Raw genomic sequence first — 144,179 nt, 5'->3', positions numbered from 1 at the left:
TCATTTTGTTTGCTCAAATGCAGATGTTGTGTATTCAGACAAGGTTTAAGTACATTAATGTAATTACTATATTAAACTGATAAAAAATAACATTATTTTAATGGGGTGCCTCATTTGAATACTGCACAGTGCACACACACATTTAATGTAGGTATTCATTTAAATTGAAACCACTAGCAACTCGCTAAAAGAGTGGCACCAGTTGTTCTCTGTTGCTATGGAGATTAAGGGCAGGAAAGAGGGGCTGACCCTTGGACCATTAGTCAATAATTTGAGGAAAAGCACTAGCATTTTCTGAAGAGCTTCTGAAGTGGCTAATAAAGTCAGATTGAAAGCTGTGTTCCCTTGTCAGATAGTGTTCCCCCTCTATTAATTGTGATTTTAAGAGGTATGTAAAGCAAAACGTAATTGATGAGCCTTACTTTCATGCCTCCATTGCATCATGTCTCCAAGTGTTTTAAAGATAATTTTAACCGTAATGATTGTTTGGTCTTGTTTATTTCTGCCTTAAATAGTGCTGACCAAAGTAAAATGTGACTCTTGCAATGAGTAGTTTCATACTGAGTCTCCAGATTATCAAGGCATAGTCTGCGTTAAATTTGTATTGTAGATGCACAGTGACATAACTTTGACAGGTCTTCTCAATAGGTTTTACACAGAAACAGTACACAGAAACAGTAGAGAGGGTGGGATTTGACCAAGGGTGTTATAGGCTTATAGTTTGCAATTACTAGCATGCAAAAAGACAAACTAATAAAAAGCTAGCAGGTATGAATCATGTAAACTGGGTGAAAGAAATGTCTGACAAATCAAATGTATTGATTGATAACCCATGTACAAACCCTGGCAATGTTGCTATAGCAATCTGTATATTTTACAGACTACAACGGCAGCATTGTAACATTGGTGAGTTTTTTGTTGTCCGGTTTCAATTGAGGCATAGACAACACAGAAGCGACCCAAGTAAACACATTTCAATGATAAATCTTCAGACAGTAGTAGCCTGGTGGCTATAAGACTACCATTAGGGGAATATAATCACTCTAGCTTACAACCAACAATAAGGGGACTGAATGTCAAGGAGTCACTCAGCAAGTGACAGTGAAGAACAACTATTCTTCTGAATAATACGCTTAAACATATTACTGTACCTCTGGTGTGATGTCTGCCATACACTTGGATTTGCCGTTCATCTCGGCACATTTCTTGAGGCACTCATGAGCCTTTTCTACATTTCCATTGACCAAGAGCCACCTGGCAGACTCTGGAAGCCACCTGCAATCACACAAATGACTCTTGACATCCTTCACACTACAGTGAAATATGTAGCAATGTGAAATATCAACAATGTCATGTGTTCAGCCATGATGTTCTATCAGTTAGTTAGGAGATGGAGTGGTGTAATGTGGGATGCCTTGGGTGGAACTATTATTATTCTTATTATTCTTATTATTTACTATTATTGAATTTTTTTCTTAGTGTTTTTTTTGTCAATTTGAGTGTTTTTTATTTTTATTTTAAGATACATAAGTATCCATACAGTCAGCTATCGATGTTTTAGTGCAAGTCTGGACAGCTTAATTAGGACTGCAGTGACATGTCATGAAGTTGCTAGATTCATCATACAGACAGCGGATATCCTTGGAGCTATTAGTGGCTAAAATGTGAAATCAGTTTTTTTACCACCAGGTAACTACAGAAAGGAGCAGAGGCGAAGTCACTGTTACTATCAGCCATCTCCAGTCATTCACAAAGTATGCAATCCCGGATAGTAGCCAGTTTCCAAGTGTCCAATCCAGGCTGACAATCACTCCCGCAAAGGTCCTGTGTTCAACACCAAACCATTCCACACCTGCAGAAATGTCAGGAAAGGGATATTTTAGAAATATGAGTCATATGAAGCTAATGCGCATTAAACTAGATTATGAACATTTTATTCATGCATTTATAAGTTCATTAATTTGAAATATGTTGTGCAGTACAGTATTAAATACACAATACAATACAAAGAAGAGTAAGGACAAAACTCACTGAGTACAATGGAGATGATGCTTATTCCAGAAAGTGCCATTCCGGTAAAGAATCTCATAATAGCAAACATCACATAAGAGGTGGAGAAAGCACTTGTAAAGGCAAACACCATACTTGACAGGTAAGTCACCATCAGCATGTTCCTCCGCCCGAACCTGGTCATAAGAACTTATCAGTAACTTTACTTCAAGTGGGTACACACAAATCACTCAATCACCTTCATTAAAGTTGTAGCAACTGGCATAGAGTTTATGAACAACGGCATGACGAGATGCCATTGTTATAAAGAGTGCTGCAAATTAACTGTATCTGGTAATATGCATAATGTATGCTCTTGTGTCAACTGCTGCTATAACACAGACTACAAGACAACTATACATATGCTATAGCAATTCCACTATACAGTACATCAAGTGTAGTTTATCCGTATTGAAGTGACAGCTTATGCACAGGTTTTGCCAAACTTCATTTAGATAATAAATGTCTAACAATGTCTATGTCTGTGGAGCAATATGTAACAGAGGCGGTTACAGTAGATGGGTAATCGTTACAGGTGATGGGTAATCGTGTCTGAGTACTCATTAGATCCTGTGAGGTAATGTCTAAGTCTCAGTACAGCAGGCTAAAAGTCTTGTTGCTACACGTTACATAAGCTAGCTCGATCTTTGAACCACCTCTATTACTCATGTCAATGAACTAATACACTCAATGAACACTTTAATAGGAACATCTCTACACCTTCTCATTCATTCAGGTGGTGTAATGGTGTGGGGAATGCTTTCACAGAGATTCACAGAGATTCACAGCTTGAAGGTGCACCTATAAAATCAGCAGGAATTGCGTAACTCAATCATGTCAAAATAGACCAAAGGAATATTTCCAACATTTTATGGAATCAATGCCATGAAGAATTGTGGCTGTTTTGAGAGCAAATGGAGGCCCTACCCAGTATTAGTATAGTGTTCAATGAGTGTATGGTATCCAATTGTGCAAAGCATATTTTTAAAATATATTTGAGATAAAACAATAATTTTGTAAAGTAGTTGGCAAAATTCCCACACAATCCATGGAATTCTGCTGGAAATATCCCCCCTCCCCACCGCCATTGCAACTCTAATTATGGACATACAGTAGATCACCATTAATCACCAAGTAATCACCATTGTAAAGTAAGAATTATGTTGACTAAGGTTTTGTGAAGTATGTGTTTTGTAGAGTTCAAACCTGTCACTGAGGTAACCAAATAAAGGAGCTCCACACATGACTCCAATGAAGAAAATAGTGGCTGTCGCTTTGTTAATCCCTTTCTTACTACATACAAGGTCCCACTGTAAAGAAAACAACATAACTGTCATCATTCACCTTTGCTATTTTGCAAACATGTGGATGTGACAACAGCAAAGCGAACATTTGCTTTGTAACAATGTATGAATTTAAATAAAGTGCTTAAGATGCAGATTAGGCATATGTGCCATGCTGATACAAATTATCAAAACATAGCTCATAAAATCTGTTATCCGTATTTAATCACCTAAACTGGACATTGCCAATGTCAGATCCTTTCCATCTTTGCTGCAAAAGAGACAAAAAGATTGACAGAGTGAGACATACAGTACCGTTGTTGCCAGAGTAGAGGTGAAGGTGCTGTTGTCATACACCCATCCATTCTGACACTGAACTGTTGGTAGGTCAGTAATATTGAGGTGGTTGGACAGCAGGCGATACTGGGGCTCTAGAAAAATCATACAGGAGCTTGGAGCCCCATCTTCCTCTATTGGAATATGAACAGTCAGTCTCTGCTCCTGGGTCAGATTCCCAAAGAGACCGTCATGGTCCAGGGTGCTGAGATCACAATGGTGAGCAGGTACACCTGCGATAAAATTATTCAGTAGGAAGTGAAACGGCAAGGTTATCCTAGCGATACTCTGAATCAGGACGATCATGATTTGGAATTTTCCAAATCCATTAATTTCCGAAAGAACTTCTTCAAACTTCATTTTGAGGCTTCTGTGGCTGCTAGGAAACAATCTAATGAGTCAAGGATCGTCTGCACAGATGCACCTCCTCTCTTACTCAACACAGGTGTCTGGTTGAGTTTGGGAGGAAAACTGTTCTACAAGAACACACTTATCAACATGTGTTAACCATTACTTTTATTTAACGAGGAGGTCCCTTGAGAGGGAGACCTGGCCAAGAAAGCACACCAGTACAGATATAAGTTACAAAATTGGCGAATAAAACATAATAAATAACAGACAGTAAAATAGTCCAATATTTTCAGACATTCTTGCAAACGCAGCAGAACTGCCAAGTTAACCATTACTTGTTCAAAGCAGAGATGTCAGCTACGGTGAGAATCACTCCGAATGAGAGCTGGATGGACATTTAGTAAAGCTAATCATTATCCAGGTTCCAGTTATTTCAAAATGTATCATCTAGATTGGAATGATCCGGATTCTTTTTTTCCTGTTCAGGATCAGATTTTTTTGGTAGTGTGGAAGAAACCTCAGTCAATGACAAATTGATCAACGCATGTATACTACATCACTGTTACGCCTGATCAGCAAAAGTGATACTTTGTCAGTTAAAGTCTGAAAAGTGAGAAAATCTTGGGCCCCAAGTCCTGGCCTAAGTGTGGCTGGGTGATTATTTTGAGTGTGCACACAAAGAGTGAGAATTTAGGAGCTAAAACCATTTATTCTATTCTACCAAATAAGGAAAATTGATTTCATTAGGAAAATCTGAATCCATTTAGGCACAGACTGAAGGCCTAATACTGTGTTTTAACCTGACTAACCTTGCCAAACTGTCTCTGTTTTGTCTGTGTGTGAGGTTTTCCGGGAGAGAATTTCTCGAGAAGTCTGGTTTGGACAAACTGAGGTCAGGACACGACAGTAAGGTTCATTATAATAGTCGTCTGTCATTTTGAATTAATTGTTTTATTGACACGGCACTTTGACTACACAGGCAATTTGAAAAAAATATTGGATCAGTGACAATATGGGTGTTTTGCTTTCAAAAGCGCCAGTAGTGTCGCGGTGACCTCGAGGGTCCACAACTGATAATGTTCGACAAACATGGTGGAGAGGCGATTCGGAGTCTAAAGAAATGGCATAAATTGGGTACAGTCCCTACCCCTCGTCCTAACAGCGATGAGGGGGCGTCAACGCCCTAAAGTGGGCCTATCCCCATTCGAGGTGCTCATGGGGCGGCCTATGGAAACGGGGATGTCTGGGCCGGTGTTGGAAAGACCCCCCTGACGACTGAGGAATGCACCGAGGGTATGTTGACCTACTGTGTTCACCTAACCAAGGTTCTCAGATCTATACATTCGCAGGTGAAAGCTGCCCTCTCCAGACCACTAGAAGGGCCACTGCATTCCCTTGTGCCTGGCGACTGGATAGTCGTGAAAGACCAGAGGAGGAAACATTGGCACCAAGAGAGGTGGCGCGGCCCCTACTGCATCCTGCTCTGCACCAACACGGCTGTGAAAATCGCAGAGCGCCAGACGTGGGTACACGCCAGCCACTGCAAGAGAGCTCCGCCACTGCTCCCAGACCTAGAGGAGGGAGACGTCGACGACCAGTCCCAGGCCACCATCCCACCCTGCCTGAAAACCTCAACTATCATCCCAGTCCCGAAGAAAAGCACGGTGAGCACGGTGAGCTGCCTAAACGACTACCGCCCGGTGGCACTCACACCAATCATCATGAAGTGCTTCGAGAAACTAGTCCGGGCCCACATACTCACACGCCTCCCGCCCAACCTGGATCCATACCAGTTCGCCTACAGAGCCCACAGGTCCACAGAGGACGCCATCGCGACGACTCTCCACGCCACTCTATCCTACCTGGAGAGGGGAAACAGCTACGCGAGACTGCTCTTTGTGGACTTCAGCTCCGCCTTCAACACCATCCTTCCAGACAGGCTAGTGACCAAACTACTAGACCTGGGACTATCACACTCTATATGTGCATGGATCAAGGACTTCCTGACCGACCGCCCCCAGAGGGTGCGGGTGGGCCCCCACACCTCCACAGCCCTCAGACTCAGCACTGGGTCCCCCCAGGGCTGCGTGCTAAGCCCCATCCTCTACAACCTCTACACCTACGACTTCACCCCCGTAACTTTAACCCCGTATCCACCCCAGCAACTCCATCGTAAAGTTTGCAGACGACACCACCGTGGTGGGCTGCATCTCGGGGGGGGACGAGGCGGCGTACAGGGATGAGGTAGAGCAACTGAGCAAGCTGTACAAGGTTAACAACCTGCTGCTGAACAAGTCAAAGACCCAGGAAATCATCGTGGACTTCAGGAGGAAAAAGTCCGAGATCCAGCCCCTGCTCATCGACGGAGAGAGCGTGGAGAGAGTCTCAACCCTCCGATTCCTGGGGGTGCACATACAGGATGACCTGTCCTGGAAGAACAACACAACAGCCACCATCAAGAAGGCACAACAGCGGCTCTACATCCTGAGAGTCCTCAGGAAGGAACACAACAAGCAGGAGATACTGGTGACCTTCTACCGCGGCGCAGTGGAGAGCATCCTCACCTACGGCATCTGCAACTGGTTCTCCAGCTGCACAACCGCGGAGAGAAATGCGCTACAGAGAGTCGTGAGAACAGCCCAGAAGATCACCGGCGCCCCCCTCCCCTCTCTGGAAGAGCTGTACAACACACGCTGTCTCAGGAAGGCCTCCAAGATCTCCAGAGACCCAACCCACCCTGGGTACGAACACTTTACCCGGCTGCCCTCGAAAAGGCGGTACAGGACCATGGCCGCAAGGACAAACAGACTGAAGAACAGCTTCTACCCCAGGGCCATCCAGGCCCTGAACACAGCAAAGACCTAGGTTCTGGGCCCTGGACAGTCTGGACGGATTGATGGCAGCTGCTGGACTGAAAAAAATCAGGTGTAGTGCTGAGGCACAAATATGTACATTTCTAGCCTGCAAACTGCGACACTTCAAATGAATGTGCAATAACACTATGTGCAATATGACAACACTAGTCGTCTATCTGTACAGTATAGTATAGTGGATAGTGTACATAGCCTTTATTTATTTATGTAAACCAGCTCCTTCCCTTCTTGTGTTTCCTAGCACCGGGGGAGCCACCCCTCCTAAATTTCGTTGTTTGGTACCTGTACTATAGCAATGACAATAAAGACCATTCATTCATTCATTCATTCAACCAGAGTGAGAGAAACTCACTCTATTCCAAGTCACGTGCTAGTAACCTCTGACTCACCATAATCACCATGGTGGAGATGCTGGGTCTCGAACCTACACCTCCGGCCAGCGAGAGGCGCCGCCTGAGGTACCCACCGCGTCCCTGGGAGGGTGCCCTCTGTGGTGTGCTCTTCGCATTCTGCATACTCATCACCCCCATCCTGATCATCCGCCACATCTGGTCCTTAGAGAATCAGATCATAGGACACTCCCATGTCCCCCTGCCTTTTCCCAATGACTTTCTCCTCGACCCCAATGACACTATCCCACTGAACAACGACACCGGGGCCTGGGTATGGCCCCCGAAGACAAGAATTGCCTCTGTTGAAACTGTTCTCCCTTTCTCCCCTGATGTCCCTCCCCTACCCCTCTTCCCCCTCCTTTCCCCCTCCCTCCCTCTGAATGCTGCTAATAAAAACCTTCTACCCCCCCCCCCCCCCCCCCCCTACGACTGACCTGACCCAACCGAGACGCAAGAGAGAGAGCCAGGTAGACCTACACACACACATAGACGGACACCACGGTATCAACACTGTGTATAATCAATATATCCTAAGTTGATTTGTTCCTGTACTAACGTCATAGACTAAGAGGTTAACAGTATGTTATCTGATCTAACTGCTCTGGAGTTCTACATGAATGCAAGTTTGGATATTGTGTTCTGATTACTTCTTACCTTACTTCTCAGTACAGAATGTGCTCACTCTGCCGGGTAGGCCGGGTTAAATCTGCCACTTGACAAGATAGTGTGCCCATCTGCTAGTACTGAGAAAGATAAGGTACACACCAGCTCATTGTCTGTAAATCACGCCACCCTCGAAGGAGGGCCGGCTGACCTTGTGCATCTGGTCGTGAGAAAAGGAATTCAGGGCTTCTTGCCAGGACAGCTCTCATGACACTTCTGTTGTGTACTGTTGTTTAAGAAGTCAATACTTTGCAAACTATTTTGATTAAACCTTATTAACGAGTAAAGACTGTGTACCATCTTGTTGGTTTCCTGTCTCACCTGAGGACCGTATGGTTAAATTTCCATTACAGTGGACACAAACAACCATAAAGAGATAATGCACAAACAACCATAAAGAGATATGAATCATGCAGCCTCAGGAGTGACCTCAGGAGTGACCTCAGGAGTGACTTCTCTCCACATTCCACTAGGCACGGCCTCACAGACAGAGAGGCTCGGTTTTAGACGTTAATAGGTGATCATTTCAGTGAACAAAGAATATAATTCACAATGGTGAGGTAAGGAACTAGTGAGGTATCAATAACAATAGCATTAACATGGAAGTGAAATACAAGTGATTAGACACAAATAATAATAAGTGATTATATTATTCAATTTACTTCCACAGTAGGCTAGGATAGGAGAAATCAGCCAGCTCGATCTGATCTTGACTCGTTTTCGAAGGGTGTGATTTAAGAGTGTCCCCAGTGAGACCTCAGCTACAGTACATATTGGGGTGACTGTGGCTCAGGAGGTAGTGATGATAATGATGGTAATGATCGCAAGGTCGGCGTTCGCCAGTTTGATCCCCGGCTGGCCATGTGTCGAGGTGTCCTTGGCCAAGACACGGAACCCCAAATTGCTCCCAATGAGCTGGCCGGCACCTTGCATGGTAGTTTGCTCACACTCATACCTGTATCTCACGCGCACACACACACACACACGCACACACACACACACACACACACACACACACACACACACACACACACACACACACACAGTTTACCCATATAGGCCTATGCATGTGCACTACTTATCTCTCTCATATGAATTGAAAATCAAGGACCCCAATTGAAATAAGCCAGTGGCTTTCTTGGGTTTTTATCCTTTTAGATTACCTTGTATGTAATATGTACTTTCATGTACCTACTCCTCCAAATCTTCTAATAAAGTTTTCAATCAATCAATCAATCTTCGGAATAAACATAACCATTTTTTTCAGCAGAGCAATGGAACCAAGTAAGTTGTTCCAATTGGCCAATGGTTTTCTGCTGGCACAATGTCACACTTGCAAACTTTGATAAGTTGAATGTGCATGGCCCAACACTGTGTTAGCACGCTTGATGTAGTTTAATCTTGCTCAATTTTCACCATTTTGCGCGTGCGCGACTTTGGGATATCGTGAGTTTAGAATGATAAGGTTCTATCTCCGTTTAGAATGATAAGGTTCTATCTCCGTTTAGAATGATAAGGTTCTATCTCCGTTTAGAATGAGAAGGTTCTATCTCCGTCTAGGGCAGTTCAGAGATATTGAGCGTCAAAGTTTTTACATTCCATTAGGTTTTGTGAGATGGAACCTTTGTATTTTATGAATTACTAACAGAAAAATGGCAACATTTTAAAAATAACACCACACAGGCATTAATAAACACCTAATGGATCAGATTTTTTTTTTTTTTTTTTTTTTACAAAAATGGAGATAGAACCTTATAATTCTAACGTCACGAGATGACGCCAGATGATTCGATGTACGGGTCGGAGGAGGGCTCAAAAACGTGATAAACGTGAGCCAAACCAAACCCCTCCCAACCGGTACAGAGCGGCTTACAAATCGCGCAGACCCCACGTCTCCGTGTCTCACAGCTGGGCACGTAAGAAGGCGGAAGATGCAGTTGAATTGCCACAATGTCGAAATACAATTGTAGTTATTTACACAACGGACGTGAGTAACACAGTTCTAGTCCTGTGAGACTAGTTGGCAGATTCCCTAATTCTTACGCTGGAGTATGTTGTGGGTGCGGGCTGATTTTTAATCAAGAACAATTCGTTCATTTGAAACCAAAACGCCAAAAACACTGATATGATTTCCATGGGATTTTTTTAGATTTCAGTCGCAGAGAACTCATCACTTAAATACACATGCAGTCTGTGCACTTCTGCTGGACAGGGTTACAGTTTGCAAACACATCAGATCGTGACGTTAGAATGATAAGGTTCTATCTCCATTTTTGTCAACATTTAGTTTTTTTTACATAATCTGATCCATTACGTGTTTATTAATGCCTGTGTGGTGTTATTTTTAAAATGTTGACATTTTTGAGTTAGTAATTCATAAAATACAAAGGTTCCATCGCACAGAACATAATGGAATGTAAAAACTTTGACGCTCAATATCTCTGAACTACCCTAAACGGAGATAGAACCTTATAATTCTAAGATCAACAAAACACTGATTTCCATGGGATTTTTCGATTTCAGTCGCAGAGAACTCTTCACTTAAATACACATGCAGCGCGTCTGTGCACTTCTGCTGGACAGGGTTACAGTTTGCAAACGGCAAACTTTACAGTTACAGTTTGCAAACACATCAGTTTGCAAACTGTAACCCTGTCCAGCAGAAGTGCACAGACCTAAACGTCTGTAGAGGGTCTTGAGGCCAGACGAGACACATATGAACATGTACCAGAGTGGCATACTCCAGCTCCACAGCATACCTCCTCCTCCTCTGTGAGACATGGTGGAGGGCTGTTTGGGTTTGGACATGTCACTGCCACTGGAACTGGCTTACTTGTCTTCATTGATGATGTTCCCTTTGGTTCCTTTAACATTCATTGATGATGTTACTCATGTTTAATTAGCTGAAGATGAGGTTTAAGGCAAAAGGACCTAAAAACAAACGACAACTGAAGAGGGCTGCAATGCTGGCCTGGTAGAGGATCACTAGTGCAGATACCCAGCATCTGGTGGGGTCACTGGGTCACACACTTCAGACAGTTATGGCATACAACTAATAAACACGATTGCTTAATTTGGACATCATATTAATCTGTCCAAATCGTTTTGGTGGCCTGAAACTATGTAAAAGAAATGCTGTTGTTTCAAATGGTAAAACCAATAGCCTATTTATTGAAATATGAAAATCAAATGAAAGAACACAATCTGTACTCTGTAATCTCACATTAATTGCTTGATTTCAAATCCAAATGTATATTGTATAGAGCAAAAAGAAGAACACATGTTTCACTGTCCAAATACTTACAGAGGAAACTGTATGTGACCATGGCCTTTCATTTTATGTACAGTATAACACTTTGTGAGGAGAAACTATAAATTAAATGGGTCTAAGAGACTCAATACTCAATACAGAGGTCGTGTTCTCACATGAAAGTCCGAATCAGGACCCGGAGCAAGTGGATGAGTTTGCAACATTGTTGCATAAATGTTTTCTCTGATTTGCGTTCTCACACCCCTTTATGTAAACGAAGTAACATACGCAATCGAAGCAACAGACGTGGTAGTTGATATTCTGTTCATCTTATGTTATATTGTTGTTGTTGTTATTGTTATCTTTTTGCATACTTTTATCTTTCACCCACTCTCTCATTGTAGGCTCACTGCACTTTCGGCATTTATGGCATCTAAACAGAAGTCCCACCTTGCAGCACTGTCAGATGCTGAGATCGGCGTGTACTGGGTGCTCTCTCTCGGCTCCCATCTCTACTCCTTCTATGAACTGCACAGATTCTCCAAAGGTAAAGATGTCTGTCATGTTTTGGGCTTTTATTAAGAGCTCAAGTTGTCCATTTAGCTCACGAGATCTGGCAACCCTGATTGCAGCTCATAAACACAAGCAACCCAAACAAAACCCTATATAATAGAAAGTCCTACGGCTATTCCAGGAAGCGTGATCAATGAGTAGCTCGAAAATCGGAATTCCACCTCCTCCAATAATCATTTCATTCAAGACACACAGGATAGGATGTATTTAGTTTAGTTAACATTTACAATGACCCTGTTCCCACAATCAGCCGAATGGAAAAACCTGATGTTGTTGATGTTGGTACAGTACGTTGACCCCACAAGCTCTGGCTACATCCTTGGTTCAAAGCAGAACTATTCAGAATTCTAATGTCTGTAGTCCTGTAATGTATGTCCCCACAAAGTACCATTAAATCATTTCCCCTCTTCGCAGATCATGAAGCAGGACTGGAGAGAGAGTTCCAACTGGATAAAGGTTTTCTAATCTGGGGATTTAAAAGGGTAAATATTTCCAAGGAGTACTCTTTTCAAACATGCAAGGATCATTTAGAATGTTATATCTACAGCACCGGTGTTGTTGCACAGGAATTATATTAGTTTTCTTTTGTCCCATGAACTTGGATGCTGGTTCTACCTCTTTCTGAATAGTAACTATTCAGCTAATACTTGAATAGAAGTAAAAATTCCCTATGTCCTTTTACCAATCCAAGACACTTAGATCTGTAATGACCTAACATAACGGAGGGAGGAAGTATACATTTGTTATAAGCAGGGCTTCTCTTTATCAGGACCCCAACGACTTCGAGTGGAGTTTCTGGAGTTACTGGGCCAAGAAGTCTTTGCTGTGGACTCTGTTGGGCCATGCAGCGATATCCAGATTGACCAGCGTCTTTGTTCCCAGGGTAATAAAAGCAAGACCATCACGTGTATCTGAAACATATGGTAGTCAAAAGCATAATGTAGAATATGTACAAATAAAGTTGCACTTAAGAAATACTTGTGTCATGATTGTATCCAGAAATACAGTATCTTGAGTACTTGGCACACCCCTTAGTCATGTAGATAAAAAGAAAATCTACTGGACTACTATTAACAACTATAAATGTAATTAAAAAGCTGCATCTAATCATATGTTTCAAGTGACCCAAGGACTCTGTACAGAAAAAAAGAAAAGAAATGTATATCACTATATTCAAAGACGGTAAAAAGATTACTGCCTTTACTTAAAAGAACCAGAAGATGTCACTGAAGATCAGTGTTTCGAGCAGAGCGTTGGTGCCTCTGCATGACTGTTTCGTTTGTTTCACTGGTTCAGAGAGGCTGTTTCACTGCTTCAGAAATCCAAATCCATACAGTGCAGTCCCATGTACAAGTAAATATGAGATATTTCCGGCTGAAACAGGAACTGTAAAATAAGGCGTTACTGGAAAAAAACTGGGATACAAATCGGAACGAAACATTATTTCGCTTTGCTGCTTTCTCTTTTCCACCAGCTCAAGGTGGCAGTGCTGTCTGTGTATGGCATCCTGGCCGCCTATGGAGCTTTGGGGGTTAAAGGTGTGGGCGTCCTGCTGGCCCATCTGGTTATGTCATTGGCTGCGGCCCAGTTGCGTAGACCTGCCCTGTCGTGGGGCTGTGCCCTGCTTTTGCTCTCCACCCTTCACGTCCAGCCACTGCAGGAGTTACAGGTGAGGTTCAAGACTTGTACCTGCACCCCTGCTCCCAGTCCCTTCCCCTAGATACTACCTCTTTCTATCCACAACATTCAGAACCCCTGGGTCCTATTGACTTAATGCTTTTTGTTGTCATGGTGGCACCCATTAACCAGACATATTGTTGTCTCTCGACAGAGAGGCTGGTACAAGACAGAGGAAGAGTACACGCTCTTACTGTTCAGTGTTGCTGTCTGTGGCCTCCGCTTCGTCAGCTTTAGCCTCGAGCACTGCTGGCGCCCCCTGGAGGTTGGAGGACTAATGCAGCTATATTGGCTGTTGGCTTACTCCTTTTACCATCCGCTGTTCTACAATGGACCCATTATCAACTTCAAGGACTTCATCCAACAGGTGAGATGTCAGCTCATGAGCTGGAAGGATGGGATGGATGGATGCCATGGTTCTTGAGAATCTAGAGACATTTTCAATGGGGATCAACATTCAGGAAGTGAGTTTCTGGAAAGCTTTGAACTAAAATCATCTTTCATCCATCACCTACAGTGGACTTAACACTAACAAAACGTAAACAATGGAAAGTAAATACATGTTCACATGCAAATTGCACTTGATTTCTATGACATATCTGTTAGGGCTTTCACACCGGCAAAGAACCATTCCGGTTCACGTTCGCGATCGGGAACCTCCGAATGTTTGTGCTGTCTGGCGAACGAGCCCGCGTTCATACCAGTGTAACCAGAACCATCCGCGTCATCAACGATGGGTGATGAAGGGGCGGGATAAACAAACAATTTCACAACTAGATGGCAGCTACTTCACTGGAAAAGAGGATAATATCTTCCACTACAGTATCTGAAATAAACACAATTTTCTATGAAACAAAACAAAAGACACTTTCTACACGCGTTGTCTTACTAACCCGCTGCTCCATTACTGGAATAGAAATGGCTTACGAAATTCGCGTTTGTGCGTGTTTGCTGAGCATGTGATAGAGAGAATAATGAAACTTTTGATAAACATTTTTTATCACTAATGATTAGATTTAGATTAGATTACATTTTGTCTACTTCCTTCTTGCTGGTCTCTGCAGCCTAGAATATGACACACCCACTGACACGTGACTGTTCTACGTTTTGGTTCGCGCTTGAGAACCACTATTTTCTGGTTCCCGCTGCGAACCAACGTTTCCGCGCCGGCCGGTTCCAGACTTGGTTCGCGAACCGGAACGGTTCTTTGCCGGTGTGAAAGCCCTATGAAGTGCTCAAGGAATGACATTCCATGAGAGCAACATTTAAAAAAATAAAATAAAGCAAAATAAATTACTTCTAACAGTAAATGCACAAACATACAAGTCATAGGTGCTTGTGGTTCTGATTATGATAACATAATACAGTTATTCTACTCATTTAAGTATTTAAAAATCGCATTAATTATAATCAAGTGGTATATTTAAATATTAGAATTTCTGTAAATATTTATATATGATTCTTACCGCTATGAAGCTTTGAGGAAACTTATGTAGCCTACAGTGTATTTTTAGCGGGCTAGCCCTTTGAGAGTGTTCTTCTGACAATCCATATACATGAATCCTTAAGATTATTCACTAGCTCTGACCTACATTGAATACTGTACTGTATGAATGAGCAATATAATAGCATCTGGGACGAGGGAAGCCCACTATCGTGGGAAGCTTACTTCTCTATGGGGGTAGCATGATCACTCGCATGGAAAGAATCCCCTTCATTATTTACCATATACTTTCCTCACCCATCTCTACACTGACTATTGGAGAAGATGTGATGGTTGCTCTACCCTCTTCCTGTACGTTCACTATTTTACTTTATTGTAAAATAGTGTCTTCGTCCTGGGTGGGACATAAAAGGCTGCAAAAATCATTTTCCACTGGGGTCTGTCTTTTGCCATGTTTTCTGCTTTGCCTCCAGAGTGACCCAACTCTAACAAGCTCTGTTCCATAGAAAACTGGTCATATGTGCCCATTTAAGTTTGAATTATTTAACTCACTTTACTTGTATAAATGTTTGTGCAATCCTATGTGCCGTTCATCATTGGGTGTGGCAAGGAGAAGCAAGCAAGAATGTGCAGTAAATCTCTTCATGGGTGAACAGAGAGTGAAATATGTTTGTGCAATCCTATGTGCCGTTCATCATTGGGTGTGGCAAGGAGAAGCAAGCAAGAATGTGCAGTAAATCTCTTCATGGGTGAACAGAGAGTGAAATACAGTAATATTTCAAACAGTCCCATTCAAGTAGCTACCAGGATGTAGGACTCTATGCACACACCCAATACGTGTTCACTTCCTCTCATCCTCAACCTTTCACCTACTTCATCATAGTTAAAGGTACAATTTGGGATTTGTTCCTCTGTTCATGGTCATTTGAATTCATGATATACTGTATATCCATTGATTCTTGACTCTACTACGTACCATATCATTATACCCCAAACATTTTGTTGTTTTACTTTATTGTTTGTAAACAAGAATGTTCTGACAAGGGAGGAGGAGTGGTAGTGTTTATTTGCTACTGCCAATGCAATGCATATTCGATTTTAATTGAGTCCCCAGTCACTTGTGTTGATTCGTGTTCTGCCTCCAGTGATAGTCTCTCACTTGTCAAGTTTGGTCTTGTCTCCTTTAACTTTTGCAGATGCAGAGACCTGCTGAGACAAGTGGTAGTAAGATGGCCGTCGTCCCCTTGGTGGCCAGAGCTGGGAGAATCTTTATGTGGTGGCTAACAGCTGAGTACATGATCCACTTCATGTACATGCACTCCATTCAGACCAACGAGACCTACCTTGGAATTCTTCCCCCTTGGGCCTTCGGTAGGTGTGTGTGTGTGTGTGTGTGTGTGTGTGTGTGTGTGTGTGTGTGCGTGTGCGTGTGTGTGCGTGTGTGTGTGTGTGTGTGTGAAATGTCCCAATAACCACAGAGTTATTGCACAACCAGTCATTGGCACTGTCCCCAGGCAGACTGAATTGTTAGCTACAATTTCCCAGAATGTAGAGATACAGACTTCAATTCTCAGTATATTTGATATAAAACTACAACAATAGCAAAGTCAATAATCAATATAGAATGAAAGTACTGAAATCTTATTTCAATAACGCTTGGACCAAATGTGCACCATCAGGCAATATTTATTTACTTAATTACTTTACTTTATCGTCTTCGTCCTGGGTGGGACATAAGGCTGCAAAAAAAAGAAAAATCCACTGGGGTCTGTCTGTTGCCATGGTTTCTGCTTTGCCTCGTGAGTGACCCAACTCATCCTGCACAAGATCCTGCACATCTTCATCTCATGGTTGAATGGTTCTTGCAGTTGGTCTTCTTGTACAGGTCCTTCCTTTGCCAGTAATATGTTGCATCCAGCAAAGAGGCAGCCATTGTTAGAAGGCTGCCACTGTGAAAGCTCCAATCTTGCACGTCTACCTTTACTGTTCTCTAACATTCTGAACCATATAGAAGACATTGCTTTACATTGCTGTTGGACAGCGTGATTTTAGTTTTGAGGCTGTATTGAGTTGAACTCCAGATGGGACGGGAATCTACTGAATGCACCTCTAGTTTTGTTCAGCCTCCTAAAAATGATTGAGAAAAAGCATGAAGAAACAAAAGACAAGCTAACGGAAGCTAAGCCTAAAAGAAACTGACAGCGTTGCGCTCGCCACAGATGTTCAGACCAGCATCGCCACTGAGGCTTATCTCAGAGTGAACCAGAAACACCCAAGACTGTTCTGTTAAAAAATACTGTAGTTGGACAGCCCTGTTTGGAATTGCTCTGGAAATGCATTGTTATGGATGATACTGCATTCAAAGTGCAGTAGGACTTCGGACTACAAGAAGATTGATGATCTTGGGTGGTATTCTGTAGGCGTTTCCACAAGCTGTCTTGGTGAACAAGGTCAATGCTTTTTTTTAAATCAATGAAGTTGACGTAGAGAGGTGAATTCCACTCGAGGCCCTGCTTGACGATGTTATGTCGGGCAAGGATGTGGTCTCTGCATTGCTCTTGTCTCAGTATGTCATCAACAGTGTGTTACGCCTCGTCAGATGTCACAATTGCTGAGGTTGGGGCGCTTAGGTGGCGTAGCGGGTTCAGCGCTGACCATGTAACCGCAGGGTCCCCGGTTCGATTCCGGCCGGGGACATCCTGCATGTCATCCCTCCTCTCTCTCTCACCCATCCTTCCTGTCAAATCTCTACTATCTCTGTCACAATAAAAATGAAAATATGAGTGAAAAAATAAGAACTCAGAAAAAATAACTTAAAAAAAAAAAGATGTCACAATTGCTGAGGTTGCCTTTCCGAGGTAGTTTGAAGATAAGGTGGGGGTATGGCATTATGCTCTCAGATCTTGCTAAATCGGTCAGTCAGCACCTCGGTAGCTGTGTTGATGTCAGCTTTTACTAGCTCAGTATGCAGACAGAGAGGGAATCCCTGGTGCTTTGCCTCTCATGGCCCTGATAGCTGTTTAGTCTAGGCTTCTGGGTAAATGTTAGGTTACATACATTAATTATTTAATTGATTAAAATACCGAAAATCAAGAAGCAGCTTTTTAAAATGATCACAATGTCTCAAGCCAGCAGACTACAGGATTGACTGGCCGTGACCGTGACACATGTTTGACATGTTTGATTGTCAGTTTGCATTTTTGAATGACAGTCTCGTGAGCTTTTCATTTCCAGGTTCACCGTTTGTTTTTGCGGAGTGTAACGTTGACCAATTAGTTAGGAGCCTACAGTGTCTCTTATATGGACCTATCCAGCAGTTCTGTTTGCGGTTGGATGCTATTACATTTTTTATGAGTTATGTAAGCTAGCTTGCAAAATACAACACTGTGCTAGTTCAAACAAGGTAGTTAGTTACATCATTTTCTTCTCCTTTTGTATTCTGAGTAGTCTTGCTGCGTTTTACCACATTTGAAATGGCCAGTTTCACCTAGTCTTGGCTGTTTTCTGTACCTACCAGGAAATGACAATGTGTGCACTGCTAATGCTGGCTAAAATGGGAGGGATGTATAATTTAAACAAATTGTGATATAATTGGTTCATTTGATAATTGGTTTATTTTATTTTAATTTTATTATTATTACCAATCTATACTGGTATACCAAGGTAATGCAGCCTGAGTATAACATGAAGAGGTTGCCATGAGGGACACATTATTACCTCTTAAATCACACCCATCCAAAACTGACCATTTGAGGGAGTACTGTAACAGGACTAGATTTTTACTACTGAAAAATGACAGGATCTTTTTGTTTTACTAGTACTGAATAATGACAGAAACCTAATTTTTCATATTTGGGTGACTCTAATTTGACATGATAAAGCCACAATTCAAACCAAAACTAAAACTATTATTTTCTTTTTTAGTGGGCAACAAATTATGCAGAGCTTCAAATGTTGATACCATCCTGCATGCAATTCATCTCTCTCTCTCCCTCTCTTCCCCCCTCCCCCCCTCCCCTCAGGTGGGCTTGCCTTGGCTCTTGTTCAGTTCTTCTATGTGAAGTATCTGGTTCTGTTTGGTATTCCGTCTCTGCTGGCGGTGCTGGATGGATTAGCTCCACCGGAGCTTCCGCGCTGTGTCAGCATCATGCACAGTTTCACTGGGATGTGGAGGTGAGGCACACACATGCACACACACATGCACACACATGCACACACACATGCACACACACATGCACACACACACATGCACACACACACATGCACACACACACATGCACACACACACACACACACACACACACACACACACACACACACACACACACACACACACATGCACACATACACACACACACACACACACACACACACATTCACATTCACATTCACATACACATACACATACACATACACTTACAGTAGTCACTGGTTGGTTGTGCTTGAACTGACTATCATCTAACCTGATTCAAATGTATACCGGTATTTGCTTTTTGTTGTTAGAATTTGCAGTTTAAGTTTAGAGGAAAGGTTAGAGCTAGGGGTGGATTATGAATGAATTGTGCATCAGCAGATAAGCTTGGTATGGCTGGATAAATCCATTGTACCCATCAAAAAAATGCCCACTGTTATATCTTTGATAGCAAATCTGTGTTTCTTGTTGTAGCAAACGTATACTGCAGGGGGCAGAATTGCCTAGCCTAAGTTTGTGCATGCATTAAAATATTTAGAATTTCATGTGAATTGTACACATACAAGGTGCAATCCTTAATTTGTTTTCAGTCAGCTTGGCCCAAAGCTTGTGGTGGTATAAGGTTGATGGATAAGATGGGGCTGCAAAACATGACCATATTAAATGTTATAGCTCTGGATGTAAACCAAGCGGCCTATGGTATTCAACACTAGTCATACCAAACGGACATCCAAGGGCACGACGTGACATTTCCTAAATGCCTTTTTATTATAATAGTTACAGTTACAGTTTCAAAAACACAAACAGAATAAAATCGGGAAGCATTGCCATGGCTACCACAGCTTTTTTTGATAGTCAACATCTCCAAGTCACGTCCACGGCAATGAATACCTTTACCAGGCACCTCACTATATACATTTTAACCATTTAGCAGACGCTTTTATCCGAAGGGATTTACAATTAGAGATTACAGGGACAGGCTCCCTGGAGTAACTTAAAATTAACTAAAGTGACTTACTCAAGGGCACACGTGGGGTAGTGGTGCCCACAGGGGTAGTGGTGGTGTTCCCAGGGGGGATTTTAACTCATGACCTTCTGATCTCCAGCCCAACTCATTATCCACTAGGCCACCACTCCCCCTGACTGTAGCTTGTAACCTCATCATGGAGCATTGAAACTGACCTTACAGTTACCTTGAATGACATACCCATTTAAACCATAATGGGCACACATATAGACACAAAGACAATAACAGTTATTTGCATGATCACTTTGAATAGAAGCCAGTGCAAACCTAGTCTCTCTGGGTCCTAGGGAGCGCACATTTGTTTTCGGAGACTTTTTTTTTTGCAATTCATGCCTAGCTTACAACAAAGTTTTCATTAGTCAAAATAAATAATAGCCTAGTAAGAAAGAGAGAGAGACTGCTCATTATTACGTGGTCCAAAACGTTCACACAAAGCTCAGCTCCCATTGGCTCCCAAATGACTCGAACCCTGTGCTACTGATTAATCTGCGCAGCGGAGCACCATGAAAACTTATGGTGACAGCGCACCTTGACACAGATCATGGACATATCGTTTGACAGCGCACCACCCTCACAATGACAACACTCAAATAAATAATAACAATATTTCTCTCTCAGTGAGAGTCACTTTGCTAGCTAGCCTAAGATACCTGCTGTGCGGGTAATTGCTTCTGTGCGGAGTCTTTGCTCTGATGAAGTTTCTACATGACACCACCACCTTCATGACAGATTCCCACTTCAGAACTTTGCAGCACAGTGCTTGCTGGTGAATCAGGCAGTGGACTTGTAGTGGGGGGGGGGGGGGGGAGACCTCGTTCCTCCATGTCTCTGTTCATGCGTCCTATTAGCCCCCTTGGAGCGCCAACCATACTAGGAGCCCCGTCAGTCGTGATGCTCGCCAGCTTAGACCAGTGTAGATCCAACTCTTCCATCGTTTGGCTTTACCAAATATATCCTCTCCTGTCATAGTACCTCTCAGACTGTAGGGCTGCCAGCTTCTCGGACACTTCAAAGTTTGAGTTTAACTCCGCGAATAAAAATTAGCAGCTGTGCTGTGTCCTGCACGTCATTGCTCTCATCCAGTGCTAATGCCACAAAAGTCAAATTCTTTAGTTTTCTCCTGCAGCTGGGCATATACATTATACCCCATTTTTTCAATTCGTCTGGTGATTGTACTTGCGGACAGACTCAATGCGGGACACACCTCCTCCGCGACCACATTCATACATTTCTTGACAAACTCACAATCACTGAATGGCCTACCGCTGCTTGCATTCAGTTTAGCTACCTAAAGACTGGCACGAACAGATGACTGGTTCAACTGGGTGTCGCGTACAAACGTATTCTGCTGAGCTGGTAGTCACATTTTTAGCTTTAACACTTTGTCTGCTCTCATTTGGCCTTGTAAACTAGCATACTTGTCTTTGTGGCGGGCTTCATAGTGTCAGCGCAGATTGTATTCTTTGAACACAGACACCGCTTCTTGACAGATGAGACAAATAGCCTTCTCTTTGCATTGAACCAAAAAAAAGAGTCGCTTGTCCACTGTTGGTTAAATCCCCTGCATTCTGAATAAACTTTTCTCTTTCCCAACCGATTGGCCATTTTTCGTCTCTTTGAATTTTCGTTCCAGCTCGCGACGGAACGTTACGTCGAATGTACCATTCTGTGGGCGAGTGAAACTAACTAATAATGTTATTAATCAAAATCGTTTATAACTACGGGAAATTGTTATTTGAAAGCCAACATTTATTATCAAATACTGATATGATTTTAAAATTAAAATGTCAAAATATGTTTCTGGCATTGTTCAGAGGGCCGGTCCAAATAAGGGGCCGTGTCCGGCCCGCGGGCCGTAGTTTGGGGACCCCTGGATTACAGTCTCATACCAGATGAGGCCAGACCATGTACAAGCTGTCTCGTGTACAAGCTGTCTCATGTACAAGCTGTCTCAGCACGTCAAGCCCAACCAACTCCTGCTGCTGTGTAATGTAAAGCGGCGACCTGGGTACCAGCAGTGCGAGACAGTAATTATGTGTTTTTAGCATATTTATGTTCTATAAGCATGTTGTGATGTGCTAAACATGCAGTTAGGTGTTAGTACATAGCAAGGTTTTCTTTTTAGCTGCTAGGTAGCTACCAACGCGATGGTTGCAAAACACATGTTTTGATTCAGAGCGATTTTCTCCAATTCTCAGTTTGAGGTGTACCAACATTCAAATAAGCATTCTTACGTAGTAGTAGGAACACTAATAAAACACTCGAATACCACATGTACATAAGTATTCACACCCTTTGCTCAATACTTTGTTGAAGCACCTTTGGCAGCAATTACAGCCTCAAGTCTTCTGAGTATGATGCTACAAGCTTGGCACACCTATTTTTGGGCAGTTTCTCCCATTCTTCTTAGCAGATCCTCTCAAGCTCCCTCAGGTTGGTTGGGGGGCGTCGGTGCACAGACATTTTCAGATCTCTCCAGAGATGTTCAAGTCTGGGCTCTGGCTGGGCCACTCAAGGACATTCACAGACTTGTCCTGAAGCCACTCCTTTGTTATCTTGGCTGTGTGCTTAGGGTCGTTGTCCTGTTGGAAGGTGAACCTTCCCCACAGTCTGAGGTCCAGAGCGCTCTGGAGCAGGTTTTCATCAAAGATCTCTCTGTACATTGTTGCATTCATCTTTCCCTCGATCCTGACTAGTCTCCCAGTTCCTGCCGCTGAAAAACATCCACAGCATGATGCTGCCACCACCATGGTTCACTGTAGGGATGGTATTGGCCAGGTGATGAGCGGTGCCTGGTTTCCTCCAGACATGACGCTTGGTATTTAGGCCAAAGAGTTCTATCTTGGTTTCATCAGACCAGAGAATTTTGTTTCTGTCTGAGAGTCCTTTTAAGAGCTCTGTCAGAGTGACCATCGGGTTCTTGGTCACCTCCCTGACCAAGGCCCTTCTCCCCTGATTGGTCAGTTTGGCCGGGCGGCCAGCTCTAGGAAGAGTCCTGGTGGTTCCAAACTTCTTCCATTTACGAATGATGGAGACCACTGTGCTCGTTGGGACCTTCAGTGCTGCAGACATTGTTTTGTACCCTTCCCCAGATCTGTGCCTTGATACAATCCTGTCTCGGAGGTCTACAGACAATTCCTTTGACTTCATGGCTTGGTTTGTGCTCTGACAATGCACTGTGTCAACTGTGGGACCTTATATAGACAGGTGTGTGCCTTTCCAAATCATGTCCAAATCATGTCCAATCAATTGAATTTACCACAGGTGGACTCCAATCTAGTTGTAGAAACTTCTCAAGGATCATCAGTGGAAACAGGATGCACCTGAGCTCAATTTTGAGTGTCATAGCAAAGGGAGTGAATACTTTGAGTGTTTTTTTTTTTGTTTTTTTTTTATGTAAAAAAAAAATGTAAGAAATAAAGTCAGGAAAGGAGGGGGATGTGGTTTTCACGGCAGCAAAGTTATTTTCAATTGTAGTTATTTCAATTAAAAACATCAATGTGAAAACAGGCATTGGAGCTTTTAATGTTAAGCGCTAGGCTTCCAATTCTTCTGTCTATTTAATAATAATAATAATTAATTATTTGGCTCATCAGCAAACACAGGTCCTTTTATTATTTTTATTTTTTTACAACAGTTTTATGTTGCACATAGAGTTCATAACAGAAGTATTTCCCTCACTTTTCTGACAGACAGATCCTACTATACACCCCGTTGCCTCCATCTGATTTGTTATGTAATATTTCCCTTTGCCTCTGTGGCCTCTGGGAGTTGATCATCTCCCTCTCTTCAACACCTTCCAGTGTTTCCTCCAGGAATTTTTACAATGGTGGCGGGTAGCGCTGACCGTGCACGCGCATGAAACGCGCACGCGCGCTCAAAACAACGACGTAATTTCAGCCAAAACTCGAGGATGGCCCAAAAAAATAAAATGTTTTCCCGTACTTCTCCCGTGTGTCTCTTATTGTCTGTGTCTGCATGTTTTTCCAGCATGTAATTCCGTTGTCAATAAAAAAATCGTCTCCCCTTCTTTTCATTATCATTATGGAGGCTTTATGGTTGTTGTAACTATTATTATTTTAATGATACAAAAAAATCTTGAATCAGAATCAGAATTTATTTTACAGTACACAATAATACAAATCTTTGGCTGTGGTTCTTCAACATTAGCTTTGCAGCAAGGTACATAATCACAACAATACCATCATCACAATAATCACAAGTAAATAAGTAAATTAAGTAATGATAAGGAATAAAGTGATAAGTGATGGTAGTCGCACTACAGCAGAATTAAAGTGCAATCAATAGTGTAACATGCTGTGCAAAGTTCAACAAGATGAAAATGAACTACCTTTTCCAGTTGAACATAAACTAAACTTTTTTAAAAAACATTTTAAATGCTGCTATTGTCTGCGAAGTTACAAGATCGTTAGCCCGCAGCGCAGAGCGCACAATGTATACGAGTTGACTCGCTGGAACGAGACAGGCCGCAAGACCACCACACACGTGCCATATCATACCGTCTCATCATATTATTACATCGTATTTATCATCATATTTTTCACTATGTGTGGTTACCTGACCATCTTCCTCATCTTCTGGTACTTTTCGTTTGAAATACTTTAACAAACTCATCTGAAAATGGAACCAGGAATTTATGAACACATAGCTAGCTAACATTGCTAGCTAACATTTCTGGCAATTACTTTAAGTAGTTCTAAGGTAGTGGAAACATAATTGTTTCACAAAATAGCCTGATTTAGTTGACCATGAACATCAGACTACATTACGAATGTTCATTTAAAATACTTGTATACTGAGCACTGGTATAAGAACACGAACCATAGAATGCAATAACCCACCGTCGTGCTGATGCAGTGTTGCTAATCAATCTGTAATGGATTGTAACATTTGAAGTAGTTTGTAGACTAGACGCAGCCTAGATGTATTCGACCAATCACAAAACAGTTTTGCAAGCGCGTCGCTTCGCGCTTGTGGGTGTGTCTAGCGCTGTGAAGGTCTGAAAAGCGGCCTAATTTTTTTTGTTGTTTTTTTGGGAGAAATCTGAATGGTGGCGGAGGAAATTCAATTGTGGCGGCCCGCCACGAATAAATGCATGTAGAGGAAACACTGCCTTCTGTATGCTCGTTGGATCCAGAACAGACCTGATTTATTGGCATTCCCAATCCAGGTAAACATAGGCAAATTAAATGCTTCAATGGTTCACAGATATGGATGGAGGAGGGATGGTCTGTGACAAATAAGCCCTTTAAGGAAACTGACTGCTGCGGAAATGTAGGATTTGGCAGGTCGCTCAGCTCTGATCTCACGGTTTTGGCGGCTAGCATCGACACTGAAGTTGTCCTGGCTTTCCAGTCTCTTGGCACAGGGTCTGATCCAAACATCATTTAGCTTTTCAGGGCACACTTCTGTACATGTTAATGGAGCCCCAAATAGAAAGGGAGTAGTTAGGCAGAGTACATTTTTAAATGGCATACTAATGATAATAACCCCTATTTATACAGCAGATGTCATCCAAGAGTTGCAGTTCATAAACAATGTCCTGTACATAAACAATATAACACAGTGCGTCACAGGTAAAATTGATTTAGTAAAATTACATAGTAACTGTGTGTGTGTGTGTGTGGGGGGGGGGGGGTTGAATATATAACCGGTTGAATATATAACCCTTTAATTTCAAATGTATTTGCTGCCAAATTATTTGTTTGTCTTGTTGATGTTCTGCAGCCTTTATCAAGTAATTTTTAATAATATAGTTTGGGATTGATTGGTGTGTGTATGAAGAGAAGACAAGTGTGAATTAATTTCATCATGAGAAAACAACGTACCATATAAATGCCATCTTGCTGGTTCAAGTTATTCCCTTGATTTAAACTTATTATAATCAAACAGCTGACAAGGAACTTAACATGTAAACTAATTGGAAGCTATATCACTAATCCGTGCAGGAATACCCCTTCCACTTTACCAAATTGCTGAGGTGAATGTTTTTCTGTGTTTTGTTTTATTCGATACTTTTTTATTGACGGGTTTTATTGAAAGTCCAATGCTGAGTGAATTGGAATCCCCTTAAAACGCCTGATGGAGACATGGAGCGCAGGATTTGTGATGGTAGTTAACCCTATTGATGCCAACAGGAAGGGCTTTACGAGAAAGTGAAAATGGCAGGATTTACAGTAAAACAGTAAAATCACCTGATAGATGTAGCATTTCATGCTTTTCACTCGCACTAACACCACTATGTTATTCTCCCATAAAAAGTCAATTGCTAAAAAAACAAGTGATATGCAACATTTTCTCTAGGTCACAACATTTTAGGCAGCACCCCTTTGTAAAATATACTTCCTACGTCCCTGGACAAATAGCCAAAATGCAAGGGTAATCATATCAGACTGACATTAGAATCTATGTGCACCAGATCAGGTGCAAATGATTAGAACATTGTTAGTGACTATTTTGGAGGAGTGGTATCACCATGGCGAGATCAAAAGAGCTCTCTGAGGCCATCAGAAGGCTGTAGATGCACATGAGTCTGGAATGGGATTTAAAAAGATCTACAAACAATTACAAACCAGCCATTCAGCTGTCCGGAAAATAATGTACAAGCGGAGAATATTTAAAACAACCAGGTCAGGCCGACTTCAGATTTTTGCAAATTCAGATTTTCATGGGAGGTGGGTAAATGAGGAAACCCTGACATTAGCACAGCATCTCATCTTTCATTATCCTATCTTATCTTCAGAAAACGATGTTTAAAAGTGGGTTTTGGCTTGTTTGTATGTTATACCACATCCACATTAAAGTGTGTGAACCGTCCTTCTAATGACTATATGTTGTTGTTTTTCAGACACTTTGATGTGGGGTTGTATCACTGGCTGATCAGGTGAGTCCAATAGAGGCGAATTATTTTTCAGAAAATGTTGTTTTCTTTCTTTAACTATATAGTTAATTCATAGTGTGAAAAAAACAGGATTAAACAGTCTGGTTACTCTCTCTCTCACACACACACACGCACACACACACACACACACACACACACACACACACACACACACACACACACACACACACGCGTCAAAAATGTTCCCTTTAAGAATACAGTCCTGATACTTTTTGGTGAGCCCATTTATAGCAAATTGTGAATCAGTTGCTCTGGCTCTTTCCACCCAGCACCATAGAAACATGCTTCATTTGGCCCACTGTTATGTGTCTGCATTTGCATGGTTTGAATTGATATTGTAATTATTAATTGTACTCCTCGAGAGCTAATTCATTGTTGCATATTCAAGAGCTCAGGCAAATTCAACATTTTATATAGAAAATAACTGTTGCTACACGTGCAGAGGCCTGCCAATATGTGGATCTCTAGCAACAAAAGATGTTTGATCACTGCAGTATCTGCCTGCATTAATTATCATGAGGTTGTATTGCGTAATGCCATTGCAGATACACTGCTTGTGTGAGGCATGTTTCTTTCTGTTTTGCTTGTTTTTGCTTTTTGCTTGGAAATCTAAATCTAATCTATTTAATTATGTGCAAATGAAATAGATGCATAATGTATGCACTCCTTTCTACTTTCAATAACATTAATTATTATTTTCTGCTTTTAAAAAGCTGGATGTGTTCCTCGCTGTAGGTACCGCCATAATTCCACTATCAGAGACTGATCACATCAGAATAAGCCTAAACTTTGAACTACAGATAGAATAGAACATGAGGGTCCAGTACTTAATTGGCAACAGGTATTGTAAATTATACCTGATTTGGGAGACCTCAGCCAATAACATAACTAATATACAGTAGCTTATGATCAATGAAAGCTACTACATTCTATTCAACTGTTTGTGTAGCTCCACTCCCTCTTATCACCTTCTTGTTGTCAATGTTCTTCAACATACAGCAGCCAGTCTTTAGTGGAAGCATTTGGTTTGTAATAAGTTCCTCCAATATTCTGGTAACACAACTCTGTAGAGACCTTACTTCCAGAGAGAACACAGACACAGCACTTTACAACGGCCTCTCATTCACCCATTCACACACACATTCACACACCAATGGCAGTAAGCTACCATGCAAGGCACCGGCCCGCTCATTGGGAGCAATTTGGGGTTCAGTGTCTTGTCCAAGGACACCTCGACATGTGGCCAGCTGTGGGTTCGAACCGCCGATCTGCCGACCTTGCGATCATTAGACGCCGGCTCTACCTCCTGCGCCACAGCCGCCCCTGAATTTGCAGGCAGTTCTATGGATGGAAAGCCTATATGAAAGGGATAGTTCACCCAAACTACAGTGCCCTAACTTACACTAACTTTAACCACTGTATAACCACAACCAAAATAACTATGGATGTGGTTAGGGACAAGTAGAGTAAGTTCAAGGTTAATTGCATGGCTAAATCAACTTAAATGAACTCTCTTGACTTAAGAAGTTATTTCCCACAAACATTCAACTTACCCCAATCATATCCATTGTTTTATGGTTAGCACTGGCTATAGTTTCATTGGCTATTCAAAATAATCTTAACAACAATATCACAATAAGGAAATTGTATTAATTGCATAACACTGCTGAGTGAAACATTTAACCACATTATTATTCAAATTCTCTATTTTTCCACCTTACGCATAATGGGTCCATGTCATATCTGAGCTACCGTACATTAAACCACAGTTTTTATTTTCCTTCTTTGTCTCTTGTTTTTCTACTTTCCATCCAGTAAAGCACTCAAAAGCCCCTCTGATGAAATGCAGTTCTGCCCATACGAGATGATAATTATGCATAATGCCCTTGTTCTGTTAGCCAAAGTGGTTCTGAAGTGGTCCAAATGCAGCTTTAAATCCGCTTTAATTGTCTGATATGTTCCCAGCCGTGAGTGTGTGTAGGTGTTAAAGGTTGGTCTTCAGATGACTCACCACGACGCCTCGTCGCTCCTCAGGCATGCAAATGGCTCTTTCCCAGGCGCTCCGTTGCACTGTCTGGCCCCACTCATACGCCACTACGGGCATCAGCTCCTAACGTTGTGGCGCAAATAGCCCTCAGCCCATCTGAGGGGTCTTCAGATGAATTCAAAACAGGTGTTATTCCAAAACAAAAGTGATGTGGAGCCGCTGTATCGCTTTAAACAACAGTATTAAAAGCAGGAACAGTGGGCTTGTCAATCATTATGACAGAGCTTGTTTCTATCTGCATGAAGACCCCCCCCCCCCCAGCGACATAGCTCAAACTCGTAAATATCAAAGACTTTGTTTTCACAGGTGATTGAGCAAACGGCTCACACACTGAAGACTGAGTGGGGAGGGAAGGGGAGTGAGGGGCATAAAAAGGCATAGGTGACAATCAAACACAGGTGCAGGTAATAAGTGACATTGAGTGAGTGAGTGAGACTGGGTGAGACTGGGTGAGACTGGGTGAGATTGGGTGGCCAGAGGGACACGTAGGGCACTGGGAAGGGCAACCCCTTCTGTAACAGAATTCCACTGGATTTTAGCCACTAGTTCTAAAACTAGCTCTCACTAGCCAAGAACCGGTCCCCGAAATATCAGGAACCGTACAGTCAACGCTTAATGTAAGGAATTGGCGCTTAAAAACCAGTAGCATGTCTTCATCATGTGTCGCTTCACAGGTGAGCAAACTAATATTCCTCAAAAGTCAAGAGGGTAATGTTTTCCAAGATTAAATTGAAAGATGTGATTTAGAATTAAGATCCTGCTAACTATAAGAGATGTACTATACTAAGATGTCCATCTCTGCATCTTTTGTTATCGGTGGATGCCGTTTTCTTGAAATGCTTCTAAAATGCTGGGTCATCATTTTGGTTGCATTGATGAGCCACAGGGAGGCTGGGGGTAATTATGTGTTTTCTCTGCAGCACTAGCAGGCTGTCAGCATGCAGCATTCACCATGATATAGCACAGCAAGTGCCCCCAGGGACAGACACGGCTCTAGCAATAATGTGAGAACAATTCTCTCCCATCTGAAATTGTGGTAATTATTCAGACTTGTCACAGATGACCCCATGGACACATTCTATATGGATGTGTACTCCTGTCTGTTCTTTGGTATGACATTCCAATTCCGATATGATATTCAGAGCCTTTACTTTATTCAGCCTTTTGTTTTGAGCAGTTAATTACTGCTGCTATGAGGTTAAAATACGACATATTATGAGGAACACTTTCTGTCCTTCAGCAGTCCTTCAAGCATGATGACTTCAGCCTAATGCCATTTTAAAGCATTTTGAGCTTTGAACAATGTACAGCATACATAACGTTGTTCTGTGGTCACTTGGGCAATGATAACACATAAGGGCGGGGCCCGAATCCTAACCCATTAACACAATGTAGCTGTGTGATGACGAGTCATCACTAACGTTGTCCAAGCCTTTGGGTGCGTGCGAAATAAGACCAGATCTTCATTTAGCGGCGTTGATGGAACACCCCCCAGGACTTCTTTACTTTTCTTTATCTTATAACCTGACCATTAACCCCTTACTATTCCTGTATAATTAGCCTGAAACGCCTATCCAATGTATACCCCCTTCCAAGTAAATTGGAAGCAGTTCTTGAACCATTTGGAGTAAATGCATGTATGGGGTTGGTCTCCTTTTCCACTCTGAAAAGTTTGTTCTCCAACAGTAAGAATGACTAAGTGGCTGTGGCGTTGAGAAATACAAGTTTGAACACACTGAAAGGTCATTTTTTTTCTTTTTTTTCGGCAAATGTAGCAAAATGTAAACAAACCGCTGTTGTCGGAATGTTAACGATTGGTGGTCAATTGTAAGGCCGTGGAGGCCGAACTGAACGACCACAATCGATGAAGCCATTAAACCCACCAGCCTCAGGTACGTCTGGTAGAGAAACACCTACAGACAGCCTGACACAGTGCCGTGAGTCTGGCTGGGGTGAGGGAAGCTCTGAACGAGACCAAGACAAGAGTTACACCTACGAAGGTCACCATTTGGCTGGGAATGAGCGAGCTTTTAGCACATTTTACATTTTTACATTTTTGGCATTTAGCATACGCCTTATTCCAAAGCGACTTACAATCAATACATTTGAATGCTAAGCATGTGAATCATCAGTCCACCATTCGTGGCAGGAAGAGTAATCTAGCTCAGGCCCGGGGCCCCTGATAGAAGGAGAAACCTTCTTCTACCACCTTCTTCTTTTTTTTTCTTTTTTTTTTACTGGAGGAACAGAGGCCTCTTTCACACCGGCAGTTCCGAACGCCGGTTCGCGTTCGCGTACCGAAACCTCCGAACGTTGGCAATGTCTGGCGAATGATACACTGGTATGAACGCGGGCTCGTTCGCCAGACAGCGCCAACGTTCGGAGGTTTCGGTACGCGAACGCGAACCGGCGTTCGGAACTGCCGGTGTGTAAGCCCTAAGAGAGGAACAGAGAAGCAGTCCAAAGGGGGCGATAGAAGTTCTTAGGGACACAGTAGAGGGGAAAGCGGACGTCTTTAAGAGACGTAGTGCTGAGGGGCAGAAGATGTCTCAGGAGGAGCAGTTAAGGTGTAACCTGAAGAGGTGGGTCTTCAGTCTACGACGGAAGACGGGTAGTGACTCTGCCGTTCTGACAGCCGTGGGGAGCTCATTCCACCAGCGGGGAGCCAGAGTTGTGAAGAGACGTGATCGGGCAGCACGACTGCTGTGCAGAGGTGGTGGGGCCAGTCGGCCAGCCGAGGTGGAGGAGCGGAGTGAGCGGGCTGGAGTTTGGGGGGTTACCATTTCCTTTCGGTAGGCAGGGGCTGTCCCTTTAGCTGCCTGATATGCAAGCACCAGGGTCTTGAATCGGATGCGAGCTGCTACCGGGAGCCAGTGCAGGGTGCGAAGGAGAGGGGTGACATGAGAGTATTTGGGGAGGTTGAATACCAGACGTGCAGCAGCGTTCTGGATGAGCTGCAGAGGTCTAATGGCATCTAGAACCCAAATGTGACCCGCTGTATCACCCGCCGCCTGCACCTCCGAGTCTGAGCATAGTCGTCGATAGCCATGAGAATCCGACGGAGGCTTCAACACACTTTGCGAATATCCTTCGGGCCAGGGATCGACTGAAGACAGACTTTGTAAGACACTCCCAAGTGGGCGAATCTCAGAAACCTGTGTCAGACAAACGTTGATGTCGACCGTTGTGAACCGGTCAAACTTTGATGTCGACCGTTGTGAACCGATCGTTTGGGGCGAATGGCTTCCAACAGGTCTGTGTGTATAACCAGTACCCCCCTCCACCTTTTTTTTGGGGTACCACAAAGTACCAGCTGTAGAACCCCATTAGGCATTCTTCCTCGGGAACCAGTCAGATTGCATCCTTGGGTCAGCAGAGAGGATATTTCCTCTTGGTGGATGTCGGTAGTGTCCTCATGTGCAACTGATTCCTCGTGCATGTGAGAGAGACATGGCCCAGAGAGGGAAATGTGGGACATGTCCAGCCAGAAGAAGAGACCTGCGACGCCTCACCCTCAGGAAGGTGCTCTGCAGCCACAACCTCTCTGCGTACCTGACTATCCGTTTGAGAACTTCAGTCTCCAGCAGCGCCCTAACTCACAGAGGTCGTGAGCTTAGAATTATAAGGTTCTATCTCCGTTTAGGGCAGTTCAGAGATATTGAGCGTCAAAGTTTTTACATTCCATTATGTTTTGTGAGATGGAACCTTTGTATTTTATGAATTACTAACTCAGAAATTTCAACATTTTAAAAATAACACCACACGGGTATTAATAAACACCTAATGGATCAGATTATGTAAAAAAACTAAATTTGGACAAAAATGGAGATAGAACCTTATAATTCTAACGTCACGAGGTGTCAAGAATGGCAGTCCGTGTATGAATTAATCCAAGGCACTGAGGGTAAACTTTTAGGCACTACCACATCCATCCGGGCAGGTTCCCCTGGGAACTGACTTGTTTTTGTGATGTCTCCCAGACCTGGTAGAAACTGGAGCCATCTTTTCTGTGTGCTAAAACAGGAGACACAGTGGTAATTAAGGGAGTTGGCACACATACTACAGCCGTTGTGGGAGCAATTTCACTTGAGAGAAAGCATTCGCCGACTACGCCAAAGTAGTGTAGCCATGAAGCTTCACTAAGATGCTGAAAGATAGCTAGCATGGCCATTGCATGAGTGAAATAGGCAGCGTTGCTATGTATGTGGCATCGAGGCTTTTAAAAAAATGAGCCAAAACACAGCCTTTCCTCCCTGGCCTTTGACCTGAGGTGAGCCTGCCTCGCGACACTGCACTTGTACTTTTATTTCTGCACTTGTATTTTGTACTGCACCTTGTTTTTAGTGTATTTTATCTGTTGTTTTCTCTTTTACTAGTGTTTTCTGTTAAGCACTTTGGGCGGCTGTTTGTCGTTGTAAAATGTGCTATATAAATAAACATTACTTACTTACTTACGTGCTGTCTCTGTTCGCACACGGCATAAGGAGCTATCAACTGTCAGATTAGCCTTGGGCTCGAGCCAAACATCCTAGTGGTTAGCGGAAGCTCATTCTAGGGACCCAGCTTTACACAAGGTAACCAGTTAGAAATGTAAACTAGTAAAGGCTCAAATAGTCTGAGAACTACAAACACTAACTAGCCAACCTTCCTGCGAACAGGAACTCATATTTCTAACATAATATGAGGTGAGAAATATAGTTGAATGTCTTTTTTTATTATAGTTTACCACATGAACTACAGAATATAAACAAACTGGTGATCATACAGGGTGGGATTAGAAAGCCCAGCATTGGAAATTCAAAATGCGCTTGTTCACTAGGCTTGAGAAATAGGCTTAAAACATTTAAGAGAGACTAAGCTTCCAACGCAAAAGGGTTTCGGATTAGATTAGTGCCATGCCTCAGGGGTAGATGAGTGATTTTAGCTTTTTTGGTATGTTGGATTTGTGCATTAACCATTCGTTCCCTGTATCACTTAAACAACTCAAATGACTTCTTCTTGGTGTCATCCTCTCTACTTCTGGAACTTGTTTGACGAATGCCGATTGGAGACGGGTGTCTCTGCACCAAATCTGCCAACAAAGGCCTCCTATGGATTAGACCACAGCCGTCACAAGCCCCTCGCTAAACCACAGCAGCTCTCACTGCCTTATTGGATCCTTTTTTTGTTTTTTTTCGTCCATTGATTTATCAAATACTGCTGATGGCAGCAGGGCGTAATGTTTCAGCTCGCAGTGTAAGTGCAAACACATCAATGAAAACCATCCTTTGTCTGTGTGACTACTCGAATGACTAGAGTATGAAAATCCAATTCACAGATTTATACCCTGGCCACAAGACTGGCGGCGGAGAGGCAAGGAAGGGCATCCATTGACTCATTTCAGAGAGGAATTCAATTTGGAAAGGATAGAGGGGCGCCGCGCGCTCCCTAAGCCATTGAAATGGAAAAGCGTGGACTGCTCAGCTCCGCCACAAAGGCGAAAAATGGTTAAAACCGGCAACGATAAGCGAGAGTACGGGAGTAAAGGAAAGAGGAGGGAAGCTGCAGCAGGCTTGGTTAACAGCATGGGATAATGACACCAGTGCTCCGTTAGCCCTTTACACCCCAGAGACATGGTAGAGCTGATTAAATCTCCCCTGTCTGATTTAGAGGTTCATCATTCGTCGCAATAAGAGAGTCCCCACAGGCCCAAGAGCAACGGCTTGTTTTAATGAAAGACATTTATCAGACATTGTTTGTTTATGCATCCACTGTTGAGATCCTTAATTGAGTGGTTGAATGGGGTCGGAGAGAGACAGTGAAGATGGCACCAGTCCCATAGGGGGATTTACATTTTTGACCAATCATCACGCGGAAGTGAACAGCGTCACTTAACAGATGTACTTCCTCGCACCATTAGCTTCTTTCTCGCTCCGTTACCCCGAGCGACATGTGTGAAAGGGCTAGAGCAGGAGGGTTAGGGCAGAGCCCAAATAAAGTCCAAATAAAGGCCACTTATCATCTTTTTTACATTCAAATAACCACATGATATGCTGTTTATTTCGGGCCCCAACTAACGTGGCTTTCACACTACCAGTGCCAAACCAAAACTTACTTTGCTTGGCTCTCTAAAAGAGAGCTGAACTTGGCCGGATGACATCTGGTTCCAGCTGCAATGAGCTAAATGACAACAGAAAGCAGGTTGACCGTATACTGATGGTTGGGTCTGTCTACCTCTCTGTTGCAGGTACATCTATGTCCCGTTGGGAGGCTCTCGCCATGGGCTGCTGTGGAAGGTGATGTCCACCGGTCTGGCCTTTGGCTTTGTCTGTCTCTGGCACGGCGGACATGATTACCTGCAATACTGGGCGCTGATGAACTGGGGCGGGGTTCTGGTGGAGAACGGAGTGAAGACTCTCCTCTCTTCACCCCTCGTTCATCCCTCTATTGTAAGTGAGAAGTTAATTCATTAATTTATGAATTTATTAGTTAGGAATGTGCAATGTGCAGGATAAATTCAGACTCTTCATTTATTGCACAAGATTTAGCACACGTTTTATTTGTTTTGTTTTATCTGCAGTGCCTTGTGAAATGTAAATGTGTTTTTTTTACAGTCACAAAGTAATATAACAACATTTCAACAAATGTTTGTTATTTGATCAAATGTTAGTCTTAGCCAACATGTCATAATTATGCCTCAATAATCCTTGCAGATATAAATGTGAAAAAATAAGTCAAACTGCCTTCCTCCTTTGTATTTCATTGCCATTTTAATTCAACAAGCAAGAATGCTTAATGCTACTCATGGAAATTGAGAAATCAAACATTTGATCCTGATCCATCTATAGAAAAGCTAGAAAGGCATAGGTAAAGCACGGTAAATAATGTACATGTGGTCTTGTCATTTGTGTGGGTTGGATTGTTTGCATGTGTGCATAAGCCTGGGAATGTTTGAATGCTTTCCTCTGTGTTTTAGATTTAGGGCTAAGCTGAAAAAAAAGGTGTGAGTTCTTATCGGCCCAGCCCATATGCACATTTGGTTTTTATATTCTGTGGTGAAAGTGCTTAGTAAAGCCTCGGTGTATTAGCCAACCCTCCATTGCACAGGATGGGCAGTGAGGCTGAGGGCTGACTCTTTCTCTTTCACTATCCATTGCACTCATACCACATAAATCTCTCTTCATTGAGAGAGAAGACTACAGTAGTTTATCCCCCACACTCCATTTCACAGGCTGCAATTACGGTTGTAATTATGCAAGTCTCATACCATGGCATTATACGCAAAATGGTTCCAAGAAAATGTTACCAATATGACTTCCAACAGTAGTGGTATCTTCTGATTTACTCACCAACAGTAGTGGTATCTTCCGATTTACTCACCAACAGTAGTGGTCTCTTCTGATTTACTCACTTACAAGTTCGATTATTAAGCCATAATGCATTTGTCATCATGGAAATGGATTTTTGTATTGTCCACTATAACAAGCTTATGTCTTGCCCATTACAACAACCAGATACTATCACATTAGAAAGAAGCCAGTGTGAAACATTATTCACATATCTTGAATGACAGTCTGCAAGACCAATTTAAACTTTTGTTTGTTGGATATTTATCATGATAATGAGTTGAACCTGTTGCTTCCCCCTCCTTAGGAAAGATGTTTCTCCGCGCCCATGAGGAGGCGGTGCGTTGCCCTTCTCTATGCATTCTCCACGGCCATGCTCATATTGTCCAACCTCGTCTTCCTTGGCGGTATGCACGTCGGCAGAATCTTCTGGAACAGAGTCTTCCTTCAAGGTGAGCTTTCTCCCATATCAACACAAGGATTTGGCTAAGCTTTATTTGACTTCAGGTGATATTTACCAGGACATGATGTCACAGTATGACAATGGATACAGTCTGACACTTAGGGCCTCAATGATTTCAATACAATTTGTAACCTGGTACCAATGGTGTAGCATTTGTATTTCTTTTTTTTATTTCTTTACATTTTTGACATTTTAACAGACGATTTTTATCCGAAGCGACAAAAAGTACATTTGTTTAATGTAAGTGAATCATCTATACATCAGTCATCGTAAGCAAGCATGCTAGAACCAAGTGTCATTGGCAGTCACAATGCTAGAAGATTAGGATTAGGATTAGTCAAGATGTAGCCTGAAGAGATGGGTCTTCAGCCTACGACAGAAGATAGGGTAGTGACTCCGATCCTGACAGAAGTGGGAAGCTCGTTCCACCACCGGGGGCGCCATGACAGTGACAAGCCTTGACTGAACAGTGTGACTGCTGCGTCCTCGTAGAGGGGGCGTGGCCAGCCGAGGTGGAAAAACGGAGTGATCTGGCACGGGTTTGAAATGTAGCTTGTTAGTGCAGCTTATTTGATTGAGTCCCAATATACCAAAATGTAATTATACAGAAACTGTTTAGCAACTACTCTTTTACCAGGTGATGTCGAAATAAACATCACCCCAATGCTATAACAACAATGTTATTATTGGATTTTGTCGCAGAATAAGCCCTAGTGTTGCTAAGTTCAAGTTCCCTGGTGCCATAGGTACTATGAACCAAGTAGGGACAAAGAAGAGATTGTTTGTTGTTGTAGAAGGGCATGTGAAGGGTTTGTGAGGGCATGTTTGTGTCATTGGACTGGAATAGCGCCCTAGTTGGTAGACTGATCTGTATGGCACACAGGGTGGGCATAGAGAATTGCACTATGGAGGTGAGACTAAAAGGGTTACTTTTGTGTACCAGAGGGGCTGACCGGAGAGGGGTTGGAGATGGGGAGCCTCTCTGCAGGAGCTCCATACCCTTTCACACGTGTCATCCTGTTTGCCCCCTTGTTATATTCTCACACACACACTGTGCAGCTTCTAGCTGTTTTCCCTCTCTCCCAGGAATTGAAGGCCGTGAGACTCGAGGCTCCAATTTGCTCCAGCTAAACAGTGACACGCATATGGAGCTTACTGCCTGTATCAAAGGCAGTAGAACAACTCACAAAGGTGTACCGTGATCCGTAACCAAAAAACACAAAACACAAATATAATGTACATTAAAATTGTTTGCATTTAGTAAGCGCCTTCATCCGAAGCGACTTACAACAAATACATTTGTCTAAGTAAATGAGTCATCAGTCATCGTAAGAAAAAGTAATCTATGCCAAGACCAGGGGCCATTGGCAGTCACAATGCTAGAAGAAGGAAGAATGATGTTTTTTTGTTTATTTATTTTTTAATAAGAGTATAAGTAGAGACTCTGTACAGAGGGGGAGTGGGGATGAAGAGGTCTTAGGAGGGACAGTTAAGATGTAGTCTGAAGAGATGGGTCTTCAATCTACAGCAGAAGATGGTAGAAGAGGTCATGCTGGATATGTACGGTACTATCCACACACAAACACTTTTTGTATTTGTAAACCATTATTTTAATTAATGCTAAATTATTTCTAAATATGTCGAAAGATTTGAGAATACATGCTCTTGAATAGCCGGTAAATGACTGGTGGTTACAGGTGATTTGTCTTGGGCAGAGAATTTCCTATTTATTCATCTGATGCATATGATAAAAAACATGATAAATTCATTAAACGGTTACAATGTATGCTAATTTGATTTATCAAAAAATCCATGCCAACATTCACAGTGAAATTCTGTCTGGTAAGAACAGTGGACATCATCATGTCATATTCAATTACTGTCTCCCCACCCACTCATTGCCGGAGACTTGCTGGGGCAGCTGTGGCGCAGGAGGTAGAGCCGCCGTCTAATGATCGCAATATTAGCTCGGCGGTTCGAGCCCCGGCTGGGCACATGCCAAGTGTCCTTGGGCAAGACACTGAACCCCAAGTTGCCCCCAATGAGGAGGAGGAGGCTGGCGCCTCGCATGGTAGCTTGCCGCCATTGGTGTGTGAATGTGTGTGTGAATGGGTGAATGAGAGGCCGTTGTAAAGCGCTATATAAGTCAGTCCATTTACCATTTACTCTGCCTCTGTGCTAACTGAAATGACCAAGTTAGCGTCCAAGACAACTAAACTTAGTAGTGGTTCTACAAAGAGTGCCCCTCAACAGAACAGTAGTTGTACACTGAGAGTGTACCACATATTTCTTCTAAAATGAATAACCGTAATTAAACAATTGTAATTGGCAGGTGGAGGGCCTAACCTATAGACATGCACCCATTTCCCGCCAATGAGTGAGTGCCAGTCCAACCACCCTAACAAAACACTTGCATAAATACAAGCTCAAACATAATAAAACAATAACCAGCATCACAGGCACATCAGTTAGTGAGATAATGCAACAGAAAGAACAGAAATTCACAATTACCCACAATGCCCTTGCAACAGAACCATTTGCATATTTACTAGGGAATTGTGAGTAAGTGTGAATTATCACACTACCCAATGTACCTGTGATGTACATTCTTATTTGATTCTAACTGTATTACATCTGTGCTCATGTTCATGTGTTTTTGGTGTTATTTTTTTTATGGGACAGAACTCGGTACAGGACATGAGATTTTCAGTTACGTTAACATATAAACGGAAGTAAATGTAACATCATATTTATTAGTAGATGCATGTAAATCTGGCCAGTTTATTTATTTCACCCTTTTTTATTTCTCCCATTTTACCAGGCAAGTTGTAGCACCACCTGGTATGACATGGGGAATACGTTTCAGGGTAAGAGGGGTTGAATGAACCTATCAAAAACAGGAGCTGATTCGGTGACCATGATAGTCAGAGGGCCAGATTGGGAATTTAGCCAGGAACCATGCGTTAACACACCTACTCTTGTGATAAGTGTCATGTGATATGTAGTGACTCGTTTAACGACTCATCCGAAGGACGGACACCTCCGCAAAGCAGAGTCCCATTCACTGCCCTGGGGGCTTTGGGGTCCCAAGACACAGAGGGTGGAGTGCCACCTACTGGTCCTCCAACACCTCTTCCAGCAGCCTGTTTTGATACCCCATCTAAGGACCGAGGCCTACCCTGTTTAGCTTCCCAGGCAGGCCAGCAGAGGGATGCAGGGTGGTATGGCTGCCGGCTGGGCCACTCTGTCAAGTAGCTTATTTCAGAAAGCAGCTAAATCAAAACGGTGCGTAGCAGATTTTTATTTATAATTACATGCAGTGGCGGACTCGGGCTGTTTGAAAGGCAGGGGCGAAAAGAAAAAAAAGGCACCTACTGCACAACATGGGACCCCATCAGTGCACATGGTCAAGTTTAGACCATTGGAAGGGCAGCCAATAGGGCACATCCTCTAATTTTGCCACTCAAAAGGGCACTTTAGTGTGACGTTTTTCAACTGTGGGGGCACATGGTCAAGTTTAGACCATTGGAGGGGCACCAGTAGGGCACATCCTCTCATTTTCGCCACTCAAAAGGGCACTTAAGAGAGACATTTTTCAACCGTGGAGGCACCAGGAGGGGAGGTCGCCCTCCCTGCCCCCGCCCTGAGTCCGCCAGTGATTACATGTTCACTTGACAGTGAGGATCTGATGTCAGTGGATAGCCAATTTGGCATGGAAACTAGCTAGTACCAATGTCAATGTAACAACTCATTGTAATTGCAATTTTCACTGGTGGCCACAGGGGAGCCAGAGTTCATGTGGAGCTCCTTTAAGTCATTTTCTTACATAATATAATATTCTTACATACCATCATATCTTGATGTTGTGACATGATATTGATTTATCACCAACATGTTTGCTAATGAATACTAGATATGATCTATGTACCGTATATGTATATAGATGCAAATTTACATGCAACTGTTCATGCCAATCAAGAGTTTAATGTGTATATATGTATAAGTCTTAGCTGCCACAAGTGTGGTACTTAAAGCAAGCGGGGGTAAAATGGAAATAGGTGTCATTTGTATGAGATCGATGCTTTTGAATCTTATATGATTTATTCATGATACCACACCCTCACTGCTGAAGTCACAGTCACAGAGATTATGAGATTATGAACCTCCATTCAACAGCACCGTTCCAGCATTCGATGAAGCCACTGATATGATTGTGCTCTTTAATAATTTGCTCAACAGTGAACATTGACCACAGGCAGATAAAACTGTACTCAGAGCCTCTAGGGAATTTTACAGTCCAATTAGAGTGCTTCATTTAATGTGTCCAGGAGCAATGAAACATGATTGTGTAGATTACATGTTATTCAGAGGCTCCGCAAAGTTAAAATACCATCAGGAATGAATGGCTTTTTATAATCCTTTCATGAAATGCATTCACTTTATTAGGTTTAGACACAAACACCGATGTTTAGCATTTAGTACCTGGTTGTCTGTTGGGTAATGATTCACATAAACTGTAGCTTCATCTTTCCTCTGGTATTTCTACCTGATGGTCATTCAGTACAGTACAGTGTAGTCATTGTCTCCGCTACACTGATGGTGATATGATGTAATTTTTTGGATGTCCCTTCCACTGATGGGGATGTTCTGACATGCAGGAAGCAAGACAGACCTCTCTAAAAAAATCAAAATAGGATTAGATCTGGGGGGTATTCCATCAACGTCGCTAAAGGAAAATCCAGGCTTATTCTGAAAAGTCTCGCAAGATTTATCAAAAATAAGCCTGGGTTTTGACGTTGATGGAATGCCCCCCTGAACCTCTGAAATGAGGATTCAAAGGAGTCGACATAAACATCACCGAGCTAACAGTCCAGACATCTTTCCCTGATTGAGGTTGCAGGTTTGAATCACCTACAGTACCTCTCCACTGCCCTTTTACCTTTTAGCATACGCCTCAGGTAATTGTATCCACCTACCAGTGGCGGACTCAGGCTGTTTGAAGGGCAGGGGCGAAAAGAAAAAAAGGGCACCTACTGCACAACATGGGACCCCATCAGTGCACATGGTCAAGTTTAGACCATTGGAAGGGCAGCCAATAGGGCACATCCTCTAATTTTGCCACTCAAAAGGGAACTTTAGTGCGACGTTTTTCAACTGTGGGGGCACATGGTCAAGTTTAGACCATTGGAGATGCACCAATAGGGCACGTCCTCTCATTTTCGCCATTTTAAGACAGACATTTTTCAACCGTGGGGGCACCAGGAGGGGCGGTCGCCCCCCCTGCCCCCCTTTGAGTCTGCCAGTGACACCTACAACTGTTAGCTCGACAACCGAATTGTCACTGCTGTTTACTGTTACATACACACACACGTTGTTTGAGAGTAAAACAACTGCATGTGTGGATGAGAAACAGGACTCCCACTGCCCTACAGTGTACCGTAAATATCACGGAGCAAACATCTAGACAGACAAGCTCAAAAACAGATGACATATTATTGAATATGTTGTTAGCTATTTTATAGAGATTTTATAGCTAATGCTAATGGAAAAAGCTAATTCCACTGTTCTGTTTTGCTGGTCTCCAGTGCTTAAGCAGTGTATGAATGTTGCTTACAACATCATGGATTATTTAGAAATGTTGAATTGTCAACCATTCACTACACAGTTTACATAGATTGGGCCTTTTGATGATTTCATAGTAGTGGGAAGCTGCATTTTGGCATTCTTTAAATGCAATATCGATATTGCTCATCTACTTGCTGGCTTTTTCATGTGCACTTTATAGAGTCCTCTCTGTGCTAATCAGGATACAAAAGGCAGCCATTTTGGCTAATTACAGCACTGGCAGATTAGATCCTTAATAACATGTAATCAAAGGCGACTCCAGTCTAATTACAGTACAACCCCAAACTCTCTGCTGTCTCCTCTAACAGGAAGGGTTACCTCGTCTGGCCATTTGTAAACATCATCTCAGACGGTGACTAGATGTGTTGACCCTACCTTAGTTATCATGATTAGTTTGCCGATGCATTGATCATAGAATAGATGGGTTTCTAAATGGTTTATATCCACTTAATAAGGGATAAGGGATTCAAAGTTTGTCATTGCATAGAGTACAACGAAATGCATTTGTGCTCTAGAGGGGGCATCTAGGCAAGGGGTCACAGCCATTATAGGCGACCCCAGAGCAATTAGGGGTTTAGTGCCTTGCTCAGGGACATTTCGATACGTGGACGCTGCGAGCTGCTGACTTTGCGATCATTAGACGCCGGCTCTACCCGTTGAGCCACACCTGCCCCACAGCCACCCCAAGACATAAGTCTCATTTGTTTACAAATCATTTATATACCATTTAAGAGTGAAATAGTAATGCACAATAGTCACCTATTAATGACTTGTTACTTTTGGACTTACTGTGACAGGCAACACTAAGTATTGCCTATTTTATTATATTTGTGGACGTACCAGAAGGATACAGGCACATCATACTGTAAGATAAGTGTATCGTAATGTGTTTCAGTCCTAAAACCCAAATGTTGATCCTGGATCTACCCTTGTACATAATCCTGTTCAAAGCCTGTCTTTTGCCTGGCTGTCTGCTAGAACCTTTCACAGCAAGACATCTGCAGCTCAGAAGAACACTCCACATGAGCTGTGAGCTGGGCTTATGTTGTCTCACACCATGGAATTAAGTGAAATTAAGACATGCATCCATTTCTATGTCTGTTTCCCTCTTTTTAAATCTATTGTCTACCTATCTCTTTCCTCTTTTTGTTATTGTAGCCTATCCCTCTGTTTACTCTTAAGTTTCCCTGTGATTTCACACTCAATCAGTTTGTGTTTGTTACAATGTTTGTGGTACAGTATTTTCTTACAAAAAGATCAATTGATCCATTCATTTGCCAGAGCGTCTGTTATATATAGAATGTATTGAGTTGAAGGACTCTTTAAAGGGGAGATCCGGGACACACAGCAAAGCGGCCTCTCCCTTTACCCTTTTACAGCTGGGGAATGGGGCTGAAGAAATGTTACCACTCTCAAATTCATAGACTGAGCAATGGCTGCATGGACGGATCATCCATGAGATCAACATTTTAGTTAGAACCATGTTTTGAAGTTGCACACAATGGGAGTAAGACAAGCTTTTATTTTGGGTTCTGATGGGGTAAGATTGATAGTTGAACCAAAGATATATAGTATGTGTATATATAGTCTGTATAGTCTGTATATATAATATGTATATATAGTATGTATATACTAGAGATATGCTACTCCCTTGATTCACTATTGGTTTTGTGAGAGACAAGATAGCACCAGTCCCACATGGGGATGCAGTTCTGACCAATTACCATGCCGTTATAGATTAACCTTATCGACAGTTGGCATTGATAGGGGTCTGTTGCTAAGATCTTGTCTTTCTAAGATCATGTCTTTCATGTCTTTCTTACGCTGTTTCTGTAGCAACTGTGGAAGACTAAAGCTAGGAATGCTAAGACAGAGACAGGACAGAGACAAGAGAGAGACCAGATTAAAACATCTGAAACTGTATTTCAGATCTACTGTACACACAGCACCTTTAACCACTGGATCTAACATGGTGAATAGAACACCAACATGTCAATATCTGTCAACTAACCTGGTTGAACATGTACAATGTCTGGAAGGTTGATAAATGGTACATGAAACACAAAACTCTTGCTCTTAACAATTTTACATAATTGTTTTAATCACATAATGGATGTCATTTGATTCACATTAAGACCCTTGAGGATGTTGCCATAGTCAGTTTTCATTTAAATTCATAATTCAATTGTAGAGGGTTATGCTGGAATAATATGCCTACTAAGACATTTTATGATGTGATTTTATTTATTGATAAAGACCTTTAAGACTGAATTCACAACAGTCACTAGACAGTCAGATTGTCTGGCCAGAAGCAACACATTGACGACCTGATTACACAATGAAACCAGTTCCTCTACTGTCTTCCTGTGCCACACATTTGAATATATGCAATTGCCCTTCTGTGTTCCATAGTCTGTCCTTGACCCTAGAAACTCAGGACAATGTTGAGCCACACCAGAGTGATTGCCCTGCTATTGTTCACTCTGGTGCCATCATTCCTTACCTTTTGTTATACTGTAGGAAGGAAGGGAGAGCCAGATTCCCCCATACCCTTCATCCCTCTTCCTCTCCCTCAATGTACAATACCACACCCCTTGTTAGTGATTGGTTTGACCTCAACTGAGGGCGGATTTGTAATCTAAGTGGATAAAAAGAGATGTGACCAGGTATCTCGACTTTCCTGAGGACATTTCACTGTCAGGCTTGCCTGACATGCTTGTAAACTGTTCTCCTTTTGCAAAAGTATATTAACTACCTTTTCCTATGCAATTTGAAATGAAGCAGGCTGCCTTTTGATTCTATATTTAGATATTTCTACGACAGGGTACACAGAACACACTCAAAAGAGCCAGGGAAAATGTGGTATTGAGAAATGTAAACCTACATTCTGGGAAGCAAATATCGCACTACCTTCTTGCCTCCTATCCCACCTGCTTTCTCTCATTGTAGCAGCTGGAGCTTGTCACAGGCAGTTTACTGGTCTGCTCTTAAAGACAGATCCACAGAATGGCTTTTAGTGCTGTCCGGATAATCTGATATGAATCTATGAGTGTGTTTAAACCTTCCTTTCGCAATCTTAGGGTAATAGAGGAAAGTGTGCCCATTGTTATGTTGAGCTGCAGTCACCCCGGTGCAGCTCCTAAATAAGTGTCTGCACATCTCATTCTGTCTGTAACACAGCCCTGTCTCTTAAAACAATGCGTGTGCGTGCGTGCGTGCGTGTGTGTGTGTGTGTGTGTGTGTCTGTTTGTTTGTTTGTGTCTCTGTCTCTGTCTAGACTCTACGTGTGTGCGCGTGTGTGAGGTAGTTAAAGGTTGTATAGGTAACCATTATCTTGGGCAGATTGATTGCAAAGACTTAAATGTTGCATTAGGAAGTGAAGTACTTTGTATAATGCAAATTCTTAAGTTATTTTCTCAGCGGGGTACTATTCCTTATCACACATCACAATTATCACCTGTAGTTGTCTCAGTTGTGCAATATCCAAATCATCGATCTGTTTTGCAGCCAAAAGTTGCACAGTGATGATACATGTTGTATTACCACTGTCCTGCAGAAAATTAATATTCTAAATATTCACTTTCCCTGTTGTCTACTGATGCACAATGTAAAACACAATGTGCAATGATTGATTGTAGCCATTTTGAGCAAAGCGGTCCCATACTGTGGATGATAATGAAGACCATTCAGTTACCAGAGCTACTGGGGTGACTTGGCACGGTGCCAGGATTGGTGTTGTTGCTCATGTGGTGCCCTAGAGCAAAGGTGCAAGAGGTCCTTTAAAGCCAATTTACACCTTCAGGATTGGTTGTTTATTAACAAGCAGACTTTATACTGTGTTCATCATTTTCAGTTCTTGTTCTATATCGATGTGGAGATTGTTAGTCTTGTAGGTTTTCGGGAGAGACTTGTACTGTGTCCTGTATCCAATATCTAGACATACAAACTCTCTGTGCACTGAGTTACTTATCAGAACAAATAGAAAGATGGATATGTTTCTTCAGATACTTTCTTCTTCCTGTGTAAAAAGTGTAACATCCTGGTCCTGGAAAAGCTGGAAAAGTCTCAGCTTAATAATGCATCTGCCAACACAACCAAAATAGAGAAGGTGATGTTATTCTGAAGGTTCAAATTTAGATTACTGAGCGGATGTCATTTCCTGAAATATGCATTTGCCAAGTACTGTAGTTTCCCTCCCGTAAAACAGCTAGAGCTAAACCAGAGCCAGCGCGTTTCTCCTGCTTTCCTCTAAATAGCTTAATGGTGTTGGCTGAAGTACAAGGTTTCATGTTAGTGATGAATGGGAAAAGTCTAGCATTACATTTAAAATGGATCATTTGGCTATACTTTGACCCAATACCATTCTAGACCATGTCACACTCTCATAACTGATTGTTTACAGAGTGCCTCCTTTCCCCCCCCCCCCCCCCCCCCCCCCGTAGTGTCCTGCTTTTTTTCCGTGCTGTAAGTATAACATTTTAATTAGGAATGCTGACAGGTCCAGTGCATGATCCACGGCCTTGCATCCATCACTACAGAGAGAGAGAGAGAGAGAGAGAGAGAGAGAGAGAGAGACAGAGAGACACAGAGAGAGAGAGAGAGAGAGAGAGAGAGAGAGAGAGAGAGAGAGAGAGAGAGAGAGAGAGAGAGAGAGAGAGAGAGAGAGAGACTGTAAATGTGTAGCCTCTGTCGTCTTTAACCCAGACCTCCATAACAGGTATCCTACTGACATTGGGAGTCACCCGTGTATCATAGAGAGAGGACACCTGGGACCTGCTCTTCTAGTGGTATTCCTGGTATAGTTAACAAGCAGATGGGAGTTTTCTCTACCAACAGACTGGCCTAATTTGGCTGGCATAAGTGAGCCTCACACACACTCACAAAAAGCAGTGCATTGATTTCCCTACAGACGGATCATACCCATGTAATGAAGCTGTGGCTCCTGAGCATTTGTCCACACGTGCGCCTTTGCTCTGCTGCGCTGCAGTGTTGCATGGAGGGGCTGGCTATTGATTAGCAGGAGAGAGAAAAAAAACAAGAAAGCGAGAGGACTGCAAATACAGTCCATGTTTATGTATCAGGCAATGGTTTCAGATAAGTGGGGATAAAAGTGCAAAAGGTTTAGATTAGATTCAAGCTTTTTTCAAATTGCACAGAGTACAACGAAATGTATTTATGTATTTTTTGCTCTAGGCACAGGGTCTGCCATAGTCAGCGGGCCATGGAGCAATTAGGGGTTAAGTGCCTTGCTCCAGTGCACAATGGCAGTGGTAGGCATCTTAGATATGATGGCAAAAAATGTCACTTAAACCCTACATAAAATGTACAGATATCATTGTAAAAACAATCCAGGAGTGTGGGAGAGAGAAACATGTAATGAAGTCATCTATTTAGGGACCAAAAAAAGTTGGTGGAGGAACATCTTCTCAAAATAACAGATTGCACAACAAAAAGAGCAGGTAACACATTAAGACTGTCTGGGTATACAGTCTGGGTGGAAAAATAATTGGTTGTCCGCAAAAGCCTGCTCTTATTGAACAAATCCGATGTCTGCTGTCACAAAGCCTAGTGTCATAGTGATATGATTGATGTCTAACTCTGAATAATGATCTAAGGGCAATGTAATCTAAGATAATTTATGGTTATCGGCTGGACTAGGAAAGTCAAAAGCTTTCAGTCAGAGAAGGATGGTTTAGGAAATACTAAATACACCTTGCACCTTGTGTTTTTGGGCTCTGTTTTGCTATAATTATTATATAATAATAATTGATATAATAATATATATACAGTATATAATATATATATATATATATATATAATTTGCTGAAACACTTATCCACGTCTTCATAACTTCCCAACTCGACTACTGCAACAGCATCCTCTACGGTTTGCCTAATAACATCCTAAACAAATTCCAATACGTCCAGAACTCTGCTGCCCGTCTGCTCACCTCCACTCGCTGCCGTGACCACATCACCCCTGTCCTCCAAAACCTACACTGGCTCCCGGTCAAATTCAAGATCCAATTCAAAATCCTACTCACCACTTACAAAGCCATCAACAATCTGGCCCCCTCCTACCTTGCCGACCTCGTCCCCCTCCACACCCCCTCCCGTTGCCTCAGGTCTGACGACCAAACCACTCTCAAGACCACCAGGACCAAGCTCCGGACCTGGGGCGATAGGGCCTTTTCAGCCGCAGCCCCTCCTACCTTGCTGACCTCGTCCCCCTCCACACCCCCTCCCGTTGCCTCAGGTCTGACGACCAAACCACTCTCAAGACCACCAGGACCAAGCTCCGGACCTGGGGCGATAGGGCCTTTTCAGCCGCAGCCCCGTCCCTCTGGAACGCCCTGCCCAACCACATCAGACAGGCCAACACCCTCCCAACATTTAAACAGGCCCTCAAAATCCACCTCTTCAAGCTTGCCATCCATCACCAGTTAACCCTCTCCCCTTCCCCTTCCCATGTGTCCCCAGCACTACCTTAACCGTGTCTTTTTATTATTACTACTCGATCTTTTCAGTTTGTAAAGCGTCTTTGAGTGTCTAGAAAAGCTCTATATAAGTCTAATGTATTATTATTATTATTATTATTATTATTATTATTATTATTATAACGGAATGGTAATTACAATGCAGTATAGCTGTAATGATATGTGCTATCTGTAGTCACAACACATTCTATTATACTATACTTGGTCAGGGCTGTTTTGTTGCACACAGCAATGCAACAGACTTTTTTATTTAACCTTTAACCAAACCAGTCAATTAACACTAGAACAGCCATGCCTTTTTTACCTACTTTATAATGCTATGCTGCTATTTACACACAACGCCCACTACCGACTACTACTACTATTTACACACAACGACCAATTAGCCTACTTCCTACACAGAAAAACTGCAAAATAGCAGTGATTTTGTGATTTTGAAAAAGGAAGGATACTGGGTGGTAGAACGCACATTTCTAGGAAAGTCATGAAACGAGGGTCCTGAAACTTGATAGAGTACTCACAGGGGTCAACTGACCCCTCATGGCTGATTAAGTGTTAACAACACATTCTTATTGACAATGCCGGCCTGGCAAGTAACGAATTACTGTCTTAAGTTGAAACAGCATCCATGTTGTTTACTCTATACTGTATTATAGGTATAGGTTACTCTATACTGTATTATAGGTATAGGTTACACTATACTGTATTATAGGTATAGTGTTATAATTATCAACCCATCTCCAAAGCTGCTTTGTATCATGCCCCTGTGCACTCAAATGTATATTGTGGAAATATTTTGTTCTATATTGATGACAATTTTGTCTGAATCCCACTATCAGTATGGGGCAGGTATGTACTGTATTATTTGCTTTGTATGTGTATTGAAACACATTGCCGAACCCAATTTTTTACATATGTTTTTTACATATGTGTTATAGTAATCATAGCAATTATATTCAAGCTGTACAATAGAGTTTGGATGTGGTGTTATGGTCTGAACTCTGTGGGTTAGGTACAGTATCAAATGATCAGCTCCTTCTCTCAGAAGAGCAGAGTCAAAGCTTCTTTAACTGTTCCTTGGATCTTTTCAGATACCCATTAATTGATCATCACAGCCTTCCTGTCCTTGAATGACCCCTGACCCCGCCACCTCCTATATTGATCTTGCTATGATGTGGCACATTTTGGGGAAAAACATTGGATTACACTTCGATTTATTTGATGTTCATTAAGACAACTACCACTGGTACCCGGTAGTTATCTATTATGGTAAATTGTGTTTTCGAGGTAGAAAATGTCCATTGTTGATCACATTGTTTCTTTGTAAATACGAGGTAAGTACTAGTTAAGATCGGGCTGTAAAAAAAAAAAAAAGTCACTATCGAAATGAATCAAATAACAATGGAAATTTCAATATTACACCTGCACTTCTTTCCCAAAAAATGTATTTGCCTGTTTTTTTGTTGTTGTTTTTTTACATTTGCCTGGTCGTCCAAGAATGTTTGTGCTATTAGCCAACTCATATGACTGTTGTTGTCATGTCAAACAGTCTTGTCTCACATCAACCTTTTGTATATTCTATCACGAAGGAGCGCAAAAGTACTTGAATAAAACCACTCATAAAATAGTGGCCAGACAGTTTGGTGGAACCACGTGATAGGAGTTTGCTAATAGCTAGCTAAAACAGCAACAAACATTCTCATGAGATCAGTGTTCTGAGTGTTCCATGAGACCAGTGTTCTGAGTGTTCCATGAGACCAGTGTTCTGAGTGTTCTGAGTGTTCTGAGTGTTCTGAGTGTTCTGAGTGTTCTGAGTGTTCTGAGTGTTCTGGGTGTTCTGGGTGTTCTGAGTGTTCTGAGTGTTCTGAGTGTTCTGGGTGTTCTGAGTGTTCTGAGTGTTCTGAGTGTTCTGAGTGTTCTGGGTGTTCTGAGTGTTCTGAGTGTTCTGAGTGTTCTGGGTGTTCTGAGTGTTCTGAGTGTTCTGAGTGTTCTGAGTGTTCTGAGTGTTCTGGGTGTTCTGAGTGTTCTGAGTGTTCTGAGTGTTCTGAGTGTTCTGAGTGTTCTGAGTGTTCTGAGTGTTCTGAGTGTTCTGAGTGTTCTGGGTGTTCTGAGTGTTCTGAGTGTTCTGGGTGTTCTGAGTGTTCTGAGTGTTCTGAGTGTTCTATGAGACCAGAGTTCTGAGTGTTCTGAGTGTTCTGAGTGTTCTGAGTGTTCTGAGTGTTCTGAGTGTTCTGAGTGTTCCTCTAACGATCTCCTTGTCTTCCTCTCCAGGTTGGTCTACTGTGGCTCCACCCATGTTGGCCTTCTTGTACTGCTTTGCTCAGATTGGATTGGAGTGGGAGCGCAACCCACCATGAGTCTTCCCACAGTGCATTTGGAGTGAGAAAAACCCTGAGACGACCTGCTCGATGGTGCGTGTATGGAGAAAATCACTGGACAAATGTATGGGGAAACAACTGCTGCTGTTCATAGCGAAGCAATGCCTCTATTTATGTGAAAACATAGGAGTTCAGTCACAATACTCGCCCACTTTAAGTGATAGTACGTTGTTGTTAAACCCTTTGAGTCATACACGCCACAGATACAGGATTGACCATAAAACAGGCTTTAGAGAGAGCCTATCACGGTGCTGATCACAGGCGTCATGAGAGCAAGAGAGGACGGTCCTCTTCAGTTGTCTGTTTCACTGACCGTATTCTTATATTCCATCCTTGGAGCCCATATTTATTCATTTCTTTTCCATCTGTGAACTGCCAAGTACAGCATGTCACAGAAAGGGTTGAAACCAGCAAGGTGTATTCCTTTGATTGGCTTCCAGGTTAGAATTAGCCCCTGTTAATCCCGTATCTGTCTCATAGGGATCATCAGATCTGTGCTGCTAAATCAGATTAGCGCGCAGGGTCAGGGGAAAAAACCCTCTTTGAGTAGCGCAACTCTGAAAGGACTTAGATGCGTCTGCAAAGTAACAAGCTCAGCCAATAGAATACATCTGCGTTACATCTTAAATATCTTATGATAAGAGATGCAACCCTATTAGTGAGGGATTACCAGTGCTGCAAAAATAATTTCATCACGTGTAACGGCTTCAGAGGGGCCCATCCATCTTTTGTGCGATAGTGTTTAATGATGTGCCAAGTGTCCACTCTTGCAGAGGCAATCTGCCCAGTGAACCAGCTCTAATCGGCCCAGTGAACCAGCTCTAATCTGTGTCAGTGACCTCGACCCTGGATCTCACTGGATCTCTTTTGTCTTGTTTCACACTCTTTAAAAAAAAAAAAATGTAATCTCTCTCCCTCTCTCTCTTTTGATCACTGTCTTTTTTGGTCTCTCTCATTTCCTCCACCAGGGTATAAGTGTTCATTAATTTGTATGTAATGTTTTGGGCACTAGCATGAAGTAAACATTCCCACCTCTATAGCCAACATGTACTGTAATTTATTTTTATTTTTAATAATAATAAATACAAAATCGTCTTTCAACTAGCACGACGACTGCCAATGGCCCCAGGACTGAGCCTAGATTACTTTTTCCTGCTATGACTAGTGGATAGATGATTCACTTACTTACTTAGTGAAATGTATTGATTGTAAGTCGCTTTGGAATAAGGCGTCTGCTAAATGCCCAACATTTAAATGTAATGTGCTGTATAATTTTTTATAAACTTTTTTATTCATCACTAACTCATATATTGTGTTGTCCTTTGTGGCAAAATGTCAACACACTCAGAATGTCTGGCAATAACACACAATGAAACGAACAAACCCCTTCAAAGTGAACATTCAAAGGATATGTATAAAATATTTATTATTATAAATAATTGTGTACATTTTTGTTTACAAATAACATTGGTTGTGCTTACAATTATTACATTTATCATCACAGTATGAATATAGTGACATGTGCATAAATCACATTAATATCCATATATATTTGTTTCTATACTTTATTTCTCTCTCTCCTAAAGCCTCAATCTGTAATGGGTGAAGTGGTATATTGGCTGCCCTCTCACTCAGGCCAAACAACAAGAGAACATTGGGGCTGTCCTTCAGTTAAAGTAACCAGAGAGACTGTTTCACTACAAAACTAATAGTTTGAGGTTTTAGCAGCACACTGACCATGTGTACCGCTTGTCTTGTCCACCCCTCCTCTGACTGATCTGAGTAGAAAAGAGAGATGCTTACCACACTGGTATGCTGCTAGAATACTTGTGTTCATTTAAACATTTGAGGGCAGTCGACTAGCCTCTGGTTACTTTTGAAGCATAACACAATGTTTTGCTTGTGCCAATTTGCCATTGCATTAATAGTGGACTGGGGCTTTAACACGACATTCCAAAGCAGTACGTACATACATGTAATACAAGGCAGCTCCCCTGAGCTGACCACAAAAATAGTTCCAAGTTGTTCAAATTGTTATTATTCATGCTCATGTGTTTAAGGAGTGCAAAAGGATCATGTTTTTTTTGGTGCATGACAGGACAAAAGGTGTAGGGTGGCACTTTACACAAGGGTGTACATGATTAGGTTTCACTGGCTTGACTCGTGCAGGAGGGACTATCTGAATACCTGGCCAGATGCTATGGAACAGGGCTCTCTGTCTTACTCTTGTCTTCTGTGATGTCAGTACAATATACATTCACACTGAAAGGGGGTAATTCAGTCATGCCAGGTTAAACAACTATTTACTCTACATATTTGTTATCAAGTAGTACACTTGTAATAGATGCAATGGATTGTATTAATGCAGTTGGCATGATTTGTATGAGTGGCAAATGTATCACTGATGCATGTTGTAGTCATAACCCCCGCAGTCATTTCAGATTTGAACACCTTACAGAATAATTCATGTTTAAATGCGAGCAATATGGACCAAATGGCTTTTTTTTCTCTTTTTATTTTTTACCCATGGCCAGTTTGAGAGACGTAACTACTTAATAAAAGCATGCAAAAAAAATGTGCGCTTCGTAATGCATAGAGTACAGTCTAATTTTAACCCAACATCCCTTCCTAGGCGTTGGACTAATCAACCATACAGGACTATACTGCATGTCAACTTTTAATTTGAAAAATCAACAGCTATTTTTCACTTCTCAGTATCACAGAGATGAACAAATACATTCTATTAACAGATCAATGTTAATGCACAATTATTAATTCTATTATTGCAACAGCAACACATTCAATCACCTTATTCTCATCTTGAATTTCATCAGGGGCTCATGTTGGTGCCTGCTGTATATAGTGTAATATATATATATATATACACGTATATGTCTTAAGTCTGCATTTGTGTCCCGCCAATAATGGTCACACCAAGGTATGCAGAATTCAGAACAAACATAAACAAAAAAGAATATCTGGAGAGGATCGCATGATACTATAACAATGTTTTACCTTCCTAATTATTGCTTAGTTAGCCTGACACTCCATTGCATGGGTTAGTACTGTGTGGTTGAAAGACAAACATATTAACATTCATATGTCATATGTCATAGTTGTCATCACACTCCAATCTGTTGATTGAAGACTTTTGAACGAAACACTGTGATGGAGTGCTGCTGTTTCAATTGATTGTTTTTTACCCAAAGAAAAAGTCTGTACTTCTCTAGTCTAGCCAAGGTTAGAGCTAGAACACTTTGCTAGGAACACTAGCAAAACAGACAGAGTATTGATTCTGTTCTGATGTAAGTATGTTTTACCTTTCAAAAAAAGATTGTACAATTTCAAAACACTTTACTGGACAAAGTTAAATAAAACCTTTTTTTTTATTATTGCCAATTGCAACACCACAAGCATATTGGTGGCTACACTGAGGTAACGGATTTCAAAACACTGGTATGGTTTAAAAGTATCCTACCTGCAACAAAGATGACGAGTCGAGATTAGTCATATCGACACAACATGCGTTTGCCTAACACAACGTCTAGAAATCGGTCACAACTAGTTTGCCTTGGTAAAAAAACTGGGTAATGTGCTGCATGTGGGGATGAGGGTTCAGAAAAAGGGTAACTGAGAATCAGAATGGACACTTTCCTTTCCTATTATCAGATATTTTTGAGACAGTTAGAAATTAACAGGCGTAACAGACAAGAGGGGCAGCATGTGGGAAATTCACTTCAATCAACTTGCAGGGATAAGGATTAGATGTGGAAAAGTAAACGCTGAGCAGTGCTGAGTAGGTGCATTCAATTAAAGCCGGTTAAACCCAGGTTACTGTTTGTTCATTGCAATTGAGTACAACCCTAAACTTTCCAGAAAACGCTGCCTGTGTAATAAACTCTAAAGGTTTCACCAAATCATTTCCATGTCAAGAATTTATTATTTTTAGGAATGGTCAGATTTTGGTGGCCAATGTTGTCCTCAAAAGCCTGCTCTTATTGAACAAATCCGATGTCTGCTGTCACAAAGCCTAGTGTCATAGTGATATGATTGTATTCAAAGTCAGAAATTACGTCTAACTCTGAATAATGATCTATGGCCAATGTAATCTAAGTAAATTCAAGCATCATTCTAAACCTGCACTGTGACAACAATTTTTTAAAAAAAGCACTTTTAATAATGGAAATAGAAATTAAATGCATTCTTATTTTTTTTTATCATTGTCTACAAATCATGATACAGGTGATGGTACTCCTGCTGGGCATTGCTGCCTGACGCACCTCCAACAGTGCCTTTAGAACAGGTGTGCTGTGACACCTCACTGAACACCTATGTGGGCCTAACTGGGTCATCAGCTGGGGACCACCAGTCATTGACGTTTCGCTCCTTTAACCCCAGTACATCTCCTGGTGGCGGAGCGATGGCAGGGATCTCTCCCTGCCACCCCCTGCTGATGCCCTAGGTGTTGTTCGCCCCCCAACCCTTATGCTTCCTTCTTAGCCACAGCCAGAAGCTGCCTTTCTCCGCCTCCTCAGCCAGCTCTTTCATGACTTTCCGATGCCTTGCTCCTGTGCATCCTATGTCACGGAGTAGGCGAGCAGCCGAGGAACCTACGAAGCCCCTACACCCCACTTCCACAGGGCACGTAACGGCTTTCCAGCCAGCCTCCCTGCACTCCGCCGCCAGATCTGCATACTTGGCTCGCTTCCGCTCGTTGGCTGCCTCCAAACCACCCTCCCAAGGGACAGTGAGTTCGACCAGAAGGACTGTCTTGCAAGCCTCTGACCACATGACCAGGTCTGGTCGGAGCGATGTTTCCACGATCTCCCTGGGGAACTGGAGCTGTCTCCCCAGGTCGACCCTCATGGTCCACTCACTACCCGGTGCGAGGAGTCTTGCTGTATCTCTCTGACGGGAGGGTTTGACTCTCTCTCCAGCCCTTGCAAACTGGATGGGATGTCTGTCTGGAGCGGAAGGTCTGCTGTTTGCCTCCTGTCTGCATGTCTCTGCCACCTCTGCCAGCTTTTTCAGCACCAGGTCGTGTCGCCATGTGTAGCGGCCTTGGGACAGCGCTGTCTTGCAGCCTGTCAGGATGTGCTGGAGGCTCGCATTGATGGTGTTGCAAAGGGGGCAGGTCTCTTCGGCAGAAAACCATTGGTGGAGGTTTCGGGGACAAGGCAAGGTGTCATATGTTGCTCTGATCAGGAAGCTGAGCCTAGCTTGGGGGATCTTCCACAGGTCAGACCATGACATGGGCCTGTTTGTGAGACCTTCCCATGACGTCCAGCGTCCTTGCTGGCCCTGGGACACCGCCTTTATGTTAAGGCGTTCCTGCTCAGTTCTTGCCACTTCTGCCACCACCATGGCTCTTCGATCTTCTTTGGAAGCCTTTGACCAGAACAAGGGAGTCTCGCCCCTTCCAAGGCCTGCTCTACCCTCCTGGACTCTGCCGACCACCTCGCGGTGCTTCAGCTGGCCGATTGCCAAATCAACCTCCTCTTGGGCTTTCCACTTCCTTCCAGTTCTTATCTGGGTGCCCGCTGCTCTCACCAGCTGGTCAGTGGATTCCCTCAGCTCTAGCACCAACCGAGCCTTCTCCTGCTTGTATCCAGAGCTGATGGATCGCAGTGGCAGTTGAAGCGTGTTCCTACCAAAGAGGCCCACGTCTGAGAGGCATCTTGGCAGTCCCAGCCACTTCCTGATGAACGAGTTTGCCAGCCCGTCCATCTTGCTTACCACTGAGGAGGGGATTTCGCTCATCTTCAGAGGCCACATCACCCTTTGGTACAGTATGAACTGGTAACACCATACTTTGTACTTTCCGGGGAGCTGGCTCTGGTTGATCCTGGCCAGGCCATCTGCGAGCTGCTTCCTCACCGTCTCCCCCATCTGCCTGTCAGAAAGCTCTGCTGTGTAGGTTCGACCCAGGCTGCGGACGGGTTGATTTGCCAGCAATGGGATGTCCTCACCACCTGCGACAAAGATGGTGTTGTCGCTTCTGACTCCTTTCCTGATAGACACACTGCGTGATTTGGGGGGTTTGATCTTCATCCTCGCCCAGCTCACAAGCTCGTCTATTCTCTTCAGCAGTCTTGTTGTACACGCTGCTGTCTGGAGAATGGTGGTGATGTCGTCCATATAGCCTCTCACCGCTGGTAGCCTTTCACCTGAGGGCAGTTTCACTCCTCCGACCATCTTCCTGGCCCCTATGAGGATGATCTCGAAGGCTGCAACAAACAGGATGGGGGAGATTGAGCATCCCATGGCAATGCCTACTTCCAACTGTTGCCAGCCTGTTGTGAAGTCCTGATGGGTGCAGCACATCTGGAGGTCTTCAAAGTACTTGGCTACCAGGGCTTTAATGCAGACTGGGATGTAAAAGAAGTCCAAGGCAAACTCGATGAGTTGGTGGGGGACAGACCCGTATGCGTTGGCGAGGTCCAGCCACACGACATGCAGGTCACCTCTCTCTCTTTTCGCCCTTTGGATCTGCTCCCATATTACTGCAGAGTGTTCCACACACCCTGGGAAGCCTGGCACACCCGCCTTCTGGCAGCTGGTGTCGATGTACTCGTTACTTGTGAGGTAGCTGGTCAACCTCTTAGCCAAGATGGAAAAGAAGATCTTCCCTTCAACATTGAGGAGAGCGATACTCCTAAACTGGCTGATGGTAGTGGAGTTCTGCTCCTTCGGGATGAAAACTGTGACAGCTCTTTGCCACTCTGAAGGGATGACTTGGTTCTTCCAAGCCACTCTCAACAGGTTCCACAGGTGTCTCAGGACTCCTGGGCAGTTCTTGTACAGCTTGTATGGTATCCCGTTGGGGCCTGGGGCTGAGGATGCTCTTGCCTTCCGGACCACGTCTGCTACTTCACTGAGTTTGGGGAGAGCAGCATTAAACAGGAAAGCTGGGGGAGCTGGGCGGGGAACATATCCAGGGGATCCCAGCGGAGTTGACTTTGCTGGGTCACTGTATTGCTCCCTGATGTGATTCTCTAGCTCCGGTCTAGTAATCTCCAGCTTCCCGCTTCTCTTGTCCTCTAGCAGCTGTCTCGCATGCTTGAAGGGATTTTTGAAGAAGTTACTCCTCTCTTTCTCCTTCCGCCTTCTGCGTTTGCGAATGCGCTCCGCCCTTCGCAGGCTGGCAAGGTTTACCTTCACCTCCTCCCACAGTGGCTTCAGGCCCTCCTTCTCCTCTCTACTTGCCTTCCTCCACTGCTTTCGGAGTTGACGCCGCCTCTTCACCAACTGCTCAATCTCTCTCTCCCTTCTCCCCTTCTGCATTGGGCCTGATCTCCGCTTTTTAGCCATCACTCCAAATCTGCCTCTGCATTCATCATACAAGATGTCTCCAATGCAGTTCAACTTGGTGTCCACCTGGCCACGCAGTGAATGATCTAGGATGAAACTGAGGTCCTTGTCCAGCTTCTGCCAGACTGCAACCTCGTTTGCCTTTGGCCATTTGACCAGCTGCCTCCTTCCAGGTTCTCTCCTCTCTGTTCTCCGGCTTTGCCCCTGGCTGTTGGGGTTGCTTTGTGTTCTGTGTGTGTCTTCAGCGGTGCCCCCCTCAGAGGCATTGGTGTCCACCGAGGGCCCTCCTGTGTCCTCCGCCTGCCTTTCCTCAGCAGCGTTGGATCCCTCAGCACTGTGGTTTGCCACCTGGCTTTGGGTTCCTCTTGTCTGACCTGCGGTTGCAGTGCAATGTTGCTGCTGATGGCCTCCCTCTTCACACTTTTTCCTTCCCTGGTGGATCCGTAGACCTCGGAAGGTGGTCACCTTTTCCCACCCACACCTGCATCTTCTCATAATCCAAGAATCTTTGTCTATGTCCGTTCCAGTCGTTACCGAGAAATCCGTTTGAATTGGCCCTTCTTCCATCCCGCCTCTCGGAGGGCCATCGGGTTGTTTTTTCTTATTTGTCTTCGTAGTCAGTTTTAGGGTGTCCCTTTATGGGACAAGTGGGTGAGGTAACTAGCCGTCCACTCCCGGTGCAGACTTTCCTGCGGTCATCCAGTCTCTCCTGGCTGTCTTCCAGTCTTCCCTGGATGCCAACTGCCCTTTCACAGTAGTCACTGGATGCTTCCAGGTTAAACAAATCATGATACAGGTGATGGTACTCCTGCTGGGCATTGCTGCCTGACGCACCTCCAACAGTGCCTTTAGAACAGGTGTGCTGTGACACCTCACTGAACACCTATGTGGGCCTAACTGGGTCATCAGCTGGGGACCACCAGTCATTGACGTTTCGCTCCTTTAACCCCAGTACATCTCCTGGTGGCGGAGCGATGGCAGGGATCTCTCCCTGCCACCCCCTGCTGATGCCCTAGGTGTTGTTCGCCCCCCAACCCTTATGCTTCCTTCTTAGCCACAGCCAGAAGCTGCCTTTCTCCGCCTCCTCAGCCAGCTCTTTCATGACTTTCCGATGCCTTGCTCCTGTGCATCCTATGTCACGGAGTAGGCGAGCAGCCGAGGAACCTACGAAGCCCCTACACCCCACTTCCACAGGGCACGTAACGGCTTTCCAGCCAGCCTCCCTGCACTCCGCCGCCAGATCTGCATACTTGGCTCGCTTCCGCTCGTTGGCTGCCTCCAAACCACCCTCCCAAGGGACAGTGAGTTCGACCAGAAGGACTGTCTTGCAAGCCTCTGACCACATGACCAGGTCTGGTCGGAGCGATGTTTCCACGATCTCCCTGGGGAACTGGAGCTGTCTCCCCAGGTCGACCCTCATGGTCCACTCACTACCCGGTGCGAGGAGTCTTGCTGTATCTCTCTGACGGGAGGGTTTGACTCTCTCTCCAGCCCTTGCAAACTGGATGGGATGTCTGTCTGGAGCGGAAGGTCTGCTGTTTGCCTCCTGTCTGCATGTCTCTGCCACCTCTGCCAGCTTTTTCAGCACCAGGTCGTGTCGCCATGTGTAGCGGCCTTGGGACAGCGCTGTCTTGCAGCCTGTCAGGATGTGCTGGAGGCTCGCATTGATGGTGTTGCAAAGGGGGCAGGTCTCTTCGGCAGAAAACCATTGGTGGAGGTTTCGGGGACAAGGCAAGGTGTCATATGTTGCTCTGATCAGGAAGCTGAGCCTAGCTTGGGGGATCTTCCACAGGTCAGACCATGACATGGGCCTGTTTGTGAGACCTTCCCATGACGTCCAGCGTCCTTGCTGGCCCTGGGACACCGCCTTTATGTTAAGGCGTTCCTGCTCAGTTCTTGCCACTTCTGCCACCACCATGGCTCTTCGATCTTCTTTGGAAGCCTTTGACCAGAACAAGGGAGTCTCGCCCCTTCCAAGGCCTGCTCTACCCTCCTGGACTCTGCCGACCACCTCGCGGTGCTTCAGCTGGCCGATTGCCAAATCAACCTCCTCTTGGGCTTTCCACTTCCTTCCAGTTCTTATCTGGGTGCCCGCTGCTCTCACCAGCTGGTCAGTGGATTCCCTCAGCTCTAGCACCAACCGAGCCTTCTCCTGCTTGTATCCAGAGCTGATGGATCGCAGTGGCAGTTGAAGCGTGTTCCTACCAAAGAGGCCCACGTCTGAGAGGCATCTTGGCAGTCCCAGCCACTTCCTGATGAACGAGTTTGCCAGCCCGTCCATCTTGCTTACCACTGAGGAGGGGATTTCGCTCATCTTCAGAGGCCACATCACCCTTTGGTACAGTATGAACTGGTAACACCATACTTTGTACTTTCCGGGGAGCTGGCTCTGGTTGATCCTGGCCAGGCCATCTGCGAGCTGCTTCCTCACCGTCTCCCCCATCTGCCTGTCAGAAAGCTCTGCTGTGTAGGTTCGACCCAGGCTGCGGACGGGTTGATTTGCCAGCAATGGGATGTCCTCACCACCTGCGACAAAGATGGTGTTGTCGCTTCTGACTCCTTTCCTGATAGACACACTGCGTGATTTGGGGGGTTTGATCTTCATCCTCGCCCAGCTCACAAGCTCGTCTATTCTCTTCAGCAGTCTTGTTGTACACGCTGCTGTCTGGAGAATGGTGGTGATGTCGTCCATATAGCCTCTCACCGCTGGTAGCCTTTCACCTGAGGGCAGTTTCACTCCTCCGACCATCTTCCTGGCCCCTATGAGGATGATCTCGAAGGCTGCAACAAACAGGATGGGGGAGATTGAGCATCCCATGGCAATGCCTACTTCCAACTGTCTAAGCATTTATGTTTTTTAAGGCACAGGAACAATTATTTTCTGCAATGCGAGTTTGATTTAATATCATTTCTATCTTCATACTGTGATAATGCCTTAGTCAAGTGTAGTTCAAACATACATACATTTTATGGGATTCCATAAAGCCTTAATAAAAGTCCTAGATGGAGGCTTCACAAATATTTTAGAAGTGAATGCCATACATGATTCTGTGTAAGGGGCTTTTCCAAATGTGGCATAATTATTTTCTATAGTAATATATGTTCTTACAAAATATTTTCTTACAAGTTATTTGCTAACAAAAGCATAATCTAGGTAGGGTATATAAAGGCTGTGTATGAAGCTCTATGTATACCCTACATGGTTTAATATGTGACTGAAATATAAATGTCTATCTCCGCACTGCCAGCAAAATGGGTAATTCGTAATTATGATAGCCCCACTAAGAGCCCTTACGTTAAGTCTAAACTCCTTCATCAGTGTAACATTCATGCAACATTAGCATTAGCTGATTTTAACATTTATGAATGCTTACGTAGTGATTATGCAGGCATTATAAATCATTATAGAAAGTCCTCTTGAGGGTTGATGAAGTAAAAAAGAAAACTGGAGCAGCAAAGGTAAATGTATATGAGTCATGCAGTCATGCTTTGCAGTGGAGATACCTTGAAAAGGGGATCATTTGGAAGACCCAGTCACAGAGCATATGTTGTTAATATTTCCTCAATATTTCACATTTACAATATTTCAATAATTATCAACAAGGACAAAGTGAGACAGCTTATTAATGCAAATAATCCTCTACATGCAAATAATAGAGCTTGTAGTTCGCTGAACTTACATCCGGTAGAAGCCCAAAATCGGACTACATTTTTGACGAAACCACTTAAGTGTTAAGGCCAGTTCAGACCAAAGATCTGCGACGAGACGAGACCGTTTTAGAACGTTGCAGAGGAAAAACTCGGCATCCAACGTCCTAAAACTGGGCAGTTCAGACCAAAGATGAAAGATTAAAGATAATTCAGACCACCACAACTAGAAGCTGGACATTCTAAAACGGTCTCGTCTCGCTGCAGATCTTTGGTCTGAACTGTTAGAATTGTTAGTGCAAATGACAGTTACTTCAATGGTCCATAATACTGTAACTGTAAAGAATAGTGACACAGTCAACAAAGCTTCTGGGTTATGGAGATTGAACCGAAAATTGCTAAGACATATGGTGGTGGTTGATGGATCTCAAAAAAGCATTTGGAGTTTTCTTTCATAGACCAAGTTGGTCTTGAATAAGACAGGATTCTCTGCAGAACTAAATCAAAGATTGATTAAAACAAAGGCGGTCCTGAGCTCTGATTCATCACCACAGCATCAATGAGTAAAAGTAGTCAGGTCTAAAACACAACATACAGTTACTTTTGCTGTGAACCACCGGTATATTATGCATTAAGAATGTATTTATAAGGCATTTGTGGAGCCAAGAGTTGTACTTAATGCTTACAGCAAGTTCTAACAACAAATACTCACACGTACTTCCTGTTTACCTCATACTTCCTGTTTTTGTAAAAGCTTTGCGCATGCTTATCAAATTTGAGGGTACTTGTTTTACCTTTTATAAACTGTTAATGATTTGACTAGAATATATGTCGATTTTTCTTTTAACAGTTTTAGTTAATCCCAATAACAAACATTCCCTACTATTTCTGTCAGCATTTGTGTTAACAGTTCACACCTGTTAACAGTCCAGTGTATGCAATCAGAACGCTTCCATGCATGTCAGCTGACGACTGCAGGTCAGAAACACATTAGATGGATGTATAATGTATCACATTATTTTGGTCTATCTTTCCCGCAACATACATTTCTAGCATAAGTGCCATGACTGTTAAATTCATTGTCATTTTCAGAATTCTGACATTGTGAGTGTGTGAGTGTGGGGGGATTTCCATTATTAAAATGTTTTGGGCATCCTATTTCATCTTTCTGGTTAAATAAAAAAAACGAACGGACAGCATCAATAGGCTAGTGCGCAAAGCATGACATTTGGGAAGTTACAATATATTTGCTGTAGTCAGGTATTTCAGAAAATATGACAAAACAGTGTACTTTTTTCACAGAGACAAAATATCATGATAATGAGTGTGTACTGAATATGGTTTATATTCTTCAATAAAATATCTCTCCTTAAACCTACTGCTGTCACACCAAGAATTCAACTCGTTCAAAATGTACGTTTACAAATGATTTCTGGAGTAGATTGCAATTCGTCACCTTCTTAAAATAACGGCTTACGTCATATTTTACATAAATATTTTATTTAAAGTCATATTTGATATTTTACGTCATATTTTTGAGAAAAAAGTTCAAGTTTTGAGAAAAACAGAAAACTGAACCAAATGTTTTATTAAATAATTATATTATGAATAAATAAATAATATAGAATATATGATATTTAGGCAAAAACATAATTTTCCTCAAAAGTGACATTGTTTTAAGAAGGGGACGAATTGCGTTCAAGGTAAAACATGTGTTTATAGCTCTTCTTCATTAAAGCTACCTAACCAATAATATCAATATTGTAATGAGAAAATATGACTTTCCATATCAGTGCCCACCACTACATATTAGTCTTGACACATTTTCATAAATATTATATATTATTTATAGTTTTCATCATCAGAAACAAATATCTGGTTCTTGATGACTATTATCATTAATAATAATAATAATAATAATAATAATAATAATAATAATAATTAAATACATTCATAATACATTGTACAATGCTGGGTTGCAGTGTTCACATTTACTTACAAAAAGCAAAAGATGGTTTCATCCCTTTACCATGGATACTCTGAGAACCGCTAACAAAGATTTGGGACTATTTTCAGCTAGCGCAAAAGAAATGCAGGCCCAAACGCAGGCGCATTGGCAATTTATGTGAGCAGTAACAGTTGCTCTGAAATGATGGCCTTGAAAATGACAGACACACCTTTCTTTGCCCCCGGCAGCGCCTGTGTTTGTGCTGACTGTTTTTTACACCGGTAAAATATAGAGTGCAACCTCATGGGAACTGTAACTCCATGGATGAACAAACCCAACACTGACATGTACAGCGGATGTGCATGAGCAGACTAGTGGAGGTGAGTGAGTGTGAGTGTGGGTGTGTGAGTGTGTGTGAGAGTGTGTGAGTGTGTGAGTGTGTGAGTGTGTGAGTGTGTGTGTGTGCGTGTGTGTGTGTGTGTGTGTGTGTGTGTGTATGTGTGTGTCTGTGTGTGTGTGTGTCGCAGGAAGGATTCCATTTGTTCATAATGCCACTTTGGTGCCAATCCCTATGAAGTACAGGCCATTGCCTACATCCCCTTCTCACATACTTTTTTGTAAGTAATTTTTTTCGTTGTGGGGCAGTCCCACTCATATTTTTCATTTTATTGGACAGATATAGTGAAGACAGACAGGAAAGTAAGGAGAAGAAGGGAGAGAGGGCATGTCAGCAGGGCATGGGCCGGATTCGAACGCATGCCGACATGAGCGTGTGCGCTCTAGATCACTGGACCACCCCAGGCCACACCTTCTCACTAACCCTTGTCTCCATGGTGACTGACAATCATGGCACATAGGGCTAAAACCACCAGGTCCTCTTTAAGAGGATAATCATGGAGCTTCATCACCTATTGCTTACACAGACATTGGTGAGGCATCTACGTATCAATGTGTCCTCGGCTGAGGAACTGTACACTCAACACCCAGTGTCTTCCATCACTCTCAACAAGCCTTCCAAAACAACTCCTTTTAAGAAAAGATGTCCTCTTTGTCTGAGTCTGGCGAAGTGGGCCGTGAGATCTCAAACAGGGCCTTGGGGGAGCTAGAACCAGACTTCCCGGCCTTAAGGAGCTGGAGTGCCTCCGCCAGCTGGGCTTCTACGCCGGCCATGCGAGTGTTCAGGGCCTTCAAGTCCTCCTTCAGCTCCAGTTTGAGTTCTAGGAGCGAGGCCTGAAGCGTCTGCTCGGGGATGGGGTAGAAGGCGTGCTTGGCCTCGGGCTGCACGGGGCTCCGGTCCTGCGGCGTGGTGCGGGCGGTGTTGTTGTCGCCGACGCTGTCCAGTCGCAAGTCACTCTTAGTGATGCCGCTGTCACACGAGTCGGTCTTCTTCAGTGAGGTCGTTGACTCGAGGGCCTTGGTCCTCTCAGGCAGGATCTCCATAGACTCGGCCTTCGACACCGTGCTCCAGTCGTCGGTCTTGGCCATGGACTCCTTGAAGCGGCCCCAGCCTTTGACCTTGGTGGGCTCGGACGCTCTGCTTCCCGCAAAGGCCGTGGGGGACGGGGCTTGGAGCTTCGCCTTGTCCGAGTGGCCGGAGGCGGTCGCCGAATAGGAGGAGACAGAGGGAACGGGTGTGGCCGGGCTTTCCGTTACCGTGACGATACTGGTGGTGGCGATGACATCCTGGATGGGAATGGGCTCCACGTACACAGAGCCTCTCTCCATGTCATGCTCCGCCAGGTCCGGCTTCCCTGTCGTCGTCATGCGGGCCTCCTTCTGCTGCCGAAACCGCTGGAAGAGCCGACGCACCGGGTGGTCCGGGGGGAGGTTGAGGGGGGCTTCGTTTTTCCGCCTCAGGCGCTCTTCTTCCTCCCGTTTCACATCGCTAATCTTTCGGAAAACAATCTGCAGAGAGACGAAAGACCCTTGATTAATAAAAAACAAATCACCAATACATTGACACAGTGAACATATTATCAATGGGTTTGTTCCCAATACACACTAGAAACTATCTCTGATCACTATCACAGGGGAGTACATAACAATAGTGCAGTAGGAATATTGTTGAATTCAATAATTTTGGTTGGATTACTCAATATTTATATTCACTTTACCATTAACTCAATAGTATGATATTGTACTGTACTGTATTCGCTTTTACCACTCGTTATTTTTCGAAAATTCCATTTAGATGCATTCTAGGAACGATGAACAGAAGAAGAAAGCCGTGAAATATTTAGCTGGTTTTTAGTCCTGGTTCAGTAACCACCCGTCTGCCTGACTTTTCTTTTCAAACATCTGAAATGGATTCATTGTCTATTCATCTCTGATTATTCATATGTTATGCCAAAAGACACGATTTAAATATTATATGAGAAACGCCTGTGTTATTATGGACCCCACACAGTAGAGAGAGTGGGGTTTAAGGAAGAAATTGAAACGGCCACGGTTGTCTCTGAGCACATTTTCTTCAAGTCAAAACATGCTCATACGAATGCTCATGAATACCTTAATTATGATCCGGATAAGGCAAAAACACAATACAAATTATGTGTAATGTAATTTATCTTTGGCACTTGATTATACTGTATTAATCCAATACATTTCTGGAAAATCATTAAAAACGTTTTCTATTCCTTTTCGTGTACATAGCCTTTATTTATGTAAACCAGCTCCTTACCTTCTTGTGATTATTTTTTTCTTTCTAAAAGTGTTTTTTTCCCCCTTTCCTAACACCAGGGGAGCCACCCCTCCTAAATTTCGTTGTTTGGTACCTGTACTGTAGCAATGACAATAAAGTCCATTCATTCATTCATAAATGTCATGATATCTCATAAAACGACAGCAGTCAACAGTGGAAACTGTTTTGGCAGATGAGTTTCCCAGACAGGTGAGGAGGCAGGTGGAGGTAGAAATCAGAGTACAGGCTTTGTTCGATACCATTCCTCATTCTGTTCTATACATTACAATGAGCCCTTCCTCCGATATCTCCCTCCAGCAGCCTCCCCTGGTCTTGCATAGGCAATAGGAGCATAGAGGGATGAGAAGAGTATAGAAACCCTCTGTCTGACCTCATTACTAATTAAAGCCCATCCTTGTGAAAACACAGCAAACTGTTTCTTTCTGCTGAGTCCCTCAAAGGAACTCATGAAATTTAGATGTCTTCTCTAGTGTCGTGTGACTTTTTTAGTAAAAGAGGCCCCATTCTTCTGCAAGCCTATTGTCAGTGCAAAACCAGCATGTTTGGTGGCAATCATTAGGGAAGAAGCTAAACATCTGACAATCAAACAGAACCCGTTCCCTGGGTAGAGGTGTAAGGAAGTCTGACTAGGTACTGTGGGTAGTCTGAGTAAGAGGAATAAAGTCTGATGGAATTTGGCTTGTGTAATCATTCAATCAATGAATATTAATGATACTCAGCATTTTCTCGCCTGCGTTAGAATTAGGCCACAGAGACCTGGCAGCGTGGCCGGCATTCTATTATTGTCATGTCCCCCACCACACCTCTGCATGCTGAGACTGGTTTATTAAGTGTGGTTTTATGCAACCGTGCCTGGGCAAAGTACGCTGACTCATACTGGGAAATGACATGGGAGACGGTTATGATTTTATGTTTGTATTCGAGCCACAGCTTGAGTGAAAGGAAATCACCCAAAAATATAAGCCTGATGCTAGGTAACATGGGAATAGCCACATGAGGTTAATATGTTTAAAACCACAATGTAGATGTCAGTCCTTGCATCTTTAGTGCTGCCTATTAATTTGGGAGGGCTTATACTGTGTTTCTCCAGCCAGCTCTATACCAAGCAAGCTGCCATTTTGATGGAAAACGATCTCAGACTGTGGCTTTATATTTGACTTATCAGAGATGAAGAGAAGGGGAAACAAATATTGTGCATTATCCTTCCCACTCATCTGTTACACCAACACTGCAGATGTGTTTTCTTCCAGGCAATTATCTATCATTATCATCAACTTCAGTACATGCAGTTCCACTTACAGTAGCAGGTTAGAGTTCAGACATTCTAGTCTAGTGAACATGAACACTGCTACAACAACACAGGCATGTACTTGTATGCAGGTGACCCTCATGATTCACACTCTAATCGGACGCCTCGTTGTCGGCTGGAGCACAGAGAAAACAGGACCCCTTGTCATCTGTTAGGCTGATGTCTGCTCCCTCTGATGCAGTTTAAAATCTCCAACCACACTTAACCTACGTGCCACAGATTATTTGATTATTGAGTGATACAGTATGTGTTTCCTTGTGTATTATTTATATTGCTGTCGTAATCTGTTTTTATTCACAAACAAATTCCTACGAGCTGCTATAGCTGTTAACTTGCTGCATCAACCAGATTATTGTCATTGAGAAAAGCATAACTGTTTTGATTAAATGGCTTAAAAGCATGGAGAACTGTCTGATGATGCACAATTGTGGCTTATTTCAGTAAACTGTGTTTCAGTGAAAATACCAGACTGTTTCCCCCTACAGGCATTGAATTGTGGGTAGGAGATCTTGGGTGCTCTGAAGGTAAGCAGGAGAAAAAAGCACTATATAGGTGAACACCTGAAAGATAGTATAGAAGAAGTGAAAGTTAAATAAATAAACATGATTTGCTTTTGAAATTAAAATAGAATACTAACTCTTTCATAATTGTCAATAACGCTACCATATTTCATTTTATGATAACATATTTAATTTCTGAAAGGCTTTTAAAAAAAATAAAAAACACTTTTAATTATCCCTATGACGCTTTTCTACAGGACGTATTTCCAAATGGCATTTCCCACCAAAGCCATTTTCATTTCATGCTGTCTCCTTTCCTATGTCAAACGCAAGTGGCCACGGTCAAATTACTGCTGTGGTCAGGTAAAAGTGTATAGAAGACTTAGGGCCCTATTATGCACTTCTTAACTTGCCGTCTTAAGTCTTAATTAAGACGCACCGCCAGGTTAAGACCTACCGCCACCCTTATTATGCGCTTCATACGCGCTACTGCTATTATGCAGGCGTCGCTAGGCGCCCACACATAAGACGTAAGACTCCCGTGCATATATTACTCATTGTGGGAGTGTTCATATGTTAATGAAGTGCGCTAGGCGCCCCTGCTATTATGCGATCTGACTTTGCGCCTAGCGCTAAGAAGTGGTTTGAAAAGTTCTTAGGCGCTAGACTTCATGCACGTTTTGAAACACGAGCAAAACGTGCATGAAGTCTAGCGCCTATGAACTGCATAATAGCATAGCGCTTATGACTTAACGCAGCCGGTTCTTAAAGGGAATGGCACCTGGCACGCTGATTGGGTTGATTGAGAAGACGCCCAAAACACACCCATGACTAATTTCTGGGCTTAGCGCCAGGTCTTAGGCGCCCACTACCGCACGCATAATAGCAAAGTGGCCTTGACCACGCCTCCACGTCTTAAGTTTAGATCTACCGCCTCGTCTTATTGCTTAAGACTTATGAAGTGCATAATAGGGCCCATAATGTGCTACCCCAAATGACATAATGTGGACCCCAAATTAATTAATGTTAATGTATTTAATAATCAAACTGAAATATAGCATAATATTTCTCATACTTTTCTTGCTTATGCATCTAAGATGGATATTTGTACACTTGATACACTTTTGATACTGTTTTCTTGATTTATTATTTTTCACCCGCTTTCACAAGTTTGCATGGCCTTAGTTTTACCATACCAAAATGACCATTAATCAATACATTTCTGGATACAACTCCTCTTATATTCGTACTTAAATGAGTACAGTTATGAAATATTCCAATCCTTCTAGAGCTGTCTAAGCCCCCCGCAACCCACTGAGCCAAAAGATGATGTCACAGACGTCAGAGTCGTGCCAGGGGATCTATTATTTAGTCTGGCTTTGAATTGCCAGCTTTGCGCTGCACATATCCATATGAGCCTCATTTAGGATGAGCCATTCACTTGATTTCTATGACATTGTGCATCAAAGAATGACATTCCAAGAGCATTACTGTACATATCATATTAAAACATGTTTTTTTTTTTTACGGCTTACATCATTTGTTTACAAAGTCTCCTATGACCAAAACAATGTAAACAATGGAGTTATCAGCTTTGGTTCTGATGAGGTACTACAGTTGTTAGTCTCTCATTACCCCCCCCACTGCGTGTCACGCCAAACAACTCCCCTGTCTGTGACAATATTGACACCAAATCATGGCTTGTTTGGCATTATTGCTTAATTTCGGCTCCCAGTGCCTTCATCAGCTTTAAATCTTGAATTCTTGTCAAGGCAATGGGTGTATGCAATGTGGATTATGTAATTGAGAGTAATGGAATAACTGATTCCTGTTAATAGCCAATATTATCAAATGGGCATGACGATCTCAACAATGATGGAGGTACAGGTACTAAACTGTGCCATTGCTAGTCTATGCTCCGATTTGTTGTAGCTTTTACTTTGTTTGTTTGTCTGCTTTATTTCTGATTTCGTCTCAGAAGGCCTTCTTTTTTTTTTTTTCTTTCCTAGCACCAGGGGAGCCACCCCTCCCAAATGTCGTTGTTTGGTACCTGTACTATAGCAATGACAATAAAGACCATTCATTCATTCATTCATTCATTCATACGCAGAGACATTTATTTGGGGCAAAAGTGGCCTGCGGTATTGGGATGTTAATGTGACACTTTTAGCTTATGGATTTCACACACTCATGGAAAAACACTTTTGTGTAAGTTTGCATACTGTATATTTCACTTTCCATATGGTGCCCAAAGAATGTCAGAACACAGAATGTCTGTGCGTGAAATTGGGCTAAAACTATAGTAGAGGTTGCATGTGAGAGAGAACCTGTTTGTTCATACTGTATGGGTTAGGGTTTGTTCATACTGTATGTTTTCACATGTCTTCGTGCTCAGTAGATGCCAGAACTGAGGAAGGTCCCATGGCTCTGTCTGAAAGTTCAGATCCCGCCTGTGGCTCCAGTGTTTGGTCCTCATGGGGCTGTTATGCTAACATAGACTAATCTTGTCACATGAAGCAGGCAAGCACTCAAGCTACTGTAACAAAGACCAATTAAATCCACATAGGCCACAACTGGTCATACATACAGTGCAGTACAGTAAGTATTGGGACAGTGAAGCCTGTTTTGGTCTTCTGGCTCTATACTCTATAAGTTTAGATTTGAAATCAAACAGTTAATATGAGGTTAAAGTAGAGATGATCAGCTTGTATTTGATGATATTTGTGTCCATATTGGTTTCATAATGTATTAATTACAACACTTTTTATACATAGTCTCCCTATTTCAGGGCAACAAACGTAATAGGTCAATTGGATTGACAGGGTTTTCTCGTCAGGAAAGATGTGTTCCATCACATCATTTGTGCAGCTTTGGGCGGCTATGGCTCAGGATGTAGAGCCGGTGTCTAATGATTGCAAGGTTGGCGGTTCGGCAGTTTGGTCCCCGGTCCACCGTGTCCTTGGGCAAGACACTGAACCCCAAATTGCTCCCAATGTGTGGGCCGGCGCCTTGCATGGTAACTTGCTGCCATTGGTGTGTGAATGGGTGAATTAGAGGCCATTGTAAAGCGCTTTGGAATATACACTATAAGTGCAGTCCATTTTGTGCTGACATAAAAAATCTGTCAATGTCTAAGATTGATTCTCGGCTTTGTATTTGCCTTTGGAGTCGACTATTGATGTCTGTCAAGATCCAAAGAGGTGTCAATGAAAGTCAAGGAAGCCATTATTATCAGAAACATTATTATCAGAAACATTATTATCAGAAACATAAAACACAAAACCTTAAGCTTGCTAAAATCAACCATTTGGAACATAATTAAAAAGAAAAAAAATCACTGGTGATCTCAGCAATTGCAAACTGGCTGGTAGGCCAAGGAAGACTTATATAGAAGACTAGTGGACGACTGAAAAAATGCACACCATAATAAAACAAATTACTAAAAATTAAGAACTGTGCCACAGATCAGGAACCCTCCAGGAGGTAGGTGTGAGTGTGTCAAGAGACCACCATGCACGGACTTCACCATGATGACACCACCATGCACAGACTTCACCATGATGAGACCACCATGCACAGACTTCACCATGATGAGACCACCATGCACAGACTTCACCATGATGACACCATGCACAGACTTCACCATGATGAGACCACCATGCACGGACTTCACCATGATGAGACCACCATGCACAGACTTCACCATAATGAGACCACCATGCACAGACTTCACCATGATGAGACCACCATGCACAGACTTCACCATGATGACACCACCATGCACTGACTTCACCATGACACCACCATGCACAGACTTCACCATGAGACCACCATGCACAGACTTCACCATGACACCACCATGCACAGACTTCACCATGACACCACCATGCACAGACTTCACCATGACACCACCATGCACAGACTTCACCATGATGAGAGCACCATGCACAGACTTCACCATGACACCACCATGCACAGACTTCATCATGAGACCACCATGCACAGATTCCACCATGAGACCACCATGCACAGACTTCACCCTGAGACCACCATGCACAGACTTCATCAGCCCAACCACAGAGGCTTCACTGCAAGGTGCCAACCACTAGTTATCCTCAAAAACAATGGTCAGATTATTATTTATCAAGTATCTACAAACTTTGGTCTGGAAAAAGGTCTCGTGGACAGATAAGATGAATAGTATCATGTACCAGAGTGATTGCAAGAGGAACGTTTGGAGAAAAAAGGATCTGCCCAAGATGTACAGCATACCACCTCTGAGATGAGTTATGGTTTGGGCATGTATAGCTGCTGCTAGAACTGGCTAACTTGTCTTCATTATATTATGAAACTGCTGATGGCAGCAGCAAATGCCTCCAGATGTATCGGAAGGCGCTTCATCATACAGTAAGACATTGACCCAAAGCATACTGACATAGCAACTGGGGACGTTTTTCAGAGCCCAAAAGTGTAAAGTTATAGACTGGCCAAGTCAATCTTCAGATTTAACTCCAATTAAACATGCATTTGATTTTGGGATTACAAGGTTTTAGGCAAATAGACCTCAAACACACAACAACTGAAGTTGGCTTCAGTTCAGTTCTGGCAGAGCATCACCAGAGTGTACCCAGTGGCTGGTGCGGTCAATGGGTCGGAGACTTCAGGCAGTTATTGCATACAAATGAACAAAACATGGCATATGAACAAAACATGTTATATGTTCTACATTATAATGACAATCTCTACTTTAACCTCAGCATAATTGTTTGATTTCAAATCCAAAGCTTTGGAGTATAGAGCCAAACAAAGAATAAATGCTTCACTGTGCCATTACTTATGTAGGGCACTGTATAATGTTACACTGGCAATTAAGACTGCTGAGATGATCCTCCACAAAAATGTGATCCCTAATGTCTGCCAGTCAATGTTTCACCCACCCGAATTAGGAGGCTATTTCTCACCAAGAGTAAAGTAAATATAATAATTGCTTGTAAAAATAGCATAGGGGGTGAAAAGTAGTATATTTCTCATTGGGATAATTCAAACTCACTTGAGTCCGATTCTTGTCTACACACACATCCACAGTCAAACATCGGTGGGCAGCTGAAGAACAAGAAACAAATACGTTTCTAGCTAAAAAGAAAACAGACTTTCCAAAAAAACGAGCCCAAAGTGGTTTATAACAAGGGGACTTGGGGGGTATCAATGTCGTTAAAGGAAAATCCAGGTTTATTAGTCTCATGAGACTTTTTATTTAATCTGCTTTTATGATAAGTCTCATGAGACTTATCAAAATAAGCCTAGATTTTCCTTTAGCAACGTTGATGAAATACCCCCCCTGGCAAACTCTGACTCAAACCTGACCTTCGTGGGAGTGAACTGCCTGAGTAAGGTATTTGTCATTATTTGATTTTTAGCAAATGACAAGACTGTGAGGTGTGGCACAGAATCAGAAATGTGTCAGGTGCGAACGCTGGGGTGACGTGCTGTGTGAGATGATTGATGTCTGTGTGTCAGGAGTTTGGATTGGGTAAACGAGGGCCAAGTTTGATAGGTTGGTCCACCAGACCTTCTGTGCGTATTAGTCGGAAGTGTCTGGGTACAATTGCTCTAAATCTACTCAAACCCTGAACCTAACCATCAAAATAAATCGAGTTAGTTCAATTAATAGAGTTGCAGTTGATAGTAAGGCGTACCTTAGCTAAGCAAAATGGTGATCTGTGTACTTGAGACACCAAAAGACACAGATGTGTGCAGTCCACAATGTGTTGCTGAAACTGACATAGAGTATACATTGGCCTTGAGGGGTCTGTCCAAGTAAAGTGAGTAAAACATCAATCCGTCAGAGCTGAGATATGACTCAGGGACAAACAAAGGTGGAATATATAGGGGGCAAGATTGTACAGTACCTTCAAATTACATCCATCACCCTAATCTTGTGGGATGTACTTTTCATTACTCAGGGGTTCATTCCTTTTCCTAGTGATTGGACCGAGATTGATGGTCAGAAAATTATCCTCCTCTCCTCAGAGATCGGGGGCCATTTTGATTCCGTCCCCCAGACTGCTCCTGATTGTAATTGCTTCCTGACTTTCACATCTATTGAGGTTCTCAACAGCTCGCCTCGCCTGGATTATCTTATCAAACTCATATCTCCTCATTCTGCTTGCCTGGTTACCACATGTAATGCCTGCTTTTTCACTTTAACTGCCTCCTCAGACATCCATTTCATTACATTTCTAAAAATATATATATTTGAGATGGTTGGTATGAAAATGATTGTCTATGTTATTTGTAGTCCCATTTAGAGGGGCAAATCCTATCAAACCAGCACTTCAGTATTAACACAGTAGTAAAACATTAAATGATCTGTGGTAAACTAAAAAGGCATAATGGTTTTGTAATAGAGATTGGTATTGTGGAAATACCAGGTAGACATGCAGTTAGAATACATTCTGTAACCAGGCCAGTCACGTATATGTGTGCCTGCACATGAGGATAGTTACCTGTGTGCATGCACACATCAGGCATAGCAACCAGGAAAGGGCTATACAAATATGTAGATTTGCTAGGGGGTAGGTGGGGGATGGAGGGTGTATAACCAATACTTGCAATCCGAACGTTGTGGGTTCGAGTCGGTTTTGGCTTCATTTTGACAAAAGTGCTTTAAGGGTTTTTGATTTCATAACAGCAACGTGCAGCTAAGCATGTTATGGTGGCCTTGTACTATCGTTTCTGCATGCACATTTGAAACAGAGTTTCAAGTTGCTGCAAAAAGTAGCCCCGCAACTGTCGTTGCTCCACTCAAGTCTTGAACTTGCGACCACTGACTTGCCAACACACATGACTGTGTCTTCAAACACCTGACGTAGGAGACTGTGTCGCCTGTAGCATGTGAGCTTGGGTGGTAGGTGTGTAATTGCATGAACACGCCTACAGTAAATAATGTCTGATAGAATCAAGCCTTAACGTACTGTAAGTGACATCTTACAATTCAGACACATTTTAAGGCGCAACCGGTATATGTTTGTCCACTATGGCAACTATGAGCCAAACACAGCAGAACCAAAATAACAAAATGTTATTCTTTACATCAATGAGTGTCCCTGTTCTTCTTCCTAGCTCATGTGGTAATTTATATAGCTCAACAACCTAAACCCACACTTACTGAGTTTTGTTTTATTAACACAAAGAAGACTGACCTTCAAACTTCTCGCAGTTGTGTTGTCGAGATAAAAAAAAAAACAGGACCATATGAAGATTTCGGGGGAAATTCCCTCCAGTGCGACACTTTCTTGGATAACAACTATTGATCTGAACAGATTGAAATGGCAGATGACAGAGTCTCCTCTACTCAAGGCTGAGCAAGCCTAAATGAGAGTTCTCGTTTAGAAAAACCTCTCTCTCTGTGCAGATTGTTATCTCAAGTGTTGGGAGGATAAACTTTTAAGGTAGCAATTTCTTCTCTCGACTTTAATGTTTAATTAAAAGAATAAACTAACATCTCTAGCTAGAAGATAAAAAATGACTGTCTCGTCTCAGTTCCTGAATCCATAATAGTTTTCCATTCATGAATACAGTATCTGCGATTTCTCTACTTAAAATAACTCACTAGGGAGAGCCCTATCTTGAATTTCTAACTCATTATGAAGAGTAAAAGTGTTATCTGTATAAACTGGCATTATGTTGAATGCAAAATACACACATTGATTGTTAATGTGTGTTTTATTAGTTAGTCTGAATGGCTTGCAATAAGACATTTGAATCCATTACATTCTGACTGTTTAAAAGGAAAATGTGTCTGACATTTTCAACTGATTTCATTACATCACATAAGGGTGAAGGTCTGTCTTTGACTATCCAAGAGTAAATCAGCCCCAAGGTCCCACAGCCACTTAGGTAAATATACACTACTGTCTCAGAAAGCTCTTATAGAACGAAAGACTAGATTATGAGCAATATCTAGTTGTTTAGTAGTAATAAATGACTACAGAAGGATAGGTCTATTGCACTTATAAGGCATTACATAAGTGTGCATCATAGACAGTTGTTACTGTTATTTTCAAAATAACGATGGACACCTCCTGAAATCTCTATCTCTTAGTAACCTTCACGAATATTGCCACTGTGTTTGTGTAATTTATTGACACAATGTTATGTTGAAAAATGCATCTGAAATGTTTCCAATTCTATTGAACAACATTTCAGTACAACATGGGGAGCTTCCAACGATATAATATCATATTTTAGTTAAGTATGTTTTTGAGCTTGGGTCATGTTAACTGTGTGATTCATTCCTTTGAAATGATATACTGTACTGTACAGATTTCCAAATGTATTAGCATTTGGACATCCATACCGACATAAATACTCATGTTTAGCTTGCAACTGAAAAGGTAAATGCAATGTTTGGTATTGCTTCTCTTGGGATGACAAAATAACCTTTGGTTTCTTTGTTTAGAGGGTGTACACAGGTATTAAGAAAGCAGTGAATTCTTTCTCTGTGGTTTAGTACAGTGACAGTGACCAAGACCAAGGTTTAATTATATATTTGGACTTCTGACTCTGAGTACTCTGAGTGTTCTCCCATGACAATTTGCCAAATGCCGCCCACACAATTGTGCATGGCTGTCATCATTATGTGGGTGTCGGTGACTTGGGGGAAGAGTGATTCAGAGACCTTAAACAGTCATAAGTAGCTAGGGAAAAGAAAGCTTTGTCAGACAACCACGTGATATTGTATTTGAAAAACAAAACGATATTCAAAGCCAATCCCATCAATAAAAAGCTTACTGGATGGAGCTTTCAAAAAAGTGAGGCAATGGGCACTGTACACATTTTACACTGAGCCACAAACATTTTGAAACTTGTTGTGGCCTCAAAAACAGGTTGTGATCGATGGGTAAGGCTACAGAATCATTCATTGAAATTGGCCACATGGCCTTCAAACGATGTTGAAGGGGGAATATAATTCAACATAATTTATGCAGCAAATCTGATGGTTCAATAAACCATCACAAATGAATTGATCTGCAACATCCTCATACTGTAGCCTCGCCTCTCTGGGCCATGTAACAGTGAAGACGTATTATATTTAAACAGAAACTCAGCACTTCTGTAATCAATGAGGTGAAATGCATGTGGAGCAGAAATAGAGTACAGCAAATTGCATGACTCACAATCTTATTCAATATCCAAGTAGGCTACTTCATTTAGAATGTACAGTTTTTCTCAATCTAGTTAATGTTTGGTTGCATAGTTCCTTGCTCTCCAAATAGTTGACGCAACTTTCACAACTCTGAACTCCAATCATTTTTCACTGCGTAACTGTTGTGTTGTGTTTTCACACAAATAACCAAACCCCAATAGTACATTTTTAGAAAAAGACTATCACATCCATAACATGCAAGAACCAAGATAGCGTCAAATGGCTTTTTTGGGAGTTGCAATCCTGCATAATGTGTGAATCAGCTTTTGCCAGAATCATAATAAGTGCAAAGTCATCTCATCTTCAACAAAGTAAGAGACAGAATTAATTTAGGATGAACGACACACAGCAATCTAAGTGCTGTTTTGAGGGACATTTACAGTTCCAATAGGAGCTGATAGGGTGTTGTGTATGGTGTGCTGCAGAGTCTTGTGACGCCCATCACAACTCGCCATGCCAACCAAACAGAAGCAAAAATACCTAGAAGACAGTTGAGACAGAACTCATGTCATTCAATACAAAACGTAGCAAAAAATAAATTAGCAACTGAAATCACCCCTGATAAAGTCGGCCAATCCTTGACTAGCTTATTCCAAATGTATGCCTTCCCTTGAAGCACGCCCACATATGGAATTACTAATGATGGCAGCCTTGGCAGAGATCGCTCATAGCGACCCTGTCGGAAATAGGGGCCAATGCTATGCATGTCTTATAGCTGAGTCTACAAAAACATAAACCATTGTTCAAATCACACAGGGATGTGGAAAATGGACAGACATGTTTAAGTTACCATCTTCCTTAGTCCGGTAATATTTCTGTTTCTCCACAACACTATCAGATAGTGACAATCACCTAGATGGCTCTGAGGTAGCTACTCATTGTACATCCAATCAACGATGCACAAGAGGTGTACGGCAAAAGGCCCATGCCAGAGGATGGTTGTACTTCCTCATGTCAAAGTAAGTGCCATATGTTTATCATCCCCATCATCCCACTCTCAGGTTGAAACATTCATGAACACAATGGGTGCTCTGTCAAATACGGCCATGCAAGATGATTTATGATCATCCTTTCCTATTGTAATTAATTACCCATCTGTTACAGTATTGCATTGTCATGAACTTGGAAAATAACTTGAACTTTGTCTTTCAAACGCAGTGCAGATCTGTCACGCATTATTATTGATACAGTGTGATGGTGCCAATGAATACACAGGCAATCAGGTGTTTTCAGTTTGAAAGTGGCCATGCAGATGAGTGAGGAAAAACAAAATGATTACAGGCTCTTGAGGCAACAAAATGTGAAAAATTGTGCAGGGAGTGAATACTTTTGCAAGGCATTGTCTGTATTTGTATCTTCATCGAGCTCTCACTTTATCCTATTCTATTAACGGTAAACATCAGCCAATATAATGTAACAACCCTTATTCTCATTAGTTCCTGTCTTCAACCTCTCATTACCCAGCATGCATCATTCTGTCGATGGTAGTATGCACAGGAAATGGTCTGGTATAAGTAGACATTTCCCTGATACATCTGTGTAGTCCGTGGTGAGATTGATGCTGTTCGGAGGGAGGAGGCCTGTCTTAATAAATCTGTGGAGTTTATTAAAGGACTATAAATCTGTCCTTCGCCATTAAACACACTGCAGATGGAGGAGAGGGGAAACTGTCACTTCAACTTGGGTCAACTTCTCCTCTAGCCTCCTCCACCTTCATTCATTTCTCATGGTCCTATTTTCTCCCTATCCGTTTGGGGTTCCCTTTCCTGCCACTCGATGTCTCTTGGCATTTTCTCTGGAGTGTTATATTATAATGTATCCCATATTATAATGTATCCCATATCATAATGTATCCCATATCATAATCTATCCCATATCACAAATACAATTCCGACTGGGGTGACATTTCACTCAATTAGCTGTGCCATTGTCCAGATGCATAATGTCAAATACGTGCATTTTTGCAACCTGTTTGTAATTGATCAGTAACACATCTGAGGTTGCCATCTGGATTTGATCAAAATGTGCGCATAGCTTTCTGAACTGCACTTTCAGACGTGTTTTGATTTTGCACAGAAGCATGTCCTATGGAGTGGAAAAGGATGCACTCATAGGTGAAAATCAAACTGTTTGCTTTTTAAATTTCTGTCTGTCCAATCAATTGTGTTTGTAGTTTGTCACATTGCCACGGGCAATAATTGGTTACTGGTTGATTTGGTGAGGTCCTTGCTATCGTAGGGTGTTTGCTGCAGTGATGGGCAGTGAGCAGAATGGCAGATCAGCAGAGTTGGCGCTGACACAGCAGGAATGGGCTTGGGGGGGTTAGTTCAGCTTGTCAGGGCAGTGATTTAAGTGCAGGTTTTATTGCACATGCAAACAGAATAGGACCCTGCCAATCCTAGTGTGTGAAGAGTGGCCAATAGCACAATACTGTTCATACTACTGTAGACCCCAGGCCATTTTGTTTACCACAACAACGCATTGTGTGTATGTGTGTGTGTGTGTGTGTGTGTGTGTGTGTGTGTGTGCGTGTGTGTGTGTGCGTGTGCGTGTGTGTGTGTGTGTGTGTGTGCGTGTGTATGTGTGTGCGTGTGTGCGTGTGTGTGTGTGTGTGTGTGTGTGTGTGTGTGCGTGTGCGTGTGCGTGTGCGTGTGCGTGTGCGTGTGCGTGTGTGTGTGCGAGTGTGCGAGTGTGTGTGAGTGTGAGTGTGAGTGTGAGTGTGTGTGTGTGTGTGTGTGTGTGTGTGCGTGTGTGCGTGTGTGTGTGTGTGTGTGTGTGTGTGTGTGTGTGTGCTCCGTATAACCCTTTCTCTCTCAGAGCACTCTGTATAATCAATGGTGCTCTGCAGATCATGCATGATCCAGCATTCAAAGAAGGAAAGAAAGAGTGAGAAAAGAGACAGGGGCTGATTGAACATGAGAGAGCTGAGACATAGATCATCAGATCATGTTTTCACATAGAAACAACCAACATTCTCCACTAGATGCATTTGACTGACTAATTACTATTGTCTGGCGAGCTTTTTTGGGGTGTTTTTATGATGTTATCCATTTGTTTGTATTCATCAAAACTGGTGTTGTTGAATGTACTGCAGCAATGTGTGCCACCTTAACTGAACTACAGTTCAATTCCCCAACATTAGGTTGCTACACTGCTGCCCTGCTACAGTTCAGTGCTATGTTCAGCTTTCATTACCAGTTTACTGCTTCATTTGGATCATTTTGAGTGACACATTCCCAATAGTGCATTATAATGAAGTTCATTCAAATGAAACAAAAAATGTTTTGAGGTGTTTGCACTTGCATAGATATTACAATGAGATACATAATAAGCTGTTGGTCTCCCAGTTACCAGCTAAACTAGACAGGAAACACAATTCAATGCCATATCAGTTACACCAGTGGCAAGTATTCCCCTGACGCCCCACTTAGTAGTAGAGAAAGAGTGCTACCCTAGCTTTGTGTAAGCCTCAGGTGTAAACCAATACATCCTGGTTAAGAAATGCTATCATCAAAGCATTTGTAGATGAGGCAAGCTAGAGACCTTGAGAAAAAAGGTCAGCCTACTCAAAAACAGCCATCTCAGGCCTAGGCTACACGGCGACAAAACGATGCCGAAATGCAATTTCGATCTCTGGCTTTTGAGAGAAAAAAAAACTTTTTCTCATTGTCGTGCAAAAGAATCTCTGGCCACATGGAACAGCGTATTCAGGTACACTGGGCATGCACATACTGGTTAGACCCAGAAAATTATTAAAATATAATTGAGAGTGAGACAGTACCGTATAATAATAGAAATTAATTCATTCATTTTCATTAATTTGGTAGTATTGATCAATCTTCTCTCCACTTACATTACGTCTGCATCCAAGATATGGCATGCATGTTATTCATCTGTGTAAATGTAGGTTGTATAAAAAGAGCTGATGCATAATAAACGTTATGATCATTGTTATAAGTGCCCGTTGCTAAGATGTTTCTAAGACGGTAAATAATATCACAGCAAGTGTAGGCTATTTATCAAGTTTAGGCTATTTATAGCACAAGACTTGCGCTGAATGGTTGGGCCGCACGCAATGCGCACATACATCAATCAAATTTTATTTATACAGCATATGGATGTGCAAGTGCTGAACAGTATTAAGTAAACCACAATACATTTGTGGGTGTCCGCATCAACGTTATCGCCAACCACGCAACTCCAAAACACCCTCCCAGCGTTATCGTCTCGTCGCCGTCTCAGCTCACGAATTTAGTGTTAGTCATTAGTCGTGTAGCCGTGAGGTGCAAACGATATCAGATCATCACCGTTTCAGCCAAATCCGGTGCCGTAAGCTACTTATGCCTCAAACAACATGACTACAAAGTCTTCTTCATGTTTTGTTATGTTGGGTATACATGTATCATCCACTGGGTCACCGAGGCTCAACTTGAATCACACATGGGGTTAGATCTACCTTTCACACTCCTTCATTCTAATGGAAATCCCAGAAGAGCATCTTTTAGGGCTGCTTGCTGCCTCCTCTAATTGTGTGTCCTATTACAGAGACATATCACTTTGGAGCCCAGAGGCAGATTGATTATCTCCTGCACCTGAGGCCTCGGAGAGTACCAACGTCTCTGAGCACCCCTTATCTGTGTACACTCCTTTATCTCTGTTTATTCACATGTGTAGGTCATTGCATCAACAAAGCCTGTAGACACACAAACACACACACACATACACCATGGATGGATTTTACTCTGATAGCACAGAGAGCTGACCACCTGATATATATGGTATGTTAAACCAACATACGAGGGCCTGAGTAAGTATGCACAGGCTCACTCCCGGTCTTGGCTAAGGGAATCCATTAGGCCATTTGTGTCACGGTACAAGATTAAGTGTGTGTACGTCTTAAATCTGGGAATGCAGACTGAAAAAAGAATCCTAGATTGGGGCTTTAATGAGAATGCAAGCCCCACAAGCACAAGGTGATATTGAGGTTGTGTCTGAAAATTCACGTTATCCAAATGTAACAAACTATCCTATTTCATTCTCTCTTTCTCCACCACCGGCTCCCCCTGAATTCAGTCATTGGATATGCAAGGCAGCGGTATTGAGCCACTCACGCTATACAGGCAGCCCTCCAAGAGCTCATTGATAGCAAGCGCTTTACGTCGTTGAGTGCCAGAGTTCAATTCAATTCTCTCTCTCTCTCTCTCTCTCTCTCTCTCTCTCTCTCTCTCTCTCTCTCTCTCTCTCTCTCTCTCTCTCTCCTATATTGACAACAGCAGTTGCACACACACACACACACACACACACACAACCACCTCTGCTGCCACTGCCACCTGGGTGCATCCTCCTATTTCCTCACTCATTCCTCCCTTTTCAGAGTCAGTCAGGTTGGTCTTCTAACCCCTGATCATAAGTAATAGCATTTAAATTCAAATAATTTCCATCTGATCTACTATCTTTCTCTCCCCGGGGGCACTCCTGTGTGATTTACAACCCTTGGAATATTGTTGAGGTTATAATATCTAGTGAGTAATTCCTTTATGACTGTTTCTTCTGGAGGTCCACAGAGGCTTTGTTCTGTGTGATCCAAGCCCAGCACTCAGTGTGAATATAATTGCAGCACGCATAGTCAATCAGAGAGAAACATTCAAAGAACTCCATAAGATGCGTTGTAACCTCACACACAGCTATGGAGATGGCACAGCTACGGAAATACAGTATGTAGAACCAACTGAACTGAACCCCTTAAAAGGAAATCAAAGACTTTGAAGTACCAAATGCTGTGATCTGCCATTGCATTGTTACGGGGAGATGACATTGTTTAGCTTGGAAGAAGGCCCTTTTAAGGGGAGAGTTGGAAAGTAGGGCAGGAGGAAGAGTGAGGGAACAAAAGAGAGACAGGGGGAAACAAGGCTGACACAGAAACAGCAACCGAATTAACTTTCTTCTCTGGGACCAATAAAGTACATCTATCTAACAGGAATCTAAGAGTATGCCGGGAGGAGAATTAATATCTTATTCAGCAGACGTGGGAGGTCAAACAAGTTCCACTCACCCTCTTCCGCAGGTTATACGTGAGAAGGAGGTTTCTGGAGAAATGGTTGGAGAAGGCCGTGTAGAACTCCAGCACCTTTTGCAGGGCGTCCCGCTTTATGACGTGGAGGTCGCAGTAGGTCAGCGCGCGCACGTTTGCACACGCTTGGGCAAGGGTCACCTCCTTCCAGAACACATCCCCGAACACATCTCCCTTACCTGCAGAGAGAGCATCGAAGATAAAGGCTTTTTACTGTACGTTACTTTACTTAACACTAGTGAGTGTATCACAACAACACAAGCCTATTCAACCCAAACCTTTCAACCTTTCATATCAGGAATTTTGCCATGCCGTAACACAGCTGCAGCAAACGATTGGACCACTTTGCAGAACACACTCAAACTCACGGCACTCACATCACTTACCATTTTCAAAAATAAACTTCGACAGGTCATAGTTGACTGTTGTTCCTGCTGATTGCCCCCCCCACATACACACACAACCCCCCCTCTCTTTTCACACATAGGTAAAGCTAAAAAATCCTGTTTGTTTTCATTCTTTTGATAAAGCTCTGCCTAAAGAGTGGTATGGAACAGGAAATGGGAAACACAATAACAACCACTTGTTTCTTTATTTAGTACTCATAACAAACGGCTGTAGGCACCACATTGTACTTGTACTACTAGCTACAATAGTTACCAATAATAATGACTATTATTGAGATTACACCGTTTTTCAAAAGGTCTACTGTCGCTCTACCTCGGGTGCAGCGAGAATGAACTGCGGCAGCCATATTGTTTGCATGCACAGTCCAACCTTCCCTTTTCTGCGCAATGATAAAAATGCAGTTGAAAAGAAGCTTGGCTTGCTAAAAGCGTCACTCAACATGATGATAAATTAAGTTAGGCAATTCAGTTGATATACAGTGCTCTCTATACAGTGGCTTCAGAAGGGTTTTTCCACATTTTGTTTTGTTATAGATTCAATTTAAAATGTATTGAATAATCAGTTTTGCCATCAATCCACGCACAATACCCCATAATGACCAATACAGAAATATCTCATTTAGAAATGTGGAGGTACACTAGCAAAGCTAACTTCAGTTAGATAGCCAACTGTCTGAGCTGTATAATGTATTCACATCATGGAGAGTGCCTGTCAACACTTGACGTACTATAATGATCACACTAATTTATTGTGTCACTCACTGCCAAGTACAAGCCACACTATGTGTGCCACAGATTGCATCGTTTGGCTGACAACTATATTATTAGTACTGTATATGTTTATGTATGATAAATGACTGCCAGCTAGATGTGATGACATTCCCCTCTCCCCTTGTTGGACAACACTGTACATTGGCGCTGGAACTTTGTCAGTCATGTGGATGACATGTACACTTTGATGAGCCCCTCTTCAATATTGGGTGCATTAGTTTAGAACATTGAGGAGGCTAACACTGTGAATATGTGTGCTTTTATAGAAAAAGAATCAACACTAACTCGACTAATCACAATCAAGTATTCATACTTAATTCATACTGTACTTATTAGCACAAGTGTATTATGACAAATTCACATACAATATAATATATATACAACATCCCACCTACCATTTTTTTCTGATTCTTACAAATCCTAATTTATATTTTTAAAATGTTCTCATAGTTCCCATATAGGCCTCCTGAAGGTCCTATAGGCCAATGCTTGGACACCTTTTTGTAAGGGGACACATTTATAAAATCGTTAATATTGATTGTTCCTCACTTGGGACTGAACTCTGATAGTACTTGGAAATCCTGCCTAGATCCTGTTCTCTTTAAGGTACTTCACCGTTTACATCTTGAACCAGAATGTCTTAAATTAAATCTCTTGATCCCACCTGTATATGGGGCCATCAATTCCCTGCATCATTATATCATCATATATCATATTATGCTTTGGTCAAGCAAATCTTTACACAATTTCTGGGACACCATTTTTTTTTTTTTAGGTATTTGTGGAAAGAAAACTTTAGATGACCAGTTCCAATTGAATAAAATTAGCCAAAGCGTAGGCAAAACAAGTTGCGTGGTAGGCAAAACAAAGACATAACTAGCCATAACCAATACAGCAGATTATTGATGTGAATTGGTGTGTGTTTGTTTGTTTGTATGTGTGTGTGCATGGGTAAAGATTTTATGTGTATATGAGTACATGTGTGTGTGGGTGTGCGCATGGGCGTGTGTGTGTATGTATGAAGTAGGAATAGGTTATGTACCCCATATATACGTATTTATGTTCATTAATAGATATTTTTACTACAACCCAATGCCGTTATAAACATATTTGTAATCATGTGTCATACACTCAGTCTTTACTGTCTTCATTATTTATTTACTTAATTATGGGAAAAAATAACATTAATATTATTTAGAAAAATACATTTAAAAAAGGGAATATAGATATAATATGGAATATGTATGTCTATGATTATGAAATATACAATGGTCATGACCTTTGTGTCCTCAATGGTAGTGATGGTCCCGCTAATAGTCTGAATAAGAAAAGTAATATTGTAACCTCACTAGCCCACCAGCCTTAGGCAGACTACCAGTGTAAACTGGCCCCGACACAGTCAGACAAACAGAGAGATTGCTGGTGTATGCAGAATGCATTATTGAATCAGCAATATTGAAATCATTATTGGTAGGGCATAAACCCTGACTCTCCCGCTTGGTACCTATGCATACAGTAGTGTCCTACCAGTGGAAATAGTACCAACAAAAAAAGTGCTACAAGAAGAATTCTTTAGCATAAGGTAAGATAACTCTTTAACTCTGCTGAACTATTTACTTGCAGCCACACATCAAAGGCAACCTCAACTCATCCTCTACTACCCGCCTCTCTCCATAGAACTGATCCCAGTCACTGGATTTGTAAATGTTACTTATGGCATTTTGTTGTTATTATTAATTTTATTTGAAATTCCAATTTTAGTTGATGTTACGTAATGTCTGTATATGTATTTTTATTTCATGGCTATAATTGATTTACGGTGTTTAATATGAACGTAGATTCCTGATTCAGTGTTGCACCGGTGCCTCTTTAAGTGTGACATTTCATCACTGACCAACACATGTCAATATGAGTGAGAGACAAGATGCTCCGTTTTGGTTTGGCTAGCAGAAGCCAGCAATTACAAGTAGTTTAAGTTGCTAACATTGAGAAGGTGAATGATGATGGTGGATTTGAGACCAGAGAATAAATTAATCTGTAATTAAAGAACCTGGTCGTCGTATGTTTCCTGGAGGGAGTAAAACACACAATGTACCTAATCTAATGTTACACTAACCCTCCCCTACCCACCCAAATATACTTGTCACAAGTGCCATCTAAAATGGTAGCAAACCAAAAAAAAGTGTGATAAAATGCGCACAAAAAAAAGAGCCCTAAAAAAAAAGGTTTGTGGCCTCGGGTGGTCCAGTGGTCTAGCACCGCGGTCTACAGTGCACACATATGCCCATGTTGGCATGGGTTCGAATCCGGCCCATGCCCTGCTGACATGTCCTCTCTCCCTTCTTCTCCTACTTTCCTGTCTGTCTTCACTGAATCTGTCCAATAAAATTACAAATATGAGTGGGACTGCCCCACTCACAAGAAAACCGAGCTGAGGTGAACTTTTCCAAAAACGGATGTTTGAGGTGCTGGTGGAAAGCCAGGGAGAAGTACAGAGAGACTGTGTAAGGTAGGGAGATGAAAGGGATAGGGAAAGGTATTCTGCTGATGAGAAGATGGGCAGAGGTTGTACATTGTTTCCCATTTTTATTTAGCCTATTTTTTATTGTATTTTATCTTTACCTTTTCTTTTTGCTGTTTTCCCCTGCTGTTTTATATTGCATATTGTATATGTTTTTATATTCACTTTATGTTTTCATTCCTGTTGTGAAGCACTTTGAGCTGCATTTCTTGTATGAAAGGTGCTATAGCCTATAAATAAAGCTTGACTTACTTACCTTGACTGTCCCTCCTGAGACATCTACTACCCCCTGCACTGTGTCTCCAGAGACACCTACTTCCCCCCCTATAGTGTTTCTCCTGAGACATCTTCTACCCCCCTGTACTGTTTCCCTTTGTCAATATAAAAAATTTTAAATAAAAAATACATGTGAGTGGGACTGCAAAGACAGCAGAACTAGATAATATTAAGGCTCAGATGGCAGGCTTCTGTGAGCTGTGGGCATCCCTGCAGTCTAGATTCAGGAAGTCCTCTATAAGTCTCCTCAGGGAATTAAGGAAACTTAATTTAGCAATGATAAAGGTTCTTTGACTTCCTCAAGTGCACAGCTGGTGTCCTCTAAGAAGAGGGTGTTTAATTCACTATGTATAGTCGCTGACTAGCTTTTCTAGGTGTTGCTCAAGGATGAATAGGCTTCTAAGGCATGGTGAACATAATAATATTATTGCTTGTGATTCTCACACTCTCTGATTGAAAATGGATGTTCTTTGTTTAACTCATTCAAACACTCAAACACTCCATTGTAATTCTCAAGTAATAGATGTTGAAGTTTCTGTTTGAAGATAATAAATGATGTGAGTTTGAGTGTGTTTTGTAAAGCAGTCCAATCATTTGCTGCAGCAAAACGGAAGGAGTTGCGGCCGAAAAACCGTGCAGGCTTTGCGGACATGCCCTGGTCAATCCTGAAACATGTGCCGGAAAGCGCCGGAAACACAGTTCACGTGGTAGAATATTCCTGTGTATCTCAATGATGTACAGTAGGACAACATCTAGCCTTGTATGGGTGCTGACGAGCTTAGAGTAAAGAAACCAAAGTGCCATCTCTAAAGGGCTGTTTAGAATGACCTGCCCTGGGGGCCCCGCTTAGGTGGCGTAGTGGATTAAGCGCTGACCATGTACCGCAGGGCTCCCGGTTCGATTCCAGCCGCGGACATATCCTGCATGTCATCCCTTCTCTCTCTCTCTCTCTCTCTCTCACCCATCCTTCCTGTCATAATCTCTACTGTATCTGTCATTAAAAAAGAAAAATATGAGTGGGACTGCCCCACTCAGAAAAAAGAAAAGAAAAAAGAATGACCTGCCCAATGACCTGCCCTGCGCTGTTCTAGAGTGCAATACAACATTATTCATTTTCACCTGACAAGACAAAACATGTTCACAGTAGTTATTAAAATGATCCAGACTGCAAATCAATATTTAATTTCTTTGCCTTTAAATAAACTATGAAATCGTATCACATTGAATTGAATCAAACTTTTAGCCTACAAATGATAACTTAATTCTTAATATCATATTCCTTACTGAATCACTGCCAGTACACACCCCTAGGGGTGGGGCCAGTGAGTGGTCGGCCATACGTCACATACGCCATACGGCCATCTAAATCCTTGGTTGAATTAATCGCTGTGATGCCTAGATGCTTCTGAGGCTAGGATGGTGAAACATTACCTTAATGAGAACCTGATTTACTGGGGAAGCGAGTTCACCACCTAGGGGAACATAAACCATTTAAATAATTACCGATAGCAGGTCAGTGACGGACGCAAGAGAAACCCCAATAATGTTGCCATGTAGACCAGGCAATCCATCAGTCTCTGAATTGATTATGTTTGTGGTAACGTGTACAGGGCTGGAAACACACCGCAGGAGTTGATCCAGTATGTTCATGCTGTTGAGACCCCAGTAAACCAAGGGAGAAGGGCTCCATAAGTAAGAGCAACCATATTCCCATAACATGAACTTTATCATTCCTTTGCCCATAGATAGCATCTGGACATTGTAACATACATTTATTTTCAGAAATAGTAATTTGCACTGATTTTGATTGTGATTAAGCTGCTTTTATCTCACAGGGTGAAATCCTAACTCGAGAGCCACGCACGTCAAATAATGGCACAAATATCCATTGACATCAATGCCGATCAATACTTCATCAATGCATCAATACTCGACAAATGTCGAGTTAGGTGCATGGATTCCACCCACACTGATCTGGTCAGAGGAACCAAATGATTCTGACCTTCTGTTTATAATCTATATACCTTGAGACCTTTGCATACGACGTGTTTTATCTAAGGCTGCCAGTTGGTTAAAAAAAAAAAATGGTGGGAAATGTTTTCCTATAAATTGATTAATCTACTGATTAATCAGATGTGGAAATTTGAAAATATTTCGCCCTATTTTTCAACTTGCAATTTATGTGGTCAGAGATTTTATAAACATTTCTAGACAAAAAACTGAAAGTGGTGCCTAAACAATGAGTGGGGGAGTAAAGCTTGCTGCATACTTCTTGCTGAAATGAACTCTGCTGGGTTTGTACGAACAAAATGACGTAATTGTGAACAAAACGAAATGTTTTAAATAAAATGGCGGCGAACAGCAGAGTGATTCCATTCCATTGTAGATAAGGGAAAAGGGAATTCTATCCCCTCCAAATATCCACTTCACCTAGTCAACAAAAAACATCCCTTGGCACAATGGGTAACCCACAATTCATTGCAATCCATTCAACACGACCGAACAGACGTTAGTGGTTGCTGTTTCCCAACTGTCTTTTGACAGGTAACAGCTAACACTAATGGCTGTATGGACGATCCCTTGCACAATCCACTTCACTCAGACATCACTGAAGGGCTCACTCGATATGAGGGAGTAATGGAAGGGGAGTCTCGAATGGAAGGGACTCATGCTCAGCCAAAATAACTTGGTAATTCGCTGCTACCATCTGTGCGTGTTTTGTAGCTGCTGCTCCTCCTCTACCATAAACAACACCTCAGAGAGCAGGAAACAGCATCAGTTTAAACGTAATTTGTCCTACTGTTCACCTTATTATTTATGAGAATAAATTGCATAACATGCAAGTATTGTTTAATAATTACAGGTATCATGGTATCAATTTCAAAGTGTTTCTCAAGTTTCATCCTTCTGCCATCAGTGTCGCAGTTTGTCATTCCTCCAGTTTATGTGGGTTTACTAAGGTCAGAGTGTCCGTGGAGGACCGCACATTCTCCCGCCAAGATTGTATTTTTTTTTATAAATCCCAAGGTTTGCTTAAAAGTGCTGTATGCCTTCTTTTGTGCGTACGCAACATTTATAAACGAGGCCCCAGATCATCATTAGTAATGCCACTCTGAATGGAAGGGTGTAGCCACAAAGGAATGCATCTGACAGCGTTCATTCTCCAGGCTTGCTGACAGACTACGGACTGCAGTCTGTGCTCATGTTCCCTCTCTCTCCCCCACAAAATAATCTGACAAGTGGTAACATTCTTTTGGAAGATCTGCTTTTTAATGCTTTTAAACATGGACTGAATATTTCCTGTTTGCACATTTGCCTCTTTGGATGCTTGCCTATTCTGCACAGTAGAATAGGACATAGAATATAATAGCACCTGTCAGAATTCAGAAGTACTGTATGTGTAGTCACACCAAGGACGACTACAAAGTTTAGTATTCTGACCCTCATTCAACCCAATCTCGTCCCTGCTCTCTCTCTCTCTCTCTCTCTCTCTCTCTCTCTCTCTCTCTCTCTCTCTCTCTCTCTCTCTCTCTCTCTCTCTCTCTCTCTCTCTCTCTCTCTCTCTCTCTCTCTCTCTCTGACTCTGTCTCCCTTTTAGCAGTTGGAAGGAGTAACCCCAAGTACTATGAATGGCATAGTATCTCATATTGGACGGACAATTCGATGGAGTGGATCCTCCTTGTTGAACATTTATCCTGATGTGTGTGTATCTACGTATGTGTATTGAACCAGAGAATCAAACTTTGTATTCTAGCCCTCTTGGCTTAGTATACTGTGTCACAGGCATAACAACAGTGTCAAGTCAGGAACTAAAGATAGATAGATAGATAGACTTTATTTGTCATTGTTACAGTACAGGTACCAAACAACGAAATTTAGGAGGGGAGGCTCCCCTGGTGTTTAAGAAAGGAAAAAGAAACACATTTTGGAAAAAGCATAGATGCATAAAATCACAAGAAGATAAAGAGCTGGTTTACATCAATAGAGGCTATGTACACAATCCACTGTACTATACTGCACAGATAGTCAACTAGGGTTGTCATATTGCACAAGAAAGTATTTTTTCACATTTTTTTTAAAGTGTCACAGTTTGCAGGCTTGAAAATGTACATGTTTGTGCCTCGGCACTAGCTGCCATTACAATCCGTCCGGACTTGTCCTGGGCCCAGAACTTAGGCCTTTTCTGTGTTCAGGGCCTTGACGGCCCTGTGGTAGAAGCAGTTCTTCAGTCTGTTTGTCTTAGCGGCCGGGGTCCTGTACCTCCTGTTCGAGGGCAGCTTGACAAAGTGTTCGTGCCCAGGGTGGGTCGGGTCCTTGGAGATCTTGGAGGCCCTCCTGAGACAGCGTGTTTCGTACAGCTTCTCCAGAGAGGGGAGGGTGGATAAAGGTTGATATCCTTCATTTTGAAAAGGTTTTAGAACATCATTCAATTGGCCTTAAGTCCTCCTCTATTCCAGAAACAACATATCTTCTCTTGTGATCACGGCTGATGCAAATCATCTGCACAATATATTTTGGATGCCTTTTACTGTGATGTCTCTGTGATGTCTTTTAATGTAAGACAGTGCTGCAACAAAATGTTATCTGTTGGTTTCTTTACATCAAAGAGAATACATATTATGATCCAAGTACTGATCCCGTCTGATGTATTTGTGTGGTATAATTGAGCTCATAGGACTTGATTTTACAATCCCTTATGAACAGCAATTCACTGAAATCTGGGTAATTACTTCATTGATGTCATCAGGTGGGTACCATCTTTGGGTACCACCATTGGTGTTTCGATGATGATAACCCACGAAACCTACAGAAGGCCCATCGGTGACCCCTGGCGTCCCAGGTGCCCCCCCCCCCTCTGCTTTTACCCCTCCTGTTGTATGATGGTCATCTTGCAGTCCAGTTGGGGTCCTTCTTTCTTTTCAACCACAGCCAGTTGCTGCTTTGCTCAGCAGCCTCTGACAACGGCCTGATGGCTTGATGGAGGGCCTGTTCTCTGACTCCCATCTGTCTCAGCAGCCCGGTGGTTGATGTGGCTACAAATCCTCTGCATCCGACCTCCACTGGGAGCACCCATGTTCTCCATCCCTGTTGTGCTGCCTCAGCCAATATGTCTACGAGTACTTCAGCTTTTTGCACTCGAAAGCTTCATCCACTGCAGCCTCCCATGGCCCAGTCAGCTCCCCGATGTACAGGTGCTTCTGCGAGGTTGACCACACAATCAGGTCTGGTCTGAGATTGGTCTTAATGATCTCAGACAGAAAGCAGAGCTTCTGGTCTAGGTGAACTCACATTTTCCAGTCCCGGGCTTTGTCCAGAAGATCTGATTCCCTTTTATCAGATGGATTCTTTGGGAAGTGTCCTGCTGGAACAAAGGCGATGGTGTTTGACAAGCTGGATGTTGGTGGGGGGATGGCATTGGAGGTAGTTCTCCTTCCTTCTAGAATAATCGCCAGTTGCCAGAGGACCTGGTTGTGCCTCCAGGTGTAGCGGCCTTGGGACAGACTTGTTGTGCAGCCAGTGAGGATGTGCCTCAGTGTCACTGGAGTTTGAGAGGACATGATGGATCATCTCCAAACCACTGGTTTAGGTTCTTGGGAGTAGGAAGTACATCATACATCATACATCATAGTACATACGTCATACATCAAAGTACATACGTACATCATACATCATAGGTTCCTTGGTGCATTTATACGATATAGATACAAACTCAAAACAGAAGCTCTATGTTCTTGGCAAACATATAGAAACGTTATACGAACTGAGTTTGATAGGACCATGGCTTAATAGGGTACTTTACAAGTTAACAATGAGATGATGGCAACCATCAAACGTGTGAATTGCCTATTCCCATTCCCCATAAATTAAGACAAATCTCCACGGCACGACACTTATGATCAGGCCTGAGCATAGATGACTTTTTCCTGCTATGACTAGTGGATAGTTCATTTACTTACTTAGACAAATGTATTTATTGTAAATAGTTTTGGAATAAGGCATCTGCTAAATGCAAAACATGTAAACCTAACCCAGCTATAATCACACACTCTAGATTAAATGTATTTTCCTTGGTCTGATAAAAATCTGTTTTTTTTATGATCAGAAATTTCTTGTCTTGTTGATTCATCTGTTCAGTTCATCTGTAGGCCTACAGCCCTAGTAATTATCCCTTTCACACACAACCTTTAAATGTGCAATCCTTATACTGTTTTGCAGCCACATGGCTGGCCCACCACTTGTTTTGGTAAAAGTTGAGATATTGGGCTGGACAAATGTAACATGAAAAAAGTCTCAAATTGGTACATGGGCCACCAAACATGTTATAGATAGCAACTCACCCAAAATGGCCACCACCTCCTCGTCCTGGATAACCTCCAAGGATCCTGACACTACAAAACAGAGGCTGTCCACACTTTCACCCGCATGGTAGATAAGGTCACCGGGGGCACAGTGGATAGTCTGAAACTCCATAGCGAGGGCACGGAGGCATCCGTCACTGGCCAGACGGAAAGCTGGGTGCTCTTTAAAAACCTTCCTGTTCAGATGGACGCAGATATCTGCCCTCATGTCCTTAGGACATATCTGTAAAACCTGGAGAAAGAGAGAGAGAGTATTGACATTAACCAAGAGTCTTAAATTCAAATCTAACAATAATTAACTATAAAATACATACAGTACAGTGCTTCAGTAAGTATTCACCCCCCCTGTACCTTTTGTTGTGCTACAACCTGACAAAAAAATTATATGATATTTTGTTGTCACTGATCTACACGAAATACCCCATAATGTCAAAAATAAATAAAAAATCTAAATTGTGGCAAAAAGGTCCAGGGGGTGAATACTTACTGAAGGCACTGTATGCCTAGTAAAAGTCAACCACAGAACCACATACCGTAGTCCTCTTTCAGTTGACTTGGTTTGACCCCTTACTATGGGTCACGCACTCACCTACTCGCTGAAAAACCAATTTAATTACTGCCTGTACAGGTTGAGGAAGCTTGCAGGCACATAGCCCTGCCTAGTGCCCAGACTATAAAAGATCATGCATAACACACTAATTTATTCTTTCCACTGTTCACTCATTGACTGTCTGAAGCTTACCATATCTTAACTGTTCCAGTGAGAATCCTACAGTTTCCCCGGGGTGTAAGGTTGTCTCTACTTGAACCCTGCGATTACATTTAGATTTAAGTTAAGAATGAGATCATCCCTCCTCTCTCTCTCTCACCCATCCTTCCTGTCTAAATCTTCACTGTATCTGTCAAATAAAATGAAAAATATGAGTGGGACTGCCCCACTCAGAAAAAATAACTTTAAAAAAAATAAAAGAATGAGATCATGGCCTCCATATCAAAGGTGTTAGCTATCTTCCATCATCTTAATGAAGCTCTAAAACTAAGGACTACAATTCCCTTGATGTCTAGCCACCAGGTGGAATTCTTTGACACAGGTGTTGTGCATTTGGCTAATCAAGTGATGTCGTTTGAACCGTATATATACCACTGCATTCACTTGTCACTGATGTATACCCGAAGAAGGTCTATGAAAGACCGAAAGCTTGCGCAATAAAAACATCAATTTTGCACAGTTTTGAGTGTGCGGATGCTGCGTCTTTTCATTCGGTGTGTGGGCGACTGCCGTCTCTCACAGGAGATTTGACTAATTTCGGTTGCCTCTTCTGCTATGGCAGTGTGTGTCAACATGGCTCCTGTTTCTCCAAGATCAGAGAGATGGCCTCCTAAGAAGGCAACCCAGGGAGCCTGCCAGGATTGATGTGGTCTTGCTTATTGGATGCTATTAGATCAAACAATTGATTCAGAACGTTCAAAATGGCTAAAATGTTTTATAATTTTCCACTTTGAGGTTTGTCAGACACACAGAAGGTTTCTGAGATTCGCCCACTTCGGCGTAACTTACTAATATCTCACACCTCTGGCCCTTGGACTTACATGAAGTGTGTCGAAGGCGCCATTTCCTCTCACCCACCATTGGGGAGAGGCAATCAACCTAGGCTTCCAGATTAATCTTTCCAAAAGCTTGCTCATTCCTAGCCAAACGGTGGCCTTTTTAGGTCTGACTGTGGACTTGGTCTTGTTCAGTGCTTCCTGCACCCCTTGGCTTCCCGACACATGGTCTTGTATGGCATGACAGTTGTTTGCTGGTGTTTCACCCACACTCACTCAGGTTTAAAAGTTTTCTGCCACCCTTGGGATTCAAAATGGCTTCATTAATTGTGGTAGTCCAGCTTGGCCTCCTCCACAAGGAAGTCTTCTAGCTCTGGGTGTCATCAACCTGTTAAATAGATCCCAATGTGTTCTACACAATAATGTATTGTCTGCATCCTGGGCAGTCAAGTATGGAGTCCCACAGGGTTCCGTTCTTGGCCCTCTGTTGTTCTCACTGTACTTGGCACCACTGGGTCAGATGTTGCGTTCTTTTGGTCTTGCTTTTCATTGTTATGCTGATGATTTACAACTATATATACCTATAACAGCAGGAAATGTCTCAGATTTAGTTACATTAAAGACCTGTCTGGCTGCTGTGAAGGGCTGGTTATCAGCGAACTTATCAGACTGAAATTATCAAATTAAATAAATTATCAAACTAAAAAATATAAAAACTAAATCATTCAAGTGATAGTCTTGTTTTGACCTTGGATAATTGTGTCATCCAGTGCAGGGACAAGGTTAAAAATCTCGGTGTCATTCTGGATCAGAGCCTCACATTTGACCCTCACATAAAGGGGGTGATAAAAATAGCATTCTTTCACCTCAGAAGAATTGCTAAGATTAGATCAATCCTTTCTTTTGAAGATGCTGAGGTTCTGATCCATTCTTTTGTGACATCCAGACTAGACTATTGTATGTCCTTTTGTCGGGACTGCCAAAAAATAGTTTTCATGGCATACAGATGAAGCTGATGCTGCAGCTGGCATTTTGACTGGGTCAAAGAGATACGACCATATCTCGCCAGTGCTGGCTTCCCTTCATTGGCTCCCTGTCCATGTTAGAGCGGACTTCAAGATGCTGCTACTAACATATAAAGCTGTAAATGGCACAGCGCCTTCTTATTTAAAGGACCTTCTCAACCCATATGTGCCCTCAAGGGCTCTGCGCTCACAAGGCTCTGCCCTGCTGATTGTTCCTAGAGTCAGAAAAAGGACAATCGGTGAGCGTGCGTTTTCCTTCCGTGCACCAACTCTCTGGAACCGTCTTCCATTAGACATCAGACAGGCTGAATCAGTGAAAGTGTTCAAAACTAAGTTAAAGACCCACCTGTTTTCTGTTGTCTATATGTCATAGGCTGTGTATTTGTGCTGTGTAATTATGTGTGTTTTTTCAATTGAAATAGTTGTTTTTAAATTGTTTAAAATTGTTGTTTTTACCTATTGTATTTGTGCTGCGAAATTGTGTGTTTTTAAATTGAAATAGTTGTTTTAAATTGTTTTAATCTGTGGCTTACCTATTGTAAAGCACTTTGATGTAAAGTGCTATACAAATAAAGTTATTATTATTATTATCACTCCATCTGGATACGTCTGACAACAGGCAACGTTGAGTGCTCCTGTCCACACCGTGTTTGACAGCACCGGAGTGGTGGAGAGACCTGTGGTGCCCCTGGCTCTGGGGCTTCCCCATGAGAGAGTCCTTGAGCGAAGGGTTGTGAGGACAGACGTGTCACTTCAGGGATAGAGGCGTCACACAACAGGTTCTTAGTAAGCCGCGTGTGGTTGGATCCATTTCGCACACGGTCCACATAAATGTCCTTGAGTTCTACAGTGTTTTTAGCCCTTAAGCACTTTGTCCTATTCCTACAGAGACATCATGTCCTGGTCAGAATGTCCACAGAGGGAGACCCCTTCACTTTGTTTCCCGTCTTGCGCTGAGCTCATGAAGAGCTGGTTTGCAGAATAAATAAGCAAGCAATGCTAGGCTGGGCACTAGGCGGGGGTACGTTCCTGCAATCCTCCTCAGCCCATACAGGTGTGACTGGAGTGTGACAGGTGTGACTGGGATACAGAGTGTGTGTCCCTCCTCTCCTTCAGAGAACTCGGGTTACATTCTTAACAATTAATTAAGATTAGTAGTTACATTGTATGTCAGCAGATTAAACAGTCATCTTAAAATGAATATGGTAAATTTCTAGTGACATGGCACTTCTAGTGTTAAAGGTACGGTTTTAACCTCATCCACAGTTTTTCTGTGGATCTCCCATCAGATCCTCTGGCAGTTAAAGACAGTATATACAGTAGCTAGTAAAAGTTGGTATTTTCAGCAGATCGTTTAATGAAAACCAGCTGCGTCTCTAGGGGTCCGAGCTGGAGAGTTGTTACTGTTGTCACAGTAACACAGACAGAAAGACTACTCGGAGGGAGTGGCGATGAAGGATTTCACTCTCCTTCCTTCGTTAATTATCTCTGCTCAAAGGAGCGGAGGGAGAGCAATGTGCTTGGGATTACGGCGTAGGGCTGCTCAGCATTCAAATGTACCGAAACTGGAAACATGTTGCTAAGGGAGTTTAAGAGAAGTGCTGCACTAAGATGATTAACAGAGGCTTGAATTCCTATTTGGTCATAGTGTTTTTCGAGTATCTGCCCCTGTTGAATAATTAGAGTTTCTATCTCTAGTGATTTTAGATCATTAAGCCACATTAAAGAGTGACTCCAGTGGTAAACCCCCAGTCCCTTTTCCATGACAATATTTGCCGAAATGTAAAATTAGGTGTAAGGAAAGCAAATGCGAGTGTGATAAACACACTATGTATACTGTAGCTAGCCAGCTCTAAAGCTGAGCATCAGAGCATGTGAGGAGAGTTGAGCGGTAGGAAAAAAATGCTCCATTATGCATGGAGTCCATTTGGGTCCATTTCTCCACTCCACTCCTGTGTGCTCATTGCTCACAGGGATAATGTTTTACAACGTAATTTTACCTTTTTAATGAGAGTCACCATCTAGTGAACATGTAACTAACATTAACTAGTGAAGGAAAAAAACGACCATATTTGACACACCAAGGCACCGTTCCAATTGTCTGGCCCGCCATTAAGACATTCACAAAGCTTCACCTTTGAGGGAAGTCACTTCAAAAAAACTCCCAGGTACTTTAACAAGCCTCAACACCACACTTTTGCATTATAAACTAAATGGGGGACCAGTCAATTCCCAGACTGAGGACGATAAACTTTAAGAAAGTGTGTGTTGGTATTTATTGCAATGAATTCAACTACCAGGTACTACATGGTATATATTGGTGCTTTTGTCAATGAACATCGAACAAAGATACTTTCTAAAGGTCATAACTGCTTGACTCTCGATTGTAAAATAAAGCATGACCATTGTTTGAGAATAACAGTGAGAGAATATCATCACAGTTATGTGAAGTTTCAATCCAGGCTTCAGACTATGTCACATTCAGTTATGTTTCAACATAACAATACCATAGAGATACATCCCAAAAGACAATGGCCCTGATTTATCTAATGCTTGTAGAAGTTATCCTGGATTGAGTGGGAAAATGTAGATACACAAAATTGTTTTCCGCATGCACCAGAAACAACCAGAAATGTCCATAGATTCACACCCACATGTTATGTCTTTTGTTTTCATGTGTTTGTAATTCGTGCATAGCATGAAGCAAACAATGCAGTAGGATTGAGCGGGATGGCATTTGTAGAGTTACAATAGATGACTGCTTTTTTGTATGTGCTGTTGCTGCTGTATCATAGATTCGTGTGTATGTTCGTTTGACAAATTAGGGCCAATGTTACTGCAAATCATACTAAAATTGACCCTCACTCTGTTGGTATTTTCTATAACCCCCCACCAACACCACACATTGGACCACACAGAAAAATACAAGAACCATAGAGAACCAACTATCAATACACAACCACATTGGACCAGCTAGCTGGGGGAGCTACCGTGCAGGACAGCCAACACAGGGGGGTACAGCATGCAAGGTAATGAATGTCTGGCTTACAGTTTGAGATACCTTTTCAGTATCTATACCCCGTGACATGGACCAGGTGGATGCAATGTAGTCCATCACTCTTTCGCTCAGCCCCTTGGGCACCTGATAGAGTTTGAGGAAGTCACGGACGCTGTTCAACATCTCGTGGTAGCGGTTTGTGTTGGCATACATTTGCTGGAAAATGGTCGTCACGTTACCGAAGATGGTGGCGTAAAGCAGGGCTGGGAAAGACAAGGAAGATGCAAGGGTAAGTGACGAAAAAGTAGTCAAAGGAAAAAGTATGTCACAGTAAATGATATGACCCATTATAAAGAAACTGGCAACATGCTTCAGAGAATAATTGGGAAAAGTGACAAAGTAACATCAATAATAATAATAATAATAATAATACATCTTTAGTGGTCATAGAATCAGTAAAGAATAAAATGTTGGAGCTGAATGGAGCCGATGTAATTATGCCCCTCTGATGTTTCCTCCAGGAAAGTTGTTTACCGTAATAGCAGACAATAGACATGCAGAAAGATGAGGCACCTACAATTTGACGTAATATAGCGCAACTTTATCCACCCCTGACCTCATGGTCCACTGCAACCCTGTCAGCTCAGTTGAATATGTGTGGAATATGTTCTCCATGCTATGTTGTTCTCCATGCTTTTCGTCTCTGCATTAGTATTGTCGTGTGGTCCCAATTCTCCCAGGAGCCGTAATAATTTTTCAAGACTATTATGTATGAGGAAATAGGGAAGCAATCATCGCACTAATGACAAAACTTTAGGTTATTTACATAACCCCCGGTTCTCTGAGTAGCATGAGTGAGTGTCTCACTATGGGAACGCCTCCTGCGTGACCTCATCAGAAGCTCAATAACATTGCGCCAGCCCTCATTGGCTGGCACAGATGATGCTCATGTCAGGAGCCGAGGGACCTCCTCTTTTATAAGCCGTAGACACGGCGTCAGTCGTCATTCAAACAAGCACACCTCTTCCTCGCTTCCGTAGCAAGGAGGGTGACCTGGTGAGACTCATGCTATGCTCATGCTACTCAGAGAACCTAGGTTATGTAAATAACCTAAAGTTCTCTTTCATAGCATTCGTTTTGTGTCTCACTATGGGAAAATACTGACTCCCGGATTGCCAGACATGCCTGCAAAACGACAACTGTCCCCAATGGACCCTCACACACTAGGAACCACGTCCTAAGAGGACTGAATGTGCTAGAGTTGGTGCCGTGACTCTCCAATCTCTAAAATCTAGCAAACGTGTGGCCCGATGCCCAGCATGCCACCGCACACACCTCCTGAATAGAAACCCCTTAAAGAGAGCCCACAAGGTAGCTAAACCACTAGTAGAGTGCGCAAACAAGCCCTCTAGAGGCCCCTGGAGGCCCCTGCTAGAGTAAGCCAGGGCAATAGCCGCCACTATCCAATGGGAAAGATGCTGCTTAGACACTGGCTTTCCCATGTGCGGATTCGCCCAAGACACAAATAACTGGTCACATTTCCTGAAACTCTGAGTCCTGTCCAAATAAATACGCAGCGCACAGACAGGACACAAAGTATGCAACCGCCTGTGCTCCTCAGAGGCGAAAGACGGGGAATAGAAGGCAGCCAATTCTATTGGGGAGCCAAGAGCTCCTCATTCGGTTCGACAACAGTTCTGAGTTCTGAGTCGGGCGACTCTCCCTCAGCGTTGTACGGCATCTCTCTCTGGGACTAACTGAGCAGCGGTAAGGCCGTCGTCTCCCGGCCTCATCCAGCACCAGGAAACCGATGTCAGAGCTTGATGGAACTAGGTCCGCCCAGCTCGGCCCAGGTATGGCTGGAGACGCCTCTGCGTTAGTCTGTGACGGTAGCGTTTTCGCCCGCCCCACACAGGAGCGGATCTTTTCCGCACAGGCTAACCTGGCGGTTTAGCCGTCGGCGGAGAAGTTTAGTGGGGAACGCAAAACACAGTGGATACACTCGTCGGAGTCAACAGCAGCCTGGGCGTGGGAGAGTCCCAGGCATGCCGCACACTTGGAGCGAGTATCCCAGCTAGCCGTTTTCTTGCCGCACGGGCATGGTTTCCGGCTAGCCCCAGTTGTACTACGCCTTATAAAGGAGGAGTGTCCCTCCCCTACTGACATGAGCGTCATCTGTACCAGCCAATGAGGGCTGGTGCAATGTTATTGAGCTTCTGATGAGGTCAGGCAGGAGGCATTCCTTTGGTGAAACTAATCCTATGAAAGAGAACAGATCTTAGCCTCAATACATTTGAGCACTTCCACTATTACAGTACGTAACAGTAGCCCTATTTTCCAGGTAGAGGTACAGTAGCTCTCCACGAGTGAAAAGACAAAGTAACAAACAAGCAGTTTTTCTGGCTGTGGGCAAGTATATGGCTGAAAGAGTGGCAGGTTTTGGGTCAGAATCCCCACTGAGGTGACAGACTGCATCTCCACTTTTAGAGGAAAGGGGCTGAGAGGAGACAGAAACAAAGAACTCTTCTGACAGCAGCTGTCTATCAACATCACATGCGTTGCCAATGAGTGTGACAAGCCATTGGATTACTACGTAGATATCCCTTGATGTTTCAGCCTTGGGGAGTTCAGCCTTTCCTTGCACTCCCTTGCACAGCCTTCAAATATATTATTTTAGGAATTCCCACACTGGATCTGTTAACTGAGATTACATATAAATCGAGTTCATCAAAAAAAAATCAGATAGTCAAATAATATGAATATAATTCCTGATTATCTATATGTAATACGTTTCAGATCTGGGGATTTTGTCATATCCCTGCCACTTTACTGTGTTGACATTAAATAATTCAATGAAGTATTTCCACAGTATTCAGTCTAGAATAATTTCTATGCACACCTAGTTGCATTTCAACCGGCCTGACCTGATGTTAAATAAACATTGGCATTTATTTATTAAGCACTTGATTTAAAACACTAACTGCCCAGTACAGCTTAATTGGACTTAATAAGACTGTCAAGGAGCTTTCACCTTAAACTCCAAGAAATCTGGACCTCGTCCAGAATGTGGTGATCCAAAGAATACGGGCTAAGAGATTCTACCGAGACAGTAATACTGTAGATAAACTGCTCTGCTGAGGTTCATTAGGAAAATGCTGATGCATACTCCTGTTCAAAATACTCTATCTTACTGACAGGATGTTACGTAAGCTTCAAAAGGTTAAAAGAGGGCGCTTAGGTGGCGTAGCTGGTTAAGCGCTGACCATGTAACCGCAGGGTCCCCGGTTCGATTCCGGCCGGGGACATATCCTGCATGTCATCCCTCCTCTCTCTCTCACCCATCCTTCCTGTCTAAATCTCTACTATATCTGTCAATAAAATGAAAAATATGAGTGGGACTGCCCCACTCAGAAAAAAAACGGTATAAAAAGGTTAAAAGAGAAGCTATTCTGTAGGCTGGCCCTCTATATAAAGTTTAACATTAGAGAAATGGAAAATCTTGTGTGATTGCAAAATGTCAGGCATGGGTCAAATACATACAGTAGGCCTACATTATGTCCAATGCTTTCTGATATGTGATTTTGTTTGCCTGGTACAATGGAATCATTGCAAGTTCCAAATAGTCCTTAAAGTACAAACTCCAAGCAAAATCAAGCATACCTCAAGTACGTTCTAGTGTTTGACCGCCAGGTCAACAGATTACATTTACTTTCACTTGGAATACAAGTAATGTCCTCATTTTCCAAATGCTAAAATCATGGGAAAACGATTTACTCTGAATGTGAAATGCATAGACACACTGTCCGGTATGGACAATAGCTTGGTGACACACAAATGGAACGAACTAGACATACCTGTCATCATACCTGTATTCATACCTGTCTTCATTCAAACCGTACGTCTCTTATGTCTCGACTCCTATGTGAACAAACATGAGGTCCTGAAATACCACTTACTCAGGTGACAGCATCTCTAATTACTCTCCTCCCACTAGTGGCTTTGAAGCACTTAAGCGCTTTCTATACTGCTGAAATGGAAACTCCCTTGATCGCTGCAGGAGATAGAACTTAACGAAGTTTAAACTTAATTTCCCTTTCCCTTCAGAGTGCAGCATGCAGGCTTATATTGATTTGTACGCTCTGCCAACTGTGTGTTGGTGTTATACCATCTGTTTTATCGCAGGGCTTAATGATAAAGTGCTCTCACTATGATCCATAACAGCACACATCACTCCCCCCTGAATATGTCAAATATCAAATCAAAGCAAAGCAAAGGAAACGGTATATAGCATTTTTATACAAACAGGAAATACAATGTGCTTTTCAATGAAAACAAACGACAGAGAATATAACAGGAATTGAGAATATAATATTGATAACTATAATGACTTCTGCAAAGACTATCTATATGAATCACAGTCACAGAAAAATTATTGGATTAGATACGCAATACACTACATACTACATCATTGTATCATCTTGAACCTTGAGAATGTACAGGAACTGTTATCCTAGTCAAATATCCTATTTCAATGGGGAGGACAATGAAGGCTGAAGGTTAAAATGGACGTTGAATTGTATTCAGGGCACGCTGGTGCACGTGTGCACATGAGCTCTCACACGCTCACACGCACACACACACACACACACACACACACACACACACACACACACACACACACACACACCTTCACCTACTTACAGAATCATTGTATAATTGATACTAATTGATACAAGATGAGAAGAACCACCGTAGTTAAATGGACATTTCTCCATGGGCAGACACCCCTTCACTGGGACGGTTGCAGTGGCATGAGTAAGAACCTGTCAAAGCTCTAGTCTGAGCCATTCCTCAAAGTATCCCAGCCATTGTGAACTAGTTTTTTTTTCCAGAGCACAGGATCAAACACCTCAACTAATAAGAGATTTATGACTGAGGGAACACCCTCCCAAAAGAGATTAGAAGTGTCCATGTTGTATACAGTGGGGTGCAAGAATGTGGGCACCCCTGGTTTAAATGTCTGTTACAATTAATCTCAATTAAAAAGTGATTGAAAGCAAACCTGAACACTAAATGCTACAAAATTAAACATGACACCTTTCTGCACATTTTAAAGCAAGGTTTATTTTTATTTTTATTTTTCAGTGAGTTTGTAAATGTTTTTAAATGATATAAAAGGAAAAGAGCCATGTGCAAAAGTTTGGGAACCCTTTTGGATTATTCTTTGTTACCTTTTGAGAAGATGATTACTAAGGCCCAGACCAAGGTGATTTACTCGTTAGTGCTTCAATAAGTCAGGTGAATATAATTCCAGGTTTGAAATATATATTCTGAAGTAACTCCATGCCTTCTAAAGTATCCGACTGCGGTGGCTGTTGTGTCTGGTGTTAAAAACCATGGGTTCCTCTAAACAGTTGTCCAAGGATGTCAGAATCAAGATAGTTCACTCCACCAAGATAGTTCACTCCACCATCAAGGAGAAGGCTACAAAAAACTCTACTCTACTAATTTCCACTGTCAGAAACATCATCAGAAAATGGAAAATAAATGGAACAATTGAAGTCAAGGCAAGATCTGGAAGACCAAGAAAATGTTCAGATTGAATGGCCCGAGATCGGGTGAGAAATGCTCAGAAGAACCCACACATCACTGCAAAAAAGAGTAGCAGACACCGGTCTAGTTGTTTACAGGACAACAATACAGCGTACCTTAAACAACAAAGACCTACATGGCAGAGTTGCCAGAAAGACAACCTCAACACAAAATTATGTGTCTGAAGTATGCAAAAGAAAACCTTGAGAAACCTGAAGCCTATTGGAACAATGTGCTTTGGACTGACAAAACCAAAATTGACATTTTTGGCCACAACCAAAGAAGGTATGTTTGGAGAAAAAAGGGTGAAGCATTTGTAGAGAAGAACACCTTGCCAACTGTTAAGCATGGAGGTGGATCCATTATGCTTTGGGGTTGTGTAGCAGCTGGCTACAGGCAATATTGTACAGGTGGAAGGAAGAATAGATTCCACCAGGACATTCTAATCTAGAGGCTAATGTTCGATGATCAGCCCAGAAATTAAAGTTGAAGAGAGGTTGGGTATTCCAGCAAGACCCGAAGCATACCTCAAAATCAAGAAGAAAAGGCTGAAGAATATTTCTGAGCTCGAGGTGTTCTGCCAGGACGAATGGCGAAACATTCCAAAAACAAGAATTGAAAGACTTTTTAGCTGGCAAGCTGTTATAGTTGCCCAAGGAGGAGTTACAAAGTACAACTTTTTTTACTTTTTCCTTGTTTTATTATTTTGAAACTGTAAAAAGTAAAAAAAAAAAAAAATGTATCTTGCTTTAAAATGTGATGACGTGTCATGTTTAACTTTGTACCATTTAGAGCTTAGGTTTGCTTCTTTTCACTTAGATAATTGTAAAAGGCATTTTGACTAGGGGTGCCCACATTTTTGCACCCCACTGTATAACATGACAACATGATTGCTTACAGAAAAATATACTCATTATTTGAAAAGCCATAGAATAGCAACATCATTTCTTAATAATGGTACATGGTCTTGGAATCCCAAAGTAACTACAACTATTTATAGTACTCTTAATATTTAAATCTAAGCTAAAAACCTTCATGTTTTGCAGCAGTTATGATTCAACACAAACACTTCTATCAATGTATTTTTATTACTATTGTCTTATTAAATGTTTTATCTATTTACTTCTTATATTTGCTTTTATTCATTGTAACTATTTTCTTACTATGCTGCTCTTGCTGTATTTTCAAATAATGTATGTAAAAGCACTTTGAATTGCCCCTGTTGTATGAAATGTGCTATACAAATAAACTTGCCTTGCCTTGCCTTACTCTCACCATGAAGTGTTACCAAATATTGTTTTAAACTTTATTTCAAGAGTTTTGCTACGTCCTCATTCCACCCATTAGTGCATCGCACCTGCCACTGACCTTTCATGACACCCTTTTCTTTAACTTAAGTAAAGTGGTTATCATGTTCTACATTATATTGTTGTTATACTAACAATGGAATGATGATCACTTTACTTACTTTAATGATTTAGGACATAAGAAGTCTATCATAAAGTGGCATGTCAACATGTAACATATACTGTTGTTAAGTATACTGGTATGCACCTGATAGAGTTATAACAGATTAGTTATAGCTTTATGATTAGTTATAACAGATGCTATAAGCCTTTAACTACAGCTAGAAAAGCCTTTAACTACAGCTAGAAATGAAACTAACACGACTGTCCCAATGCATGTGTGGAATGATGCTGTCTTGACATTCAGTGACTTAAGATGCCATGCTGACTTGGACAGGATAAATAACTGCACATTTATTCCCTAATAAACTTCAGATGGTTATGGACATGATAAACAGACTCTACATACTAGTGGTCACATTACTTACTAACACAAGTTAATATTATGTTATATTTGATTCGCTCATGCCTGAATGAAACTCATCCCTGATCCTAGGTTCCAATGGCATGGAATATGATGTTGATGACTCTAGTCTACTAGTGTTTTATATGTGTTGTATATAGTGTTGGACTATACACAGTAACATCAAAGTTAGCTCTATGTGAAAACTTGGTCACCAGTATGTCCTGCTGTGTTAACAGAAATGTTAACACACAAAATTACATTGAGTAAAATAGGAAGAATGAGAATAGTGTATCAATACAAAATAATCAATGTAATAGTTCAAAGAAACATTCACGTTTCACCATAAGTGCTCGCAGGCCTAAACCAAAACTCAAAGAATGTATTTCTGTTTTCTCCTTAAATACCTTTCCAACAGAAAGACCAGCATTACAATGGCATACAAAAACAAAGTGTGTTATCAACAGGCAAGGTACGGTATCCTCAGAAACATATCTGCATATATCTGCATGCCTGCTTCTACGATATCGTCAGAAGCAGGCATGACCATCTGTCGTGCTCCAGGCTAAAAGAGGAGTGCATTGATCATAATTCACACTAGTACCAAGCACATCATGTCTCCTGTCTCCAAGATACCCTACAATGCCATCTTATGTAATGTTATGTTAAGTTACAGTACAGGCCAAAAGTTTGGACACACCTTCTCATTCAATGTGTTTCCTTTATTTTCATGACTATTTACATTGTAGATTCTCACTGAAGGCATCAAAACTATGAATGAACACATGTGGAATGATGTACTTAACAAAAAAGTGTGAAATAACTCTAAATATGTCTTATATTTTAGATTCCTCAAAGTAGCCACCCTTTGCTTTTTTGTTGTTAATAAAATATATATTTTGTTGTTGTTAATAAAATATATAATAATAATATTAGATATATATAATAACATATTATTATTAACACATATTATATTAAATATTATTATTATATATTTTATTAACAACAAAAAAGCAAAGGGTGGCTACTTTGAGGAATCTAAAATATAAGACATATTTAGAGTTATTTCACACTTTATTGTTAAATACATAATTCCGATGTGTTCATTCATAGTTTTGATGCCTTCAGTGAGAATCTACAATGTACCAAATAGTCATGAAAATAAAGGAAACGCATTGAATGAGAAGGTGTGTCCAAACTTTTGGCCTGTACTGTATGCTTATAACAGCTGTTATGACGTACAGTTCAGAACTCAGTATTGGCTCACATTTTTTATTTATTATGATACACAATAAGGTAATATTTTTTTTTATCAATTATTGTAAAAGAAAGCCTCACAACAACATGAACATGCTTTCTGTCTATTTACTGGTCCCAATAAATGAGATGCCAGAGACAGCCAGAGTATGCATGCTGTGCACCATTTGAAGCATGTGGCAGAATACTAAATCATCACGTTGGCATGTTGTCACTGGCTCCGTTTGAAGATGAAGATCAGATACTATAAAGGTCCATGTGACTGTCGTAATGTGCCTACATCCTCTCTAGCATTGAGCTCTCACACAAACTTTACTCTCTTTCACTCACTTCTTGATATGATGACATTGATGTGTCACAGCTGTAGAGGAGTATGGAGTTGCAAACTGCCCGGGTAAACATATATGATTGTGTCTATGTGTCCTTGTTTGGGAGAATCCTCCTGAGAATATGACTACCCTTTGCAACCCTATTATACATTCTCATTTCTGAACATTGCTTCTAATGATTTGTCTTTATCAATACCCCTTCCTCAGGTTGCTATTCATGTCAAGCATTTAACACTAGGACAGCCGTGCCATGTTCACCACTTGTAAATTAGCCTGCCTCCTGCACAGAAAAACTGCAAAATAGCTTTATACTAGCTTATCCTGATGTGATTTAGAAAATGTAAGGATACTGGGTGGTAGAACGCACATTTCTAGGAAAGGTTTGGAAAGGAGGGTCCTGAAATGAGATAGAGGGCAACGGTATACATTTTCTTTTACTCACACTGTTCTAGTGTTACGGCAGCCCCAGAATAAAAAGAGGGTTACCGTTTTGTACCAGGTGGTTTCCTTCATATTCCATGTATGAAAATACTCCCTATTTCATCAGTCACCTGTACTGCATCAGTAGTGATGTTTTTGGGGGGGAAACAGCTTGGATGCTCAATGCAACCACAGTAGAGAAATCATTTCTGAGCTAACTGACAACATTCATGATTTACTGTATGCCATGTGCCTTAAGTGCATCATTTCAGCTTTCATCAAATCTTGGATCTGACTTGCTTAGACTTCCTTATATCAGACATATGTTTGATCATTCTGAAGTCCCCCTAGCTTGTATGGAAGTTTGCAGGAGATAAGCCATAGCAATGCTTGGATAGGAAGGTAACACCTGGAGTGTGTGTGGATCAAAGGCATTGCTCTGTGAAGTATTCAGTCTCTTGGCAATGCGGTCCTGCGGTCCTAATTAGCCCTGCTGGACTGGATGAGGGAACAAGCCACCCTCATCTTTTAATCATTATGAGAAGACGATACTGTATAGCAGTAATCTGTGTGTGGGTGGGTGGGTGGGTGTGTGGGTGGGTGTTTGGCACATTTTGCATTTGCTTGGGGATGTCTATGCAATACCGTTAGTTTTTCAGCAACCAATGCATTCTCCAAATTGAGATTGAGAGGTGTGACACCTATGTGTGACTTATGATTAAAGCTGCATTTCTATTTCCACTTCAGAATCTGAATTCTTTGGACATCTTTAGAATTCTACAGTACCGGTATATTGTCACGATCCAATTATCTGTCATGGTAAGCTAGGTGGGTAAATGGGGGAGTGGCTTGCCTGTTGGTGGGTGTTATTTAATTAAATAGTGTTTATTTCCTACCTGAGAGAAAGAAGTGAGGAGGTGATCGAGAGACATTGAGACGCCATATCGAAGAGACGCATAAGCCATACCCCCGCTACCACCTACCTGGGTGCTGTCATCACCCTGAGCTAGCCTACACACCTGCTACCACCTACCTGGGTGCTGTCATCACCCTGAGCTAGCCTACACACCTGCTACCACCTACCTGGGTGCTGTCATCACCCTGAGCTAGCCTACACACCTGCTACCACCTACCTGGGTGCTGTCATCACCCTGAGCTAGCCTACACACCTGCTACCACCTACCTGGGTGCTGTCATCACCCTGAGCTAGCCTACACACCTGCTACCACCTACCTGGGTGCTGTCATAACCCTGAGCTAGCCTACACACCTGCTACCACCTACCTGGGTGCTGTCATCACCCTGAGCTAGCCTACACACCTGCTACCACCTACCTGGGTGCTGTCATCACCCTGAGCTAGCCTACACACCTGCTACCACCTACCTGGGTGCTGTCATAACCCTGAGCTAGCCTACACACCTGCTACCACCTACCTGGGTGCTGTCATCACCCTGAGCTAGCCTACACACCTGCTACCACCTACCTGGGTGCTGTCATCACCCTGAGCTAGCCTACACACCTGCTACCACCTACCTGGGTGCTGTCATAACCCTGAGCTAGCCTACACACCTGTCTCCGGCCTCGGCCATGTGTGGGGTACATGCAGAGCTGTTGGGTCGTGACAATATTTAGTTGGTCAAATTGCATGTACGAAATCTAGCAAATGAGTGCTTGATGTGCTCTTAGTGTGTGTGTGTGTGAGAGAGAGAGAGAGAGAGAGAGAGAGAGAGAGAGAGAGAGAGTGAGAGAGAGAGAGAGAGAGAGAGAGAGAGAGAGAGAGAGTGTCTCTAAATCAGGTCTTCCTCATTGTTGCTTTGTCAGTATGATCGTGTCTTAGCTGGTACCCACAAACAACTGGCTTTTTAGAAGATAGTTTTTATATAGTTGTCAGAAACCAAAATGCCCCAGGCCAGTAGTTGCCATAGCAACAGGACCGCTGTATAGTCCCCTATCAATGATGTGGTATTGTGCTGCCAAAACATTCACAGTGTACAGTAAAAATAGAACAGTGACAGGGCATCCTCATAAATAATTAACAATCAAGGATTCAACTGGATAACACCATAGAGTAATTCCACTTGCATTACAGTGCAATTCCAATATTTGGATTCAATAGAATTTGATTCAAGTGACTTCCAACTCTAGTGAAAGCTCAGCGAGGAACCAATTTAATTTATAAAAGAAACATCTGATTCAAATGGTTAGGGTTAGGGTTAGGGTAGGGTATGAAATGGTTCTTAACCTATTTTGGGAACAGTTAAATGTGTTTGCAGTGAAATACTTTGTGTGATCTGGATATATAGTGCAATGCCAGCGATGCAGAGAGTTAAAACGCAACTCCCAGCGATGCAGAGAGTTAAAGCGCATAATGAGCCAATTAATTCTTACCATGGCTCTTCAGTTTCACTGGAGCCCAATGGGGCCCGATGGAGGAATAATATATATATATAGTATCTTCTAGAATGATTTTTAACCCTTAAAGTGTCAGTTTAGGATTTCGGATGTTATACCTCATTTTCCACTTGCTTGGAGTGTTGTAGAGTGTTGATGTCATTTCTGGTCAAAGACACATTCTTGAACAACTATTATAATATTATAAGCTATATAGTGCAAGCTATACAGGGCTCAAAAGACCGCTATCTGTTTAACTACGTAAAAACATCTCCACAAGAAATTCTACAGCCATATGTGACACAGTCTGATCATTTTGGTCCGCATGTCGGGAACCAATCAGAATGTTCAGACTTTTCTTTTGTTGTTATGAATCACAAACACAAACTCGCTAGTCAAGCCAAAATACTGCAACGAAATGGATTCGGTGGGTAATCACCACAGCTACCTAGTTAACTAGAACACTACTTTACATTGTTAGCAGGCTCACAAAACAAGCTGTGTTAGTTGACTAGCAATGTGTCACATATTATGTATTGTGGCCTACATCATGCATGTCAATTTTATTTTGTTATATGGTTATTTCCACTATTTCAAGGATAACGGTATATTATTCAAATTGAGAAGACTTCCTGATTTGTAAACCAAAATCCTGAACTGACCCTTTAAACAACACGTCATGAGGGCCGTGGGAGGCCAGGGGATTGATTCAGGAACATATGAAGAGCATAGGGTGAAACGGCTATACGTCACAAATGGGAATCCACACCCCTTGTTTTGTGGAAAGCTGCTGGGTCCTGCCTTTGACACTGTGCACAAATAAATGAAATAAGTATTTATATAAATAAAGTATACATGTGTATATATATTTCTAAAAAGCATATATATCAAGCACGACATTCATATGGGAATTAAACCTCTGTTACTATACAAAAAGTATTTCATAAACAGGAGTCGCTAATGTGTGATGTGTGTAACGTGTGCGAACGATCACTTTAAGAAAGAAAACAGGGTTCTTCTCACTCACATCCGATCATCATCATGGCTACGGCGAAGATCTTCTCTCCGTCAGTGGTGGGGGCGATGTTCCCGAAGCCGATACTGGTGAGGCTGGTCATGGTGAAGTAGAGGGAGGTGATGTAAACTGAGTCCTTGTTAGGCCCGCCCTCCCACTTCCCCGAGCCGCTGGTGTTGAAGTGGTACGGCGTCCCGACCGTCTCGCCCAGCATGAAGAGCCAGCTGTCGGTCCGCACCACGTTGGTGTCCTCGTCTATGACCTCATAGTCTCCGATGCTGTACCTGTTATGTTTAGACGAGAACCACTTCGTATCAAACGTGACACGTTCTAGTGTTTTGGTCCGCAAGCAACCAATCCGCAACCAATCAAAATGTTCTGACTTTTCTTTTGAAACACGTTTGAACTACGTTTCAACATTGTTGAGAATCACAACACAACAACTCGCTAGTCAAGCCAAAATACTGCAACGCAATGGATTCGGTGAGTAATCCCCACTGCTACCTAGTTAACTATAACACTGCTTTACATTGTTAGCAGGCTCCCAAAACAAGCTGTGTTAGTTGACTAGCGATGTGTCAGTGATTTTCAACAACGCGGAAATGTATTCACATTTTTCGAAAGAAAAGTCTGATCATGACATCAGATCTCGATATGAGAACATGTCACAAATGTGCTTGTTGGTAGGATTAAAAAGTTCAGTGCAATCTTTGAGCAAGCAAAGTGAGGGTTTATGGACGAATCCTGAAATTCTGAGAAATTATTCACATGTGTAGGTCGGGCTTAAATTATGCATTGATGTCAATTTGGGTGAAATGTGGGTGAAAAGATATAATAGTACCATATGCATGCCAGCCAGTGGGCAGCTAGGCCGAAGACACACACTAACAGGACCAGGACGGCTGCCCCATACTCAATGTAGTGGTCCAGCTTGCGGGCCACACGGCCCAGACGGAGCAACCGGACCACCTTAAGAGAGCTGAACAGACTGCTGATCCCCTGGGAGAGAGCAAGAGAAAGAGAGGGACAGACAGACAGGAAGATGGGGGGTAAGGGGCGAGACAAAAAAGAGGAGAGAAAGTGGAAGATGCAAAGAGACAGAGATGGGCCGTTGGTTCTTTGAAAACACTGGGCCGGGTCCACTGAGGGCCTGGTCCACTGAGGGTCTGGTTCAGTAAGGGTTTTGCAACAGGTTTGTTTCTTAAAATATTAGATAAAACACTCAAAACATAACTGGAACAGAACACAGGAAACTCCTTCCCTTTCTTAACCTTTATGTTTACCAGATTTCTATGTTTAATTTCCTTTGGGAAGAAAACGGTGCAATTTGTACCCTGGTGCAAACGATGAATGAATCAGGCCCTGAGTTGAGCGTGAAATTTGACAGATGCAATTAATATCGACTGTATTGCAACTGGATCCAGATTGTCGTAACTAACTTGACTACAGTTATAATATATACCATATACTAGTCCAAATGCATTTACCCAGTCCTTTTCCATCTTCGTGTAGGTAGAGTATGTGTGTTTAGCTCATTCATTGCACGCAAAAGGAGAATGAAGACTTTTTACCAGTTCAGTCAAGACTGAAGCTATATTAATCCTAATGTTAACCGGTGAAGTAGTAAACATTAGGATTAATATAGCTTCAGTCTTTTGAGATCCTACAGAAAACCTTGGATTAGTTCCAACATGTGTGTGCATGTTTGTGTGTATACTGTGTGGGCACATACCGAATGTCTGTGTTGGCAGAGTGTGTATTCTTTAGATCATTCTTAATCCTATCCATGTGTTATTATCTCTGCATATGGTAATGTGTAGTCAAGCAGGATTGGCAAGGGCCTCATTAAGCCTGGCCTTACTCCCAATCACAACCTCCTTCTGAATGTGTAACAGAACAAGGGCCCCCAGTCAAATTAATTGATTGATGGTGTCTCTGGGATAAGTCGAAGTAACATTATTTCCATACTGCAAGAATGTACATTTTGAATAGATGCAAAGGGTTGGTTATTATTATTATTGGTTACTATTTTTGACACTTACATTTGTTCATGAACTGCAGGAATGGCCGTTTGTATTTCTTTACCCAACACAACAATATGTTCAATGTAAAAAGAAAAGAAAGTTGATGGCATTCTAATTTCAACAGACTTTCTCACAGTAGTGAGAGTCTCACTGTTGTACTGTTCCTGTCACACCTACGACTTTGATGTTCCTTTGGTGCCAGAACACACCACCATCTGGCCCTGTCTGCAAACTAATAGGATTTGTACTTTGTCTCAATACATACTGGTAACAGTTCCAAATAATTCAATAATCTTAGAAAACCAGCAATTAGTTCATTATCCTACACTGTGCAGGAACAATTATATTCTAAAATGATTAGCAGTAGAAATTGTTTGGTTTGTTTCATTATCTATATATTCTTATTGAATTGGGTCTAAAAGTGAAAAACACAGTAATGGGCATTCTCCAACATTCAGGATGGATTGATTATTTTTTATATCTTTGCTTTGTGAAATAACCTATCATCGCATATATGATATTACTTATTATAAGTGGATAAGTGGCCCCTGCAAATGTACCTGAAAAACATTTCTAAGCTGGTCAACATCCTGTGAATGATTATACAGTAGTTCTATAAAATATCATTGTTTTTATTGACAATGGATGTCATGAAAAGAGATCAATTTAATTTAACACTAACTTAATCCTCTGATTTAATACACAACAGTTGCTAAAACAGGACAACATCACACGCAGACACACATGACAGACCATACATTTATACAGATATGTTTATAGAAATGAATATGAATGAAAAGTGTATGTTTATGTGTTTGGTGTGAGTTCCCAGTTCAGGTATTTACCCTCAATTGCAGGCAGTGGCGGACTCAGGCTGTTTGAAGGGGCGAAAAGAAAAAAAGGGCACCTACTGCACAACATGGGACCCCATCAGTGCACATGGTCGAGTTTAGACCATTGGAAGGGCAGCCAATAGGGCACATCCTCTAATTTCGCCACTCAAAAGGGCACTTCAGTGCGACGTTTTTCAACTGTGGGGGCACATGGTCAAGTTTAGACCATTGGAGGGGCACCAATAGGGCACGTCCTCTCATTCTTGCCACTCAAAAGGGCACTTAAGAGAGACGTTTTTCAACGGTGGGGGCACCAGGAGGGGCGGTCGCCCCCCCTGCCCCCCCCCTGAGTCCGCCAGTGATTGCAGGTATTTCCCCCTCTGTGGGACTTCAGTATGTGTCTGTTTATCTAGTACCCATGTATGAAACTCTATGTTTATCGTTATTATCATATCTGGACTCAAACCAACTGAATAGAACTAAGTTCTAGGATGAAAGGCCTACTTGAGTGACAGCTCGGTGGTTCCAGTTCTTCAGGTCCCATATATAAACACAGGCAGAGGAGGGGCCATGCAAACGGAACAGGGGATGAGGAAGAAAAGAAAGAAGTGAAGTGAGCATGGTCAAACAGAACAGAAGAGATATACATTCAATCAAATAAGAAAAAACATGATGAATTCAAACATGTGCCACTAGAAGAGATAGTAGAAATCATAATTATGTTAAAGAAAAAAACAGCATAACAAAACAATGTGTGACAACAAGATAAAGAGTCAAAGCCACACTGTAAGATGTGCATATTGCCAAAGCGTGGGATACTTGGACACCAGAACAATGATTGATTGACACCAGAACAATGATTGATTGACACCAGAACAATGATTGAAATGATTTCAAGAGATGTTAACATGCAGATAGCACTTTATGTGCTACAATAGCCATTTGAAGCTTTGATTATGTTTGAAGATGTTAACAAAATTATACTACTACTATAACTACAACAAAAACACAAACAATGACGAACGTAATGTTTTGGGCATCATATGGTAAGGCAGTTGTACTAATCTTATTAAGGTGTCAATAATACATTTTTCACCAAAATCAAGGGATGGTTTTCATTATTTTGAAATCATTCTACAGATTGTGCTTTAGGAGACAACAAAATCAGTCTGTTAGTCTTTTTCAGTGATGATGTTTAGCAAATTGCAGATGCATGTTACTACCACATAATGTATGTAATCATAGTGTCAAGAGCTACTATACACATTTATATTGAGCTTTGTAAATGATTTCTATGACATTAGATTTACTCTTTGAATGGGCTCTATTGGGCAGGCTTGTCCCATGTAGAATAGAAAATATGACATGTTTACCAGCAACATCATATTCTTCCCCACTAAAAAAGTGAAAAACTGAAATGTAGAACGTGAGGCTACGTTGATTCAAAATGACATAGAGACAAATGTGTTTCCCTTTTCACTGGTCAGACAGACAGACAGACAGACAGACAGACAGAGCCCTGACTGTGAATGTCCTGGTGTCTGTGAGCTGTCAGCAGTCACTGTGCTGAGACACTGAAAGACTAGAATGGAGCAAATTGCTGGACCTGCAAATATATGGCGCCACTCATGGCCACAGCATTTGACATCGTCCTGTATGACACCAAATGGCCTTCACGAACGAATGGTTCACTAAGTGATGCTCCTGAGCAGTCAGGCTACAAAATGCTTCTACAGCACGTTACATACATGCACACCCTCATGCACGCACACACTATCACGCACGCAGGACTGTTTCCAAACTGGGGATAATCAGACTAAATGACAATTGACAGCAACACTGTGTGTGTGTGTGTGTGTGTGTGTGTGTGTGTGTGTGTGTGTGTGTGCGTGTGTGTGTGTGCGTGTGCGTGTGCGTGTGTGTGCGTGTGTGTGTGTGCATGTAGAGGGTGCAGTGCATGCTAATAGGAAGGTGACCAGAGTAATCAATCGACTTGATAATTAATCTATGTCAGAATCTGTTTAATGAACTATGACCCGCTCCATGGTACAGTGACCCAGGGAAGGAGTTTTGTGTGTTTTAGTGTAGTGTGAAAGTAATTAGGCAAGCTTACACACACACACACACACACACACACACAGGGTACACACACGTACACACATGTACACGCGTACACAGCACAACACTAAAACACTGACAACTAATTTACGTAATGCTCTCCTGTTCCTACGTGCTTGGCTAGCTGTGCTAAAGCTAACTGCAAAACGGGGAGCTCATTTGATCCGCTTCTGTTGCTACCTGCAGAATAGCCGTGATAACGCTGCAACTAACCTCTCCACAGGGAGCTCATTAAAGATGACAGGTACCATGTTTCCCCTGACAAATAATTACTGCAGACGTCAAAACCGCCCAGACAAAACTATCATTTTCTAAAGCTATAAACGAAGAGTAAGGGGGAAAGGGAAAATGAAGAAACAAAAGAAAAAAAAAGGTCACTGCATCAGTGAGACTGACAGTCTCAGAACAACATATGTTGTAAACTCTACCTCAAAGCAACGAAACCACTGACAGCCTTCTACTGGGCTAGTGGCGGATGGATGAAGCCAGTCTCCCAGCCCCATCCTCTATTTCCAGAGATGTTCATACAGTCCTCGAGGGTGCAAGGGGAGCAATTACCCACACAGCGAATCCATATATTCCCTCTTACAAGTTTCAGAGAGGAATGAAAGCCTTAACTTCAAAGGCAAGACTTAGAGAGGAGAGTGAGTGACACAGCTGTAGAGAGGGGAGGTGGCTGTCGTAACGTACATGCACATCTGAGCTCTATAGAGAAAGGTGCAGTGTCTGTCTGCATAGCAGCAAGATCCAAACCAAATCAGAGATCTATCCTCCCAGAGGCTCTATAGATACCTCTAACTACCCTACTTGCCGCACTGTACTTATCACAAACACTATTATGTTTTCCAATTTTCTGAAACTGGCACTAGCCCAGCTAGCTATTTTGACATAGAATTAGGCATAATGTTGCCTAATGGCTCCATATTGCAGAAAACAAAATCGTAACATTTCCAGAGCTCCTTCCTCACCTACTTTGAGCCCCCCTTAAAAATATCGAGTGTCTGATACCCCCCTGGATAAAATGGGTTTTATTCCATGGTGAATGAGTATCGAAGGAAGGAGCTAATGACAAAATCTTTTTTCAAAGAGAATCCCTTTTCTCTCTTATCTTCTAGCGAGCAGCTTTTGGTGGTAAACATTGAAGAGGCACTCAGAGACCGTAAATCCCCAGAGAGGACGGTTACGCATCAACACAACCAGTCCACCGTACTTAGCTCAATATGGAGGCAAAAGACAATTAGATGACAGCAGGTTTATGGGTCTTCAAAGGAGGCCTTAAGTCCAGCAATATAAGACGGTTAACGAGCTGACCTCATGGTGTTCTCAAGATGTGAGAAATTACTGACATGTTTTTTTTTCTTTTCCGTGGGGCAGGTAAGTACACTTAAGTAAGTACACTTACCTGCCCCACTTTACTATCTAGGCATTCACAACTCTTCACAACTATTATAACACATGTAATCATTGTGAATGTCACATCTGACATTACACTTGGAGAGATGATGTCCAAATAAAGAACCTTGATTTTATCAAGGTCAGGTTTAGGTGACATTCATTCACATTTATTATTCACCCAATGCCCAAAGTAAAATGAAATGTATCAAGTGGCCAGTTGATTTGCCCCTTTAATTTAGTGAATAATTCCTTCTTGAATTAAGTGAATATACATTTTAATTGACACTGACACTGACCAAGGTATTTCGAATGCTGTAGAAAGTTTTACTTTTACAGCCTATCTCTAGAGATGTTATGTCAGAGATGAAGAAGGTGGTCATGAAGGATAACACAACACTCAAAGGTGTTATGAAATGTTCATGTCAAATGTTATAAAGTAAACCCCCTTCAAGTAATGTGTTACCCAAATGTGTTGACTGAACTGTAATGGAGAAACAACTGACATGCAAGCTGTAAAAAGAACTGACCTCGTCCACGTTCTCAAAGGCATTGATGACGTCGTAGGGCAGGCAGGACAGCAGGTCGATGACGAACCAGGTCTTCAGGTAGTTCATACGGATCAGTTTGGGGTCGGAGATGACTTCCCCTGCCGGCCCCACGAACGTGGTGTGAAAGTTTAACACTATGTCCACCAGGAAGATGACGTCGACGATGCTGTCCACCACCAGCCAGGTGACGTTGTTCTGCTTGGTCTTGAAGGAGACGTTGTAGGGCACCATGATGGCCGTGTAGAAGGTGAGAATGAGGATCACCCAGTCCCAGGTGGTCTTGAACAGGCAGTAATGGAGGATGATGTGGGGAGGGGTCTTGGGGGTCTCCTGTTTGTACTGGGGCAGGATGTCTGAGCCCAGCTGTAGTACCTGCCAAGGATGATCTCAGTGAGAACTGAACTATATTTGATGACAATCAATGATGACATTTCATGTGTGTGTTTGGAAAAGTACTTCAAGTAACTCTTATGTTAACATCTCACACACACACACACACACACACACACACACACACACACACACACACACACACACACACGTTGTAGCCACATGGGATGACAACAACATTGATACATAACCATAAGCGTACCTCAGCTAACCGGGAGTGTTTGTGGACATTCTCTCCCTTGTGAACTGTGGGCTGCAGCTGCTGTAGTACCCCTCTACTGCTGGTCAGAGCACGGGTCAAACGGGCAAACTTTCCCCAGCCTTTACACAAAACAAAAAAAGCCATTACACACGCATGCGCGGACGCACGTACGCACGCACGCACGCACGCCATTCAGGTTGTCACAGTATTCCAGGCACTGGTTAACACTAGAAGCACCACTGTGGATTCATGGTGACGGTGAGTTAAAAGTAAAATCATATCTTTGCACTCGAATACATTTCAGGACCCTCCTTTTATGACTTTTCCTAGATATGGGCGTTCTACCACCCAGTATCCTTACATTTTAAAAAATCACACCAGGATAAGCCAGTATAAAGCTATTTTGCAGTATTTCTGTGTATTTGCCGCCATCCTTTATTTCTCATTCTTGAACGTCGCAGGGATTGGTAATGGTGCAGTACAATTGACAATGTCGTCGTGAGAGAAGCACATGTGGCATGAAACCCATTTGCAACCCATAAGCTTTATAGTGTGCATCTACGTAGGCCTATATCTTTACATATTTTAATTTGAGTCCAAGGAGGATCAATGAGGGTGTGTATCCGCACGTCACTTTCGAATGCAAGAAATGTTATAAGACTTGATAAAGGCTTCTCTTAGCCGACATGTGCTGAATTCACTGTGTGAATGTCGCAGGGATTATAGTTTATGAATGAATGAGAATGAATGAGAATGTTTATTTTGGTCCCTTATACAATTCATAATACATATATAAAAAATGTACACAGTCACAATGCGTAACACCAGGACCAAAAAGGTGTAGGCTGAAGCCATGGCTTATTGCGCCTACCCTTGTTACATGTATGTTTTTTTCCCCCCCCATGAGTGCATAATCAAAACATTGAAACTTTTCTAAACAAAATTTCACTTACGCATCTTAACAGAAAACTCAAAAGTACCAAACAAAAAAACTGTATTAATGCGCCTACCCTTTTTACATTAGTGCATAATCAAGACATAGAAACATTTATAAACAAAACTTTACTTACGCATGTTAACTAAAAGTTCAAAAATACCAAACAAAAACTATATTTATACCTCTGTTTTATACTTGTTAATCATCTTGTTTTTTAGTAATTTTTAAAATCCTTTTAGTGTACTACACATTTAATTTATATAGGCCTACAATAATTTATAAACTCCCCAACTGAGATTCACACATTTGAATAGAAGCAGAGCAGAGGTACAGTTACAATGGGAGGGGGAGTGGGAGGGAGAGGCAGAGGGGACTCGCTCACACAGTCACAATAAGCAAGAGAGGTGCACTCCTCCCAAATAGACAATGACATTATGATAAATAATGTAAGAACAAAACATGATCACATGATATCATTTGATTTGTTCCATGTTTTAACGAAAATCAAGTTTTAGCTAACAGCTGATGGTTTCCCGACCCATGTGTATCCACATGCCACTTTCGAGCGCAAAGGTTCGATCGTTAGTAGTGGGGTAGTGGTGGTCTAGTGGATAGTGAGTTGGTGGTCTAGTGGTGGTCTAGTGGATAGTGAGTTGGACTTGTGATCGGAAGGTTGTGAGTTCAAATCCCGCCTGAAACCACACCACTACTAGTGTGCCCTTGAGTAAGGCACTTAGCCCTCAGTTACTCCAGGGGGACTGTCCCTGTAATTCGTAATTGTAAGTCGCTTTGGATTAAAAGCGTCTGCTAAATGGCAAAATTAAATTAAAATTAAAAATGTATTATTAAAATTAATTATAATTAATAAATTATCGTTACCATTCAAATTGATTGGTGATAGCTATTCCAACACCTCCCCAGTACATCATTTAGCATTTGAATAGAATGCCGAGCTCTGAAGGCTGCAGGGCGTGGGGAGTGGGGTGGCTGTAGCCTATTCTGCCCACTTAAGTCCAGATGTTCATGGACATGGACAAATAGAGATAAAAAAAGCTATCAAAAAGCTATCAAAAAGACATTTAATTGCACACAGCTACACTTTGACCAGTGAAGACCTGCTTGTAAACAGAGAACGCAATGCCTAATTTACATATAATAACAACAGGAACAAAACATGTTCTTGAACATTCGTCAAGAATGAAAGAATGAAGGCTGTATTACAATAAACATTAGAATAAACGCACAGTAACTATAAAGCGCATATTGCATTGTGCAGCACTCTCGCTCAGGAACATATGAACATATTGATTATAGTTAACCCATACTGCATGAGTCGTTGTATTATTCCCTTCTCACGAAATACAGTAGCCTACGTCCCTGTATTTGAGTGATAGCTGTAGCCTGCGCGTGGGGCAGGATCACGCAAATGGAATAGAATGTAACATTTGAATAGAATGCCTTTGCTGAGAGCGGGCGTCACATGGTACCTTTAGCTAAGCGAAAGAGCATGATGAACATTTCCCCCGCTGTGACACCGAATCCATCTTGAATGCAATCAAAAAGCTATCAAAAAGACATTTCACTGCACACAGCAACTTTGACCAGTGAAAACCTGACACCCTGGACTCCTTCAAACTAGCCCTCAAAACTCATCTGTTCTCCAAGGCCTTTGGCCCCTAGTCATTGTTTCAGTTTTGTTTTGTTTATTTTCTGTTTTGTCTGTCCGATCATTCCCCTGTAAAGCGTCCTTGGGCTTTTTGAAAGGCGTTATATAAATTAAAGTTATTATTATTATTTATTATTAATAGCTGTATTTCCATAAAATGACAAGTGAATTTTAAGCAACTTTTTCAATGTTCACAAAACGAAAATGCAAATCATGAGAGAGTTGAGATGAGAGTTGAGTGCACCTCATCCACTGACTCTCAATACCGCGGCCCCCCACAGGGCTGTCTGCTCAGTCCCCTGTTGTTCACCCACGACTGTGTTGTCATGCACAGCTCCAACAACATCATCAAGTTGACTTATTATGACAGCACCATGGTGGGTCTGATCTCCAACAATAACGAGGTAGCCTATAGGGATGAGATTAATATCCTGGCAGGAGGCTGCCTACAAGTCCTTGCCTGTTCTATCCTGTGGATTATCAAGTAAAGCGGCCATTTTGCCTTTCAACTTCATTCTTTCATCTAGTCTCCTCCCTGCTCCTAGACTTACACAATCTTCAGAAAGCATCCGTGATAGAAAATAGATCCTAATTTGTGATTCATGCTTTCTATGGGACTGCTACTTATGTTGCAAAACCAGGAAAACTCAATATATTGTGCATTGTTTAGTTACTGTTGTTTGAAGTCACTTTTAAAACGAGTTATAGGCACTGTTAAGTTTGCACAGTTGTGGGTCAAGCACTCATTTTGTTTCATGTGAAATGTGAGTTACTCAGCTGGCTGGATCACTGAACAATCTATGCTAGTTTTCGTGTACAATTCCAAACTAAATAAGGGCTGCAAATTCAACTATCAGAGTCCTTTGCTAGTTTAAAAGTCATGTAACTAAGAAATTCGCTGGAGAGAAAAACATGAAAAATGTTACAAATGTTACAAATGTTACAAATGTAGTAACCAAGGTAACGCTATCACAGCATATTTTAGCCAGCCTACTTTTTGATCTATCCCATGACTGCTTGCGAGATATCAGACAGATCAGTGTAGACAAAATCGTATTTTATCATATTCGTAAGATAATGCATCTTTTGTGGACACTCACCTTTGGTGGAGTCATCTTCGATAGGCTGTTTAAAGGCTGTGATGTCACTAAATGTGCATAGAAACAGCACCACTTTCTCCTGTTCATTGCGTATGGGAGCAATTTTCACAAAGAACCACACAGGTGTCCCTGGGACCAGAGAAGCGGTATGTTAAACACCCCCAAAATGATATTGAACAGTTACATTTAAATAAAAACACATCACTGCTTGACCACTGAAACAGACTTGGTACTCTTTGGTTCCATCTAGTTATCACTGATGTTTAATTAATTGACGTAATATCAGAAAGTACCCTTGTGACTAAATATTAATAAGTAATAAGTAAATACTAAGCCATCACTCAAATAAGTTAGAGTTTGAATTAAATTATACAGTATGTATCAGCAGCTACATGATGGATCTCTCTCTGTCATGATCGATCAACTAAGTCAACACCAGTGGAACCAGTAAAGTAAAGTGCCACAAAGACTCATTTAACTGGAAACCAATCATGACACTACCACGGTTTTCTAATTGTCAGCACATGGCAGAAAAATATTCCAAGCAGCTTGTACACATTCATTTGAGACATTTGCCTGATTCGAGGCCTTACTGTTATGATACTTACTGTTCTTCTTGTACATGAGTATTTCAAATGAATTCATCTCATAGTTCTCGAACGTGAGCCGCACTTTCTCACTCGTCTCCTTGTCTGTGAGCTCCCCGTACATGAAGCTGGAAAACACAAAGTAAATGGTAAATGGACTGCACTTATATAGCGTCTTTTTTGCTGCTCCAAAGCGCTTTACCACGGCCTCTCATTCACCCATTCACACACACACATTCACACACCAATGGCGGCAAGCTACCATGCAAGGCGCTGGCCCGCTCACTGGGAGCAATTTTGGGGTTCAGTGTCTTGCCCAAGGACACTTCGACATGTGGCCAGCTAGGGCTCGAACCGCAGATCTGCCGACCATGTGATCATTAGGCGGTGACTCTACCTCCTGCACCATAACCGCCCACAAAGCAAATAATAATATTCTCCTTTTGATGTCCCTGTCATAAAAGGACAAGTACTTCAGTAGATAACTTAGCAGGTAGAGCAGATATAGTTAGAGTGCATGTCTAAACCAATTGAAGTGTTCTCAGGAACAGTGGTTTGAACACTAGTCCCATGGAGGTCCATGTGAGACACTCTGACTTTTCCTTAAATGTCTGGGATTTCTTTTGCCATAATAGTGTTGTTACAATAAAAAAAATCACACATAGTAAAACAACCTTGAAGCATTTCCATCATAACTACAGCTTATTTTGATAACCAGCTATCTCGTGTCACCAACACGGCTGCTCCCACCATATGTGACACATTCTAATGCTTTGGTCCTCATATCTGGATCAGACTTTTCTTTAGAAAAATGTGAACACATTTTCCCGTTGTTGAAAATCAATGACACATCGCTAGTCAACTAACACAGCTTGTTTTGTGAGCATGCTAACAATGTAAAGTAGTGTTATATAGTTAACTAGGTAGCAGTGGGGATTGCTCACCGAATCCATTGCATTGCAGTATTTTGGCTAAACTAGCGCGTTTGTGTTGTGATTCTCAACAATGTTGAAACGGAGTTCCGTGTTTCAAAAGAAAAAGACTAGAACGTGTCACATATGTTTTACCCTCATCATGGTGAATTGAAACAGATTTTTACCCATTGGGTTGAAATGTGTTTACCCATTGAAATGGGGTTGAAATGGGTTTACCCCTTTCAACCGTAATGGTGATATCAGCAACATAGACCAATAGACAATAACCATTATTTGCATGATCAAAGTGATTACATGTCAATAGAAGCCTGCGCAGAAGACGAGACAACGTTATGTCGACTCTGTAACTCCGGGTACCCTGACTAACGAGGGCCTGGAGCTTCTAGTGTTAAGAGCATGCTTGTGCTTGATCTTGATCTCAATCGCAACGTACGCCAATGTGTGAGTGAGTCAATGAGTGAGCAAAACAATTCACTCACCACCCAAAACATTTTGTCATGTGGTGATCACTGAACTGCCGTGCTTGTGCACCTGTGGATTAAATCGCTAGCACTCTTGCTTGGGTGAATCCTAAACATATCTGAAGTCACTCCCTCCCCTACAGTATCTAATCTCTCCCCTGGACTCTACCAACACTTCCGTTGAAAACACATTGTCACCACGTTAGAGGTTTGTCCCCGTGGGCCGCATGGGCTGTCAGGCAGTGAGACGGTTGACGGAGACAGAGATGACAGCTTGTCAGGGGACTCTTCCGTCCCTCGGTCTCATGTTGATTTAATATCAAATTGTCAAATCCCTAATCCACCATGATTACACAAGCACGGGTGTGACGTGGAGACAGGTCCGTTGTTCAATCGTAGCAGATTTGCACTTTTTTGCACTGCACTGTCAGATATGCATTTGATTTGCACCACAACATACCCCGATTGACACTTTTGGAAAAACAGCAGTGCAGAATTTTATGCTGATACTCTATGCTGTTGTCAGATATAATTTGCACATCTGTGGATGCAGAAAAGCCACTATCTCAAATGATCAATTTATTGTTTGATGCAATGCTTCATACGTCTAAATTGCAGTTTCATAATGTTCCAAAGCTTTTGTAATGGCGGTATCCTCCCAACCCCATCAGTACTAATAAAGCTGCTTGTTACACCAACCCGAAGGAACAGTCTGATCTGGCATGTCTAAAAATAACACTAGAGTGTGCTTATTACTGTGAAATACAGGGTTATTCTAATGAGACTGTAAGTATGTCTTTTGGTGCTGTGAGGACGGAATAAGTCCCTTTTGACAGGAACACACCGAGCTCTGACAGGGCATCTCCCTCCTAGCCGGTGCTGTAGCTTGCTAGACTGATGATTTCCCAGCTACCAAGATGTGATTACCTGTATGCTATAGAAGTACCGTATATGTGGAAAGCAATCAGTTGATTCCAAGTACATTCCAGTCTTCCAGGCTGATTTCACAGACCCAGATTAAGCCTACCGATAGGCTCATGTTCAGTAGACGCTTTTTATCAAATTTTTATCAGATTTACCACACAAGGCCATGACATGCCCTGGAGAAGACAGCCTCCTTTCTATGCTGCTATCTGCAGTCAGATATTTTAGCAAGTGCAACATGGTATGATAGGCTATGCGATATTCTATGATAAGATGTAGAGTACACAGACTATTGTCAGCTTTTGCCTCTGAAACCATTCAAAATGATCCAGAAGTGCAAAAAATGTTTATGTATACACTGTACACATCAAGTCATCTGTAACACTTGTTTTCACTTGTCTTTCAATTATTAACTGTATTTAAGCCACTGTTAGCCATTCATAAGCATTAACACATGACAGGGGATACATTAACAGCCGATACTCGTGACGTTACAATTATAATGTTCTATCTCCATTTTTGTCAAAATTGTGTTTTTTACATAACCTGATCCATTAGGTGTTTATTAATGCCTGTGTGGTGTTATTTTTAAAATGTTGACATTTTTGAGTTAGTAATTCATAAAATACAAAGGTTCCATCTCACAAAACATAATGGAATGTAAAAACTTTGACGCTCAATATCTCTGAACTACCCTAAACGGAGATATAACCTTATAATTCCAAGCTCACGATCTGTAGACTTCTGGAAGAGACTGCATGTTGAGTGTGTTACTGCCAGAAGTGTGCAGATATCAGCTGCACACCCTGGAGTGTGTTAATGTGTTTATAACATCAGATCCCACCATTGTTTTGCAAGGATTTCCCCCTTGATTCTTCAAAAGATCTGAAGAGTGTGGATATTCTTGTTCTGCACAGCTTGACACCTTTGAATTCTGCAGAGTTAATATTCTACGTAATTATAGTTTGCTCAAAATGCTCCTACATATAGGCTGTAATAACCCCTAACTTTGTGACAGGCATATTCGGCTATAGTTGCTTGCTAAAAACATTGTCTCTAGCAACCAGGTAGTCCATAAATATGTCTTCCTGGAGTTCACAACTTCGCTTCTTCTGATGTGTGGATCCTTCCAGTTAAAGTATAACATGTCTAGCCTAGAATAAAAATTACAAGTTTAATATGCCAACATATGAATACTATTACTTTTTCCCATTTAACCAACTAGTTAGTCAGTTGCATTCATTGTAAAGAAGTAACCTTTCGTGGGAAAGAAAGGTAGCTAGCTATAACAGCCAGATAGCATCCTCCTCTATACAGTCCTATGGATGGATAGATTCGGATACAAGCCACATTATGTATTAAAATCCTTCTTTCACAATATCAGACCAACAGTCTTATGAGCGTTAACTAGAGAATGACTGAACAGCGTTGTTGTCGCAAAAACCTTCATGGCATGCCATGATGGCAGCTGCATAAACTTGAATAGTCCCCGCCGCTAGCCCTTTGTCAAACAGTGACTGCAAGAAGCAGAGGAACGTTTTCGACCCAGCAACAGACTGGGTCAACGTCTCGGTCCTCACACCGTTGTATAAACATCCGCCAACGTGATGCATATCCCTTTGCAGTGGATTGCGCGCACGCTGATGGTCTGAATGACAGTGTCTAATAGAACCCTGCACCCTAAAAGGCTCCACTCAATAACCAAGCCATGAGAGGGCCCCCCATCACCGGTGGTCCTTTCACCAAACCTCTGGCTTGGGAGAGCCTCATCCTGTTGATGAGGTATGGGCCATGGGCCCTCTACCAACATCTCCATCAGCTCCGTAAACCATGGGGCTCTGGTGGCGGTCAGGGGCTATAAGAATTAACTCCAGCCTCTCAAATCTCACTCGTGCCAATAGTGGGAGGATAGGTGTCTGGGGTGGAAATGCACATAGCAGGACCCTTGGCCAACGGGTGATGTGCGAAGGCATTGACCCCCCAATGGCGGCTTGTCCTGCTCGTGTGGAGAGATCCAAAGGCGACACTGATCATCGGTCCATGATGCAAACAGATCCATTTCCTGCTCGCCTGAACTGCGCCCAAATCAGAGAGACAATGGAGGGTTCTGGAAGAGCTGTACAACACACGCTGTCTCAGGAAGGCCTCCAAGATCTCCAGGGACCCAACCCACCCTGGGTACGAACACTTTACCCGGCTGCCCTCGAAAAGGCGGTACAGGACCATGGCCGCAAGGACAAACAGACTGAAGAACAGCTTCTACCCCAGGGCCATCCAGGCCCTGAACACAGCAAAGACCTAGGTTCTGGGCCCTGGACAGTCTGGACGGATTGATGGCAGCTGCTGGACTGAAAAAATCAGGTGTAGTGCTGAGGCACAAATATGTACATTTCAAGCCTGCAAACTGCGACACTTTAAATGAATGTGCAATAACACTATGTGCAATATGACAACCCTAGTCGTCTATCTGTACAGTATAGTATAGTGGATAGTGTACATAGCCTTTATTTATGTAAACCAGCTCCTTCCCTTCTTGTGTTTTTTTTAAAGTTTTTTTTTCTTTCCTAACACCAGGGGAGCCACCCCTCCTAAATTTCGTTGTTTGGTACCTGTACTATAGCAATGACAATAAAGACCATTCATTCATTAATTCATTCATTCATTCATAAGGCTCCAATCGTCCTCTCTCGGGCCTCCCTGTGACATCAGATCTGCTCCTTCGTTGAGCAGGCCTGGGATGTGGAGAGCTTTCAGTGAGCTCAGGTGTGGGACAGGCCCACAACCACACTTCTGTTGCTAAAATGCATATCCGCCCTCAGTGGTTCTAGCGCTGCTTGCATGCATTTGGAGAAGGCCCGAGGAGAAAGCGCAAAGTACTCGAAAGGCATGTACGTGTACATTTCCCCTGGAAGGCAAACCACAGAACTTTTCTGTGCCTTTCTGCCATTGGCACATGCAAATACACGTCCTTCAGATGCTATGCTGACTCTGTAGTCACCCTGCTGTATACATGACAGGAGGTGTCTTGTTGTCAACATTCGAAAGCAGTGTCTCACCACACTCTCGTTGAGGATTCTCAAGTCCAGTACGGTCTTATTCCCCCCGTTTTCTGTGGAACAAGGAAATAAGGGGAGTACAAGCCCATGTCCCACTGATGTCTGGGGACTAGAACCACGGCGCCCTTTGCCAGCAGATTCAGCAATCTCCTCCCGGAGTACGTAAGCATGTCTTCACCGGAGAGGGCAAAACAGTCTCTTTCACTTCCCTGAAGGAGGGAGGAGGAGGCTGAATGAACTGTAATGCATATCCCCTTCTCAACGCCTCTGTCTAGCCAGCCTGACAGAGCGCATGTCCTCTCTCGCCACTCTCCGTAATGCAAAGAAAGTGGCCGAGCTGCCGGTTGCGGCGCAGCTGACAGGAAATTCTTGAGAGAAATTCCCTGACCCCGGCCACTGCTGCGCACAGAGACGGTGGAACAGCTCAAGGCGAACAGCTCTCTTCAAAAGGGATGGGTCTCCTGACACAGTGATGGCTTGGCAACAGAGGCATTCGCTGCATCAGGCTCATGTCTGACAGGCAGAGAGCCGGCCACACACTGATAAGATGGGCCAGCCTCTGCTAGACATGGGGTGGTTGTTGGTATTAAAACCGACATACCATGGGGTGCTTAGGTGGTGTAGCGGGTTAAGCGTTGACCATGTAACCGCAGGGTCCCCGGTTCGATTCCGGCCGGGGACATATCCTGCATGTCATCCCTCCTCTCTCTCTCACCCATCCTTCCTGTCTAAATCTCTACTGTATCTGTCAATAAAATGAAAAATATGAGTGGGACTGCCCCACTCAGAAAAAAATTAAAACCGACATACCTAGCCGCTTCCTTGAGCATGCTTCGAGCATGTTCAAGAGTGAGACACTCTGTCTGTGTCAGGGCAGGGGTAATGCACATGGGAAGGATGGAATTATCTGCCTTTCTCGTAAGAGAGTAAATGGGGATCTGTGTCCCTCTTTTACCTCTTTATGAGGAACAGTAAATGAAAAAGAGAAAGGGGGCAGGGTCGTTTTGGACCCCACCGCCAGTCATTCCCTCTTTTTCTTCTTCGCACTCCCTCCTCCACGCCAGCAGGGCCGGCCCAAGATATAAGCAGACTAATAAGCGGCCGCTTAGGGCCACAAACACTAGAGCCACACTTAAAAATATATATATAGAGAGAGATTATTTTTTTTTTTGGACTGATGTTGGATGGTGGTGAAAAGATGGATAGCTATAGTTTCTACAGTAGCCTGTTGTTTTGTTGTTAACATAGTTAACCATTTTAAAGTGTTCACTTTGTTTATTTGGATTTTTTTGCTTTCATATTGATTGTTCATTGCAATCATTTGACGGGAAGATCATTCTGTTGTTTTTCATTTTCTTTTTAAGTTATTTTGTCTGAGTGAGGCAGTTCCACTCATATTTTTCTTTTTATTGACAGAGACAGTAGAGATTTTGACAGGAAGGATGGGTGAAAGAGAGAGAAGGGATGACATGCAGGATATGTTCACGGCCAGAATCGAACCGGGAACTCTGCGGTTACATGGTCAACGCTTAACCGGATACACCACCTAAGAGCCCCTCAGTTTTTCATTTTAATGTACTTCTTCATCCATGGGCATCATAGCTATTATATGACCCACTTTCAAAAAATGATTAGTTTAGTAATAACAAGTCTCCCTCACTTTTACCATGTAAAAAATCAGTCATCGTCATCATCATCATAATCATCATCATCATCATCATCGGTCTATCCATTCTGCGCTCTTTTCAGAGCACTGTGTCAGTGCTTCATTGTCAAATCCATTCCCCTTGCTTATTGACAGAATGCCCAAATCAATGAAATTCCAAACCACATTTTCACTGCTACCTTGCACCCAGGTAGATTTTCACACAGCACGTAGGCACACACATACACACCAGCGTGCCACTAAGCTTAGCTAGTCAGTGATGCCAAGATGCCAGGTAGCTGAGTTAAAGTGGGTTACACTGTCACCACAAAATGTTCAGGAAATTGTTAACTTACCAAAAATCAAAACTTGGCATTTAACTAAATGTTTGTATTTTGTCTGCCTGCTGCTTATAGCCTTCTTGTTTTTGTTAGAAAGTCTCTACACTGACTGACAGCAGCCTTGCTGTTCGGTTAGCTAACATTAAGTTTAACATTAGCAAAGAGGAGGAGGGAGGCTAGTTTTACTGTAGAGTAGACTGGTCTGGGTGACTGTGGCGCAGGAGGTAGAGCCGGTGTCTAATGATTGCAAGGTCGGCAGATCGGTGGTTCAAACCCCGGCTCTATAAAAGTCAGTTAATTTACTATTTGGTCTACTCTGTTAAACATTTTCTGGGGGAGAACCCCCAGACACCGCTTTCATTGTCCCACGCCCTTGTACATCATACAGTATTAAGCTATGATGGGGGACCAAAGTCAAAGAGCTTATCTAGGGAAGTAAACAATCTGGTGGACTGGTAAACACATGTGTGGTAGCACGACACTATTTGCTCAGTGTGGCCAGAGATAGAAAGTAGAAAGCCACTGTACCTGCAGGTGCTGCTCTTCTGCATGACTTCTGCCCTGTGGTAACCAGACAGCTTGCAAAAGCCATCGTTGCTGTAGACGATGGGCCAGTCCACGATCTGAGCGTTTCCCAGAACAAAATTGGTATCTGTCAAAGAATAGGAACAAAAAGAGAATAAAGCAACACACTTGGCATCTTAAGTTTACCCACTCTTGGTATTTGCACATTATGAGAGGTGGGGGTGGGATTGGGAGTGTCGGGTTGAAGTCAATTCCATGTTAATTCAGTGAAATCAAAGATAAACTAAAATTACAATTCACAAATTGAAAAAAGAAATCACACTGGGAAATAATAATAGGCACATGTTCAAATTTGTGAGTTGAATTTCAACGACTTCCTGAACTTAAATGGTGTTGACACCAGCCCTGGGGGCGACAGTCATCTCACAATGGAAGCCACTGCACTGTGACAACAGAAGAAGGAAAGCAGCAGAGTCCTTCACATACGGGTACTTGACTCAGTCTCAGCTTACCCTGGATGCTGAGTAAGCACTGCATGTGGGGAGGGTTATAGAAGTATCACTTGAAGGGGTACACATAAGACTGTCATAATGCCAAAAAAAGGCATTAAATGGCACCAGGGCACCATTTTGACAACACAAAGGAAAGGATACTAATTAGTATCAAAAGAGATCCTATTACTCCCAAACCTTGCAACTGTATTTGAAACCTCTTATTTGACAACCTTCATGAGAAGGTCGCATAGTATGCTGGATTCAATCAGATTATTTCGAGGTGCAGATAGGCAATGCACACAATACATGGCACTTGTTTTGAAGTAAGAGCCAAGTTGAGTATTTGAAGGCATATGGTCTTACTTGGCAGCTGTGCCACTCTGTCAAATTAGCACTGTCAAATTGTCCCCTGGTTTTATTAGCATAGCACTTATGATTAAGGGCTGAATTTACAAAATCATTCTCATAAAGAATGCATTCCTCTGTGATAACTTTAACGATTGTTATATGTTAACAAATGTTATTAAATTGTAAAATGAAGTGAAGTTTTTTTTCTAAACAAGGTTTCAAAAAATATTACATAATGTAATACCCCTTCAGATTCCTGGCTGGTGAAATTCAAACACGCCAAAGAAACGTCTGTCTCAGTCACAGATTTACTTAAAGGATGGTTCGATATTTTAAAGACTTGTACACTGTGTGTATTTCCTGGTACTGGCACTGTTGTGGAACAATCCCAAGTGTTTTTTTTACGTGTAAATATTTGTGCTATTGACATTTCCCTCCTTTAGAGTTTCTAAATGGACATTTGCCTACTCTATAGAACAGGAGGCTATACAGTACTTGCCCTAAAAGCTTCCATTTGAGTGAGCCGAGTGCGGCCAGCAGCAGCTATAATCACCAAATATCAAATATATGTACATACTGTAAGTGTAAAACATACATCTGGATAGTTCTACAACCGTGCCAATACCAGGAAAACCTGGTACAAGATGAACAATAGTGAACCATCTCTTACGTACTTACTTACTACACTGCTGTGCTGACAAAAGTGTTTCTATGCAGCTACATAAGCAGTGACACACATCATATTTGTATGAATAACAGGCTCGTTGTAAAATCCAACAATACATGACCTAATATGATGGGGATCAAATGAAGCTTTGATCTGTTCGCAAACAATTGACCTAGTGAACCTACTCAGCTACAAAGTGAAGACAACCATGACCTGCAGGTTCAATTCAAGAGGGCTCACTGCATGCCCACAATTAAACAGAACATGTTTGATTGAGGATTGGAGTTCCACCACATTTCGTACCAGAGAGATGATATAGTGTGATCCAATTATCACATCAAACCCCAAAGTCAATCTGGATAGAATACTTAGTGACAGCACACAACGGAGACATACATTCCAAGCTATACATTGCTAATGTGTGGTGCTGTACACAGCCTGGGTCAATCTGACCCGCTATACTATGTATTCTGCATGTTGTAGGTGAATGAGACACTCAAATCATCTGAAACACACGCACATGCTCACACACACACACACACACACACACACACACACAGACATGCACACCTGCCCGCATACGCATACCGGCCCACACACACACACACACACACACACACACACACACACACACACACACACACACACACACACACACACACACACACGCACACACACACACACACACACACCTCTTGAAAGTAGGTTGGCTCTCATACATGTAGACCCCCATTAAGATTTAATGGAATCCTTTAAAAACGTATCATCAGTTCCCTCAAGTATTGCAGCTGTAAACATCTGGGGTGCTTACACACACACACACACACACACACACACACACACACACACACACACACACATACACGCACAGGAAACAACAGGGAGTGCCTATAATAAAGATATATTTTTAATATTAAGTCAAGGAGAGTTGTTGGGAACTAAACACTGCGTTGCATTGTTCCATCCATTACGTTTTATGAAGGATGAGCTTGCCATATACTACACTATACTAGTGTCCTCAAAAAGAAAAAATAGAATGGGAAAAAAAATGAAAATACACAAACCACATACGCTACTACCCTCGAAATGAAGACAAGTATAACACTATTGATACAAACACAACCACAGTATGAAAGTGTAGAAGGAAGTTCCATGCCAATAATTGTTATTTCACAAGGTTATAACGATGAAGCTGTTGCAGCTGAGTAGCTAAGCATTATTCAATGTCCCTAACCATTCCAAATATTTTTGACGTGTGTGTTGTGGGTGGGTGAAACAGATGAAGGATATGTTAGAAGTTGATTAAGTGCTTTGTAAATTAACAGCAATTGGAATAGAACAACGTACATAGTTCTGTACAAACAGGTAGAGAGGGAGATCAGAGAGAACACATATAAGCATCACTCTGAAGCTGGGAGGATACCTGTCTGTCTATGTGATAATGTCCAAACTGAAAAGTTAAAACAGAAAAATGGTTAAGTTAAAACAGAAAAGGTAACAGAGACAAACCTGTTTAAACAAATGGTTGTTTCATTGAGTGATTTGGTTGCTGCTTTGCAACCAACATTTCACATGATGACATGTTGAGATTATATTAGACTGAAAGAGATAGTTCAATCTAAAATGACATTTCTGTGATAAGCCACATACCTTCACAGCAGTCCATACAAGAATAAACATTTTAAATCCTGTTCTTTTAGCACCTTACGCTTCTACATTTTCCAATATAATGGATGTGGAAAATGTTGATCACAGATTTTGTGGTTGTTGGTTGAACTATCTCTTTGAAGGATATCATGTGTAGGCTAACTGCAAAATTCATACAACACAATTGAGATTGAGCAGATATAGGTATGACCTTGTCTCAATCCATCATACGTGTGCACTCATCCACCCCACATCTTCAATGAATCTGTTCTGTCCACACATAAATGCAAATAATCCATTCATTCCTATGATGATGGTCTCTTGGTAACAAGGTCCTTAATCGGTTGAAAGTGTTCATTCATCTGATGGTCTCTGGGCTACTACTAAATCCATTAACCGAAGAATGATTAAGCACAAACATAGAATTAACAACTTTACTGTACATCTCTCCTCGACCAAACCTATGCATTAGTTTAGAAAGACGTATTGATAATTAGAGTTGTGCAAAATAAATCATAATAAATGTTAATAAATTATGTAAATAAAAGTTGATGCATTGATATCAGATACTGTAATGGCTCATGGATCAAATACATGTCATGATGTAATTGGAGTAAAGGACTTACTTGAATTGAGTCCAATCTTATCTCGAGTTAATAGCTACAATCTATCAATTTCACGAACAGTGAATTAGCCTATTAAAACCACCCCGTGAGATCACATAAAATCGGTGCTATACTTATAGTGACAATCATCGTTTGATAATTTACATTCTTATACTGGCAATACGTTCACCAGTAGCTACTGAGACAATTATCTCAAAAGTTTCCAAAGTGATTGCCTGTCATTAAGAGAATAATGTAGGTCAATACAGAAGGTGTATTATGGAACGCTATAGTTGAGTAATATAAGAGGGATCAGGGATGTCTAGAGCGCAGTGAAGCTCAATGCAGAGACGCTCAGACGGTCTATCTCTATCCTCTGAAAACATGTATTGGCTCTATCCTATGAAACAAATAAAGCAGCATGCTATTTGTGGAACCATCTTAATCTAATTCCACAAGCTTTCTAACCAGTTTATGAATTGAAACTGTTTACATTTGTGTATAAGGGTTCATACATTTCCCAGATGATCCCATTTCGAAATACGAATGGAATTTCCCCTTGTAAATATAGAAAATAATATTAACTTAGCCTATACAATGTTTATGATTGGCTACCATGCAAGCCACTGAGTTCTCCACGTTCAATGTCGTTACAGTGTGTGTATTTCAACAGACCTACAACTGATTTCAACGAGATGGGAAAATAAGTTAATTGTCGTTATCTTACTTTTTTTTTATCGCGGTTTCGTTAAATAGCCTATATTTTCACAGATTAGTGACCCTCGCATTCCTATGCGTTAGATATGCTTCATGTCATTATATATATATATATATATATGATATATAATAGCCTATATATATATATATAATCATGAAAGTTAATGCGAAACTCCTCTATAAGTATTCCCATACATTATTATAAGAGGCTAATCCTTACCGTTAGACCGTCTGACAATATTCTCTAAGAAAGTGTTCTGAGGGGCTACAAGTCCTCTGCGTCCTCCGGCCATCCTGGCTCGTCATTCAGCAGTCCTCCGTGGGTGGGACCACTCGGTAAGGCTTGGATGCTGTAACTATCCGCAGAGCGATTAGGCTACTCCTGACAGCTGTCTTCATGGTCTCCTCTCTCCGTACTGAGATTAGGCTGAGGGTTCACCCAGCAGACTTCTCTCTCCACCTGCAAACGGTGATCCCTCTGTTGAGCGGTGGCCAGGACGTGTGATGCGCTCTGCACTCCGCATCCAGGTTCTCTCCTCCTCCGCTTGAGCGCCTGTGTGACTGGTACCCACATTCTATCTGAACGCTCCTCGTGACACGAGCTCCCTCTGTCGGTGTCACATCGGTATTACGTCGTGAAATAAAATAGCACACGAAGCAATCAATTCTTCCTCTCAAACCAAACGCGTCTGAATTATGAGACATAAAATTGCTTCTGTGCCGTTTAGTAAAATTGTCTTTAGCTGCAATTATCAACTAGGCCTAATGGAATTGAATATCAGTGTGTGTTAGTCGTATTAATTCTGCAGTAGCGCATTGGCCATGTGTAGGCTATGAGCTGACAGTGCCAATTCAATCAGCTGGCATGGCAAGCCTTATGTCGGTAACAGATTAAACAAATGCACCTGTGTTGTGGATATTATCTAAGCGACCGCTGCTGGTGAAATAATTGTAACTGGGCTATCTGCAGTTCATATCCAAAAGGAGAACCATTGTCCATAAAAAAAAAACAGAGAGAGAAATAATCCCACATGACCACCATTTACACCAGTGCTGTGATACTGGGCTTAAGGAGGGGAGATGGTGTTTACAGGTGCAACTCCAAAAATTAGAATATCGTGCAAAAGTTCATTCATTTCAGTAATTCAACTTAAAGGGTTAAACTTAGATATGATATAGACTCATTGCATTGTTCATATGCATGATTATACTTTTCAGAGGGCTGACATTTCTGTATTTAAAATCCTTTTCTTATTGATTTCATGTAATACAAAACATTTCTGAGATATTTAATTTGGGGTTTTCATAAACTGTAAGCCATAATCATCAAATTTATAACAAATAAAGGCTTTACATATCTCACTTTGCATGTAATGAGTCTATATAATATCTAAGTTTAACACTAAGTTGAATTACTGAAATAAATGAACTTTTGCACGATATTCTAATTTTTTTAGTTGCACCTGTACATGATTGTATAACCGGGAATTTACCACTGAAAGGTGTAGGTGTGTGATTCCCCCTGCACAAATACACAAATGCACTATATATTATGATGTAATACTATTCATTACTCCTGAGTAGGTCTATGAGTTTTCTTTCGAAAAACTGTTAACACATTCCCACGTTGTTGAAAATCATTGACACATCACTAGTCAACTAACACAGCTTACTTTGTGAGCCTGCTAACAATGTAAAGTAGTGTTATAGTTAACTAGGTAGCAGTGTGGGGATTACTCACCGAATCCATTGCGTTGCAGTATTTTGACTAACGAGTTTGTGTTGTGATTCTCAACAATGTTGAAACAAGTCCAAACATTTTCATTGGTTGCCGATATGAGGACCAAAGCATTAGAACTTGTCACACATACATTAAGTGCTTTTACTTCTAAATGGTAAAACATGTATGTATGACAACCCTCAAATAATAGCTGACATTCTGTACTTTTGCCTCATATCATCATTTGATCTTAAACTCAATGTATTGGAAAATAGAGCCAAAAAAGAAAAACATTGTTTTAATTGTCAAAACACATATGGAGGTGACTGTATATCACATTGTGGGGAAGGTTTGAGACTTGCATCCCTAGTTAAAAGAACACACGGTAAAACACACAACTTCTTCAAACCAGAGCTTCCTTTATAAAGACAACCATTCTGGTCTCACATAGCAAAGGAAGGAATAGACACAAATGAGTTGAGCAGAAGTCCGCACATGTTCAAGGCCAACAGAAAGTCAATAATTCATTCATTTAATTAACTAACTGGACCATGTCTTTGTTGTGTTGAGATGGCTGAGGTGGTCTACTATGTACTTGTGCTCAGGGAACTTGGCAAATTTGCTCTCTTTGATTTTGAGCCAGGCCTGGGCGCGGCGCTCCGCGGCGTGGCCGTGCTCCTGCTCCTTGCTCATGTACGGCCTGCTGATCCAGTACTCGTTCTCCGCCTCGCGCTCCAACCGAACCAGCGTGTTGCGTTTCATCTGCCACGTGATCTCCCGAGGACGTCTGTACTTCCCGATCCACTGCTTCCCTGGGATGCCTTTCCTCAACAGAACCAGAGTGAGGAACATGGTCAATCTGTTCTCAACTGGAATCTAACAAGATGGGAAAAGGAAACAAAAGCAGTAGTACAGCATTAGTGGTTGGCAGTCCAGCTCAGGATATGATGATTACATTTTCTAGCTCTTACAAGTCATCAGGATAATAGAGCTGTAGTTTGATTGAGTTTGTTGAAGTTACTTCTGGTTCAAGCTGAAAATCCCCATGAATTTTTCCCATCTAGATTATACAAGAAACGTTAAGCCTGAATCATACACTATATTAGCTTTTTGAAAAAATGCAGATGGGAAAAATAAATGAGGATGATTGGCTTGAACCGAAAGTACATTTTGACTACATTTGAACAAATATAATCAATTGCAGAGATCAGGCTTTAAACCGTTATACCAAGAGGACGGAACGCTTGCGTATATCTAGGCATAGACGTCGCAGGCAAGGCACGGCTACCTCATAACCAGAATGTCATTCCAAATTACCTCCGCCACATTCAGCCTCTTTTGAACTCCAACACGGAGAGACCCGCCCCATTGCATTGTAACTGGCCAGGTTGGACTGGGGACCTCTCGCATGGATGCCACAGACTTACACCCTTAGTATAGTCTACACAACAAGAGCACAGCGTTGCCAGATTGGGGCGGATTCCCGCCAAATTGTGCTACTTTTGATCACACTGGAGGGGATAAATAGCATTTGGGAGGTTGGGCTGGTTTAAACAGCATTTCGGCAGTATCAAAATGTCGGTGTCTGAAAGTTACAAAATATGTGAAACATCATTTGGTTTTCACCCTACTCAAAGGAAAGCAGCCAAGTTTACAGCTTATTCACTGTGTTTGCCACTCGCTAGATATGGTTACAAATCAGGCCAGGCAGCTTCTTACCAGACATCTTGAGTATATGATCAGGGAAACCTACAACTGGTTCGCCCATTCAGCCAAGCGCCAGTGTGACTATATTAGACGATGAACAACAGGGGCTGTCCATTGAAAGTCCAAGCTCTACCCGTTGGTTAGTGACGACAGACTGCATAGATAGAATTGTTGAACAACAGGATGCTCTCAGACTTCACTTTAACATGGCTTCAAGTGCCTTGTGTACCGTGTATTATTTAATGTCAGCTCAGCCACCGATGTAAGACAAATTAGAACTCTTTATTGTTCTCCATTCTCCTTTAGTCTCTGTTTATTATAATTGATCACTTATGTATTCGATTCCAATTTAGAAGCGAAAAGTGTCTCTGAACTTAGCGGCCATAGCCAGGCAACATACGATGACTGTTGGATAGATGATTCACTTAGGGCCAGTTTCACAGACAAGGCTTAAGCCTAATCCTGGACTAAAAAGCATCTTCAATGGAGATTTTACATTGAAAGTGTGATTTAGTCCAGGACTAGGCTTAAGCCTTGTCTGTGAAACCGGCCCTAATGTATTTGTTGCAAGTCGCTTAGGATAAAGGTGTCTGCTAAAGGGCAACAATGTAACTGACAGAATTTCCCAAATTCCCAGTATAGCCTACATTGCGGGTTACAAATGCGCAGTAGTCTACATGACATGTTGAGTAGAGCCGAAACGGCTTACTATGGTTGTTTAATGCCACTGCATCTTGGTAATAAAGAAGGCTTTCAAAGCCTACGCCCAGTTTGTTGTCCAGTGGAAGGACGAACATAACACTTGGTGTGGCCTGCTTGCAGGTGTATGGTTAATCGTTTACTGATAATCAAAGTTTTGGGCTGGTTTTTGGTGGGAAAAGAATGGACAAAAAAATTGACAAATCCAAGACGACTGCAGTTTTCCCTTCAGATGTTGAGTTTTTGACCAAATGTACCTATTTCTTCACCTTAATTTGCATTATGTCAAATTGAACCTGCTGTCCAGCTGTTTTTTCTATAATTTACCAATAAATATTTAGGTTTGATTGACCCCCAAAACATAGGGTTAGACACCACAACCAAGTAAAAAGACCCAAACATGACAAAGTTATGGCTAAAAATTGGTCATCTTGGATTTGTGCCCTAAAATGTTGTGATTTCATGTCGAGATAGGGCAAATGGACTACAAAACAACTAAGACCTAAGCAAAACTAAAACAGACCCATTCCTAAAGAGAGCATGACTCCAAATCATCTCCGCTACCGTAATATATCTAGTATCTGTATGTTAAATGCAACATGGTTTCACTGTAATGCACAGTCATGTAGATTTGCATTGGCCTCCCAGGACAAAACGCGATGTTCATCTGCGATGGACTGAATTGTGCCGAATGCAAGGAGGATTCACCATCCTGTTATTGTGCTATTAGAGTAACATTTGTCATATGAGCTCGTTTCCCTGGCTAGTAAAACCATTTACATTTGATCTGTCATAATTAGATAGCTGGCTGTCATTTATGGAAATAAAAGTAGTTGGTTAAAGAGGATGTATTCAGCTGTTTGGTTTATACAAATTGGTTTAATCTGGTTTAAATATTGGTTTAATCTGATTGATGAGTCCTTGAATGTCTGCTTACCTGGCGTAATGAGACAAATAAATGCGTTCCAACTCCAGTTATTCGAAAATGGTATTGGTTTTCGAGAAGAGCGTGACTATAAATGCTATTTACTTGGGAAATTGTAGGTTTAAAACCTCTTTGACGTGACCCTCAAATACACATCTCCATGTGACATATCCTACATCCGCGTCACTCTTCTTCTTCTTCTTCTTCTTCTTCTTCTTCTTCTGGTTTGAACGGCAGCGTTGCCTCCTTGATGTTGCATTACTGCCACCTTCTGGTAGTAGTTAACTCCTACAATGTCCGGTTTTGTCATTTGTCCCATCAGTCCTGACCAGACACTTCCGTAACCCACCCCATATGGCAACCCTGTGTATGTAGGACTTAACTTCACCTCGAATGAGTTAACACTTGGTGCAGTGGCTTGCGTTGCCGGTTGGGAAGCGGAAGGTCGTGAGTTCGATCCCCGGCTGGAACTGGAAGCGCTGTACTGAAGTTTGTGAACTGCATATGATGTTTATCACGATGGTCTTCAGATCTTTCTATGCTGATACTGCCTTAAGGCAATAGCTGATGCATTCAAGGATTTCACATTTTGTAAAGCCTCTTAAATGTGTTTCTTTGCCCAGCCTGTGGGGACTAAATTGCTGTTGCAGACCACCCTCCCATGTTCACCAGGACACTGCACTTGCATTGACACGTCCCTTCACACATGTATCCATCCGCTCTGTCATTAATAATAGCCTGTTTTCTTCTGCATCTTTGTGGAGATTCAATTCCATTTCTCCTGTTTAATTGTTTTAGTTATTTGTATACATATATTTAAATATGGTGGATTTATATTTCAGCGATGACATTTTCTTCAAATAGAATATATTGATTCAGACATTATTACACAGTCTCTCACAATGACAGGCGTCTACTTTAGCCAGTCATCTGCCAGGCCTGCCACAGACACTGACACCAACACCTGTCGCACAGTCAAACCAGGTGAAACAAACCCGAACCTTGACGTTTGTTTTTAGGGAGGTCGACCTAAGTTGCTCATCCAATTCGTTCCACTTGGGGGCGCCATCGGACTGCCCAACGTGTCTGGCACTCGTAATAAAACGTAGAGGAAGAAGAAGAAGAGGAAGGCGGGAAGGGTTAACAAACAAACAAAGAGTAAGTATTGAACTTATCATGAAACTATTGAGTCAATATGCTTTGTTTCATCGTTTTCATCCGTCAGAACACAATAACGGGGTTAACACGAGTACTGTACGTTACATTACACCACCTAACGTAGCAAAGTTATCATAAGGCCACAACGTGTCATTTCATGTGTCGCGACGTCGCTAAATTCAGCTCATTCAGATATAACATGTCGTGACGTTAGAATTATAAGGTTCAATCTCCATTTTTGTCAAAATTGAGTTTTATTTTACATAATCTGATCCATTAGGTGTTTATTAATGCCTGTGTGGTGTTATTTTTTAAAATGTTGACATTTTTGAGTTAGTAATTAATAAAATACAAAGGTTCCATCTCACAGAACATAATGGAATGTCAAAACGTTGACGCTCAATATCTCTGAACTACCCTAAACGGAGATAGAACCTTATCATTCTAAACGGAGATAGAACCTTATCATTCTAAACGGAGATAGAACCTTATCATTCTAAACGGAGATAGAACCTTATCATTCTAAACGGAGATAGAACCTTATCATTCTAAGCTCACGATGTGTCAAATGTGTGGCTAATCGTATGACCATAATAAACAGCATTACATATTAACCAAATATGTGTTTCAACGATTCACTTTCACAGTCCATCTTCAATACTAGTCCATTATGGCTCCACCGATGGGAGACAGTCACAGGAGATTCTTGCAAACCATGATGGGCAATGGGATCATTGATGGCTCTCGAGCAATGGTTGTCCATCGGCATTGTTGTGAGACACACAATGGTGAGGATAGCACATTTTGAGGGTTATTTTTGCCTCAAGTGCTGTACGATAGTTCTTTGCCGCTTGCTAAACATTACTACTCAATGAATGAATGAAGTCAAATCAAACAGTATTTGGTGGGAGACACTAGTCCCTAACATCAAACATTGATTTGCCCTGTTTTCCTTCAGCGCACTATGCTCCGGATAAACTGGATGAATTCATTGATGTCATCAATGCTCAGCTGCAGCCCATGTTCATG

General features: G+C 42.2%; 5 protein-coding genes across 6 annotated transcripts in view; 2 read left to right on the top strand and 3 right to left on the bottom strand.

Moving 5' to 3' along the window:
• The window catches only part of LOC308174164 (solute carrier family 22 member 7-like), a gene marked incomplete at both ends in the record, with an annotated part of 5,952 nt that extends 1,924 nt beyond the window's left edge, over window positions 1-4,028 (bottom strand). Inside the window, 5 exons of the mRNA XM_080549234.1 lie at window positions 1,152-1,275; window positions 1,684-1,852; window positions 2,032-2,186; window positions 3,256-3,359; window positions 3,648-4,028. Coding sequence (XP_080405360.1) covers window positions 1,152-1,275; window positions 1,684-1,852; window positions 2,032-2,186; window positions 3,256-3,359; window positions 3,648-4,028 — 933 coding nt within the window. The remainder of the gene's footprint in view (window positions 1-1,151; window positions 1,276-1,683; window positions 1,853-2,031; window positions 2,187-3,255; window positions 3,360-3,647) is intronic.
• A 5,820-nt stretch (window positions 4,029-9,848) lies between these two features.
• Window positions 9,849-51,345, top strand: LOC308174094 (protein-cysteine N-palmitoyltransferase HHAT-like; the record flags this gene model as incomplete). The annotated part of the gene is made up of 12 exons (XM_080549148.1): window positions 9,849-9,934; window positions 11,602-11,744; window positions 12,185-12,252; window positions 12,540-12,653; window positions 13,245-13,439; window positions 13,602-13,814; window positions 16,088-16,262; window positions 18,914-19,064; window positions 26,979-27,014; window positions 35,306-35,507; window positions 36,712-36,856; window positions 51,260-51,345. The coding sequence occupies exons 2-12, from the start codon at window positions 11,624-11,626 to the stop codon at window positions 51,343-51,345; spliced, it is 1,506 nt and encodes a 501-aa protein (XP_080405274.1). The 5' UTR covers window positions 9,849-9,934; window positions 11,602-11,623.
• Window positions 51,346-65,302: 13,957 nt separating this feature from the next.
• On the bottom strand, window positions 65,303-137,234 carry LOC308174279 (voltage-gated delayed rectifier potassium channel KCNH1-like; the record flags this gene model as incomplete). 2 transcript variants are annotated; one of them, XM_080549352.1, is made up of 13 exons in its annotated part: window positions 65,303-66,178; window positions 84,044-84,240; window positions 94,375-94,627; window positions 100,027-100,226; window positions 112,789-113,060; window positions 113,618-113,775; window positions 116,138-116,164; window positions 119,674-120,066; window positions 120,287-120,405; window positions 123,990-124,118; window positions 124,598-124,704; window positions 132,467-132,590; window positions 137,162-137,234. In XM_080549352.1, the coding sequence occupies 13 exons, from the start codon at window positions 137,232-137,234 to the stop codon at window positions 65,303-65,305; spliced, it is 2,928 nt and encodes a 975-aa protein (XP_080405478.1). The 2 variants fall into 2 exon arrangements, with proteins under 2 accessions (XP_080405478.1, XP_080405479.1); XM_080549353.1 differs by lacking the exon at window positions 116,138-116,164.
• A 1,737-nt stretch (window positions 137,235-138,971) lies between these two features.
• Window positions 138,972-142,167, bottom strand: LOC308173795 (large ribosomal subunit protein mL63-like). Its single transcript, XM_080548848.1, has 2 exons — window positions 142,005-142,167; window positions 138,972-139,537 (listed from the first exon to the last, which is right to left on the bottom strand). Exon 2 carries the CDS (start codon window positions 139,511-139,513, stop codon window positions 139,202-139,204), a length of 312 nt encoding a protein of 103 aa, XP_080404974.1. The 5' UTR covers window positions 139,514-139,537; window positions 142,005-142,167; the 3' UTR covers window positions 138,972-139,201.
• Window positions 142,168-142,399: 232 nt separating this feature from the next.
• LOC308174165 (non-structural maintenance of chromosomes element 1 homolog) overlaps window positions 142,400-144,179 on the top strand; it is a 4,343-nt gene continuing 2,563 nt past the window's right edge. The window contains exons 1-4 of the mRNA XM_080549235.1: window positions 142,400-142,481; window positions 143,012-143,150; window positions 143,798-143,938; window positions 144,109-144,179. The exon at window positions 144,109-144,179 is cut by the window's right edge and continues 51 nt beyond it. Coding sequence (XP_080405361.1) covers window positions 143,821-143,938; window positions 144,109-144,179 — 189 coding nt within the window. The 5' untranslated portion in view covers window positions 142,400-142,481; window positions 143,012-143,150; window positions 143,798-143,820. The remainder of the gene's footprint in view (window positions 142,482-143,011; window positions 143,151-143,797; window positions 143,939-144,108) is intronic.

The sequence above is a fragment of the Nansenia antarctica genome, assembly GCF_963989245.1.
Source record: "Nansenia antarctica genome assembly, chromosome: 19".
Lineage (NCBI taxonomy): Eukaryota > Metazoa > Chordata > Actinopteri > Argentiniformes > Microstomatidae > Nansenia > Nansenia antarctica.
This window is presented reverse-complemented; position numbering and strand designations above follow the sequence as displayed.

Bases quoted from the DNA above. Each gene is read 5' to 3' on its own strand.
- LOC308173795 (XM_080548848.1), bottom strand. From the start codon at position 139,513: ATGTTCCTCACTCTGGTTCTGTTGAGGAAAGGCATCCCAGGGAAGCAG.